Genomic DNA, 144,179 nt, shown 5'->3' with positions numbered 1-144,179 from the left:
ATACTCAGTAAATCTTTGATACAATTTTCTTGGCTGTGTTCCCTCCCTGTTGTTTGACCTGAGGCCAAACTATGGTGGAGGTAATGAGGGTAATGGTGACCTCCTTCAAAAGGTCCCATGCAGGCACCTCTACACTCAGTGCCCCCGTCCCTTGAGCAGACCACCCCAACCCACGCTTCCACTGGAGACTCCTGGACACTCACAGGCAAATCAGGGTCAGTCTCTTGTGTCGACACTGCTCTTTCTCCTGGATCTTGGTGCACACAAGATTTTGTTTGTGCCCTCCAAGAGTCTGTTTGCCCAGTCCTATGTAAGTTCTCATGTTTGAGCAGCCCTTACCACATATAAACCTTTTAAATTATTTTAAGTTTTCAGCATCCTCTCCTCCATTGCACACACACACACACACACACACACACACACACACACACACACACACACATCTCATTCCTATCCTGCTATTCTACTGCCCATCATGGTCAGTTGTTCAGTCATGTCAGACTCTTTGTGACCCATGGACTGTAACCCGCCAGGCTCCACTCTGCTTGGGATTCTCCAGGTAAGAATACTTCAGTGGGTTGCCATTTTCTCCTCCAGGGGATCATCCCGACCCAGGGATCATCCTGACCCAGGGATCATCCCGACCCAGGGATCGAACTCATGGCTCCTGTGTCTCTCAGGTGGATTCTTTACGGCTGAGCCATCTGGGAAGCCTCCACTCAAAGGGATAGACTAGAGCATATTCTTTCTCCAACCCATGCCTCCCTTCCTCTTTCCTATGGCAAGGGTAGTTCTTGCTAGTTATCTGGAGCAGAGGGCATATGGCACCTCCTCCCCATAGACTCCTTCAACACGTAGGCTCACTTAAGTGTTCTTCACTGTTCTCTACTAAGTCTTGCCCCTCTGTTGGGGCATGGTAGGCCTTCCTAAACTCTGGAATAATTCCATGTTACTCTTGTGTATTTTCTCCTAGGTTGTGAATTCCTTGAGACAATATTTTATTAAAATTTGCTCTGGAGGGTTAGGGTAATACCGAGAATTTTGCTGGCATTTGCTATATGCTTACTGGATAAAATCATCAGTTTGAAAGTTGGACATAATTCAGGTTAGGTGTGTCTCTACTGAACCAAAGACCTAATAAAACCCTGTAATCACAAGCAGTTGAATTTTAGAGTTCATCTCCATCACATTTACATCACCACCAAAAGTCATCTCCCTCATCTTTACATCACTGCCGTCATCATCTTCATCATTTTACATCATCAGAACCAGCATAGTCCCCCTCATTATCACCGTTCCATCATTACCACCACTGTTATATTTATATCTGTATCATCCCCATTCTTTAAGTTCCTTGTGACTTCTAGCACTTGGTAAATAATTGAGGAATTCTCCGAAGTTCCTTTTGGACCAAGCCTTCCAAAGCAGGTTAGGGTTTATTTATTCAGGGGGATCATTCATTTTATCCAGTCCACTAGGAGGCAGGTCTTCAGTTCTGTGGCTGAATTGAATTCTCTCCACTGTGTCAAATTAGTAGAATAAAGGAAGCTGGAGGTTGGCTTTGAGTTTTATACGTTTAAGTATTTCCCCTGAGTGGAACTTTAAGGGAACTCAAACTCCCATGTCTGCTGCTGCCTAATTTCCTTGCAGAATCTGCCACCTATTCTGTGACGTCTCATCATATTAAGGTTGATGGTGCATTAAATTCCGAGCAGATAGAGCTGGTCACATGCTCCCTACCGAGAGCTTAATCCCCTACTTTTGCTTCAGTTTTGGGAGTTGAGTCTCTGTAGTCTTTATTTGGGGTCCTTTGGGAAGTGTTTCTCCATAAAATACCCTGAGTTCCCTGGGATGTAACGTGGTCCTCTCAATAAATAGTAATATCCCACTCACTAAAAAGTAACTCTGTATCTAAATAATTTGTGGGACATATGCCTAAGACGGAGACAAGTCAGGCTTGAGGATGACTTTTACAGAAGTCATTTATCTCATTTTGAAGAACATACTCTGCTAACACACTGTAATTCATTTTAAGGAAAAGCATAGACCTCAGAAATAGGTACTTATATATGTACTTTATATAAAAACTGTTTGAAATGATTAAAATTATGTTTGTAATTCTTAGTAAACATGCCTTTTTCTACACTTCCATATTAAAATGTGTAATTTTTAATTAAAAAACCCAGACCCATTCATTTTTTTTACCTATAAGATGCTGTTTATATGAAATCTACACAATAGGTAAATTTATACAAAGGCATACTAATATTTGTCAGGGACTGGTGGGAGGAGAGAGCTGGGGGACTGACGTCTTAATGGGATGAAGTTTTTACAGGGTGGTGAGAATATTTTGGAATGGAGTTGATGGTTACACCACATTATGATTGGGCTAAATGTCGTTGAAGTGGACACCTTGAAACGGCTATTGACATTGTGTCAGTAGTTTGACAGTGTGCAAACTTTGCATAAAAGAGGACGAGAGAGACAGGAAGGCAGACACAGAGAGGGTGAGAGAGTGTGCAAGGTGACATGGCCACTGGTCAGAAAGGGCAGGACTCTATTTTGGTCTCGCTGGGTTCAGAAGATAAAATCAGAGAAGTAAGGGAGATATTTTGGCATCACACAGCACAGAAGTTCAGGGCTGAACTAGTCATTTCAGTTCAAGGGAGCAGGAGGAGAGCAGCAGTGTGCCAGGTCTGCTCCCTGATCTGCATGGGAAGGGGAAGGTGAGAAGAGACACAGATCCCCTCCAATCCTTCCATCCAGCCCCTGCCTCCGTCCAGAAACAATGTGTGCAGGCTCTCGACTCCTCCTTGTCCCCATCTACCCAGACCTATTCTAAATTCACCAGGTTACTTAAAGTCAGAGGAATCTTGAAGTATATTAGTTTCTTCAGGTTGCTGTAACAAATTACTGCAAACTGGAGGCTTAAAAAAATAGAAATTAATTTTTTCACAGTTCTGCAGGCCAGGAGTCTGAAACCAAGGTGTTGGTGGGCAGAGCACCCTCCAGTCTCCAGAGGAGGATCCTTCCTGGCCTCTTCCAGTTTCTGGTGGCTCCTGGCATCCTTGGCTTAGTATTGTATCAGTCCTTTTCCTCTGTGGTCACAGCCTTTCCCCTTATGTGTTAAGACTCCCTCTGCCTTCTCTCATGAGGGTATATGTGATGGCATTTAAATTCAACTTCTCTCTGTCACTTAACTGTCTCACATCTTTTGGGCTTCCCAAGTGGCTCAGTGGTAAAGAATCTGCCTGCCAATGCAGGAGACACTGGAGAGGCAGATTCATTCCCTGGATTGGGAAGATTCCCTGGAGAAGAAAATGGCAACCCACTCCAGCATTCTTGCCTGGAATATTCCACTGACAGAGGAGCCTTGCCATATACAGTACATGGGGTTGCAAAGAGTTGGACGTAACTGGGCACAGCTGAGCAACTGAGTTCAACAACAATCACGTATTTTGCCATGTTATTACTACTGTTCATTCACTGAGTAATGTCCAACTCTTTGCCCTCTAAAAACTGCAGCATGCCAGGCTTCCCTGTCCTTCACTGTTTCCTGCAGTTTGCTTAAACTTGTGTCCATTGAGTCAGTGATGCCATCCAACCATCTCACGCTGTGAAGGTTCCAGGCCCCACATCTTTTGCCCTATAAGGAATTGATAATATGCTTTGTTCTGGATATGAGGTCATGGATATAACATATCTAGACATCCATCCATCCATCCATCCATCCATCTATCTACCCATCCACCCAACCACTCACTCACCCAGCCATTCATCCATCCATCTGCTCACCCACCCACTCTCCCATCCATCCATCCACCCACCCTTCTATCCATCCACCTATATTCCCATCTACCCATCCACACACCCAACCATCCATCCACCCATCCATCCACCATCTCTTCATTCAGAGCATATTTGTTGAATTAGGCAATGGTTGAAAGGAGGCAGACAGTTTAGAAAGCAAACAAAAACCAGATCATTTCAGAAAATGACAAGCACTGCAATTAAACACAATAAATATAGATGCAGGATAATATGCAATTGAGCTCTAAGGCCCTGAAAAAAAGGGATCAGGAGAATTTTATTCAGGGTTAGCCATAGGTGACCTTTGTTTATGAATAAGGAGTAAGGACAATTGCTGCTTTATCGTGTTTGCGTTAAATATGAACAAAGTTACCCCAAACTCATTCCCTGTGTCTTTGGAGGAAATGTAGGTTTAGGATGGAAGAGCTGTTCTGAACTGTCTACAAAGCCTGATACCAGGATCATCCTTCATCCCATCATCTTCTCGGCATTGGGTCCAGTCCATTTCTGTCTGTAGACTTGGCTCCAAATGAATCTCTGGGATCATTTTGTTCTTACAGGGTGCAGTCAAAAGAGAAATGACCCCCAAAACTTTTATGCCCTAATCCTCTTGAACTGTGGATATGTTACCTGACATGGAATAAAGGACTTTGCCGATATGATGAAATTAAGGATGATGAGATGGGAGGATTATCTTGCATTACCTAGATGAGTTCAATGCCACAAGTATCTTTATAAAAGGAAGGCCAGGAGGCTCAGAATTGGAGGAGGTGTGCAAATAAAAGCAAAACAAGAGAGTTGAAGATATTATGATACTGGCCTTGAAGATGAAGGAAGAGGCCATGAGCCAAGGATTGTTGGCAACTTCTAGAAATTGGAAAGGCCAAGGAAACAGTCTGCACCCTAGAGTTCCCAGAAGGTGTACAGTCCTGTTGACATCCCAAGTTTACATCAGTAAGATACATATTGAACATTTGACCTCAACAATTTTAAGATAATAATTTTGCGCTGTTTTAAGCCAATAAGTATGTGGCAATTTTTTTTTTTAAACAGAAGTCATAGGAAAGTAGTAGAGAAAGCTTCAGAAGTCGTATATACCCACAGAATCAACCTATTACCCTCAAGATCATTCCTTGTTGTTAGAATGACAGGATTGTCTTCTTTTTCATGACTGAATAGTATTCTATTGCATATACACCACAGTTTTATCCATTCACCCAGGGAAGGACAGCCAAGTTGTTCTTCTGTCTTGGCTATTGTAAATAGTGTTGCAGTGAACATGGGAATTCAGATATCTCTTTGTGATACTGATTTAATTTCCTTGGGGGTATATGCCCAGGAGTGGAGTTGCTGGCTCACACGATAGTTCTACTTTTAGTTTTTTGAGGCATCCCTAACTGTTCTTAATAGTGGCTGCACTGATTTACAATCCCGCCAGTAGCATGCAGTGGTTTCCTTTCTCCAGATTCTCACCAGCACTTATCTCTCGTCTTTTTGATTATACATGCTCAGTCACTTCAGTCGTGTACAACTCTTTGCAACCCTATGGACTGTATCCCAACAGGCTCCTCTGTTCATTGGATTTTCCAGGCAAGAATACTAGAGTGGGTTGCCATGCCCTCCTCCAGGGGATCTTCCTGACTCAGGGGCGGAACCTGCCTCTCCTGTATTGCAGGTGGATTCTTTATCGCTGAGCCATGGGGGAGTCCCCCTTTTTGATTATAACCATTCTAAGTGGGAGGGAATATCCATTGTGGTTTTAATTTGCATTTTCCTATGATGTTGTGATGTTGAACACCTTTTCATGTACTTGTCGGCCATCTGTATGTCTTCTCTGCAGAAATGTCTATTTGGCTTTCTACCCATTTTTAACAAGATAGTTTCATTTTTTGCTATTGAGTTGTAGGAATTCTTTACATATTTTGAATGTTAATCCTCTTGTTAGGGCTTCCCTGGTGGCTCAGACAGTAAAGAGTCTGCTTGCAATGTGAGAGATCCGGGTTCGATCCCTGGGTCATGAAGATCCCCTGGAGAAGGAAATGGCAACCCACTCCAGTATCTTGCCTGGAAAATTCCATGGACAGAGAAGCCTGTCAGGCTATACAGTTCATGGGATCACAAAGAGTTGGACGTGACTGAGCAACTTCACAACTTCACATCAGGTACATAATTTGCAAATATTCCCCCCCCCATTCCATAGGCTGTCTTTTCACTTTATTGATTGCTTATTTTTCTGTGTAGAAACTTTTTTCATTATGCTAAGTGAAATAAGTCAGATAGAAAAAGGCAAATACTGTGTAACATCATTTATATGTGGACTCTAGAACTGTCAAATTCATATAAACAGAATAGGATGGTAATTACCAGGGGGTACTCAGAGGTTAAAGAGTCTGCCTCCAATGCGGGAGACCTGGGTTCGATCCCTGGGTCAGGAAGATCCCCTGGAGAAGGAAATGGTAACCCACTCCAGTATTCTTGCCTAGAGAATCCCATAGACAGAGAAGCCTGGTAGGCTACTGTCCACAGGGTCGCAAAGAGCCGGACACGACTGAGAGACTTCACTTTTACTTTCAAGGGAAATGGAGAGACGGTCAGAGTACAAACTTCCAGTTATAAGACAAATAAGTTCTGAGGAGAGAGGTGATGTACAGCATCGTGATTATGGTTAATAATACTGCCTTATGTAGGCTTCCCAGGTAGCACTAGCAGTTAAGAACATTTTTGCCGATGCAAGAGATGTGAGAGACGTGGAGTTCGACCCTGTGTTGGGAAGATACCCTGGAGAAGGAAATGGCAACCCACTCCAGTATTCTTGCCTGGAGAATCCCATGGACAGAGGAGCCTGGCAGGCTACAGTCCTTGGGTCACAAAGAGTCAGACTTTGCGACTTAGCATGAATGCATATACTTGAAAGTTGCTAAGAGTGTATATCTTAAATGTTCTCACCACAAAAAAAGAAAGAGTAATTATGTGATGTGATAGAAGTATTAATAATGTTATGGTGGCAACCATTTTTCAATCTATATCAAATCAACATATTGTGCACCTTAAATTTATGCAATGATATATGTCAATTATGTCTCAATAAAGCTGGATAAAATAAAATAATAAAAATGAGCCTACTGTAGGATGAACAGTATACAGCATTTAAAATAGTATATTATTTCTCAAAACACTTCCACGAAGCCATTTCCATTTCAGGGATGAGATAGTGATGCACAGTAAAGGTTAAGTAGAATGGCTGTGAGGAAATATTCAATTTCAAGGAGAACGGGCAATAAAGGGTTTCTCTGAAGGGGATATAAGTGTAGAGAAGCAGTATCAAGAAGAAGGCAGATGAAAGGGCTTTTCTTCGTTTCCTTCCCTCCTCTTTCTTTTTCTTTCTCTCTCCTTTCTTTCTATTTCATTCTTTCTTCCTCTCTCCTTCCTTCCACCCTCCCTTCCACCTTCCCCACTCCTTTCTTTCTCCCTTTCTTTCCTTCTTCCTTCCGTCCTTCCTTTCTTTCTCTGTTTCTGTCTTTCTCTCTCTCCTGGGCCAGTTGGGACAGAAGCAATGACCAGTATTCCTTGCAATGACATAAGAGGCAAAAGGGAGAAAGGAGTTTTGGTTTACTGAGGTGGCACATCCCGTCTCTTCTACTTGCTTGCCGTGATGGTTTATGTGTCAACTCAAAGGGAACACATGGTGCCCCAATTACATATTATTTCTGGGTCTCTTTGTGAGGGTGCTTCCACAAGATATTAGCATTGAGAGTGGCAGTCTGAGTAAAGCAGATAACCTTCCCTATGTATGTAGACAACATAGCTGGGCATTCTGTCAATGTCAAGAGCTGGGGTAGAACGTGGAGGAAAGTGGAGATTTGCTTTCTCTGCCTAATAGTTCCAGTGGAATCCCAGCCACCTTCTGCCCTCAACTGGCACTTTTGCCACTGGCCTCTGGTTCTCAGAACTAAATCATCAGCTTTCCTGGGTCTCCAGCTTGCAGGGACTTAGCGTCCATAATCACACGTGAGTCAGTTCTTTATAATAAATTGGTTCTATTTCTCTGGAGAAACCTGGCTAATGCACTAACCAGTCTTGAAGTGTTGGCAAGGTACAGAGCTTCAGTGTTTCTGTTTTCTCAATCCCACAATGTGTAGAAATCAATAGATCCAGAAAGGATTGTTTTGAGTGAAGAACAAATTGGAGAAAAACATTTCATAAGGATTCTGTTAACCAGATTGCACTTGCTGTCATTAAGCTTTTGTTGTTGTTGCCTAGAACTACCAAAGAGCTCATCCTCTTTAAAGAAAGCTGAAAGTAGTACATGATATGGATATTTGACCTGTTAGAATCTTGTATGTGTTTTGAAAACAAGATCCGTGCAACTTAAGCCCTTTCTGTAAAGCAACCGTGTACCTATTTTGTTCAATTTTTATGTCTTTAATGATTTATTCATTTTTAAATTGTTGCAATAAAAACAATACAGTGACTATACAATTAAGTATGCATGCAGCTAGAATGTTATGGCTGGAGGGGGAAATGTGAATGATATTCCAACCTAGAGTGACCCAGATGACTTTCCAATTTGTTGCAGAGCTTTCTGATACTCCAAGTGAAGTGCAAGTTCAATCAGTCATGCAATTTTGTTGACAAAGAGGATTAAGACCAGTCTGTTGGGGTAAATTAATATATTTTAGGGGTTCCCTGGTAACTCAGCTGGTAAGGAATCCATCTGCAATGCAGGAGACCCCGGTTCGATTCCTGGGTCAGGAAGATTCACTGGAGAACGGATAGGCTGCCCACTTCAGTATTTTTGGGCTTCCCTGGTGGCTCAGTTGGTAAAGACTCAGCCTGCAATGAGGGAGGCCTGGGTTTGATCCTTGCATTGGTAAGATCCCCTGGAGAAGGGAATAGCTACTCACTCCAGTATTCTGGCCTGGAAAATGCCATGGATGTATAGTCCATGGGGTCACAAAGATATAGTTTAAGCGCCCATGGGGTAGCAAAATATATTTTAAGCTGTGAATTATAAAAGTCATTTTTCCATAAAAGTTGTTATATAATTTTATATTTTGAAATTTAGATATATCATGGCATAGTATTAAATGTGCAGAATATTATGGCAGACTCCTTTCAGCCCAAATCCTCTATAAAGTAGGTTATGGCAAACATTATTTGCTATTTACTTTTACTCTCAGAAATACAGCTTCCTCACCATGTTCAGAGGACTATTTATGTTTAGCAAGGTCTCTGATGCCTTGTAAACTCTCAGTATACAGTTGTTGCCATTACTACTATTTTTATTATCATTATTTGGAGGGCCAGGAACACTGAAAGACTGAGCAGACAATACCCTTCAAACATAATTCCAGCAAATGTGTTTCTGGTGGTATGACAAGTTGATGATTAGAAGAATGTCATGGCTGAAATACTACCAGGTCTTGGGTTAGCTAGAAATTAATAACAGAAACACAAATAAACATAATTGCCATGCTTTTCTGGGCTTGATAGAATAAAAGAGGCGTCTGAAAAGAAACAACTGTACAAAAAAGATGACTGAACATGATTTGAACATGGAACTTGAATATTTTGCAAGTCTCCTTTGAAGAATCTAAGTCTAGAGTCTAGACTCTAGTATTATAGAGGAGCTCAACCTGAGGGCTATACTTTGAACCAGGAAGCTTATAAGCCCAGAACATAGTCCCAGTCTATAATATTCTCTGACCCTCAGAAAAAACGGAAGAAAACCCTCTCTGGAAATCATATGAGGCTCCCATATACATGTATACAGAGTTATACATATGATGTAAAATAAATGTCTGTGAAATGTTTAAGAAAATAAAACAAACTTAGAACAGGATAAAATTCAATCAAATGTGTCTATGTAGGATTGAAAAAAAAGCATTAATCTATTTTTAAATAAAATTATTTAATTTCAATACCCCGTAAATGGGTTAAACATTGACTAGGGCACAAATAAACAGACAATTTGGAATCACAATGGTAAATCAGAAGAAATTCTCAGAATATTTGAAAAAGAGGCATGAAAGTGAAAAATAGTGAAAGCAGTTATAGAATAGAAATAATAATAAGATAAAATGCAGTGTATATCAATGTTAAACTGAAGAACTTTGCACTAGACTCATTGTAAAAATGCAGAACATTAAACAGAATTCTAAAAGCAGAAATAAAAAGATCAACCAGCTGAGAGCAGACTTCTCAATGGAAATAATGGAAATTAGACAGTGGAACAACATTTTTTGAGTTTTGAGAGACTGTAACTTTCAACCAAGAATTGGACAGCCACAAAAACTATCATTAAAAATCAAAGTAATATTATTTTCTGATAGCTCAAAGCTATCAGAGAAAATTATGATCAGCATCCTAATCTAAAGTAAGCTAAAAAAAATATTCTTCAGATAGATAGAAATACATTTTATAAGGCAAAATATCTGAGATTCTTATATTTCTTTTTAAAAGAGTTTTAAGATACTTATTAGCTTTAAAGTTTATTTAGTATACAAACTTTATTTAGTAAACTTTTATTTAGTATGCAAAACTTTCAGATACAACTATCAAAAATAAAGTTACATATATAAATTTCAAACCATACAGAAAAAAAAAAACAATTAAGCAGCCAAATTCTACAGTTAAATCCCTAGAAAATAAAATTTGAGAAAACTGAATAAAGAGTCCTAAAAATGGCTTTATTATTAAAGGCATCAAATAAATGCTATGGATAATCACAATAAATATAAAACGATTAAAATCAGTAAAACATTATTAAATGTAAGACTTGAAAAATTATGTATATGTTGTTTGCAAAGTTATACCTAACATATGAAAACATAGAAAGATAGCAAAATATATAACAAGCAAATAGTAACCATACTGAAATTACAAAAATAAAATTTAAGGCAGGAATGATTATTATGTGTAGTGGTAGTTTTTATATAATGACAATAGATGCAAAGACTTCCCAGGTGAGGCTAGTGGTAAAGAACCCACCTGCCAATGCATGAAATGTAAGAGAAGCAGATTCGGTCCCTGGGTCGGGAAGGTCCCCTGGAGGAGCGCATGGCAACCCACTCCAGTGTTCATGACTGGAGAATCCTGTGAACAGAGGAACCTGAAGGGGGACAGTCCATGGGGTCACAGACAGACACAACTGAAGCCACTTAGCACACACACACAATAGGTGGCAATTAATCAAGAAGATACAAATAATATGACTTGATTTTAATATTTAATATATTTTTAAATATATAAAGCAAAAACGATAGAATTACAGGGAAATTGAAGAATTGACACCATTGCAGTAAGATATTTCAAAATTATTATTATTATTACATCTCAAAATTATACAAATTATATAGAATTCAGTTATATACACAATCACTCGGTAAATACTTATTGAACATACAGGTGATGAATGCTTATGATTATCTCTTGGTAGCGTTAGATTTAAGGTGATGATATAAAATTTAAACTTTGTCAAAGTTAGGAAGCTCTGGCAAGGACCAGAATATGTGGGTTTCCAAAACAGCTGTCTAGAAGGAGCATATCCGAGGTAGCAGTTATGGACACACAGCACATTCCTTAAAGAAGCTTCCATAAATCTTGGGCAGGGTTTTGACAGGAACATAGAAACATGATGGTCTGATGGTACCTTCTCTGAGTAGCTACAAAATGTCCAGATTCTGAATTAAAGAGTGAGTGTTCAGTTACAAAAGCCTGTTGCGCATTGGTGAGGCTGCCTTTTGCAGCCATACTTGAGGGCCTTAAGCAAAACTCTTGAGGATGGAGGTCATCTAGAGATGACATCTGTCTCAGCAATCCAGTGAAAGTGTTAGCCGCTCAGTTGTGTCCGACCTTCTTGACCCCGTGAACTGCAGCCCACCAGACTTCTCTGTCCATGGAATTCTCCAGGCAAGAATACTTGAGCAGGTTGCCATTCCCTTCTCCAGGGGATCTTCCCAACCCAGGAACTGAACCCAGGTCCTTCTGCATGGCAGGAAGATTCTTTGCCCCATTCAGCAATCCAGCAACCCCTTTAAATCATAGACTATGTTTGATCAGCAACAAAATCATGCTTTCAAACTAGGGGGGCAAGGGGTACATACATGGATGGCAGAGTCTTTACAAGAAAATTTGATTTTGAGATCAATGGCCTGAGTTCCAGTCCTGATTCTTCTCTTTAGAAGCTTTGTGAAGCCTCCTGTCTTAAGTAAGCCAATGAACCATGAGATGTGACTTTTACTTACATCTCCACTTTGCTTACCTATGGCCCAAACATCAAATGAGATAGTGGATACCAAATCACATTGCGAGCTCCAAAAGCAGGATACAAATGGAAAGATCTGTCAACCTTGTAACCAAGTAGGACAAGCCTACAGGTGACCCTGACTCATTTGTGGACTGGATTCTTAGGAAAGAGTGGAAAACACTGCCACCAGATAAAAGTTTCAACAGAGAGAAGCATATTCAACTGCTTTGAATATGGTCAAAATAGTTTGCTTGACCTGTGAAGAAGCATGACGCCTTCTTGGAGGCATTTGGGCAGGTGGCTTTCATATTAGGGGTATTAAGATAAGGATGGGGTGGAAGCTGAGAGGGAGGTTCAAGAGAGAGGGGACATGTGTATACCTATGGCTGATTCACGTTGATATATGGCAGAAACCACCACAATATTATAAAGGAATTATCCATCAATTAAAAATAAAAGAATTTTAAAAATACAAAAAAAGCATGAATTGAAGTGGATATATTTTGTTTTGTCAACTCAGAATAAGGATATCCTCTGAGGAACACTGATCCTTTCAAATCAGTGTTCTACTGAAGTTCTCCGAATAGTTTATTTTAATACAAATTGGTCACATAACAGAAACTAAACCAGTCAGAATTCTTCCCTGGAATATTTTCTAACTTAATCTCGAAAAAGAGCCAACACCCCTCTCTGGTGCCGACAGAATGGCCACGCAGTTCCCAGACACTCCAGAGCCAGGATGCCCGCTCAGTCTTGCCAGCCCACTGCCTTCTTACCATCTTCTGTTACGTAGTGGAGGTGACACGGCAGCCATGACCCTCTCTGCTGTATTTTTCATGACCGCCTGACCTTAACCTCTAACTCTAACTCTGCTCTATGCATTACCCGAGCGGTTTCTCTCACATCATCCCATTTGATCCTCACAACAGATGCATGACTGGGACCCTACCCTGTTGCTGTAACTTAAAGGTGAGGTGTGAATAGACTGATGTCATCCAGTTCAGATGACTTCCAACACAGCCCACTACACGCTGCTTCCAGCTCTATTTTCCCCTATCTTAAACCCAGGATAGGTTGTAGTTAGGGCTCTGGTTTGGATAGGGTTCTAATTCTAGTGATTTTCTATTAATGTTGAGGGTGGGGAGCGTTTGTGTCACATTACCTTAGACACACCATTAGCTGGAAACACACACACACGGCATGGCGGACTCTAAAGTCATTTTCCCTTTTTGACAATGACAGGTGCTTTGGAATCTAATGTTTTGCCCTGGCAGTTAGGTATTGAGAAAAAAGTCTTTCCCTGTTCCCTGGAATTAGTGCTGATTCAAAAAAAATAAAAGTGGATTTAATTTGCAAGATAAGACGCTGAAAAGCAGATAGATGAAAAGTAAGCAAACAACTGAATCACAAGCTAGAATAAAGCGAGTCCCCTTTGAAAGCTTGCTTCTCAGTGTAGCTTTTGAGCCAGCATTGCTCTTCCTGTCATTGCTACGAAAGAAATTTCTGCCCCTGATTCTGTCAGTTTGTACTTCAGCACGTGGAGATTCAAATGCGATCAGATGTGGGCACTTTTCCTTAGCTGCATTTTAAGGACCTCAGAATTTTCAGTTTGATTAACACATTGATGAGACAAGGATTTGACTTAAAGCAAGGATGTCTGGTGGGATTTGGGGGCGGGGGATTCCAAAAATGAGGCCACACTGGAAATATTAAATGCAGATACAGTAGTAAAACATTCAGCTAAAATAGCAATAAAATGGACCTCCGATGGGCCTCCTGAGGAATTAAAAAGAGCAGCTTTATTCCACGGGTGTGTTCAGACAGAAATAAATCAACTCCGTGCTGCCGAGTAGAAATAAGACCCGGGTATATCTTTATTTAAGATATGTAGGATGCCAAGTCGGAGAAGAGTAGAGGAGAGAGACATATTGTTTTTGAAACTGAAACATGAATATGGTTGCGGTTTTAATGTTTCTTGCTGGAAAAAGGTCATCTTTGGCGAGGTCGGGGTTTTCTTAAGGTCATTTCACATACAGATCTCTGCCTTCCTTTGACATTTCATCTTGCAGAGACCCAACTCTTCTGACACATGAAATGGGTTCTCAGCACACCCCATGGCTATTTCTATCAACATCTGTGATTCTTACACGGAGAGGAATATGCACTGATTGGGGACAAAGATCCAGTCTCTCCGAGGCTGGAGATTAAATTGAGAAAATGGAGAGAAGTTTTTATTATCATTTAAAGGGACAGTGGTCGTATTTCCAAAAGAAAAGTATAGCTCCAAATCCCTGGGTGGAGGGAGGGGATTGGAACAGGATATAAATTCAGGAAATATGATGCTTGCTGTTGCCCTCCTCCATAAAAAGTATACTTTCAAAGAAGACGCATTTAATTCATTTCAAAGTACTGGCAGGTTACCCTTTCTTTAAGGAAAGGCAGCCCGGATATATAAATTCACAATAATGGTTTTAATTAAATTGTCTGAGGTTATCCTTGTTGCTGTTTTAGTTGCTAAGTCATGTCTGACTCTTTTGAGGTGCTGTGGACTGTAGCCCCTCCAGTCTTTTCAGTCCATGGAATTTCCCATGCAAAACTCCTGGACTTAGGTGCCATGCCTTTCTCCAGGGGATCTTCCCAACCCAAGGATCAAACCCACGTCTCCAGCTTTGCAGGCAGATTCTTTACCATTGAGCCACCAGGGAAGCCCTTGTCTGAGTTACTTTCTAGTAAAATAGACCACAGCTTAGTCCTTTCTATGCTCAGAGTCTTAGTGCTGAGTCCTGAGGTGCTTACAAGGGTCACATCTAATCCTGCCATATGCCTCCAAGTGGTTTACAAAACGGTCTGCAATGGAAGGAATCATTATTATTATTACATTTTCATAATTGACAATTATGACATTGATTTCTGTAGCTGGGTATAATATAGCTAGGTTTCCTACAGGGAACATAAAGAAAATGCAAAGAAAGGAAATTAGAAAGTGACTGCAAAACAAGACTGGCTTGCTAGGGAATTGATACTGTATATGCAAAATTTAAGCTGAGCCTTTTACCTGTCTTTTCCCAATATTGTGTTTTTGGACTTGGTAAATAATTGAATCTAGGTATAGGAAAAATGTATATCATTTTTCTTACCTCCTGGTTCAGAGCCCTTTGCTGTCTGAACATTTCACTACGCAAATCATCCAATCCCACCTACTGGGTTGGCGGGTTTGGACTTCTCCTGTGTGATAACAGTGGCCTCAGAGAAGAAAATCATCTTCCTGAGAAGCAGGAGAAGCTGTAATTCACGGTGCAGGACACTGGCGTGACTCATTCAGAACCCACTCCCATCCCACCCTCGCTGTACCCCACCTCAGATGTAGGATCTGAGTGATCTTGCAGTTGACGGTTCTGTCCAATATTTCAGCAGGAAACAAAGATGTGTGGCAACCCTCCAGCCCGTGGGGGACCCAGGTGTTCCCTTTCTGGAAAGTATCCAGCTGCCCCCAGGGCTCAAAAGAGGTGAATATCCAGGTGTCACTGAAACTTCTGTTTCTTGTTGTTGCTTCCCAACCTGTGCCCTCCTGCCTGCACCTGAACGGTCTCGGGCAAGTGCCAAGATCATACGTTCATGTTCTGCCATGTGCAGAGGCCAGAGGCCACCAGGGAGGGCTGTAAAGTGTTTTGTTCATTCATTTAGGATGATTAGGAAAATAGAGCACAAAAGTTCTTCTCCTGTACCTCCCCTGGAGGACCTACCAAAACAGTTCTCTAAAGACAGACTTTCCTGCCTCATAAGCCAGAAAGCTCTCCCTTTCGACAGAGAGGAAGCAAAATGCTCTGCAAAGAGCTCTGCAACCCATCGTGGGGAGCTGCATTCAGGCTGTCTCCTCTTCTTATTTCGTTTCTTCCCTCACTCCTTAAGGGCTCTGTCTTTGAGGAGCTCATTATCTAGGGGGGGATGTCCATCAATAACTTGAGGTTAGGAGGATAGTAGTGTTGAGTGCTACAAAGAAGGGCATGGTAGAAGAAGCAGGTGTGGACAGGAGATCAGGCTTGGAGTCTTAGGGAGAGACTCCAGGAGAAAGTCAAGAAGGAACCAGCATCTTTAGGATGGGGAGGATCAATCTGGCTGCGGGGAAGGAACAGGCAGAGCCTATCACAGTTCTGGAGGGAGCATTGATGGTGCCCTTGGGGAATGGAAGGGAAGAGTGCAGCAGCTTTAAAATGTGATCTGCAAATCATCTTATCTCCTTTCATAAAATGGATGGGGTTTATGTCCTTTGAAAATGAGTAGACTTTTGTGACAGCCTAGGAGAAGAGAATTGACGGAAGTGATGCTTTATGACTCCCAAAGCTAAAACATGCAAGGTTATGCACCTTCCGGCAGCCTGTCCTCAACCACCACAGCTCAGACCCCAGGCTCGTGATGAAGATGCCATCACAGAAGGGGGTCCTCCAGCCTTTTTGAGCCCCAGCCCCTGGTCTCAGACATCTTCACTGGGCTCTTCCTGAATTTCCCACCCATAGAGTTTCTGGTTTAATGAAACAGTTGCTGCTGGCTCTTCTAAGTGTGGAATGGTTTATTTCACAGCAAAGGACAACCAGAACAAATAGTCTCCGTAGTGTCTGCCAATGAGGTCAGGGATGCTATGAAGTGAGATGGGAAGATAATATGCTCTAAACTGTACAAGCTGGAATCAAGATTGCTGGGAGAAATATCAATAACCTCAGATATGCAGATGACACTAACCCTTTATGGCAGAAAGTGAAGAGGAACTCAAAACCCTTCTTGAGGAAAGTGAAAGAGGAGAGTGAAAAGGTTGGCTTGAAGCTCAACATTCAGAAAACAAAGATCATGGCATCTTGTCCCATCACTTCATGGGAAATAGATGGAAAAACCGTGGAAACAGTGTCAGACTTTATTTTTTGGGGCTCCAAAATCACTGCAGATGCTGATTGCAGCCATGAAATTAAAAGACGCTTACTCCTTGGAAGGAAAGTTATGACCAACCTTGATAATATATTAAAAAGCAGAGACATTACTTTGCCAACCAAGGTCTGTCTAGTCAAGGCAATGGTTTTTCCCGTGTCATGTATGGATGTGAGAGTTGGACTGTGAAGAAAGCTGATCGCCGAAGAATTGATGCTTTTGAACTGTGGTGTTGGAGAAGACTCTTGAGAGTCCCTTGTACCACAAGGAGATCCAACCAGTCCATTCTAAGGGAGATCAATCCTGGGTGTTCATTGGAAGGACTGATGCTAAAGCTGAAACTGCAATACTTTGGGCCCTACCTCATGCGATGAGTTGACTCACTGGAAAAGACTCTGATGCTGGGAAAGGTTGGGGGCAGGAGGAGAAAGGGATGACAGAGAATGAGATGGCTGGATGGCATCACCGACTCTGTGGGCATGATTTTGAGTGAACTCCGGGAGTTGGTGATGGACAGGGAGGCCTGGTGTGCTGTGATTCAGGGGGTCGCGGAGAGTCGGACACGACTGAGCGACTGAACTGAACTGAACTGAAACTGTACCTGGCCTGGGGACCAGATGGTAGACTTTGGTCACTATCCATAGAGATGTGAGAATTTACTGGGAGGTTTTAATACGGGAGAAACAAATCCAGATTTGTTTTTTGTAAGATTATAGAAGCTTCAGAGAATGTTAGAAAGCAGCATGGATGAGGTTTGGAACCAGAGCTCCTTTAAGTGTCTGGATGAGAGATGATGACATCATGAGTAAACAAGACTGTGGTGGATCTTAGTTTGAGTGAAAAGAGTAGAAAGACCTGCAGAGGGTAAAACTACCTTGTGTCGGCCGTGGCTTGACTAGGAGGATGAGTCTCTATAAGAGGGTCTATTGACTCCTAAGGGACCACACCGCATTGCTTATGAATGGTGATGCCACTTATTAAGGGGCTTCCCAGGTGGCACTAGTGGTAAAGAACCTGCCTGCTGATGCAGGAGACATAAAAGACACAATTTTGATCCCTGGGTTTGGAAGATCCCCTGAATAAGGCTACTCCAGTATTCTTTCCTGCAGAATCCTGTGGACGGAGGAGTCTGAGAGGCTACAGTCCCTGGGGCCGCAAAGAATCAGACATGACTGAAACAACTTGGCACCACTTCTTAAGATGGGGCACGACAAAGATCAAGAATTTGGTCTCAAACATTTTGAGTTTAATAGAACTTTCAGCATCCAAAGTGGAGGTAATTCATAGGTAGCTAGACATATGGGTCTACAACTCAGAGGAGGAAACTTGTCTTTATCCATCAGGTTGGGAGTCACATGTCCAGAAATGACTTCTGGAGCCAGAGGTTGAATTTATTTGGTTTAGGAGGGAAGTACAGAATAAATGTATGGGGTTGCAGATGAAGGAACTCCAACATTAGGTGACAATAGTGGCAGAGAAGAAACTCATCTGTGGAGGAGGAAATTCAGAAACCATGGGCCCTGGAAGGTTGAAGAAGACCATGAAGAGGATGGAACACCCCATGGCCTGAGGAAGAGCATCCTGAAAGGCAGATGTGAACAGAATGTGAATAGTTATGAAGGAAATGTGATGCTTAGGGATTTCAATGGGAGCAGTCTCTGTTCATAAGACGTCAGTGAAAAGGAGAAGTGATTAAAAGGAGGTTGAGGGCAATACTCTTTTTGCTCTCTAAAAGTGGGAAGATCACGATTGAATGATTAAGTATTGTTGTCAAGAATTTAGCAAAATGTACTGGAGAGAGACAAGAATAATTGAGCTCTCAAAATGTCTGAGAGCAAGGAAGGCTCTCAGAACATGGGGATGAAAATGATCTTCCATGAAAGAGGGTGACAGTTACCAGAGCAGAAGGACAAGATGTAGGTAAGCTGAAGGTCCAGTATTCATGTGAAGTTGAGAAGGATCTCATCTTATTCTCCCAATGTTCTCTGAGAAGCAGGAGGTTTTGTCCTCTTCTTTGTATTACAGAGAGAAGTGGCTAGAGTCGGACATATTTGTTGTGAAAAAAGGACCTTGATGGGCTCCTGAAACACAGGAGGGCTGCCTGGCACTGGTGAGTCTGCTTTTGAAGTTGATCATCAATACATTCTGCCTTGCTGGACCGTGTCCCACATTACTTTCTTCTTGAGTGAAGATGATGGATCACTGAGATCTGCTGGAGTTTGGATTTCACTCAGATGATTGTGAAAAATGGAAGGTAAGGGATTAAAGGGTATTGGCAAACATATTCCTGAAATAATCTAGACTGCTCAAGGAGGCAAGTGACGACAAGAGTAGGGAGAAATCCAGGAGATTGATTGATTGGAGATTTTTAGCATCTTCTTCCATGTAATCCTGGGAATTGCTCAAAGACACCAGAATTTATTGAGAATATGCAGCCCTATGCAGCCCCCATACATGTTCTGGAAATGTGAGACAGTTCAGCATAGGAGCTATAAGGTCAGAAACCTACATCACACTGGCCAGAGCTCAATCTCAACTCCTCTACCTAGTAGAGTTGCTAGCATTGGCACATCACTCAGTCTCACAGGAGGACCACTCTCCCCACCTGTAGGATGGAGAGGGTGGCCATTGTTGAACCTACGTCACAAACGTGCTGCACGTGAGTTAATATGCACAAAATATTTTGACAAGGCAGGCCTGTGTAAACAATGCATGTTAGATAGCATTGCCTCAAACGCTCATCAAAAACCTTGAAGCAGTTCTTTTCGCCTCTCACACATACTTGAAGAAATGGGGATACGGAGAAATTAGGCAGTTTGCCCAGAATCTCACTGGTCTAAGGCCAGTGTTAAACATAATACTACTTAAATCTTACATATTGATAGGGTTGTTTGACATTCATTGCCTTATCTGGCAACCAGGTCAGTTGGAGCATGAACAGAGAGCTGGTTGTCCTTCTAAGCTGCTGCACCTTGCACTATTCCCAAAATGTCTTCTGGAGAGTTCCTTAGACTGTTTCTTCGCCTGCACCTTGGGGGTTGTTATATTTGCTCTGTCCACTTTATAGGTGGAGTATACACACGAGATGGGATATGAGAAATGGATTCGGCACCTGGAGACAGTTTCTCTTCTCTGGCTTGGCCTTCCTCCTGCTCTCTGCCTCTCGTGTCCTCCCATCTTCTAGGGCCCCTGGGGCCTCAGTGTGCAGTGGCCCCTGGATGCTTCTGCTCTGCTCCAATAGTGCGCAAGAGTGGGGAACAAAACTGAGGGATTTCAGCAGAAGAGATCTGTCAGCAGCACCATCAGCCTCTTAAATCCTGTAACAGAGATAGTGGATACTTTACCTCTTTCTTATCAAGACAAAGTCAACTAAGGAGATGGAAATACAAGATAACAGAGGACACTCCTTATCATGACCATCTGGAGGGGTCCCACTTTGTGACCTAGCCAAACTGTATCCCGTATCTAGCAATCAGCTATTTCCCTCGTGTGGCTTACTAAGAAGACGGAGAAAGGAAAAATGCAGGGTGGGCATAGAGAAGCTTAGTGACTGAAAGGCACTCAGTTGCGTCTGACTCTTTGCAACCCATGGGACATACAGTTCATGGACTCCTCCAGACCAGAATACTGGAGTGGGTAGCTGTTCCCTTTTCCAGGGGATCTTCCCAAGCTAAAGGTCAAACCCAGATCTCCTGCATTGCAGGTGGATATTTTTTTACCAGTTGAGCCACCAGGGAAGCCCAAGAATACTGGAGTGGGTAGCCTATCTCTTCTCCAGAAGATCTTCCCGACTCAGGTATTGAACCAGGGTCTCCTCCATTGCAGGCAGATTCTTTACCAGCTGAGCTACAAGGGAAGCTTAGAAGAGGAGCATCAGCATCTCCCAAAGACAACTTTGCCACTTCTTTCTTCTTCAGGTTCATCGGGCCTGCTGTGTGAAGGAAGAAGCCTTTATCCATCATAGCTCCTCTCAGTAATGCCGTCCTTCTATCCTCCAACAGAGCTGGGCCCTTGCAGTTGAAAAGGGTATCCCATCAGTGGCTTGTTAAACTTTGTCACCCTCTGCCCAGCGCAGAGCTAACCTGGCTTTCGGATGCTTTTCCAGGCGACTCAGTGGTAAAGAATCCACTTGCTAATGCAGGAGAGGCAGAAGATGTGGGTTTGATCCCTGGTGCAGGAAGATTCCCTGGAGGAGGAAATGGCAATGTACTCCAGTATTCTTGTCTGGGAAATCCCATGGACAGAAGAGCCTGATGGGCTACAATCCACAGGGTCGCAAAAGAGTCAGTTATGACTTAGCGAATGAGCACAGTTCAGTTCAGTTCAGTTCAGTTCAGTCGCTCAGTCGTGTCCGACTCTCCGCGACCCCATGAATCACAGCACGCCAGGCCTCCCTGTCCATCACCAACTCCCGGAGTACACTCAAACTCATGTCCACAGAGTCGGTGATGCCATCCAGCCATCTCATTCTCCGTCGTCCCCTTCTCCTCCCACCCCCAACCTTTCCCAGCATCAGAGTCTTTTCCAGTGAGTCAACTCGTCGCATGAGGTGGCCAAAGTATTGCAGTTTCAGCTTTAGCATCAGTCCCTCCAATGAACATCCAGGATTGATCTCCTTTAGAATGGACTGGTTGGATCTCCTTGCAGTATAAGGGACTCTCAAGAGTCTTCTCCAACACCACAGTTCAAAAGCATCGATTCTTCGGCGATCAGCCTTCTTCACAGTCCAACTCTCACAACCATACATGACCACGGGAAAAACCATTGCCTTGACTAGACGGACCTTGGTTGGCAAAGTAATGTCTCTGCTTTTTAATATACCATCAAGGTTGGTCATAACTTTCCTTCCAAGGAGCAAGCGTCTTTTAATTTCATGGCTGCAATCAGCATCTGCAGTGATTTTGGAGCCCCAAAAAACAAAGTCTGACACTGTTTCCACTGTTTTTCCATCTATCTTCCATGAAGTGATGGGACCAGATGCCATGATCTTTGTTTTCTGAATGTTGAGCTTCAAACCAACCTTTTCACTCTCCTCTTTCACTTTCATCAAGAGGCTTTTGAGTTCCTCTTCACTTTCTGCCATAAGGGTAGTGTCATCTGCATATCTGAGGTTATTGATATTTCTCCCAGCAATCTTGACTCCAGCTTGTGCTTCTTCCAGCCCAGCGTTCCTCATGATGTACTCTGCATATAAGTTAAATAAGCAAGGTGACAATATACAACCTTGACGTACACCTTTTCCTATTACAGCACAGCACAATTGAACTCATGACTTGACCTACTCCCAGGGGTTCCCAGTCACTGCAGAAACATACCCGAAGCTCTAGCAAGATGTTTCCCATTGAAGGAAGTCAATGAATAATACTTAAAAGTGGAAATTAAAAGAGCATCATAAGGATATTATTTTAAAGTATTTCAAGACATAAACGTGTAGATGAGATGCAAGTTCTTGGCTCTGAGAAGCTGGATTTGGAAATGGACAGGAGGGGGGTCAGAGATTATGCACTATTTGACTCATTAAATTATGTGCATAGATTACTTTGATAAGCATTAAATATAAAAATAGCATTTTCTGAATGTTTAGATTCTATCTGTTGAGGGGTGGGGAGAAGGTAATGACTTGTTAACTGCTACTTTTTAAGAAAAGCCAAAATGTAATTTTTCCACTGATACTTCAGTGCCATCTCTGTTTATCAGTTATGACTTATCTTTTTTATTTCATCAGAAATATTTTATAATTGAAAAGAAAATAGGTAGAGGGGAGATGACGATCTAATATACATGGTAAAAGAATATTTAGAAAATCATTAGATAGCTAAGGTCCAAGGGCAGCCTAACCATTTAAAGTTTGCAAGTTGCTTAAAGTTGTTTAATGTTTCCTACTTTATCTTAAGTTTGCAGAGAATCAGAGCTTACTATCTCCATGTTAGCTCTAAAGATGCTGAGGCTACACAGATTGGTTTGCCCATGGATTCATAGTCACAAAAGGAGTTTAAACTGGAAAATGGTAGTTTCTCTCTTCTCCCCTCCTTTCACTGAGCTCTGTCCAGGACCTTAGATAAGCTGGGTCATGTTGTAGGAAGAAACAGCCCCCACATCTGCACAGCAAAGATGTCATCCTGCACCACGGAGATGCCTTCCTGCAGTAATGTTGTCCTCCCTCTAAATCTGAATGGACCGAGGAGCCCTGACTGGGTCAGGACACCATAGAAGGACAAAGATCTGAGGCATCTACCTGGACAATCATATACTCTAGCCTGGAAATGTTGCCCCAAACTTCTGTCCAAACTCACTGGTCAAGAGATTCTTGGGGTCCCATTTATACTGTGCTTCCATCAACATATTATTTTTAAAACTTACAGTTACTTTTTTAATTTAAATATTTTTGATTGTGCCAGTGGCCTGTGGGGTCATAGTTCCCACAGGGGTCAAACCTGCGTCCCCTGCTTTGGAAGCATGCAGTCATCACCACTGAGCCGTGAGGGAAGTCCCACTTACAGTTATTTTTAAAGCTCAGAAGGGAAGGGTTGGGATATTTGTAGAAAAGGTCTGATGACTACCTTGCCTTCATGTGCCAAAACCACTCTTCCGTAACCACAACTCTGTTTTTTTATCACAGCTAGCTCTGACAAACGTTTACCCTTATTTTCTTCTCATAGTCCTTGGCTCATTGATCCCCAGCTAGTAGCAAACACTGGGGCAACAGCAGGAGACGGGCTGAGAAAGGTGATGAGCATTACTAACAATGCAAGTGAAATATATTTCATCAACTCAGTAATAGTTTAACCAGTGCTTGCTGCTGCTGCTGCTGCTGCTAAGTCACTTCAGTCGTGTCCGACTCTGTGTGACCCCATAGACGGAAGCCCACCAGGCTCCCCCGTCCCTGGGATTCTCCAGGCAAGAACACTGCACCAGGTGTGAAAAAGAGGACCTTCCTCATGTGATTCCCCACCCCAACCCCTGTAACCACCTGAGCAATTATTATCATGATAAATCATGGCAACAATGATGGTGGGTTTGAAGTGGAATTTTTTTTTTTTTTCTGCTGCAAAGATAACGTCTGGAAAGAGGAAGAAGCTTCTTTCATGTAAACAAAAATTTAGGGGAAGCGAGGGGAGGATGTTCAGAGCTGGAAGACAGCATGAGGACAGACAGCAATTATTTATCTTTTCATTGAAGACGAGGCTCTGGAGGGCAAGGGTGGCTACACTGCTTCCTCACAGCCATGATGAAAGAGAGAGGGAAATACACACATCCATCACCAGGAGTGGCAACGGAATATTTTAGTCAAGAAAAGGTGAACGCTTGAGAAGGATAACAGTATCTTATGTATATGGTTAGATAGCATCACCAACTCAACTTGACATGAATTTGAGCAAACTCCGGCACACAGTGGAGAACAGAAGAGCCTGGATTGCTGTAGTCCCTGGGGTCACAAAGAATGGGACGTGACTTAGGGACTGAGCAATAACAGCAATATATTGATATTTTTTCTACTAAAATAATCCAGATTTTGATTGCCTAGGAAAGTACAGAGTAGGCAGAACCATATATAAAATCAGCCTGCTCTTGGGAACTTCAATAATGGATCTTCACGTGTTGGGGAACAAAACAATAACATCTTGTAGCATTGAGAAGAGGGGTTCCAAGTCAGGGCAAGTCGTGGTGAGTCTATATCCCCTCCACAACTCAAATTAGTAGGTGCTTTTGAAACATAAAGGGGACAGTGCATGTTTTTTACTCTATATTTCAGTTGTATGTGGGACCTAAAAAGACAAATGAACAAACTTACCTAAACAGAAGCAGTCAGAGATTCAGAGAACCAACAGGTGGTGCCAGAGGGAAGACACATAAAGGGCTGGGCAACGTAGGTAAAGGGGATTAAGAGATGCAAACTCCTAGTTACAAAATAAATAAGTCATGGAGATGCAATGTACACATAGAAAATATAGTCAATAATATCGTAACAACTTCCTATGGTGACATCAATTGGATCTATTGTGGTGATCATTTTGCAGTGTATGAAAGTATCAAATCACTAAATTGTACACAGAAACTTCTGCCCCTTCCTTGGTCTCTTAAAGTAACAAGGTATGGATCACACTTTTAAGGAAAACTCCCTACTGCTGGCTTTATTCAGGACAAGCCCTCATTAGTAAATTGAAACCCAGATGGGATGGAAAATAAACTTCTCTTGCCTCTAGATGAATGGGACTTCTCTCTTCTGGGTACCAGTATTTTTTCTCTAGGACTGCCAGGCAAATGACCACAAACTGGGTAGGTTAAAACAATAAAAATTCATCCTCTAAAAGTTTTGAAGACCTGAAGTCCAAAAATAAGACTAACACAGGCCCAAACTCTCTTTGAAGGACCAAGGATAGAATGCCTCCTTTTCTCTCCCAGATCTTGGTGGCTTCAGGCATGCCTTGGCTTCAGAAAACATTGCTCATCCCGTGTCTGTGTGTCTTAAATATTCCTCTCTCTTTCTTTTATAAGGACACCTGTTACTGGATTAAGGACATACCTTAAATCCAGGATAATCTGATCTCAATATTCTTAATTACATTTGCAAAGACCCTATTTCTAAATAGGTGGTTCAGTGGTAAAGAATCTGCCGGTTAATACAGGAGACACAAGGCAGGTGGGTTCTATCCCTGGATTGGGAAGCTCCCCTAGAGAAGAAAATGGCAGCCCACTCCAGTATTCTTGCCTGGAGAATCCCATGGACAGAGGAGTCTGGTGGGCTATAGTCCGTGGAGTCACAGAGTCGGACACGACTGAGATCACATACATGTGTGCATGTGTGTACACATACACACCCCCAGTAGATACATACATACACACATGGATTCATCCAATTTATCACTGAGGCTCTCCTCCATCCATCCATCCAAGCAGTCACACGTTCAGTTATCCATGTATCCATGCACGCATCCTTGTGTGCGTTCATTCATCCACACACGCAAACGTACATAACATATACACATCCATCCAGGCATCAGTTCATGCATCCACTCCCCTTTCACATTTCAGGGTGAGGGTTGCATTCAGTGCTAAAGGTAAATAGGGTGAAGTAAGATTTATTGTTAAAGATTTTTAAAAAATGAGGTGAAACTTAGTTCTGGTAGACAAGATGAGCCTAGGTATAGGCTTATGGACAGATTGGATAAGACTAAGTTCAGGGTGAAGAGCGGGCTTCCCTGGCAGCTCAGTGGTAAAGAATTCACCTGCCAATGCAGGAGATGTGGGCTTGATCCCTGGGTAGGGAGATCCCCTGGAGAAGGAAATGGCAACCCGCCCCAGTATTCTTGCCTTGGAAATCCCCAGGATAGAGGAGACTGGCAGGCTGCAATCAATGGGTTTTAAACAGTTAGACATGACTTAGCAACTGAGTTTGAGCAGGAGGGTTAAGGGTGGAGAGCAAGGCTAAAGTATAAGTGTAGGAATGAGTAACGCTTCCCAGGTAGCGTTAGTGGTAAAGAATTCACCTGCCAGTGCAGGAGACATATGAGATTCGGGTTCAGTCCCTGAGTTGGGAAGATCCCCTGGTGGAGGACATGGCAGTTCACTCCAGTATTCTTGCCTGGAGAATCGTATGGACGGAGGAGTCCGGCAGGCTACAGTCCATGGGGTCGCAAAGAGTCATGACTGAAGAAACTGAACACACACTCAAGGCTCCAGGGTAGGGTCTGGATGGGGAAAGGGAAGGCTGGGTTTAGGGAGGACGTCGATATCTTCTGTGAGAGGTGATATGTGATCTGACTCTTGAATAGTCAATACGAACGAGTGTGTCCACGGACAAGTAGATTCAGAATTACTTCCCTGCAGAGGGAACAGCTTGATCATATAATCGAGGAGGGAAGCAGAAGGATGAATGCAGGGAACTTCCCAGGGGACCCCAGGCAGGCTGAGGGTGTTAGGATGAGAGACAGGGTGCTGAGGGTTTAGGAAGGAAGTGCCTGCAGCGGCAATCAAGTGTTCAGTGTAACCTGGAGATTGTGGCCGGTGTGGGAGGCTTTTAGACAGCGGGTGGCATCCAACGCCTCCTTCCAGCTGTGAACTCTTTCCGTTTCCTCGGATGAGTCCTCACTTGCCTCTGGAAAGATCTGCCCCCATAGAGTGAGGGGATTTCAGAAACCCTTTCCTAGGCAATGCAAGACTCTGAAGATACGAGTGGTCAGTTCAGAAAAGCTCAGTGTTCCCTGTTGCTGTGCCTCTGGCTCCTGTTTGACCCCCTGTCACTCATAAGGATTTTATCAGGATTCCCTGCCAGACCATAAACGGTTGGCAGGTGTTCGTATTTCTTCACTCCCCGCTTCCTTTCATTCTTGCTCTCACCTGTTAAGGAAGGACCAAGATATTCTTCCTGGTTATTAACAGGGAGGAACACTGAGAGCAGGAGCGCCCTGGCATCCTACAGAGCAGCAGGCAGCGTGCGCAGAGGCCCAGGGGCACAAGAGAGTCGGGGCCTTTGAGGTATAAAATGAAGCCTTTTCTTTCTGAGAGTGGGTACAGACTGAATAGGAAGAAATGAGGTGATGGAGGTTATGAAGGGCCTAGTAGTTCACTGGATTTAAACTTCACTCTCAGGAGGAAGGAGGTAGGAGACAGTAACATATTTTAAATTTCGGAGCGAAATATTAAATTTGTGTGTTGAAGTCTCTAGTCATAGCTGCAAAAGTTACTGTGGATAGAAAAGGGTGTGTATGTACACACACGTGTCATCACTGCTGTCGTTTAGTTGTTAAGTCATGTCCCACCCTTTGTGACCCTGTGGACTGTAGCCAGCCAGGCTCCTCTGTCCATAGGATTCTCTAGGCAGGAACGCTGGAGTGGGTTTCCATTTCCTTCTCCAGGGGATCTTCCTGACCCAGAGCTGGAATCCATGTCTCCTGCTTGTCACACGCGTTCTTTCCCACTGAGCCACCAGGAAAGCCCATGCGTGCATGTATATGTATGTAACAGAGAAATGATAGAAAGGTAGAAAGATACATAGATTCCATCTTGGGGGGATCACATCCTCCAAAGAAAACGTATGGACCAGAAGCCAAAAAGCAAAGATCGGCATATTCGAATATATAAAAATACAATTTTGTGCCTCTGAAGAAGATGCTCTGTAAGAAAAGACAACAGACTGAGAGAACATACTTGCCATAAATACATAAACATATTATTTTTCAAAAACAATTTAATAGGAAAATTAGCAAGTGAATAGAAGAATGAGATATTGGTTCACAAGAAGAGAAATGCAGTTAGCACTATAACTCACAGAAATGGAACCAAAGCAACGAGACAGCATTGCTCAACCACCAGATGTGTTTCTTAAAAACAAACCAAAAAACAATAATCCTAAACTGAGGAGTGTTTGCACTTCTACTGAAAGCTGCTCAGTGAAATTTTAAAAGTAGTATGGTCTTTTTGGGGTGCAATTTGTCAGCTAACTTTCACATATTTTAAAGGTGCACGACTTTTTATCCAATGCTCTGCATGCCCCAGAATGTATTTATTGCATCATTACTTACAAAACAAAAATGGCACCAAAACTAATTCTGACATCTATCAATACAAAAAAAAAAAAAAAACTTAAAGTATCCTAAATCCCTAAACTCTGGAATACCAAAGATCCATTGGAAATAAGATATGGGTAGGGGAGAAGAAAATAAGATAAGACAGCCATATGAACTGATTTGAAATTATTCTCTCTACTAGTTGGAAAGAAAAGGCTGCAGAAATAGATGAATGTTCATATTCATCTAAACACACAAACAGAAAATGGAGTGTGTACAAATATTTCTCAATGAATACAAGATGGTCTGGGGCCTTGGGGGTTGTTTGAAGGTGCTATATTTTTTGGGGGGAGAGAGGGAACTCTTAATTTGCCCTGGTGGCTCAGAGGACAAATAATCTGCCTGCAATGCAGGAGACTGGGGTTCAGTCCTTGGGTTGGGAAGATCCCTGGAGAAGGAAATGACAGCCCAGTCCAGGATTCTTGCCTGGAGAGTCCCATGGACAGAGGCGCCTGGCGGGCTACGGTCCAGGGCGTCCCACAGAGTCGGACACAAGAGCAACTAACGTACACACACATTTTACAGTGAGAATGTAGCTATTATTTATCTGCATGATTGTAAAGAAAACAAAAAAACATGGCTTCAGAAATAGATCCTTTCGTTCTATTTCAAGTGGGGATGCCAATATAGATCTCAAGGGTTGCTGTTGGGATTTTAACTCAGATCATGTTTGTAAATTCTCCAGCCTACAGTAAAGGATCCAGAATTTTTTTCTTCTGTCCTTTATTGGTTGACCTTTGATTCCCCATCCTTGTTCTGAGTTGGGATTTCCTACCATTTCAATGACCTTTCAAGACTCAGCTTTTCATCTTTAAAGCTTTCCTCCAAATTACACTCATTCAGTCCAAAAGGCTTTGTTCAAGTCAATAGATCAGGACTGAGGATCACAAGAATCTCAACAAAGCTGGGACAGGGTTCTTGGTCATTTGACTTCAAATCCTAGCCTCATTTCACCACACCAACCTAAAATTTCTAGCAAGGTCAGACATGACAATTGTATAGCTCAACGATGATTGGAGAGAAAATGTGGAGAGATCAAGTATTGAAAGAAATTTGAGCAGCTTTCTTGATCAGTTCAGCTCAGTTCAATCGCTCAGTCATGTCCAACTCTTTGCAACCCCATGGACTGCAGCACGCCAGGCTTCCCTGTCCATCACCAACTCCTGAAGCTTGCTCAAACTCATGTCCATCGAGTTGGTGATGCCATCCAACCATCTCATCCGCTGTTGTCTCCTTCTTCTCCGGCCTTCGATCTTTCCCAGCATCAGGGTCTTTTCCAATGAGTCAGCTCTTCACATTAGGTGGCCGAAGTATTGGAGTTTCAGCTTCAGCATCAGTCCTTCCAATGAATATTCAGGACTGATTTTCTTTAGGATCAACTGGTTTGATCTCCTTGCAGTCCAAGGGACTCTCAAGAGTCTTCTCCAACACCACTCCAGCATCAGTTCTTCAGTGCTCAGCTTTCTTTATAGTCCAACTCTCACATCCATACATGACTACTGAAAAAACCATAGCTTTGACTAGACAGACCTTTGTCGCAAAGTAATGTCTCTGCTTTTTAATATGCTGGGTTGATCATAGAACCCCATGAACAATTTTTAATTATATTTTAAGACTTCCTTGGTGGCTCAATGGTAAAGAATCTGCCTGCCAATGCAGGAGACATATGTTCAATCCCTGAATTGGGAAGATGCCCTGAGAAGGAAATGACAACCCATTTCAGTATTCTTTCCTAGAAAATCCCATGGACAGAGGAGCTTGGTGGGTTATAGTCCGTGGGATTGCAAAGAGTTGGACATGACTGAATGACTGAGCACGTGGCCATTCTTTAAACAGGAAAAATAATTAACTATTTATACATAAAAAAGAAGTGGATACTCTGGCAGTGATGCCCACGATAGATTGGAGGGATATGAGAGAGGAGGCAGGAATCAGGCGAGGAGGACCCTGCAGCCAGAGTCTGAAGGTGTCTGGGGAAGAGCTTCAGAGTCTGGAGAACAGAAACTGAAGTCACGAGACGCTGAGAAGGCAGAATCCGGAGAAAGAGGTGAGGCACCTGTCAACAGAGATGCTTGGAGTTTATTTGGTACGTGGCAGCATGCACACAGCGCTGTTAACAGTGATAGTCACAAGAATGTGGAAAAGCAATTGAATTCTGAGCAAAGGTGTGTGACATTATTTTAGGCAAGGGTCATACATAGGAAAGAGAAAATGACAACTGAGATCAAGGCTGGAGGAGACGTGTGAGCAGGTGGATCATTTTGTTTGGTCTAACTTAGGTACAAACAAGTTGACTTAAATTGTCATGTGTTAAAGGTGAAATGGACAAAACTTGGCTTGGCTTCTGACCTAATGAAACTGAACTTTGTTTCTAAAGCTGCTCAAACATACTAGGGCAACTCCTGACAGGTTGGCAGTGCTTCCAAAAGCCTAAAGGAAACCCCCTATCTATCTGGGATGAGGCTGCCCTCACTGACTAAACAGTCCTTTGCTTTGCTTTTGCCTGAATTATTCCACATCTCTTGCTTGCCTTTGGCAGCTTTAAAAGCTCTTAATGATTAATTAAATGGGAAGACCAAGAAACAGTCAAATATTTGTGGAAAACAACGGTCTGCAAAGAACAAGCTTCATTCCAGACATCTGTGGGTTGGGTAATGGCATGGACCTCAAGGCTGGGAAACCAGGACATTCACTTTGCTCTTTCCCAGACTGGCCAGCAAGTCTTTTAGGGCCTGTTTTCTCCTTGGCAAATGGATTCTTTTAAGTTCATTTCTGAGCCTTCCCTAGTGGCTCAGCGGTAACAAATACGCCTGCAATGCAAGAGACGCGGGCTCCATCCCCTGGTCAAGAAGATCCCTTGGAGAAGGAAATGGCAACCCACTCCAATAGCCTTGCCTGGGAAAATCCCGTGGAGAGAGGAGTCTGGTGGGCTACAGTCCATGGGGTCACAAAGAGTCAGACACGACTTAGTAACTAGACAAGTTCGCTTCTATTTCCCTGTGACAACGTATGATCAGCCTCAATCTTGCCTTCTCCCCACTCTCACCCCTCTATCAGTGTATAATTTTTTCCTCTGAAAGGATAGTTGATTGATGGTAGAAGAGAGGATAGTGGAAAGAGAAATAAATTGAATTTATGCAAGTGGGGAGGGAATTGCCTCATTAACAGAATAATTGAGCTGTTAGTTAATTTTACTTGTTATCCTTAGAAAAGGGCAAAAATCTTCTAAGCAATGAATCCTCTTCTTCCAAATGATTAGAAGAACAACAAAAAGGTTTGTAGCTTAGATGTATCTAGTAATTATGTGTCTAACACTTTTTTTTCTCTTTTTAAATATCATATGAGGCAGATGTATTTTTAAAATCCTGGCAATTTACACAACACTGTGAAAGTGTCAGCTCTTCCTAATCAGAAATTTTCTGCACTTCCCCCAACCTTATTAGCAGTAATTCCCGCTAATTGATAATTATTACCTTTTCTTAGTCAAATCTAGTTGTTGGTGTAACAACACTTCCCTGCTTTGCTAAGATCAATATGTTTAACTATCACTGTAAATAATGCATAAAATTAATAAGAAAACTATGCTTGCTCAATAGAATGCAAACTTCATCTATTTTCATATCAGCTTCTTAATTTACAGGCATTTTATTTATTTATTTTTGCCACAGACTGGTAATAATAAGTAGTTCTTAAGTCCAAATAATGAAATTCTTCACATGTAAGCGTCATTAGGATTTTGACTAAAGCCCGCTGGCACAGAGATGTGAACCGTGGGCTAAGTTCCAGGGGAGAACGAATCTGATCTCTTCTGCAAATCAATTGCAATCAATCTTCATTGATTTGTATACGAGCCTTGTTCTTTACTTACTTAAATTGGACTGGACTCAGCCCTGTGTGATCACTCATGGGTTTGTGAAGGCTAATTTCCTGGACATTGATGATGTCTTCATGGCAGTGAAGGGCAAGGCTAGCAGACATCTAGGTCTTAGCCCAAAATGACTCCTGATGCTGCTGCTGCTGCTGCTAAGTCACTTCAGTCGTGTCTGACTCTGTGTGACCCCATAGATGGAAGCCCACCAGGCTCCCCCGTCCCTGGGATTCTCCAGGCAAGAACACTGGAGTGGGTTGCCATTTCCTCCTAATAAAGGAATATTGCCAAACTGCCTTGGAAGAGTTTCAGAGAGGGTAGCATAAACATCACATTATTCTGGCAAAAGTCCCCCACCCCAAATCTACCTCCTTTCCACGTTCTCAATTAAACTAGAAACACATAAGACAAAGACTGTGACTTTAAAAAAATTGAAATATAATTGATTTAAAATGTTGTGCTCATTTCAGGCATACAGCAAAGTGATGCATACATACAGATATATAGATGTGTGTGTGTGTGTGTGTGTGCACGCGTGCATGCGCGTGAGTGCAAGCACATGCTCAGCCTCACAGTTGTGTCCAATTCTTTGCAACCTCATGGACTGTAATCCACAAGACTCCTCTGTCTACAGAATTTTCCAGGCAAGAATACTGGAGTGGGGTGCCATTTCCTACTCCAGGGAATATTCCCTACCCAGGAATTGAACCCGCATCTCTTGTGTCTCCAGTATTGGCAGCTGGATTCTTTACCACTAGAACCACCTGGGAAGCCTCATATAGATATAGAGATATACAGATATATTTATATGTGCATATATATATATATATATTCTTTTTTAGGTTCTTTTCCATTATAGGTTATTATAAGATACTGAGTAGAGTTATCGGTGGAATATAGTAAGTCCTTGTAACTCATCTAATCTATATATATGGACATGAGTTTGAGTAAACTCTGGGAGTTGGTGATGGACTCGGAGGCCTGGTGTGCTGCAGTCCATGGGGTCTCAAAGAGTCAGACACGACTGAGCGACTGAACTGAACTGATAGACGAGTGTGTGTTAATCCCAAACCCCGAATTTGTCCCCTCCCCTCTTTCCCCTTTGATAACCATAAATTTGCTTGCTATGTCTGTGAGTCTATTTATATTTTGTAAGTAAGTTCACTTGTATCCTTTTTTTTTTAATAGATTCCACATTTAAGCAGTATTATATGATATATGTCGATCTCTGTGTGATTCTTTAAAAGTATGGTTCAGAAACCTGAAAATACAGAAGGAGATCATAGATGGAAGAGATGTACTTACAGAGTCAGGGCTCTCTCCTGATCTTGCAGCCGGGATACTGAGAACGCCACTCATGGTGGCAGGAAAGGTGCTCCTGTTCTGCATCATCTCCTTGGTAGAAATAATTCTCGCTGTGTGCTGCAGTGGAAGAGCAGGGCATGCCGGCTCCTGCCGTTGTGAACCTTTGCACCTTAGCTGTGTGACAGCACAGGTCTCATTCTTTGTGGGCCTCAGTTTTCTCATCTGTGAAATGGAGATGTTCACAGTGTTAGAAGCGTCTCAGCCTCTTCCTACTCTCTCTGTTGCTGTTCAGTCGCTCAGTTGTGTCTGACTCTTTGTGACCCCGTGGGCTGAGCACGCCAGGCTTCCCTGTCCTTCCCTATCTCCCAGAGTTTTCTCTAACTCATGTCCATTGAGTCGGTGATGCTATCCAACCATCTCGTTCTCTGCCATCCCCTTCTCCTCCTGCCTTCAATCTTTCTGTTCTTTATACGAAAGGATCGACATCTCCCCTATGAGACAGATTATGTTCACATCCACACAGCAAGCCCTATACCCAATAAGGCACAGAAACCTCCTGAATATGACCCACGCGGGAAAGGAAATAAATCAAATCTGACTCATCATCCTTCAATCTGTTAACTGTTGGTTAATTTGCTGTCTTGTCTTCTATTGGATTTTGAGCTCCATAAGGGCCAAAACCTCATCTCTGTAACCTCTATGCAGGATATTTTTCTGAAAAGTAGGGAACTAATAACTATTTGTGGACCGCTGGTGAATGAAACCTGACACTGCCTTATCATGTGGTTCATAACTAATAAAAGTCCCTAAGTTTACAAAAGATCTTAGCATAAAGGTAAAAGCATAGTCCGTGATTAGGGAAACACAATAAAAATCTAATTAAATCTATAGATATCCTGATAAAATGATCATGGATCTGCCAGTTCCCAATGTCCATGGAATTCTCCAGGCCAGAATACTGGAATGGGTAGCCTATCCCTCCTCCAGGGGATCTTCCCAATCCAGGAATCAAAGCTGGGTCTTCTGCATTGCAGGCAGATTCTTTATCAGCTGAGCTACCAGGGAAGCCTGGTTAAAAAATAGGCTGCCTACAAATAAATAAAAATCATACTGCTTTGAACTCTTTCTGTCCAACACAAAATGCACATAGACTGTTATCCACAGACTTTGTGAGGAAAATCACTGTGGCCTAAACCTGTGTAAGAGATAACGTTTTACTCCACGTAGTGCTTCCCTGGTGGCTCAGATGGCAAAGAACCTGGCTGCAATGTGGGAGAGCCAGATTTGATCCCTCGGTCAGGAAGATCCCCTGGAGTAGGAAATGGCAACCCACTCCAGTATTCTTGCCTGGAAAATGCTGTGGACTGAGGAGTCTGGCGGGCTACAGTCCATGATGTCACAAAGAGTCAGGCATGACGGGGCGACTAACACTCCAACACATGTTTGTTGTTGTTGTTTGTTTTTGCCATACATTGATGTGAATCAGCCACGGGTGTACACGTGTCCCCCATCCCAAACCCCGCTCCCACCTCCCTCCCCATCCCATCCCTCTGGGTCATCCCAGTGCACCGGCTTTGAGTGCCCTGTTTCATGCATCAGACTTGGACTGGTCATCTATTTCACATGTGGTAAAGTACGTTTCAATGTTATTTTCTCAAATCATCCCACCCTCACCTTCTCCCACAGAGTCCAAAAGTCTTTTCTTCATCTCTGTGTCTCTTTTGTCATCTCACATATAGGGTCTTCGTTACCGTCTTTCTAAATTTCATATATATGCATTAGTATGCTGTATTGGTGATTTTCTTTCTGACTTACTTCACTCTGTATAATGAGCTCCAGTTTCATCCAACTCATTAGAACTGACTCAAATGCGTTCTTTTTAATGGCTGAGTAATATTCCATTGTGTACATATACCACAGCTTTCTTATCCATTTGCCTGCCGATGGACGTCTGGTTGCTTCCATGCCCTTGCTATTGTCAACAGTGCTGTGATGAACACTGGGGTACACGTGTCTCTTTCAATTCTGGTTTCCTCGGTGTCCATGCCCAGCAGTGTGATTGCTGGGTCGTAAAGCAGTTCTATTTCCAGTTTTTTGAGGAATCTCCACACTGTTCTCCATAGTGGCTATACAATCAACCCACGCTTTTTTACTTCATGTTGGAAGGCAGGAAGATGGCACCATCATCTATCTAGACACTCAGAAAGGGTGCCACTCACTCATCCTTCTGGAAAAAGAAATGATGAAGAGAAACAAGTTTTCTGAAAGATAAATCCAATTTGAGGTCCTCAACGATCAAAACATCATAGCTGTTAAAAAATAAGATTAAGGTAACTTTATTGGTAGCTTCTGATCAGAGGCTGTTTTCCTGCAGACAGAGCTGGAGGTGTTTACCTGCTCAGTCTAGGCTCCTGCAGTAGTAATCTATTTGGGTCCTATGTTACCTGTGAGACCTGAGGATGAATTTTGTCCCTATATCAGGAAATATACTTTCTGGAGTCCATCTCTCAACCCACTTTTCTTGCCCAAATTTGATGAGCCCTCATATAAGTTAGACTTGCTGCAATAACAAATGAAACTCAGACCTCCGTGGGATACAGTGGCAACTGAGTCTTGTTTTTTTCACACTGAACTTTACCCATGAAGTGTTGCAGGTGGGCTCAGGTCTGCTCTGCCTGTCTGCATGATAGGGTCAAGACAAAAGAGATGTTTCTCCTGGGACTCGTTCTCAGGGCCGAGAGACAAGGATGAGAAAGCTCTGAAAAGCCAAACCCATTATGTGTCACAGCTCCTGCCTGACGGAGATCTATATGTCACATCCCCTCATATGCCATTGGCCACAGGCAGTTATAAGGCTACCCTGTGTGTCAGTGCAGCTGAAGAGTGTATGTCTTATACAGGAAGGGACCGCAAGCTACACAGCAATGACTGGAGATGGTTTTTTTCTTCATTTACTGGGAGGAGAATTGAAAAGCTGAGAAGAGCAGTTCAATTCAGCATGGAAATGAGAGAAAAAATTGGTAAAGGGTCTATACGTGAGGCAAATTACTGAACCATCCAAGCTGCTCTCAGAAGCTTCAGAATCTGACCCCAAATTACCTAAACTACCCCTTCTGGGCCGGGTCTGCTATGGCTCCCAAATATCCTATTCTGTTATTTACTTCTCTCCCAAAACCAAGCTGCTGCTGCTGTTGTTGTTGTCGCCAAGTTGTCTCCGACTCTTGGCGACCCCAAGGACTGCAGCATGCCAGGCTTGTCATTCCTAGTCATTTTCCAGAGTTTGCCCAAGTTTGTGTTCAGTGAACTGATAATGCCATCCAACCATCTCATCCTCTGTCACCCTCTCCTCCTTTTGCCCTCAATTTTCCCCAGCATCAGAGGCTTTTCCTCTTCGCATCAGGTGGCCGAAGTTTTGGAGCTTCACCTTCAGCAGCAGTCCTTCCGAAGAGTACCCAGGGTTGATATCCTTGAAGACTGACTGATTTGATCTCCCTGCTTTCCAAGGGACTCTCAGGTGTCTTCTCCAGGACCACAGTTTGAAAGCATCGGTTCTTCTATGCTCTGCCTTCTTTATTGTCCAACTCTAACATCCACACTTGACTACTGGAAAGACCATAACTTTGACTACACAGACCTTTGTTGGCAAAGTGGTGTCTTTGCTTTTTAACCAAGTGAGACCAAGCAAAATAAGGGTCCAATTTTATTGCCAGAGAATTTACTGAATAACTTTCTGCTTCTTTCAACTTTATACTGAATGACTTAAGTTAATTTGAATGACTAATAAACTATCTAGTGATAGATATTACTGCTTTAATCAAATCTAATTCATTATCAATCATAAGAAGTATTGTTTCATGTACCACTAAGAAAAAAAAAAGGGTGCCAATTAAACTATGATATACCATTAATTATAGCATGCATCCCAATTTCAGAGATGTTAAAAGGTGAAAAATATGTCTTAGAATCAATGAAATATGATATCTAGTATAGTTCTTCATTTCCAATTGTTTCAGATGAGACCTATGAATTTTGTACTAATCATAATTTAAAACCAGCTTATATACAAAATGATATCAACAAGGTAAAAATTGAAAAATATGTCAGTCTTAAAATATTCTAGAGTATTCAAAGTGATTGTTATACCTGGATATTAAGACTAATTAAATTTCAGTTTCTTTGCTATATTTTTGTGGCTTTCTATTTTTAATAAATTACTGTAAATTTCACAATCATTAGTACTGTTTATAGTTTAAAATAATGACATATGATTTTATATATGGTATATGATCAAAATTTTTGTAAGATACTGGAAAAGAGTAATAGGAAAGCCATCAGATTTTAATGTTTTTATTTCTGGTAATAAACTATGGCTGATATTTTTTTCCTTTTCTCTACTTGTTCTCTTTTTTCTGAAAATTTTAGAAACAGGAAATCTTTTTTCCTTTTTTTCCAGAAAAGCGGGTTATGTCGTTTTACAGAGATTTGGACACACTAGTTGTAAGTCACAAGTGAATTAATATTTGCCAACAAAGACGCATTCTCTCCTTTCTTAAGACAATTCCATATTTATTCCAAGTAGTAAAGTACTGAGCTAAAGACTACTTCCTGTCAATCTTCTTCCCCCACAAGTGGCCATGTGAATAAGTTCCCATAAATGAAAGATAAGTGAAAATATTCAATGAGACTTTCAGTAAGTGTCTTAAAATCAAGGCAGGTGTTTCTCTTCTCTTCCTTTCTCCCTTTTTGAATACTGCCATAACGGCCAGAGCTTCAGCAGCCATTTTGGGCTTTGGGTTAGCTTGACAATGGGAACCAAGGCAAAGTATGCTGAGACAGACTGACAAAGTAGCCTCGGTATTTGCTGATGCTGGGGTTATCAGACTGCCCTCAGAATCCTCATCTTTGGACCACATATGCAGGAAAAAGAAATAAGCCTCTACCTCATTTAAGTGTCTGTCAGTCATAACTGGTGGAAATGTGTAACTCATGCAAGAATGTAAATGGAGGCATAACTCAGAAGCCCTCCTGCGACTCTATGTATGATCTTGAATGTGGACAATATTTTCCCAAATGATTTGAATTAAACATTTCTGAGTTGTCAAAGTTAGGTTAAAATCAGGCATGTTTTACATCAGTGCCTAGAACAGGAGGAAATTCTGAAATCTTCCTGCAGTCAGATGAACCTGGCCACATGGATGGCATGATCTCTATTACAAATGAGTGTTTTTGTTTTATTTTTTTTTTACTAGCCATTTTCACTATTCTCTATATGGGTCAGGGTCTCTGACCTCTTCTTATTTCTTCCTGTGCTACCTTTTCCCTTAAGCACTTAGCTAATTTTGTGCTCCAGCGACTAAGATGGGCATTTGTCACTTTCTTCAGAGAGAAATGAAAGCAGGTGAATGTGACATTCTTAGCCACACTTAACTGAATCTTGGCTCAAGTGACAGCCCACAAGGCACTTTGCTTGAGTATATATGTATCAAGAACATGGAAAATTTTCACAAGACGCATGTGTGTGTTTCTTTCTATACTTTCATGACAACGATCTTTTTTTTTTCCAGAATACAGAGGATTATATATATATATATAAAGGTGTTCTAAAATCACTTGAAGAATTCTTTCAAGAAAAAGTCCCTATCTAAGAGCTCTGCCTTATTTAGGGAATCTAATGGCCAGGCCTTAGTCATGCCGGGCAATTAAATCAATATACCTACAAAATGAATTGGCATGGACACATTCCTAATACAAACAAACAGATCAGCTTAGGTTTTTGTTGTTGAATTTTGTGGAAAAAAATGCTCTACCCTCTCATTCACCTGTAAACTCTGTGGGGTTGATGACTAATTGAGGCATATGATTTAAATTATCCGAAGACCACAGCTATGGTCCTTGGGAAACATGCACCTATGAGTTGATTTTACTCACTGGAATTCTTGCCCAAGGGCAGCTCCCCATTATCTTCAGGAGGTCGAGTGAGGCAGTCCACCATTAGGACCATTCCCATCTGCTCCCTCCTTCTGATCTTTAATGTCAGTACTTATTGAGCTGATATTAAACTGTTTGCATAACTCTGCTTCAAGAACCACATTCCTGGAAGTCTTCTTACATTTGTAGATTCTCCCCTTTGTATGGAATGCCATTCCTATTCCCTCTGTTTGCTTAAGGAACTCCTGCCCAGTCTTCAAGATCCAGTCTAATTATTCCATTTTTTGAAGAAGAAAATGAAGATTCTGAGAAGTAGAATTATTTGCGTAAGACCACAGAAGTGGTACCATGGTCAGGACTAGGATGTACCAGCCCAAATTTTGTATTTGTACCCTCTTGTGGGTGGAAAAAGAGTGGCTATATGCATTTATTGGATCACAGGATTATTCATTTATGATGTCATTTATTCCGTAGAATTGATGCTTTTGAACTGTGGTGTTGGAGAAGACTCTTGAGAGTCCCTTGTACCGCAAGGAGATCCAACCAGTCCATTGTAAGGGAGATCGACCCTGGGTGTTCATTGGAGGGACTGATGCTGAAGCTGAAACTGCAATACTTTGGCCACCTCATGCGACGAGTTGACTCACTGGAAAAGACTCTGATGCTGAGAAAGGTTGGGGGCGGGAGGAGAAGGGTACGACCGAGAATGAGATGGCTGGATGGCATCACCGACTCTGTGGACATGAGTTTGAGTGAGCTCTGGGAGTTGGTGATGGACAGGGAGGCCTGGCGTGCTGTGATTCATGGGGTCACGGAGAGTCGGACACGACTGAGCAACTGAACTGAACTGAACTGAATTTATATTGAACCCATATCTGAACCCGTATCAGAACCCAGATTCATTCATTTATATTTAAATTGGGTTCAATTTTATCTAGCTTCTTAAAGTGGAAGCTGAGGTCACTGATTTGAGACCTTTCCTCCTTTCTAACATAAGCATTTTAGTGACATAAATTTTCCTCTAAACACTGCTTTGGCTCCATTCAACAAATTTGAAAGGCTGTGTCCTAACTCTCATTTAGTTCTAGAATCTTGTGATTTCTGTCTTCTCATTCTGTTTTTGATTCCTTCCAATTTCTGCTTTTGATTCTTTCTGCCTGGAGTCCATTGAGATTCTTGTGTGTATAGAACTATAATTTTGATTAATTTTTTAAAATTTTAGTTGTTCATTTTTTCAAATATTTTTCTACTTTTCCTTCTTTCAAGGACTCTAGTTGCATATATTCTCCATGGGCCTCTAATACTCTATTCATTCTTTTTTCTCTGTTTCCTATGTTTCGTTTTGGATGGTGCCCATTATTATATCTTCAAGATCACTAATCTTTTTTCTACAATGTCTAATCTGCTGTTAATCTCATATAGCATATTTTTCATCTCAGACTTCATAGCATTCATTTATAGAAGTGTAATTTTGGTCTCTTTTCACATGTCTCATTTCTTAACATACTCACTCATTCCTCTAGATCACTGATCATATGAAATACATTCAAAAATAGTTATAAGGCTTATTTTAATAGCCTTGTCAATTAACTTTATCAACTATTTAAATTCTGAGCTTCAGCTGATTAATTTTTCTTCTCATTATGACTCATATATGCCTTCTCCCTTCAATGACTTGTAATTTTTTTTTTTATTTGATACCAGAGACTGTGAATTTTACTTGTTGAGTAATGGATAATTTATAGCCTCATAAATATTATTAAGTATTATTCTGGTATGTAGTTAAATTATTTGAATACAGTCTGATTCATCTGGATCTTTGTTCTGGGATTCATTAGAGAAGACCAGAGAAATGCAAAAAAAAAAAAATCTCTTTTGACTGTCCTACCTGATGTCCTGTGAGTTATTAGTTTTTCTACTCCTACTGATGGGACCAGGAACTTTTCAAGCCTGTGTGAGCTCTGGGGGACTTTCCTGGTGGTTCACGGGTAAAGAATCTGCCTGTAATGCAGGAGACGCAGAGTAAATTTCTGGGTTGGGGAGATTCCCTGAAGGAGGAAATGACAACCCACTCCAGTATTCTTGCCTGGAGAATTCCGTGGACAGAGGAGCCTGGCGGGCTATAGTTCATAGGGCCACAAAGAGTTGGGCATACTGTAGCATCTGAGCACAGCACAGCACAGAGCTCCAGGATAATTTGCTCTGATTATTTCAGGTGGATCTTTCCTGGTCTTTTATAAGTTCCTCACGTGCCTGTGCTGATCAGTCTTCAGTTGAAGACTTGAGGGAAACTCACTACAGATCTCTGAATTCTCCCTCTGGGCAGCTGTCTCCTCTCTGATACTCTGCCTGGTGAACTCTATACCTCTTGGCTTCCCAGCTATCTTCTGTCAACTCATGGAGACTGCTAAGCTCTGGTAGGTTGCTTTTCCTTTTGCTGTAGACTGGAAATGCTCTCTAAGCAATAAACTAGGATCATTTGCACTACATCTGATTTTATTCTCATGGCTCAGGGATCCCTGCCCTTCATTGCCTCATGGCAAATTCTTGAAAACTCTTGATTTGTATATTTTAGTATTCTTTTCTGTTTCTTTCATTTGTGACAGTACATCTGGTCTCTGCTATGTCCTCTGGTCACAAGTCAAATTTTGACTCAACTTTCTATTGTAAAAAAATGACTTATGTTTGAATATTTGAGAAATGCCTGGAGATACTTGTGCTGATAAGTAATCTTTATATTTTGTAATACTGTAGACAATTATTTTCTCAGCAGGGACCATGTTTCTTTGACTAGCACCCTTCTCCCCTTGCCCCCAGTCCAAAAGGCTAGTTTCACATCTCAATTGCCTCACAAGATACCTGGTATCAGGAAATTCATCTGAATTCTCTGACCTCAATGTTTTTTTAAATATGTAAAGTGGAAATACTATTACCTACCTAATGGACTCATAATTGTTAAATAGCATATAAAACAATTTTTTCTCATAAGAAATATCTGAAAAACAGTTGTATAATTAAAGACAATTAAAAGTTGTATGCTCTAAAGCGTCAGAATTTAACGTTGTGTCAAAGTCAATTTTATATGTATATTTTACATATCTATTTTGATTTGCATCAAGGATTGTCTGTAAAATTATCTTCTTTGTTAAAAGAACTTAAGATTTTTTCTTTTCATTGCTCTAATTAAAATGATGCCATAAAATATACAGAAAGAAAATATCTATTTGAGTTTGATGTCTGTAGCCATGTGTTTCACATATAAATGGGATTGAACTTCCTCTTCCAGGAGATAGTAAATTCTTCAATTAATTGGGTTAGCTCCATAAGATGGCGTTTTATTTGAGAAACCTGTTGCGATTCGGTGGAAGGTTCATCATTGGCAAAGCCAGAAGTTCCGCCGACTCTGCCTGGCTCTCACTGAACTGTGGGTACAGAGCTGCCCCCAAATCTCAGTCTGAAGACTGCTTGTCATCTGTTTCCCCAGAGAGAGAGAGCATTTAAGATGCAGCCAGGTGTTGCTACTGCTGCTGCTGCTAAGTCACTTCAGTCGTGTCCGACTCTGTGTGACCCCATAGCCCGGAAGCCCACCAGGCTCCCCCTTCCCTGGGATTCTCCAGGCAAGAACACGGGAGTGGGTTGCCATTTCCTTCTCCAATGTGTGAAAGTGGAAAGTGAAAAGTGAAAGTGAAGTCGCTCAGTCGTGTCCGACCCTTAGCGACCCCACGGACTGCAGCCTACCAGGCTCCTCCATCCATGGGATTTTCTAGGCAAGAGTACTGGAGTGGCTTGCCATGCTCTCATATTCTGACCAGGGCACTTTATGTGAAGGAAACTTCCCATATCGGTATTTAAGCTTCCAGAGGCTCCCAGTGGCTTCCAGATGATGTTTCGGTGTGATCATCCGTATAATTTATTTTCTTCCACTGTTCATTCTGTAATGACCTGCAACAGAAACCAAGATTATTTCCTTATGTCAGTGGAATCCCCGGTGAAAAAGGGGAAGGGGACGTTCCTTTATTTTTATATTCTTTTATAATAAAAATGAGATTCTTCTTAGACGTTCACTGTAGTAGACATATTCACAGCCCCCTTAAACATCCCCTTACATGTAGAAGAGATACGTCAGAATCCATATTTATAAATGGCCCCAGTGGATTGGGCTAAGTGTGGACAGCTGACACAAGATGGGCAAATACAATTTAGAGCTGACATTTATCAATTATTTGTTTTTATTTTTATTTGTTATTTGTTGTTGTTCAGCCACTCAGTCATGTCCGACCCCATGGACCACAGCAGGCCAGGCTTGCCCAGAGTTAGCTCAAAAACATCAATTCTTTAGCGCTCAGCCTTTTTTATGGTCCAATTCGCACATCTGTATACAATTACTAGAAAAACCATAGCTTTGACTGTATGGACCTTTGTTGGCAAAGTGATGCCTCTGCTTTTTAGTACTCTGTCCAGGTTTGTCATAGCTTTTCTTCCAAGGAGAAAGTGTCTTTTAATTTCATGACTGCAGTCACCATCCACAGAGATAGTTGACAGTAGATTAGCTGCTAACAACAACAACAGCAGCAATATCTTTGAAAGCCCAGAGTTGTGATTTAGATATCTTCTACCAGATGGATACTATAAGCAGGAAAGAATATATGCAGCTATAAGAGAAGGAGTTGGGTTGGAAAAGAGAAGCAGAAATATGACACAAAAAGTCCATTCACTAGGCTTCCCAGATGTTGTTTCATCTTTTATCCAAGGACTGGCTATGTTCCCAACTTAAATTTCTAGGAGGCATGAGTATGTCTTTAAACGAAACACCAATATTTTACTTTGGCTTATGTTAGTTTTTTCTGCTTTCAAACAAAATGCCCTAATGAAGCACGATGGAGTGATGAGAATTAAAGAACACTTGATCTATCTCTAAAGAGAGAGGCAGGACACCTTGAAATGACTAAACATTCAATGCAGACCAACAACCTTGCTATAAACAGATTCATTTCATTTCCCAAAAAGCAGCCCATAGGTGGTAGACTTAGGTACAATTTACAGAGAACTAAACTAAGGCTTCCCTGGCGGCTCAGAGGTTAATGCGTCTGTCTCCAATGCGGGAGACCCAGGTTCGATACCTGGGTCGGGAAGATCCTTCGCTAACCCACTCCAGTATTCCTGCCTGGAGAATCCCAAGGACGGAGAAGCCTGGTTAGGCTACAGTCCACAGGGTCGCAAAGAGTCGGACACGACTGAGCGACGGAACAGAACGGAAACTAAGGCTTAGTTAGTTTAAGCAATTTGGCCAAGATCATAAAGTTAGTAGATTCTGAAGCCAGGTCAGCAGGCTAATTCCTCCAAGAACAACAAAAGTGCATGAGGTTTCTGAAGTCCTTGACTACATGCTGGATTTGGCTTATTGACAAATCATTGCAGTTTCCTCACCAAATCAACTTAAAAATTGTCTCAAGTGTCATTTAAAAGGAGTAAGATACAGCTAGGGACCCTCAGAGAAGACTTATTCCCTCCATGTATAATAATCAATTAGGTGAGTTTTGTGTTAATTCAATCAGAGAAGCAAAGAAAGATAGCAAGTCTTTGGATTAAAGTCTGAAATCAAATATTTTTTTTTACACGGTTGACCTTTGTCAGTTTATTGTAAGAGGAACTGATGATGAGCCACTGAACTAGCAAATTAGCTTTGCAAAGCTGTTGACAGGGTCAGTAGGAAATCAAACCCATTTGAACAAAGATGAGCTGCTTTCTAAGCTGTAGGACTCAGTTTGGGAGACTTTAGCCATAAAGATATTCAGAGGCACTTTGGAAGCAGGCTCTAAAAAAATGCAGTTTGTTTTTTTTTTGCCTTGAGATATTTAACTCTTTACTCCTCCTTCTAGAACCAATCAAAAGTGTAATGTTGGCTTACTAAAATCTTCAGAAAGGCAGGACCCTTTCAACTGCTTAAAATCGAACAGAAATGCCAGGCACCTAATGTTTATCAGGCACATTCACTGCCATGGTGTATTGAGTCCTCATATCATAATCAGAGGTCTTCCCTGATGGCTCAGATGGTGAAGAATCACCTTCATTGGGGAAACCTGGGTTTGATTCCTGGCTTAGGAAGATTCGCTGGAGGAGGGCATGGCAACCTACTCCATTATTCTCCATTATCCCCATGGAAGAAGAGCCAGGTGGGCTATAGCTCATGGGGTCGCAAAGAGTTGGACTCAACTGAGCAACTAAGCACTCATCATAATCAGAAGTTGTTTCCAATTTATAAGGGGAAAAAAGAAGGTATGGGAAAGTTTTGAAACTTACTAATCTCTTATCCCCATGCTTATGTTAAAGTCTAAGATCACTGTGGAGGACTGAAATGCAGAAGTAAGGCAAAGACTGGAGAGATGATCAGGAATCCTGTTCTTTACATATCCTGAGTAAAAGTTTCACTTTATTTCCCACACTATTAAGTGCTAGTCAATGGGCAGTAAGCAGATACAATATGTAAACATCACTTCCTGGTGTATAAAATATTCCCACAAATAACCTTTTTTTTTCTCTCTCTCTCTTTCAATGGCTTTATAAACACAGCAAATTTGGTGCTCTGTGTTAAACATGAGGGAGTCACAGGATGGATGTTGTCTGGGTCCCTGAATCACCACTTGGAGGAGATCTCCTCACCAACTGGGAATATTTATTTTGGATTTCACAGGGCAAAGAAAAAAGAATCAATTGTAGTATGCTTGAATCACCAAGACTCTAGCAACTTAGCATGCAAGCACACATACACGCACCACAGCTAATGTTAACTAGTGCAAAGAACAAAGGACCATACAAGTGATGTGGGGAGTGAAGCCTTTTACAAGGGTGGGAGGAGAAGCAAATTGTAACAGAGGATGCAGTGATTGGAAAACATCACCTTCTCAATGGCCGTGAGTTTGAGCAAACTCCAGGAGATAGTAAAGGACAGGGAAGCCTGGTGTGCTGCAGCCCGTGAGGTTGCAAAGAGTTGGACACTGAGCAACTGAGAAACAAAAACTTTTACAAAGAAATATAGTCCTTCAGTGTGATGAATAATTTTATATGGCAACTTGGTTAGACCAAGGTGCCTATAGTCTAACACTGATCAAATATTTTTTAGTCTAGATGTTTTTATAAAGGCATTTTTAATTTTATTTTTTTAAGTTTTTTAGCTGTTTGTTTTCATTTTTGGTATCAAAGTGTAGTTGATTAACAATGATGTTATGGTATCAAGTGGGCAGCAAAGGGACTCAGTCATACATGTACACGTAAACATTCTCCCCCAAACTCCCCTCTCATTCAGACTGCTCCATGGCATTGAACAGAGTTCCCTGTCTTCTCTTTCTTGATAAACTTTTGTGTGTATGTGTGTGACTTTTAAATATGTCATCACAGTTCTAATTGGAAGGGCATGCAAAAGCAGGTCATGGGCTGGATTTGGACGCTGGGCATAATTGGTCAACCCCTGGTTCAGTCAATCCTATTGTACCTGTTTCTTTTGACTTACCTTATAGGAGATCTCCACCTAACTTCTTTTCTGGAAGGAGCTAAAGGCTTATCACAGGTAAGTATTCACCCCACACACACTTTGTGCATGCACTGTACTAGTCAGTACAGTTTCCCTCAATGCTGACCACGGGTCATCGGCTCTGCTGTTAGCTAGCTTCACTCTAATAACATGGAAATGATATAGCTACTTGGCCCCTGTCCCTCAGGAGTGAGGTGGACTCATTCATTCCTGCAGTAAGTACAGCTCATAAAACTGATTCTTGCAGGAGAGCAAATTGTTTGTTTATGTGGACAAACATGGATGAGCCACATTGTGAAGTAACAAAGAACTTCCGCTGTGGGTACTCAAGGTTGGCTTGTTGGATCGGAGCAGCACGTGGTTAGTGTGGATTCTGACCTAGCCCTTCCTGTGATGGCCATTGTGGTCCACAGAGGTTATGGATCCACTTGTTGAGGGTTGTTATGAGAACTGGATAAAGCAGATGCTTACGGTCCGTTGTAGAAAATCCCCACTGCAGGTTAATTTTCAAGATTGGCCCCTTTTAATACTTAACACAATAATCCCAGCCTTCCAAGTTCCTTTACAAAGCAATAACTGCCGTAAGCAGAATCATCTATTTCCCTAAGAAAGATCTCAGGCCGCCTTGCATCACTTCTCTGTAGGCATGCCTCTACATTGGTTCACATTGGTTGAATCTGACTATTTTGCAATCTTTTTTAATAATGTTGTCCAACTCAGCTATTGCCTCTTCTAGTCCTTGGCATTGGCTTTGTAATTCTGTTTGTCCATCTGTTATTTGTCCTTCTGGCATTGTTGCCTGCCCATTTTTTATATTTTTCTGGATTTTTTTTGTTGTTGTTTTTCCCTTTTTTTCCCCAGTAATTTTACAAAGCCTGTCTACTGTTTGATATTCTGTCTTGCTGCTTTTCTGAAGACATGCTGTGAGAGATTCTAGAACTGGGGGGAAACACTGGGTCTTGTTTCTCTGAGGGTTTGCGTCTCCAACTGAAATGTGTGTCTCTGGGCACATTAAGAATGCAGCTGCAGATTTGTGGAAGCACAAGAAAAAGTCCCCATATTTTCCCAGGGCAGTTTTGCATCACAATGAATTTAATCTCTTTTATTTTAATAAATGTAGATTTTACACAGACTAGGTCAACCTTTCTGTTTGTTTTTAAGTAAATCGAAGTGCAACATTGCTGAATGCCTCTTTGGGGTTTGCGTCAAGTTCCCCCTCTCCTGCTGGTAAAGGACTTGGATGGAAAAATCTGAGAAGCACTGATTAAGTAGTGGGTGGGGGGGGGGAGAGGCCCACCTCCTATACCCTCCTGTGCATCGGCACTGTGCTCAATCCCCTGGTGTGTCTTCTTATTTAATCCTCATAATATGTGGGGCCACAGTGATATTTATACTTTTGATAAAATCAAGGTTGAAAGAGTCAAACTCAGAATAACACCGATAACATTATTACCATTATGTTAAGTGACTGTGCTAAAGGCACATCTTAGAAAGAGACCAAGCTGCAAACTGAATGCCATTCTCTCACTTAGAAGGAGCTATTCTTCCATGATATTGTGGTCTGGCTTGTGTCTCCCCTAAAATTCATATATTGAAGACCTAACCCCTCAAGTGCCTCAAAGTGTGACTGTGTGGGGAAAGGCCTTTAAAGAGGCAACCAAGTAAACACGAGACCTCTAGGGTGGACCCTGATTCAGCGACTGGCGTCCTTATAAGAAGAGACAAGGGCACAGACACACACAGAAGACACTGGAGAGGGCAGGGAGGTTATCTAGAAACCAGAGAGAGGCATCAAACCAGACACCTCGATCCTAGACTTCAAGTCCCCAGACTGTGACAAAGCAAACTTCTCTTTAAGCCACCAAGTCTTTGATACTTTGTTACAGAAGCTGTAGGAAGATTAGTGCACATGGAAAGTCTTTTTTAAAAAATTACTTTTAATTGAGTAATTGTTTTACAATAGTGTGTTGGTTTTGATGACAGGCTCTTGATCTTTCTTTTCTTTCTGCTTCTTCCTTCCTTCTTTCTTTCTTTTTCCACCAAACTTTTTATCTATCTGTCTCTATCTGTCCATCCGTCTACCTTCATATCCCCTACGTACTCATTTATCATCTACGGCACATACAAGCATCCCATTTGTATGCAGAAGTCTACAGGAAATATCTTTATTTATCTTTACTCCTGCTATCCTAAAACAGTTTCTGCTTTGATGGCGACACAGTTTTTTATTTATACCTGCAACATTTTTATGCAGCTTTAACCATAACATGTACATACATGCATGTGTGCATGCTCAGTCATGTCTGACTCCTTTGCTATCCCATAGACTATAGCCTACCGGGCTTCTCTGTCCATGGGGTTTCCCAGGCAAAAATCCTGGAGTGAGTTTTTGTTTCTTCCTCCAGGGAATCTTCCTGACGCAGGGATCAAACTTAACATCTCCTGCAGCCCCTACATTGGCAGGTGGATTCTTTGCCGCTGAGACACCTAGGAATCCCCCAACATGAATATACAAGAATGTTCTACTACTTCTCCTGATCTTTAGCACTTAAATATTGATTAAAATTTACAGAATATAATGAGTCCTGCTAAAGTACATATATTTCTTTGCATATATTTATTGAAATATTATTATACATTTAATGATTATTTCCACATGTTTATTCTAGAATCATTCTAGAAGGTACACAGAGTAGGAATACAATCTACAGAAGACATTTTAAACTCACCCGTAATTTCATCATGCAGAGATATTTGATTTGAACTTTTTGCCTTTCGTATTTTATTCTATATTTGCATGGATATAAGGACATACACGGAGACCTCATAAATATGTAATACACTTTATTGTGTTCTTTACATAGAAAATATAGCAAGTCACTATCTGTTCGGAGAAGGCAATGGCAAGCCACTCCAGTACTCTTGCCTAGAAAATCCCATGGATGGAGGAGCCTGGTAGGCTGCAGTCCATGGGGTCGCTAGGGGTCGGACACGACTGAGCGACTTCACTTTCACTTTTCACTTTCACACATTGGAGAAGGAAATGGCAACCCACTCCAGTGTTCTTGCCTGGAGAATCCCAGGGACGGGGGAGCCTGGTGGGCTTCCGTCTATGGGGTCACACAGAGTCGGACACGACTGAAGTGACTTAGCAGCAGCAGCAGCAGCAACCATCTGTTATCTTTGCAGCAAATAGTCTCCCAGATTTCTGTTATTGTTATTTTCATTTAAAGAACTTTTACTTCTTACACATTCTGTGATATTGAATCATGTGGGATTTTTGTCATTTTCCTGCTCCAAACTTGTATCTCTATTCTGAGATGAGACAAATAGTCACCTAGACCCTCTAAGATGTCATTTTATTCCCACTCAATTGTTTAATCTATCTGGAATTTTATTTGCTACAGAGTATTTTATGCAAATGTCACTAATCTTCATAAGTAATTGATAAGCTGTTCTATTACTATTTGTTGGTTCAGTTCAGTTCAGTTCAGTCGCTCAGTCGTGTCCGACTCTTAGCGACCCCATGAATCACAGCACGCCAGGCCTCCCTGTCCACCACCAACTCCCGAAGTTCACTCAAACTCATGTCCATCGAGTCGGTGATGCCATCCAGCCACCTCATTCTCTGTCGTCCCCGTCTCCTCCTACCCCCAATCGCTCCCAGCATCAGAGTCTTTTCCAGTGAGTCAACTCGTCGCATGAGGTGGCCAAAGTATTGGAGTTTCAGCTTCAACATCAGTCCTTCCAATGAACACCCAGGACTGATCTCCTTTAGAATGGACTGGTTGGATCTCCTTGCAGTCCAAGGGACTCTCAAGAGTCTTCTCCAACACCACAGTTCAAAAGCATCAATTCTTCGGCGATCAGCTTTCTTTCCAGTCCAACTCTCATATCCATACATGACCACGGGAAAAACCATAGCCTTGACTAGATGGACCTTGGTTGGCAAAGTAATGTCTCTGCTTTTTAATATGCTATCTAGGCTGGTCATAACTTTCCTTCCCAGGAGTAAGTGTCTTTTAATTTCATGGCTGTAATCAGCATCTGCAGTGATTTTGGAGCCCAAAAAATAAAGTCTGACACAGTTTCCACTGTTTCCCCATCTATTTCCCATGAAGTGATGGGACCAGATGCCATGATCTTCGTTTTCTGAATATTGAGCTTCAAGCCAACCTTTTCACTCTCCTCTTTCTTTTCAAAGAGGCTTTTGAGTTCCTCTTCACTTTCTGCCATAAGGGTGGTGTCATCTGCATATCTGAGGTTATTGATATTTCTCCCGGCAATCTTGATTCCAGCTTGTGCTTCTTCCAGCCCAGCGTTCCTCATGATGTACTCTGCATATAAGTTAAATAAGCAGGGTGACAATATACAGCCTTGAAGTACTCCTTTTCCTATTTGGAACCATGTTGTTCCATGTGCAGTTCTAAGTGTTTCTTCCTGACCTGCATACAGGTTTCTCAAGAGGCAGGTCAGGTGGTCGGGTATTCCCATCTCTTTCAGAATTTTGCACAGTTTGTTGGTAATACTACCCTATTGCTATTCATTTTCCATTTCTGTGTTACAAATGCCAAAAAACATATTAACTTAAGATGCCACCTAGTTATTAGCTCATGGTCTGTGGCCAGAAGTCCTGGCACAGTCTCCTGCCCAGGGTCTCACAAGGCCAAGGTCAGAGCAGCAGTGGCTATGTCTTCATCCGACAATAGAAGTTTTCGTTATATAGTTAAGCTCGGTGCCTCTCCCTTGCCCCCCATCATTTTTTTTTTTGAAAATAATTGTCTGCATTCTCTTTTATTACTTATTTATTCTCTCAGATGAACTCTAGCATGATTTATCAAAGGTTTGGTCTCCATCTAGACATACTCTCATTTGAATTTTGATTTCAAGATAGTCAAATACATACATTTGTATTGGGGTATAATTTGCCTCTTTACAAAATTAAGTTTTAGGTATAGACAAAGCTATGTATTTAACTTAATTAAAGGAATGTATGTTGTCTGTTTATCTTGCATCAAACATAGAAATGAGCAAAAAGAATCATGTTCCATGGAGCTTTCATTTAAGGAAAGGAGATGGATAATAAATAAATAAATAAGTGGATAATTTCAAATAATGGTGATAGTTGACAAATAGGGTCAAGTCATACAAAATGACTGGGGATGGTAGTGGTCAAATTTGGATAAGGAATAAAGGAATCTTCTTTAAAATGGCATTTGATCTGAAACTCAGAAAAACTCCGAAGCAGAAAACAGTCAGAGGGAAAAGCATTTTGGGCAGAGGAAACAGTGTGAGATAACAGGTGAATAGGAACAGCATACCTCAATCAAGGCTTTGTTTCTCTTTTTGATTAATGAATTTATGCAATGTTACCTGTGTACACACAGTATACACAGTTCTAGGTTTGACTTCTATAGAGAATAATTTTTCCCTGATATTTTCTACGTGATTGATGCCAGTTTATAGAAAAGTTATTGATTTTTAGAGTATTTCTTTTGAAATGGTCACATTACTTAACTGTGGTTAATTCTGCAAATTCTTCAGTTTGCGTACAAATGGATTTTCCCTTCTTCTCTTGCGTTTTTGAGATAGACATTCAAAACAAATATAGTAATACTATTTTTGCAGTCACATGCATTTTGCATCTTCCTTTTGAAAGGTCATTACACCCCTTTGATTTCTGTTTCATATCCTAACACTCGTTCTATTTTTACACATCTCAGTAGGAGCTATATTTCCCTTCTATAGTTAGTTGCACTTTTGTTTAAAATGGAAAGGGATGGTTCTTTTTTTAAAATATATTTTCATGGTGAATATAGGAGCATTTCCCTATTTGTATCTGTTATATGTAAAACCACTCTCGAGTATTTGCTTCTTTCAGCATTTATTTCTCCTCTAAATTATTCCCTTCAAGTGTATTAAAAGTCTTCAAATTTATGGGTTAAAAGGAATCACTGACTGTTGGATAGGGGCCACTGGGCTCTGGACAAAGTTTACTCGCTACTTGCCTTCAAAAAACGTGTCTAGGAGTTTGCATTATAAATAATAATTTGATTGTCTTAGAGAAAAAGTGAGACTTTACTACAAAGTTAGGGAGAAAAAGAAAAAAACAAAAAGCAGGAAAGGCAGACTGACCCAGTTAGCGTCTTGAGAATGTGATATGTCTGTACCATCCCATTTTGCTAGGCGGTTCCTGACTATGAGGAACTGGCTCTCTCTGTCCCTGGAGAAGCTGTACTGCATACTGACCCAAATTCAGACTCTGCTGTTGATTTGCTGTGCAACTTTGGACAAGCCAGTTAACTCCTCTGAGCCCCATTTTTCTTCAAGGAGACTATATCCTGTAGCTTCAGGGGCTGCGATTAAATTAAAGAAGCTTCCCTGGTTAAAGAGTCAAGCATCTTACCATGGACAGAACAAGTCCTCAAATACACCAGTAGTTCCTTTCTTTTTTCTCCCAAGCCAAAGGGACTTTCTGGCTCCCATGTAACCTACAGGTGGTTTCCGGTTACCGTCTCACATGGAAAAGCAGCCCCTCGGTGACTGGGAAGCATTAACACCGCGGCTCTTTTGTTGTCACTGTTTTTGTCATCATCATGAAGAGCATCATCATCACCTCGATGGAGATGAATCTAAGTCGTCTGGGTCACCTGGTGAGCACAGCTTCTTAATCTCCAGGCCAATTATGTATCTTGAAATATTAAAGTCTGAAGGTAGTTACAGCAAAGGGAGTGCTGCGTTTCTCACACACTACAGGGGTGAGCATATTATGGAACAGAGCATCCCCTTTGCCTCTGTCTCTGCCCCGTGGAGACTCCTTCCCCGCTCCACCACCTCAAATCCCCTCTGCTCACCAGCCTCTTCTGACTGAACAGATGCTTGCAAGAGCAAACATATCTGTATTTATCATAACTGTTGTTTACACGTCCTGAGACCAGACTGCCACTCTCTCCTCCACATCCCACCCCCAAGCCCAGCACACCAAACTTCTCCTTTAAATTGTGCGAATTGGTGTCCAAACTCTGCCATAATTTTTAACCATCTCTTTGGGTGCCATATTTCTAGAATTTATTATTTCCTTTTCCACATCATTTCACAAAGAATGGGCCATGTACGAAATGAAATGTAAAATGGAAGGAATGATCAGGGAAATTTAAAGCACAAATGCCATTAAAATTCATGTTCCCGGACCTGAATGGTTGTATTGAAATGATGTGGGCAGGTTGGGCTTCCTCAGGTACAGCAGTCCCTGCGCTGCCTTGTAGAGATTGACTAATGGTGACTTGGGCACTGTCCATCTGCCACTAAACACCGTTCATGAGGGCCATTCTTGGCCCGCATACAGACTGTGAGAAAAATAAAACAAACAAAAAGCTCTGCTGCCAAACTGTTGATCTCTGACACGATGTCAAATAATCCAATAGATCAAGCTTGAAAGCTCAGCTCCTACACACAACTCTCCCAGAGCTCAGTTTTCCACCTGGAAAACTGAGAAGAAAAGAACATTTCCCCAAATAGGAGCTTTTTGAGGGTGTCAGTGAAATAGTATTCATTTTATTTTATAAGTAAAGTATTTTCTTTATAAAATAAAATTTTACCAATTTAAAAATTTTATTTATAAAATAAAATTCATTTTAGACAGACTGGCACTTCATAAACATCTCATAAAATATAAACGTCGTGGGTTTATTTATTATTTCTTGAATCTCTAAAATAAAATGATTGCCATTGCTTGAATGTTGATAGCTTGTACTCTGAGCTGTGCTTTCAAGGACCAAGCTTTCATCAACACATGTGAAGTCCATTTGCTTATTTAAAACTTGAAAACAATTTTCTCTCCAGTGAGCTAATCTAGGTGAACCAAAATCAACTTTGTTTTTGTAGCCTCTGCTTGTTCCATCTCATTTACCCTACCCTGCTGCTGAGGGCCACCAGCCTTTCTCTTTGAGCCAAAGCCATAGCACTTTAGGAACCAAGCCTGGGACAAAACAGAAGCCTCTTCTGGGTTGTTCAGTGGGGTCCGGATGTTGTTCATCTGTCCCTGTTTCATCATGTGTGTGCCTCAGGGATAGATTTAGGTCTCCAAAAACCAAGTAAGCACTGTGCAAAAGATGAGCCCTAACTCCTGTGTGGTCAGACTACATCACTGCGTATCTTAGAGCTTGGTAGTCCCAAGAAACAGAGCCTGAGATGGAGACTCTTATGCAAGTGACTTACTGAGAAAGAAACTTAAAACAAGAGTGAGGGAAACAGGGAAAGGACAGGGGAAAGAACTGTTTCTACAAGATAAAGTTGCAGTTATATGTGGAGTCTAGCTTATGCCTGATCCCATGAGAGCGGTAGAGTACGAATTGTACTGCAAGGCTGATCCCCCTTGTAGCTAAGATACCAAGCCTTAGCTACTACGGTATGTCAGTCATCTGTTAGCTGCAGGTCACCTGTCATGGGTGGGTGGGTGGGTGAAGAATGCAGTTTTTAAGACAATTCTCCATAAAATCATGCAACAGCCAACTCTTGGAGTAATTGGAGGATGGGTGCTCTGGCTCTGTAAAGCAAATCTCTGTAGAGCACTCAAAGTGACCACTAAACTGACCCTTCTAGTTGGGTCCCTGATGCATACGTCTGTTTCCATTTTATGTAGAAGCCAGGACTTGGTCACAATACTCAAAAGAGTGCCCAGAAGATTCAGCAGCTTTTCAGAACTTGATTCCGCACCTCCACAATCTCCTACAATACTGACTGCTAAGAGCATTTATTACATTCATTTATTTAACTCATATCTTTTTCAGCAGATGATAAACTTCAGCCTGATAAGGACTCTGCACTATAAGGCCTTGCAACCCGACCATTACCTAGCTTATAATAGATGCTCAGTAAAAAATCGTGAGCAAACATATACAAATACACATATCACACAGATACAACATTCCAGAGATACATAATATTCAGTGACACATAATAATTCTCAGAAAAAGAGCAGTCTAAGTTCATGTTAAGATAAAATTGGCTATAACTGTAACATAATCTGCTTCTGTGTGCAGTGGAATTGGCACCATCCATCACGTACATCATTGCACAGAAGGGATCTAGTCCTGATTGCTGACCGTGCTAGAGTTCATCGTGAGTAAAAATGGACCCCAGTACAAAATGACTGGCATCTCAGATGTATAAAGACTTAGTAGAAGTTTGTAATGATGAGTTTTCTTCATCTCAAGGGGCTGTGGTTATCCAAGCAATACATCCTACCCCAACCTGGCCCAGAATAAAATCCCAGGGAAGATCTTAAGGCATCTGACTTTCTCTTGGGTGGTAAACACAAGCAAGAAAGAGCCATATTCCAGTACTCACACCACGAAAGGAAGTTGCAAGGCATCCCATATCCTCTCCTGGCATGCAAGGCATCCTCTCACAGCTGCTTCTGGTCCAGCCTCAGTCCCAAAGTCTCAGTTCAGTCTATGGCTCCAGTCCAAGTTTCCAAAACTCTCTTTTCTCTTCGGGACTTTGATTCTCCTCTCTGTATGCCCTGGGCCAGTGCAGCTCAGGATGATGGTATAGAAACATAACCACGACCCCACAGGTCAAGCTGTCCCCAGACGTGAATGGATAGACAACCATTTGCTGTTCAGTTGCTCAGTCATGTCCGACTCTTTGTGACCCCATGAACTGTGGCCAGCCAGGCTCCTCTGTCCAAGGAATTTTCCAGGCAAGAATACTGAAGTAGGTTGCCATTTCGTACTCCAGGGGATCTTCCTGATCCAGGGATTGAACCTGAGTCTTTTTCGTCTCTTGCATTGGCAGGCAGATTCTTTGCCACTGCGCCACCTGGGAAGACAACCCTTTGCTTTGAGTCAAAAATCACCCTCCCTATTCTCCTGTTCTCATTCTGTCACCTATATGAATACACAAAATAAGTTTCTAGTTTTCATGATTGCTGTCATTCTTGAGGTGACGGCAAGCATAAGCATGTTGCCTGCATGTGGTAACACACAAAGCTGGGAAGCAGGACTTGAAACTAGAGGCAAAAATAAAATATTGTTTAGATAGGCAGTGTCTGAGCAAACAGAGCTTGAGATTCAAGGAATATAGCTTTTATAGAAGGGAAGTCTGGAATCAGGTCTTAGAATTTGGTACAAGTTCAAGGGTAATGGCCACTCTCAGAGCCAAAGGACTAATCTTTGTTAGGCTGCTGCTCCTGAGGCTACAGAAGCACTCAGTGCCCCAGTGGCTGGATGGGGCTGGTGCAACATGACAACCTGGGAGACGGCAGCACCTCCGATGGACAGGCTTGATTTGCTAGCTCAGGTCATATGATGCTGGGTGCTGGGGCACTCGTGCCTTGTTTTCATAGGTGCTCCTGAAACCTGGCTTCCTACAGCATCCTCCCAAACTAGATCTAGGGAAGCTGAGCCTGAACTTAGGGTTAAGTTCACCTGTGAGAAGCTAAGGATATAGTCGGTAAGCCAGAAATTATCAAATTCATCTTTCAAGCTTTTGAAGGTAAACGTTTCTCAGCCAGAACTGTAACTTCATTATGCTAAAATTCTCCAGCCAGCATTGCCACTATCTGTACTTAACTCAGAAGTATTTATCCAGCACCTCCTGTTTGCCAGACACTATAGAAGGAGCTGAGGGTATTCACACAAAGTCTTAATTCCTGCCTGTGCTGGTTAATTTTATAGATCTGCTTGATCTGATAACAAGACTCAGATATTAGGTCAAACATTATTATGGATATTTCTATGATGCCATTAGTTGGAAGAGATTAACATTTAATGGTAGACTTAAAACAGATTGCCCTTCTCAATATAGATGGGCCACATCTAATCCTTTGAAGACCTGAACTGCTCCTCCTGAAAGTAAGTGGGAACTCCTCCTGTTTGTCTGTGATTTGAGACATAGTTTCTTTCTGCCTTTGGACTCTAACTGAAACATGGCTTTCCTGGCTCTTGAGTCTGCTGACCTTTGGAGCTACACCATCAGCTCTCCTGGGGCTGTAGATGGCAGACTACAGATCTCAGGACTTTTCAGTCTCCTTAGTCATGTAAACCAATTTCTTCTAACCTCTCTCTCTCTCTCTTTCTGTCTCCTATTGGGAACCTTAAAGAACCCTAATACACCATCTTCAATTTCATAGTCTAACTACAGATATTTCACATGGGAGACGTGGAATGCCAGCAAGAAGCCTGTCAATGCAATAACATGGGAAAAGGGTTGCAGTAGAGGGTAGTCCTGGTTTGTATGGAGTTCAAGCTTGAGGAAGGGAGAAGATTCCAAATAAAGATTTTCCACTGTAAATGCAGACCCCTTTGCCTAGTGTGCAAGGACACCCCTGCATCTGACTGGTGCTGCCCTACCTCTTATCTCTTCAGCATCTTTCCCCCTCAGCGAAAAACCTGGGATTCCAAGTTGAGACATGCTGTTTGCATGCCACTTCTACTACTTATGAAGTATAGGACTTCAGGTAAATTACTTGACCTCTCTTTCCTTACAAACCTTAGTTTTCTTATCTGTAAACTAGAAATGTTAATATCCACCTTGCAGAATTTTGTAAAGTTCAAATAAATACTTTCTTAAAGCACTGAATGCAATGCCTGACACATTAAAAATGACCCATGTTAACAATTTTCAGTTATCATCTTCATTATCATCATCACCACCAAAATTTTCAGCATCACTTTTACCATTATCATTACTGAACCACCCACTTTCCTCTTCATCATCATCTTCATGGTCGACACCAGCAGCAGCATCGTCATCTAGTCTAGTAATCATCTATTTCACACATTATATGTGTCAAATAAAATAAATCCCTCCTCAGACTATTTTAAATAAAATATACGTCTTTTGGGTTTATATAGTTGTAGAATTCATAGTCATCTAGTCTGAGGTGAAGATTGATCCAGCAACTCAAACAATGTCACATGGACCTATTTCGTCTCTGTCTTTCTGTTCTGACTTCCTGCAATAGTTCTGGCAGTCCTGGATCCTTCCCTGTCAGTGTAAAAATAAATGGCCGACGCGGCTGTAGACCTTACAACCTCATACCACATTATCCACAGAAAGAGTTCGGAGAGATTTGTGGAAGAGAGAAGAGGCGTCTCTTGCCCAGAGTGCACGCATGCTCAGTTGCTTCAGTCAAGTCCAACCGTTTGTGACCCTATGGACTGTAGCCTGCGAGGCTTTTTTGTCCATGAGATTCTCCAGAGAAGAATACTGGAGTGGGCTGCCACGCCCTCCTCCAGGGGATCTTCCCAACCCAGGGACTGGCTCTCCTGTATTGCAGACAAATTCTTTATTGTCGAGCCACAAGCTCCCCCTTTCCCAGAATCCTCGGAAAAGGTCTTAAGTTTCATTGGCTTTGAGTGGGTCATGTGCTCATCCATGAACCAATCACAGTGGCCAAAGGTGTGGGTACAATAATTGATGAAAAAAGTGACAGCCTACCCCTAAATCTAAGGATGGGGTTCAATTGTACTGACCTTACATGCCTCTGAGAATGGGAGGCTCCCCGAATAGTGTTCAGTGCTATCTCCAGAGGATGGTCGTATGGAGAGAAGAGAGCAAGCTCCATAAAAGTCTCACTTGCTGACCTTTGAAGGTGCTGTTGCTCTCTCTGCCTCAGTCAACCACCGCACCCTCACCTCAGACTAGCTCTTCCATGCCCAGTTCAGTGCCTCTCATGGCCATCCCCACCCTGGGCTACCTTAGGGGTCCCCTAAAGTCTCCTAACAAATGCCTGATTTTCTCCCAGCTCTTATATTGCAACATATGCTGTGCTCAGTTGCTAAGTCGTGTTTGACCCTTCGCAACTCTGTGGACTGTAGCCCACCAGGCTTCTCTGTCCATGGACTTTTCCAGCATATTGGAGCAGGTTGCCATTTCCTCTTCCATGGGAATCTTCCTGATCCAGGGATTGAACCCATGTCGCTTGTGCCTCCTACACCGGCTGGCAGATTATTTACCACTGAGCCACATGGGAAGCCCTTATAGCACTAAAATTGCATGTTAGTATATTGAGTCACTGGTTATTGTTACCGTGACCCATTGGGCTATAAGTTTTGGGGAATAGAACAACTTGGTTGTTTTTCCTATTATCCCTAAGAGGAAACATAAAATCAGGAAGTACTAATTAAGCTAAAAAATATTTTAAAAGGGAACACAGGGCTGGATGAACAAGTGACAGAATGATTGGGTGAATAATGCCATGACTGTGTGAAGTGACCTGGGCTTCAGTCTCAACTCACCGAAAAATAAACATCTTATTTCCTGCACTCTAGCAAGCCAGAGGAGATTGTGTCTTCCTACCTACCAGTCAAAATTGATAGAGGCTCCTGCTTAGAATAAAAGAAATGCTGAAACTGGGGACAAAACCAATATAACACTGTAAGAAAGAATTATGGATGCAAAAATAGCAAATTATCACAATTAATCGTGATTTAAATAGGGGCCCTATAGGAATCTTTTCAGCCTGAATTAATGTAGTGAATTCCAAACCAAGGACCCTATTGTAGTCACATGGAGACTAACTGTGGGCCACGGTGCTGTGCTGGAGGGCTGAATCAGGTCTCTCCTCCTTCCGGGAGTGTCGCCCTTGGAGGTGACATTCCAGAGACAGGCATGAGTCTAGAGATACAAGCAGAAGCGGAATCGGCATAGATACAATCAGAGATGGAGCTCAGCAGCGTCACTGAAAGGGTTTTCCCCAAACTCATGAAGCTGATCATTAATTGCTACTGTGGAGCTTGCATTCTTGCAGTCATCCAGGTTGTTGTTGTTTTTTAGTGGCCAAATGGTGTCTGATTCTTTGTGACCCCATGGACTATAGCCCACCGGGCTCCTCTGTCCATGGGCATTCCCATGCAAGAATACTGGAATAGGTTGCCACTTCCTTCCTTCCGGGGATCTTCCCAACCCAGGGACTGAGCCCTTGTCTCCTGCATCACAAGTGGATTCTTTACCACTGAGCCTGATACCCAAAATATAAGTCTGTGTCAACACTGCAATATGCATGAAAAGGAACCACCCTGGCCATAGACACAATGGAAGTTAATCAGGATGCACGGCCTTGGCACCTAACAGATAGAAGCCGTGGCACTCACGTCATTATTGCTTCTTATCCAGCCAGCCAGGAGGAAGGCATGCTTCTCCCATTTTACAGGAGAGAAAACTGAGGCTCAGAATACTAATGGGATTGGTGCGGGGCTACTAATAATTATTCACCTGATGATTTGAACTCAGATTGCTTTTTCTACGGTCCTTAATACAACTTGCTCACTCTCCCCCTATGTCAAATGTGAGCAGCATTAAATGGAACTTTTTCTAAAAGAACATTTTCATTCAGAAATTGAGGCAAATCATTCATGGCATTGTATAGACATCTATGTGTGTGTGTGCATGTGGGCATATATGTGTTTATATATGTATGTAAGTGTATATACGTGTGTGTATTCATGTATGCTAGAGTATAAAAAAATGCATAAAAATAAACAAACAAAAGCACCCCCCAGAAGTCAAAAAAGAAAATGATTTCCAGTAGGTTCCTGCAGAGCCCTTCTCTTTATTCCTGAGAGGTTCAATTAACGGGTGCAAGCCATAAACCAGTGCATTTTCTCCCTGCTATGATGCATTGTTTTTAATCTCACTGCCTTGTATTATATCACATTCCTATAATTCTTCCGACAGGAAAAGGCTTGTTTCATAAAAATATAGTCCCCCGCATTTGAAATATAAGTTCACATGCAGGCAACATATATATCACCGCGCCGGCAAACTAACTCACTTACTTAATCCACTAAACTTCAGGTGCTTCCTATATTATGTGAAATGGCTTGAAACAGGCAGCAGCTGCCAGGACCCATCACTGCTTCTTTGCTCAAGAGAGACAGGGAGAGGGGAGGTGGGGGAGTGGAAATCCCCTCGGTGGATGCCAAATAACAAGTCTTTCATTATCACCCAGTGTCAGGACACTGGGTAATGTTCACTGTGCATGCACAATAAATTACTATTTACCTGGCAGCGCCTTTGATAAGCCCGTCTCCTCTCCCTCTTTCTGTCCATGCGGCACGGAGCAGCGAAACCCCTTTGCCTATAACTCTTATTAACGTGATACCTTTTCTGAATAAGAAAGTACACACTTCCAAAGCCTGGCGCTCTCTGGGGTTTTTGAGGGACATTGTTTTTATTGGTTTCCTTTTATTTCTCCCTCCCCGCTGTGTTTTAATGCTATAGTGACTTCTGTGTATACAACTCTCATATTGAAATGTCGGCGGCTGCAGATATATGCAATATTAAAGAGCGCTTATGAATTTTTGACATCTAATTAGTCGCTACCCAGTTAACATGTCAGGACTCAGAGGGATTAGGGAGGCAGCCCTTTCTGAATAAGTTACAGCGAGGCCCCTGTCCTTTTCATGTATTATTCTTTAATGTAGGTGGTGATTATTTGGCTGTGATTAATTGATGAAGCTCATTGGTCTGGCAAGTGGTGCCGAATTCACCATTCTTCACTTTTATTTCTCTCAGTAGGGCTCTGCCACTTATTCGGAAGGACTCCCTTCCTTCCTGGCAGCCTGTCCTCTCAGTGCAGTGCTCCTGGTGGGGGCTTGGGTGGGGGGTGGCGGCTGTTCCCTGGGCCTGGCCTTGACCTCTCCCATCTCTTGACTCACAGATCAGCCGTGGCTTTTGCATCCCACCTTCTCTCGAAGGCTCCTTCTGGTGGCCCAGGCACCCCAGAAACCCCATGGGACTTCTGTCCCCAAAGAAAATCTTCTGGTTGCTCTGCTGTCTCCTGGCCGATGTTTCAGGCCTTGCCCTGCTGCCTTAACACCTGTAGCATCCCAATGGGGTTCAGTTCCCACCGTGGTTCAGCTGCCTGCCAAGATGCCAGGTGACAGGCAGGGCCCTCCGTGGCCACTCCTGCCATTGTCTCCAGCACTGGGGCCCCGGGAAACCCCACGAGCCGCGATGCACAGTCTGATAGCGCTCTCTCTGCCCCGAAGGGTAAGTGACACCAGGCTCTGAAAGAGACCGCCTTGAAAGCAGAGGTCTGCAGGAGGAAGTGCCCCAGCTGCCCGGAGGGGTGCCTGCCCGCTGGTGTCCGACGTCTCAGCTGTCACCCTGAACAAGCATGAAGGTGGACAGGAAAGAAACACCTTAGCCTGTTCAGTGCTTGTGAAGCCCAGGCTCTGCACAGGACTGGGTCCTCTTTGGGCTTGTGAAAGCTGGGTCTCGTTGTCTTGGATTTGAAGATGGGCATGGTTTTTAATTTTTAAGATAAAGCAAGGAGGGACATGTTTGTGATCTACAGCCCTGTATTTATTGCAGGGACGGGGCTGCTATTAAGATTTATTTGTCTTCACGTTATGGATCTCCAACATACTTGTGTACGCACACAGTCATATACAAACTCAAGGACATGCGTTGAACACACAGCGTATACACACAAGCACACACACCCAGGCAGAAACAAGCATCTACACACGCAGACACACATCCCATGCACATGTACAGCCACACACACACTCATAGACAAGCATGGGGACGCACAATGGATATACACAAGCATAGCTACATTTATACACAAACACACATACCCACGCAGAAACGTAGGCATCTGCACACACAGACACACATCCCATGGACTCACACAGACATGCACTAACACACGTACACACATGCACACACAGATACACACTCTCTCCCCTGTGGCTTCTCAAACAAAGGCTCTGTCATCAGACTTCCATACCCCAGCCTCCCGGTTTTATGGGCAAATAATTATTTCCTGCAAAGCAGAATCACCCCCCTTATGAACCCCCCACCATTTAAATCTATAATTGGGGCAGGAACAGAGCTGTGGTGGATTCTCCTTTTTAAATGCACCAACTCTTGGGCAAACCATCCTAAAAAATGTATAATTATAAATAAACCTTCACCTACGTCAGCTGGCGTGGTTTTTAATTACCGCACTTGATGTCAATCAAGGCCAGCACTGGGCGCGTGCGAGGGGCAATTTCAGAGAAATTTCACGGACATAAGCTGTTGCCTTATTCCATTATCTATATTTAAAAGAGACGGGAGGAGATGAGGCGGCAGCCACCAGAACGGAAAAGGGAGAATGTGGCAGGCTGGAGGGAATGGTGTGGAAGGCAGTTTCCCCAAAGGGCAGTGTCCTGCCCTGGCGAAAGCTGGACTCCATGCAGCTGACCGCTCTTTGTCCCCCCAACCCTTTTACTCCAGGAGATGAGCTGGGAGTGGGTGTCTATTTGCTGATGGAAGCGGGTGGGGTGGATGGACTTCTGCAGGGACAAGGCTGGCCAAGTGGGGTGGTGGGGGACCAGGCAGAAAAGCGGGAAGCACAGAGAGCTAGAAAAGAGGGGCGCTAGAAGGGAAAAAAATCAACTGATGCAAATTCACTTTCTCCTTGACGGCGGATTCTCTCTGAAGGAAACACTGAACTTTGTAGTGTTAGCAGCAGCTGAAATTTAGAATTATTGTTTCCTTCTAACAGAAGACTCATTTTCCACGGCCGCATTTGCAGCATAATAAGCTTTTTGTTATTTTTTCAATTAGAGTCAATTGACCTAACAAAATGCTTGGCAATTAAGTGATTTTTGTAATGGTCCGGGGGTAATTTAGTCGAGCTTGTCAGCTGTGTTTCATGAAGCCGAGATGTCTTTTTTTTTTCCCACTGCCTCTCTCTCTCTCCCTCTCTCTCTTGAGCATAATGGCTCATAATTTCGAAATCTTTTCCTTCTGTTTCCCTCACAATAATTCGCAATTACAGGAAGTTGTTGGAGGTGATTTTTTTTTCCTACCTTGCCTTTTGAGTCAGTAATTTTAAATAAAATGTACATACTTATAAAAAGGCAGCTATTACTGAAATCACTTTTTGTGTAAACTCAATTATTTTATGAATAGTGACACCAGCTTATACTGGGGCCTGCTCCTGAAGGCTGAGGCATTATTATCTTCAGGGTAAAAGGTTTGGAACACTCAGAACGCACTTTCCAAATCAAACCAGTGTTCAGTCATGTAAACACAACTTCAGGAGACAGGAGGCATCAGGGTTACCTGGTCATGAAGAATGGCAGCAGCTACATCTCCAGCCTCCACCCCTCTGCTAGGACTGCAAAGAGGGTCTCGGGGTCTGATTTATGAGGGAATTCCTCATTTGCCTAATTGATTCATTTTCTTAAGACGACATCTGGAGTTACATTTCCTTTTTAAAAGGCTGCAGTTAGATCTGATGACTGGATCAGATGTTCCTTCATTGTACTATTATCTGTTTATACCTATATTAAAAAAAAAAAAAAACACACACAATATTCAGTTTGTAACTGCATGCACACGTACATATTCAAACAGCCAGGAAGCCGTGCGCCCTTGTTCTTTCAGAACAAATTTGACAAAAGTCACATTTGACAAGGCAAGTCATTGTGGGGATGTGTGTTATCAAGGTGCATCTCTTTTAACCTTTAGGAGGCTTGAGTCTGCTCCTGCGTTAAGGTGTTTGTTTTTTTTTTAGACAATCTCTGGTTTCTTGCCCTAAGCTAGAATCTCCTGTTGACTTCAGTTTGTCCCTTTAGTGAAAAACAGCTCAGAAGCCGCCCACCTCACACCTTGGCAGGAAACTCCCCAGTAGGGGGCAGTAGAAGAGCAAGCCAATCAAACCCCATTTTGGCAAGCCCTACAAGAGGGGCAAGACCACCAGCCCTGGGAAACCCATCCCCTCCTGCCTCATGCGTGGACACAGAGTTCGAAAGATCCATTAGTACAGATCACTGGTTTTGAATAGGTCTCCCAGTTCTGTCTGGGGAGCATCTAATCAAATGCTCTTCCTTCTCCTCTCTGGCTGTCTGTCTTTCCAAAGAGGCTTCTTGAAAACTGTGGCTGTTGTCAGCTGGGTGATACACGCCTTGGGTGCGTTCCCTGCCTGGGTTGCTCAGGCCACTTGGGGGGATGGGAGACTTCTTGAATCCTGGAGGCTTTTGCAAGGCCTGAGAAGACAAGTGTTCAACACTATTCAACTCATGCCGGTTTACTTGACACTTAAATTTGTCTATCATTTCCCTTTCTTGCACCTCAATTTCCCCAGTTCTAAACTGGGGAGAGGTCAGGCGGTCAGGCTAGCTGCAATCTGCCAATCAATGATGTGTTCATTTGTTCTTGGCTACCTGCATTTATTCTTTACTGTCTGCATCCTTTCATTATTTACTGAATACATTCACTTGTTCGTTCTTTAGTAAAGGCATGTTCATAGGCAGAAAATATACTCCGTGTTAACAAGGTCGTCATATTCTTGAATTTGATTTAATTATCTTTTGAAATACGGGGTCTTTGTTCAACTCTGAGTGGTTTTCTTTTTTTTTTCTGGTTGACTAATTTGTCCTTGGTGAAGGCATAAAGAGATTTTTGGAGAATTCAATTTATATCATAGCTTTTAGTGTGGTGTGTGCTTTCCACATACCACTTGTATTTAGACACACTTGGGGATCTCTTCTCATTTCCCCAGTTGTCTTGGGCAGCCTTGGGTCTGGTTTAGTTTAGACTCTAAGTTTTCATGCATTGGTCTGGGCTGGAGCTGGGCCTAGCCTCTCAAGGCTTTGATTAATCCACTGCACCTCTCACTTCCCCGACTATAAAAGAAGCTACCGTTCTGAATAAGCATCTTGCAGAAGAAAGAAGCCAAAGCAGAAAGTATTAAACTTTCATCCAACACCATAGGAGAGATGTAGTTATTAAATTTCAGCTGCTTATCAAACTGATATGAAAGTCATTTTGCATGATTGCTTTGCATCCTCAAATCTTCTGCTTTTATTTGCAATGCATCTCTGTGCTTTCTTATTAGAAAAATACTCAAAGGATAAAAAAAGCTGATAATATTATTCAGTTTTGACAATTAGGTAGAAAAAGCATTCAAAGAAGTGCTTTTTTTATTGCAGCTGGTAATAATATCAGGGGTCCTCTTGATAGCCATCTATACTCACTCTTCCAAGGTGACACTGGTTTTACCTTCTAATTGCTGCTTACTGGTTATATTGGCTCTAGGCAAGAGAGGCTATTTCTAGTCTTTTCACTGGTACATGCAAATCTGGTTTATGAGACATGGAGACATTTTCTTCTGCATTTGCCCACTTTCATCTTTATGGCAGGCCCACTATGCTTATTAGACCCCAGAAAGGGACTTTTGCTATTTATTCAGTATTCCTTTGTCAAAAAATAACTATGTGTTGGGAGATGTGATCAGTCCTAGGGACAAATCTCCAGGCAGCAGTCTACCTACACTTGAATTTCATCTCTTGTTTATAAATCATCATAGTTTACTTTTAAATATATACATGTGGAAAATTATAAATTATGTATATAGGTAGGGTCTTTCAATATGTTTTCTTTTCCCCCGTCACTTCACTATGTTTCCATGGTCTGTAGAAATGCCAAAACAATACATTTGCATCTAGTTGCCTACCTTGTTTTATTTCGGCCTTCTTAAATCTTTATGAGTTAGAGATACTTTCTCATTGGATAGCAGTGGAAGCTGACAAGTGAAGTGACTTGTTCAAGGTCACACAGCTGGTACATGATAGCTAAGTGTTTCAAGTTGTATCTGAGTAACTCTCTAGAGAGTGCTATGTTGACCTTAGTCTTCTGTCAAAGCACCTTCAGCCTCCTTTCCCCCGTGATCTCCATTACCCTTTATTTCCAAGTGTTCAAAGACTTACACAACTAGCATCACCCAGTAGCGGAAGTGAGCACCAAGCCTTCAGAAGCAGAGAGGGAACAGTGGAAGCCAAGTCACCAAGCCCCATCCTCCCCACCTTCCTTCAGAGATTCCATCTACCTCTGCTCCTCTTACTTAGAAAAAAAAGACAATTTTACCCTATCTATCAGACCGATACTTACAAAAAGGGATGTGCAGCTACTGAAACCCAGTCCTGGAGCATTAAAAGAGCCCTCAGCCGAGGAAGTGATGACCACGCCCAGTGGAAGTCATTCTTACTGAAAGCCAAGAGAGGTTGTAATTAATTCAACGAGATTTCCTGAGCGTCTGTGAGTCAGGCATGGTTCTTGGCACCTGGAACAAGGAAACAGATAGGCGAAGCTGCTTGCTACAGAGAAACCTACCTTCCAAGTGGGGAGCCAGGCTGATGGCAATAGACATCATAGCAGGTTTGAAGGCAGCGAGCGTTGCAGACAAAGTGAAAGTGAACGGAGTGGAGGGGAAATATAGACCATTTTAAGGATTAAACAGCTGGGTCAGAGATATGGAAACGAACCTTGGGTGTCTCTTCTGGGAACGTGTTATCCCTCTGAGTCTCATATGTCATGACTGTAAAAGAGGGAGTTGAACTAAATTAAGAGTTCCCACACTTGGCTCATAGAGGATTCTTTTTTCTCTTAAATTTCGTCTATTAGTCTGAACTTATAGATTCAGGCCATAAGATTATCATATACCTGGGGCCAGGGAATCTGTATTGTTAAAAAAGAACCAAAAGAGATGAAGGTGTTCATCCAAGTTTAAGAAGCTCTGGACCAAGTGTCTGTGTATACTCTAAGGAGATCGGGGTGTCCTCGGTGACCTTGGAATTATTCCTCAGCATAAAGATATTCTCAGGGTTATTAATGAGGGTTGACTGATCCAACAGGTGGTAAAACCCAGGTCTTGGCACATCACGGGAGCCCAATATGACATTCCTATTCTTTCTTGTAGTTCTAATATCAAATGATGCTTCTCTGGAAGAGTGAACACAAGACAAAAACATTTGAAGAAGAGCAACCAAATCTATGAGGGTTAAGAAGAGACGAGAAATAAAAATTGGTAAGGTGATTACCCTGCTAAGAGTAAAAGGACTCTAAGCCATAATTCAGGCAGAACCAGTTGTATCAACAGTGTTCACAAAATATGCCTGCTATTAACTGAGGTGATGGAGAAAGGGTGGGCTCCAGTACCTTCCATAGTCAGTGCATTGCATTGGATGGGCTCTGATTTCCTCCAGGTTGCAGGTGATGGAACATGATCTCTGAGCCTAGTGGGTTCCATGCAAGAAAGTGTCACCGAGGCTTCTGTTCACTTTCACAGAGCCCTGACATTCAACCTCTGCCCTTACATTGTCTCTGTGCTTAGAAGTTCTTGTTTCATTCATCACGTCAGCTCTTATATGACTGACATTACATTTAAAGGAATAAAAACAAAGTAGAAACAGGAGTGCCAGAAATCATACACCACATACTCATCTACAAAAGGGTGAAATTATCCATTCCACCTTGGTGGCCTCTGAGGGCCCCTCCCTCTCCCCCCAATCCATCGCTCCTTATATTCTCACCCTGTTCTATGTTTTGTAGGGTTTATTCCCACCTGGTAGAGCATCAGTTTCATTGTTGGTTGTCTTCTGTATGTGGTTTCTTTTCCCCCAACTGAGTAAAAACTCATGAGATTTGGGATTTGGAATTCCATACATTTTTATGCCCTTACTTACCACATAACGGGTGCTCAATAAATGATATTTTGAATACATGATTTTCAACCTCAGTCTGGTTGAATGTCACCAATATTTTCTTTTCATTCTCTCCTTTCAATTTCCTTAGTCTTTTAAGCTGGCATTGTAATGGTGCAAATGGCAAGTTGGTAGAAAAAAGGGAAAATTCAATAAAGGAAGAGAATAAATTAAAGGAGAAAGAAAAGGCCTGGTAAAAAATTGGGCATAAAGGTATTTGACTCAGTGCTGTCATCTTTATACATAAGAGTTGATGCCTATAGATTTCATAGATATTATATTTTGAATTTTAATTTGGGACACACATTTGTAGAATCCAGCATGTTAAGGCCAGAACAGGATTTTAATGGTCAAAGGCCATTTGCAGATTCATTTCCAAATTGCCAATTTCTAATATATTACAGGGAAATGAGAGGCTGAAATATATTTGCAATGAGTCAAATATAGATTTTATTTTTAAAAACATTCTTTGATTAATTTCAGGTACTAATTATCTCCTCAATTTAACAACTGTTTCTGTTTAAATGACAGCTTTTTAAAATATTTGACTCTAATAAACCTCCCCTGGAAACTTGTTATGCTATTAATTTGATAATATTTTTAATAGAATGTTCATTTAGTAAAGAAAACCCAGTGCCTTTCTAAAAAAGTCAATCTTTTTGAAGAATGTGATCCAAAATTGTATTTTACCCTCTCACTACCAAAATGACTGTGCTGAGAGCTTCCATTCCACCATGGGCTCTGATGGACTAGGGGGATGTCTTTTCTGAGGCTGGGGATTAGGAGAGGGTACTGCAGACAGAGATCCATGTGATGTCCTTAAGTCCATGTGGACTTTCGTTATGGGAGTGATCTTCATTGCAGTTCAATCTCGTATGCAAATACAGCTTGGGAAACTCAGAATTCTACCATTCCCCACGTGTTCTTGACAATGACGACAAAGATGTCTATAATAGGTAATTATGCTTTCCTTTCATTAAATCATCATTTGTTCATCAGTGACAGAAGATTAAGGAGAAACAGTGACTAAGAACAAACGGATGTCCCCATTCCTGAGGTGTTGCGTCTGGAACTGTGGCCTGGGAACCAGAAGACCTAGATTCTAAGCCTAGTCTGCTAAGGACTGTACACTCAAGCCCCCAGATCTGCATCTGTCTACTGATATTTTGCAATGAGCATTGATATTTGATCCATTTACAAAGGTAAAAAGCATGGCTGTGGACCAACTTTTGGATTTGTTGGAAATTCAAACCAGGAATCGTTTATCCAGTGAGTGTTCTGTGCCAGGCCAGTACTAAATCCCCTCTGGGGAGTGAAATTAAAATATTCAGATACATGCATGCACAGGCACACATGCACACACACACATACACACATGCACATACAAGAGTGGTTGCCCTCAGGAGAATTACAAATTTTTGGATACTTGCAACTGGAAAGAAATGATCATATAGAAGAAAAATGTAAATATCCTGTATTCTGAGCTTAACATCACCTTCAACATCTCTGTGATCATGGGCAAGTGACAGTCTCCTTGACCCACAGAGTCTCCACCTCAGGGATGATGATATGGATACAAACATTATGGCGCAGTTACAGAGATGAAGGCATTTTGCTTTAATAGACCACAGAAGGCACCCAGGCACACAGTAGGTCCCTGGGGAAGAGTGTCTGTGATGACAAAGATGACAATGATAGAGACAGAAAGATCCAGTATGTCACTCCCTAAATAGGTTCCGTAGGACAATTGGAGATTTCAGCCCAGAAGCTCTAAGTCAGGGACCCAAAGACTATGAGTCACCACTTTGCTTCGTGCCTGTCAGTTCATTTTTGAGAATCCACAGAAATAGAAATGTTCTATCAGACCAACTTGGATTGCCATCTGGCCCACACATTTTCCTGGCACGGCCCGAAGGCCAGCACTGCTATTCTCCCCCTCCAAGCAAAACCCCAAGTTTAGCAGAACAAAATCTGCCGCTGAAATACATCAAGCACAGCATCAGTTCATTATCATGATTATTGTATCAGTAGTTGTTATAGGTAATTAATATGCATAACAATTGAATCTAGGTTATAGTAGTTAACAGAACTACTAATGACAATAAGGTCAACTGGAAGAATACCGTTTAATAAAACAGCAACAGTCATTGGGAGGAATTCATACTTTTCAAGGGGCTTTCATGTTCATTAGCCCTTTGGGTCTTCTTTTGGGTATATGACTATCCTTGGTTTCCTTCTAAGGAAAAAGGCTTTTAACAGTTGAAACTCACTCCACGTGATGCAGTGATATTCAGAAAATCTAGAATTAGAAACTGTCTTCCAACTATTACTGTAGCAGGTCCTGAAGACAGAGTGAAGGGAAAAGAGAGAAAAATTCATCAAATAAAGCATTCTTTGGCTGGATCACTGAGTAACACAGTATGCCAGGACCAGAGGGACCTCAGCCCACGTTAAATACAATGCTTACGTAGTATAAATGAGGAAACTGAGGCCCTAAAAGGTGAACGACTTACCTCCAGTGAACAGAGCTGTGAGGCAGATTCCAAATTGCTTTTCTTTTTTCATCTCAGTGTTCCTTTGTGTGGTCCCAGTCTTGAACTGGGAGAACGATCTTTCTAAAAATTTTCTCTGAACTGAAAACCAAATAATCACATTTGCTAAAGGCGCATACTGACTTCACCAGTTTAACTCTAAGCGATGATCTTGTGCTGTATTTCCAAATTGTGCCTCATTTAATTAATTTGGTAACATGCATTCAGTTCAGTAGCTCAGTCCTGTCCCACTCTTTGCGACCCCATGGACTTTAGCATGCCAGGCTTCCCTGTCCATCACCAACTCCCGAAGTTTCCTCAAACCCATGTCCATCAAGTCAGTGATACCATCCAACCATCTCATCCTCTGTCATCCCCTTTTCCTCCTGCCTTCAATCTTTCCCAGCATCAGATCTTTTCCAATGACTCAGTTCTTCACATCAGGTGGCCAAAGTGCTAAGTCCCTTCAGTCATGTCTGATTGTTTTTGACTTATGGACTGTAGTCAGCCAGGCTCGTCTGTCTGTGGGGTTCTCCAGGCATGAATACTGGAGTGGACTGCTCTGCTCTCCTACAGGGATCTTCCTAATCTGGCAGCACAGTATTCGCTATTATGAGAAAAATAGTATTCCTTGGTCAGTTACATTTGGACTATTCTGGGTTAAAACGTGAGCGAAATAGTCTTTCGTCTTACTGATCTTTCTATTTTTTCCCTTGTGGAGGTGGTTTAGTGGCTAAGTCATGTCCAACTCTTGTGACCCCATGGACTGTAACCCACCAGGCTCCTCTGTCCATGGGATTCTCTAGGCAAGAATACTGGAGTGGGTTGCCATTTCCTTCTGTACACAGATAGTATACTGTGTTCTCACTCATCTTTGACCATGAAATCCTTGAGCTCTCAGAAAATCCCTTGAGACTTGTATTTGAATGATCCCAGTTTGAGAAACTTGAGTGCAGTGGCATTTTCTATTGGCTTCTCATCCATTTGCTTTGTAGCAGGTATTCCTGATATATCAGTCTGCTGAGTTTATTTCTGAGTCTCTGGCAACTTTTAGAATGTGGATGCCCCTAAAAATATAAACTACAGATAGAAGGAGAGCCTTAACAATTTCATTTTAACTGCCATGCTTTTCCAAGCAACTAAATCCACACTGCATGAGATGATTCCAGACCTCTTTCTCTGTCCTAAAGCTCTCTGTTAGAGACACTCATCTTCAATTGCTGTTTATCGAGTACCTATGATGAGCCAGTGCTCACACGATTTCTTGCCATTTTAGGCTCTTACTTCTGATCTGGGCTCCTGCGGTGAGACAGTTGAGGAGAAAGCCTGAACAGAAGGGTGAGTATTTATAGGTTTGGGGACCATGAGATTAGGTCTTGTACTTGAACAAATAATTTCTAACAAATAATCATAATCCTTGAATATCATCATATCAAGTCAACGGTGAAGGCAGCCATATTTCCTTCGTGTCTAAGATAATATAACTACTGAAAAACAATAGACTTTGATGGAATAAAAATGTTTTTAATGAAAAATATTAAGAAGGATGGGAGACAATGAGAAAAGTCAAAGCATATTGACCAAAATCTTGGTAATATTTGCTGTTCTCAGAGGCACATTTCATCTACTATTAATCCTTAAAATTGATAGGCTTTGAGTTGGAGAAGTGAATTCTTACCAGTGGAAAACATGACTTGAGCTGTGTCTGTCCTGAAAATCAGATTGTCTGTTTGCTTCTTGATGACTTTTTTTTTTTTTAGGAAAATATGTTGACTTTAAAAATTGCATGCAAATAGACAGATGCAGGATGGTTTGGGGTGTGGTCATCCTAACTTAAATTCAAAACATCACAATTCATTTAAAATTTCCAGTCCAGCATAGAAGCTCAATATTGTTTGCTCCATTTTGGGGAAAAATAAATAAATAATAAGACTAGCCAAAATGCTGAGGTTGAAAAAGTGTCAAATGAACTGTAACTTTCTTTCCCCAAAGATCTGCACATATGGATTTTTTTACTTTGCACTTAAGACCAGGTTTTTCAAAGGCTGTTCCTCCCCTTGTTTCCTCTTTGAATATGTAAAACTGCGTGCATCTAATCGGTCCTTCAATTGTCCACTTGCACTTTCAAATTATGGGACAAGTGGCCAATTGGGCCTGCAATTGGCTAATTGCAGTGACAATTAGCCAATTGTGGGTATGATTAGCTGCATGTAGAATTAATCATACACACAGAGTGGGCAGCCACTCTTTGAAAGTGTAGAACTAAATGTGTTCTAGATGCACATCTGTACCCAGACACAAAGGGGACACAGGCGAGGCTCCTAGATGAATCACTCTTAAGAGAATTGTTAAAATAAATCTGGCGCTTGGTTAGAAAGACCACACGATTAACCACTGAGTATCCAGTCTACTGGCTTTCTCTAAAGTTCCCGTGTGTTTTGTGTGAGCAAGGCAAAGAAGATCCTAGCCTTGAAACTTAATTCTTTTAACTTTAAGCCATCCTGGCTGCTGATGCCCTCCAATTAATTTCTTTTTAAACTAAATCTTTGGATGTATGGAATAGTTGGTGAGTTGTACCAGGCAGGCTCTAACTACAGTCCTCAGTAGGGAACCTAATGCATTTTGTTTCAAATACCTGCCTCTGTAACACATGAGTGATACCATCTCATTCATGCCTAACATCCAAGCTGGTATGAGGGCATTCCTGGGGGGACCAGGGACAATCCGGGATAAGCACTATGTGTATCTATGAAGTTTCCATTGTATTTGATGGTAAGCAATATAAAATAATTTAAAACGTTAACAGAAAATTTTGAAAATGGTTAAAGTCATAGTAATAACCCACATATGGGTTTATTTACTTAATTTCTCTACCACCTAGTTTCTTCAACTATAATGATAAACTAATGCAACTTAATGAGAACTATCTCACAAGGATCTTTGTAGGGTTATATAAGGTCATATAAAATTATATACGAAGGTGAGATTATGAGAGAGGGAGAAAACCTGGAACGCAAGACTCAATCAACCAAGAAATTAACACATTAAAACTTGAAATTTCATGCTATAAAGAATTCTTTGTTTATTTCATCATTTTGCTGAACAAAAGTTACAAAAGACCAGTCTTTTCAGGTCATCCCTTTTACTTCATGCTGGGACATGCTCCTCCAGGTGAAAAATAATCAGGGGAGGACCACTAGAAACCCAGGTATGTGGTCTACTTCCATCCCTCATCATGGACCACAAACTTTCCTTCTACTGTAATCTTCCATTTATAGCAGAACCTTTCAGAAATCCACCCATTCTGCAGGCAAGTCTCTCCACTGAATGTTTTTATCTGTATCTGTCAGCTCTTTCTATAATGATGCTGCTTAACAAACAACTCCCAATTATTTCCCATTCCATGTTACATGTAAGTTGAAACATGGAGCTCTGTGCTCTGAAACTGTTCTAGCTGTCCCTTGGGTCTTCTCACTCCAGGATTTAGATTAAAGAAGCAGCCCCCACCCGCTGCCTGACATTTGCTCATGGCAGAGATCAGGAATAAATGAGGTGGCAGAAACCCACTGCCTCAGACATGGCTGAGTGACTAACACTTTCACTTTCACTATGTTTTCTACCTACGTATTATTTTCCCCACACTGATCAGTAAAGTATCAGAGCATAAGGTATGTATTTGTCCTCTCACCTCATTACTAGTGTAGAGTTAGTGTCATTTTAAAGAAGAGAAAAGGGAACCAAGACTTAGGGAAGCTAGGAAATTTCTCCACAGTCACACAGCTTTGAAAGTAAAGAAGAGAAAGCCATACTCAGACTTCCTTAACTGCTGATTGTATGATCTTAACCTATAAGTTACACTGAACTTCATCTTCTTGTTCTCTGGAGTACATGTTGAAAGGAGAAAATGGATGAAGCAGAGTAAGCTTCTACAATGATGTGCTAAGATATTAGAATCAAGAATATTCCTACTATAGTGTTTTTCTCTTGCTGGAAGATACAGCTGTGACGATACAGCATGTGAGGGCATCTGTGTAGAAATGAGCAGCAGGCACACGTGGATGATGAATTTGTTATCTAACAGTGCTTATCTAATTTTTATATCAGGGCACACATAGGAAATGTTTTTATTGGTATTGACACCGGGGTGAAAAATAGCAAATATGTGAGTGATCTGGAAAAAGGTGACTGACCAGAGGCTTCCAGCTGCCACAGACCCCTATCTGACCATCTGAAGGCACTGGGGTTCTCTGCTGAGGGCAAGCCTATTGGACACGGCCCTGAAACTGAGAAGCACACATGTTCACCTTAGTCAGAATCAGAGGGGAGAGCAGGGCTGGAGAAACAGACCCATCTCAACCACAGGTGGTGAGATCAATACTTTACATAACATATTTCTCAGTGGTTTGCTAAGCACTCTTGTAGATACAGTAAATTCTCTATCCAAAATTCATCTGAAAGCATCACTGTTGGGGTAAATTATAATAGAACAATCAGGTCTTTTGAGGCATTAATATTGGGATACAAAAGTACTTAAATGTCAGTATCTTGATTCCTACTGCCAGACTTGAATACCTTTATCTGTAAATTACTCATCTGAGTCCTCAACTCTCCGCAGCACAGCCAAGAAACTGAAAGGACTTCTCAGGCGCTAGAAATTTGAATCATGCATGCATACGTGCATTCTAAGTTGCTTCAGTCATGTCCAACTCTTTGCAACTCCATGTACTTTACCAGGCCAGGCTCCTCTGTCCGTGGGATTTCTCAGGCAAGAAAGCTGGAGTAGATTGCCAAGCCCTTATCAACTTGAATTGTGTGTGTGAGATTTTAGTCCTACTCTGCAGACTTGATTCAGAATAAAAAAAATACAATAATAATCACTTGCTTTTAAGGTTACTGAAAAGGACTAATTACTGAGATAGCTCATAAAGTTATTATTATTACACAGAAAATTGACTGCTAATAAGCCAATCAGGAAGGGAAAGACAAAGGAGAATTGTTTCTAAAAATTAGAAGCTGAAGGCCTGACAGATTTTATTTTCTTGGGCTCCAAAATCACTGCAGACAGTGACTAAAGCCATGAAATTAGAAGACATTTGCTTCTTGGAAGTAAAGCTATGACAAACCTAGACCGTATATTAAAAGGCAGAGACATCACTTTGTCAACAAAGGTATGTGTAGTCAAAGCTATGGTTTTTCCAGTTGTCATGTATGGTTGTGAGTGTTGGACCATAAAGAAGGCTGAGCACTGAAGAATTATGCTTTTGAATTGTGGTCCTATAGAAGACTCTTGAGAGTCTTCTTGAACTTCCAGGAGATCAGAGCAGTCAATCCTAAAGGTAATCAACCTTGAATATTTATTGGAAGGAATGATGCTGAAGCTCCAGCACTTTGGCCACCTGATGTGAAGAGCTGACTCATTGTTCTTACTGGGAAAGAGGGAAGGCAAGAGAAGAAGGAGGCAATAGAGGATGAGGTAGTTAGGCAGCCTCAGACTCAGTGGACTTGAAACTGAGCAAACTCCAGGAGACAATGGACAGGGAATCTGGCGTGTTGCAGTCCACGGGGTTGTAAAGAATCGGATATGACTTTAGTGACTGAAAAACAACGAAGCACAAAGAATTATTTCATTCCGGAGGCATTTGGTACAAGGGCAAATGGTCCTACAGTTCCCAAGTTTACGATTGTAACTAAGGGGTAAACACTATGTACAAAATGACAGTTGAAGAATACTTAAGTAGTTCAGGATGTGCACTGGAAAATGTTCTCATCATTTTTAAAATAAAGCAAATAAATAAAAAACAAAAATAGGACACTAGAAATAAATGTGCCTTCAGAGGGAGAAAGGGAAAGAAAGTCACCCTTTTAAGTTCCTATTTGTTATTGCTGTTGCTCAGTCCCTAAGTCGTGTCTGACTCTTCCGTGACCCCATGGCCTGTAACCTGCCAGCTTTGTTCATGGGATTTCCCAGGCGGGCATATTGGAGTGGGATCTTCCTGACCCCGGATCAAACCCATGTGGCCTACATTGGCAGGAGGATTCTTTATTACTGAGCCACGAGGGAAGCCCTTCTAATCAGGATGGAAAGAGTTTCAGATCTGCTTTATCTTGGTTTTATCAATGAAGTTTAAGGATAGCTCCTTTGCTTTAGTCCCATTATGAGTTTCAGTCTCAGGGATATTCTTTTTCAGTGCCCATGTCTTGAGATGCTTAGACAGCCCTTCTATGGGACACTTCATTTCCTTGCTGAAGTAAGGTAAGTTGCAGTCCTGTTGCTAACGGCAGTGATTAAGAGGACAGGAATGTGATGGTGCTGGACACAGTCACCAGCAAATCAGCCACAGAGGCCGTGTCCTTTCACCACCTGAACGACTGCAAGCCCTTTCCTTCAGTTAGAACAGAGAAGGAAGCCCAGGCTGGAGTCCACACCTGGACCCCCATGTGAGTGATCTATAGCAGGCAGACCCAAGGCATTAACTAAATGTTGTTTTTCTGTATTTACAAATAATAACAACTATGTGCAACTAATGCAGTGCCATTTCATTTAATGGCATCCAGCACTGAGCAGTTTAGTTATTCTTTTAGTCACTGAAACATTCATCATAATTTCCCTTGGTTCTAAAAGAGCCCGGTTGCCTCCTGAAGCCATTAAAGTAGACTTGGTGAGTTGCTTTCTCCTTGAATAATTTGCTCAGCTGTGAATCTGGGAAAAGAGGGCCAATACCTTTCAAAGTTTCATTTCTGTTTTTGTTATTCATGGATTTAAAAAATAAAAACAAAACAAAGACTTATTGTGTTCCTGATACCAGTACCTATTGTGTTCTGGCTTCTGCATTGAGCTCTTTTATTTTTCTCACTCATTCATCACTGAAATCTGTGAGTTAGGTATCCTTATTCCCATTTTATAGGTGAGAAGACTGAGTGCCAGAGAGTTATTAATAAAATGATTCCACCAATGCCAATTTGTATTTAAATACCAGATTTAAATACAAGTCCAATTCAAAACCCTTATCAGGGCCATAAAATTTGTAGATAATTGCAAAAACACTGATAATAGTTACCCTTGAAAACAATGTATACCAGGCATTTTACATTTATGGTAGTTTTGAATCCTTCAGATAACCCAACAAGTTAGACCACTGTATTCTCAGATAAGGAAACAGACTCAAGGATATTGAATGATGAACTAAAGAACACATGCAAAATATACAGAACCCGGGCTCATTTGGGAGCCTAACTCCAAAGTCAACCTAGCACACATTAGTATTAATACTTTGGCCACCTCATGCGACGAGTTGACTCACTGGAAAAGACTCTGATGCTGGGAAAGGTTGGGGGTGGGAGGAGAAGGGGATGACGGAGAATGAGATGGCTGGATGGCATCACCGACTCTGTGGACATGAGTTTGAGTGTACTCCGGGAGTTGGTGATGGACAGGGAGGCCTGGCGTGCTGTATTCACTGGGTCGCGGAGAGTCGGACACGACTGAGCGACTGAACTGAACTGAACTGAACTGACTGAATAGAATTCTTCAATAGTTATTGTGAATATTAGTCAACACACAAAGGTAGTTTCTTTCCCCTTTTGCCAAAAGAGTTTGATCCCTAGTTTGTTGGGGTTTTGTGATGTTTAAAATGAGATCATTCATAACATTTTTCTATCACGCGTAATGATGAATATGTAACTATTTTTATTGGGTAAATGTAGACATCTAAACCACTAGGCTTCATGGAGTCAGCCTAAGGAAAAGTCAGATGTATTTTTCAAAGGGAACTAAGCTACTTTAAGATATTCCAGGGCTTCCCAGGTGGTGCTAATGGTAAAGAATCCTCCTGCCAGTGTAGGAGACAAAGAGACGAGGGTTCGATCCCTGGATCAGGAAGATCCCCTGGAGGAGGAAATGGCCACCCACTCCAATACTCTTGCCTGGAGAATCCCATGGACAGAGGAGCCTGGCGGACTACAGTCCATGGGGTCTCGAAGAGTCGGACACGACTGGAGCATCTTAGCATGTATTCACAAGCTACTCCAGTTCCCATTTCCATCTAGACTCCATTCTAAAACTACTAACTGTATATTTCTCAGATCTTTAAAATGATCATACTATATGACATTGAAATTACATTTAAGGACTTGATTCTAAGCAAATAATCAGAGATATGTGATGCAGTATATAAGTATTCATTGCTAGGTTGTAATCACACAAAAAATAACGGAAACCATCCTACAGACTGTCATTGCTTATGCAAATTATAGTGCATTCAGTCAACTGCATTTCATGGAGTCCTTAAAGATGATGATATGTACAGACTCAGACATATGCACAGGAACACACACAAACACACAAACGCACCTAGGCAAAAACGTGAGAGAATACTCAGGAACAATTGAAAGTGTTCTCAAGTCAGATGAGGAGGGGTACTGTGGCTATGTTTTGTTAGAGAGAGTATGCGTGTGGGTGTGCGTTATGTTTACCAAGCTTCGATGTTTGCCAAGTTTTCCTTCTTGATTATAACTTCCTTTTTGTTGTTGTTTAGTTGCTAACTCAAGTCTGACTGTTTTGCAACATCATGGACTGTAGGCTGCCAGGCTCCTCTCTCCATGGGATTTCTCAGGAAAGAAGGTGGGAGGGAGTTGCCATTTCCTCCTCCAGGGGATCTTCCTGACCCAGGGATTGAACCCATGTCTCCTGCTTGGCAGGCTGATTCTTTAACCACTGAGCCACCTCGGAAGCCATGACTTCTTTGAAAGTGAAAGTGAAGTTGCTCAGTTGTGTCCGACTCTTTGCAACCCCCTGGACTGTAGCCCACCAGGCTTCTCCATCCATGGAATTCTCCAGGCAAGAATACTGAAGTGGGGCAACTAGCAAATAAAGAATCATGCTAAATACCCTGTCATAAAGTCCTGTCCTGCTGTGTCGTTCAGTCGTTAAGTCCTGTCTGACTCTTTGAGACCCCATGGACTCCAGCACGCCGGAATTCCCGGTCCTTTACCATCTCTGTCAGGGTTTACTCAGACTCATGTCCATTGAGTCATGATGCCATCCACCCACCTCATCCTCTGTCGTCCCCTTCTCCTCCTCCCTTCCATCTTTCCCAGTCTCAGGGTCTTTTTCAATGAGTCCTGCTATTAACCATAAGCATTGCTATAGTTCGAACACCCTGAAACATCTATTCTAGCCCTACAGTCCCTGTGAACTGCATGGTTTCCTTGGTGGTGGTGGATATCTGATAAAGCCTGCCTGCATTGAAAGAGACCATGATGGCAGTCTCCATAACAGAATCTGAAGGACACTTGTCTTAAGCATTTGCAAGTGAATGGAGGAAAATGCCCTACCTTTTCTCCTTAGGCTATAAAGTGGCACAACAGTGGCTTTTGCAACAAAACCGACTTTATCCAAGGACGCTGTCAGTGTAGACAATGTGCCTTTATTTATTTAAACTCTTGTTCTTTTGGTTTTCTGCCAGTTCTTTCTAGAACAAAGTTAATTCAGTATGTATAGGCACTCTCAACCATTTCAAACGTTCAGTTCAGTTCAGTCATGTCTGACTCTTTGAGACCCCATGAACCGCAGCACTCCAGGCCTCCCTGTCCATCACCAACTCCCGGAGTTCACCCAAACTCGTGTCCATTGAGTCGGTGATGCCATCCAACCATCTCATCCTCTGTCATACCCTTCTCCTCTAGCCTTCAGTCTTTCCCATCATCAGGGTCTTTTCAAATGAGTCAGCTCTTCGCATCAGGTGGCCAAAGTATTGGAGTTTCAGCTTCAACATCAGTCTTTCCGATGAACACCCAGGACTGATCTCCTTTAGGATGGACTGGTTGGATCTCCTTGCAGTCCAAGGGTCTCTCAAGAGCCTTCTCCAACACCACAGTTCAAAAGCATCAATTCTTCAGCACTCAGCTTTCTTTATAGTCCAACTCTCACATCCATACATGACTACTGGAAAAATCATAGCCTTGACTAGACAGACCTTTGTTGGCAAAGTAATGTCTTTGTTTTTTAATATGCTGTCTAGGTTGGTCATAACTTTCCTTCCAAGGAGTAAGCGTCTTTTAATTTCATGGCTGCACTCACCATCTGCAGTGATTTTGGAGCCCCCAAAAATAAAGTCAGCCACTGTTTCCACTGTTTCCCCATCTATTTGCCATGAAGTGATGGGACCGGATGTCATGATCTTAGCATTAAGCCTCCTTAACACATTAACAACAAAACATAAGTCTGCTATATTTGATTATAGCTTATGTTGATTATAGATTATGTATATACTGTCATAGATTATGTTGATTAGGATGTGTTTTTGAGTAAAAGATGTTGATGCATTAATTCAGGAATGTTTTTAAATGATTTGCTATACTTTAATCCCAATAGAGTCTAGGTATGTATATGTATACATATTTATTTATATGTACAAGCATGCCATATATATTTCTGGGCTTCCCAGGTGTTTTGGTGGTAAAGAATCTACCTGCCAATGAAGGAGACGTGGGTTTAATCCTTGGGTTGGGAAGATCCCCTGGAGAAGGAAATGGCAGTCCACTCCAATACTCTTGCCTGGGAAATCCCCTGGATGGAGGAGCCTGGTAGGCTACAGTCTGTAGGGTCACAAAGAATCGGGCACAACTTAGCAATTAAACAACAATAATGCGATATATTCTGATGTTAAGTATAACAGTTATTTGTATGGATCATGAAAACCAACTATTGAGCACTTACTCTATGTACCAGGCCTTGTATTCAACACCCTGTCAATATTATTTTGGTCAATACTCATGGCCAACTCATAGGGTAAGAACAGCTGTCACTCTTTCTACAGCTGGGACACTGGTTGGAGACATTGGCCTCATGACACGGTCATGCAGTGGATTTCATCCTGACCCTTGAGCATGGGTAACTGAAAGTTTCACAAAGCTTGTTTATTGCTGCAAAGTACCCAGGGATCTTGGACTGTCTTACACTGAGAACTCCTATAACAGGATCGATCCAAATAATTTTAGAGAAAAAAAAAAACCTCTTTGGGATAGACGCTGGGGGTGGCCACTTGCTGAAAACTGAGGCTTGAGTCCACCCTCCAGTGCTTTGTGGCACATGTAGGTACTTGTACAACTGCCAGGACAGCGGAAACCTCCCTTCACTTGGCCCCATCACCCCCAGCCAGTGTGATGCCTGGGCCCTTGAAGGAGCAAGCCCATGCCGGCTTCCCCGTCTGCTCCCTGGGTTTATTACCGTGTCAAGGACCTTCCTCTCTCTGGCTGCAGTTTCTTCATCAGTGAATGAATTAAGCGAGAGGTTTGGACTGTGAGTGCCAAGCTCTTGTACCCGAGGATCCCAAGACATAAAAGCAATGAGGTTTTGTTCCCTCTGGCATTGCACACACAGGCAGAGCCACTTAAATGCCTTTTATTTGAGATAAGACTATTTACAAAAAGATCCAACAGCCTTACCCTCTTAGAGGATAAGCTTTTTTTAGTTTCATATTTTTGAGGGGTGGAGGGAAGGGCTTTTTTTTTTGCTCTTTTCCAGATTCAACTCGTGCTGTGAGAATTAGAGCTCGATTCTTTGATTCTTTTCCGGCCTTCCTGGGACAGTTTCCTCTGTCTCCCCAGCACCAGCAAGTGGACACTTTATGCCCCGGCATCTCAAGAGACAGCAGGGAGAAAGGGCCACAGAGCTAGCCTCTGAGTCCTCGGTCGGGGTTGGGGAGGCATCCCTCACTGCCAGTTCTAAGGGGCGAATCTGTGTAGATCAATGCACTTCATTTCTCTCTCCCAGCCTCTCCCTCGGTTAACACCCCAGCACACACAATACCAACGAAGGTGATTATCTCTGCTAGCATAATTCCTCCCTAACATCTGCTTTCGCCCATAACACTCCACTAATTTTTCCCTCATTTCATTACACATAATTTTCTTTCAACACAATCTACATGTATTAAGTGGTAATGACTTTCCAGTTAAGAGCAAATCGACACCAAGGGACCCCCGTCCCCCCCACGGTTGCCTGCAGAGCCTGACTCTGGCTATTAGAGATAAATTCGGTACCTCAGGAAGCTGCAGTGAGGTAATCAATCAATTAAGCGGTTAGGACATACATTATCAAACTTCCACAGTGCGGGGGGCAGGGGGCATGCTGATCTACTTGCCATGAATTTTTTTTAGGAATTCAAAAAAAAATGAATAAATAAGATGGAGAGCTATTATACAACCAGGCTATAATTTGCCACTCAAAGTCAGGGGCTGGTTTTGTCAGACTTAAGGCTGAACAGTGAATGGGAGAGACATGGGCCTTGGGAGTGCACCGTCTAGCGGGTAGGAACTCCAAGGTCTGGTATTTATTAGGGTGTCCTGGGGCACACAGCACGAGGGGTGGGACAGGGGAGTCTGAACCTTGTCCTTTAAAAAGGAAAAAAAAAAAGAAACCTGGAATTGCAACTCTTACCGCCCAGGTTTGCAGCAGGGATTAGCTAAGATCACGTACACGGAAGCACCAGGCACATCACAGGCGTGTGGGGCGCCTGCATTATCTTACACCTCCTCACACACTGTGAACTTAGGAAGTGTAAGTTAGCTGGATTCACCCAAACGCTGGCACTGAACCGTGCGTTAAAGATCACAATCATCATTACCATCATCGCGATCGTTTTCCTCAGGTAGTTTTTTTTTTTTTTTTTAATTTGCATGGAAGGGATAGTTGCTTTACTTTGATACAAATCTTTATGGAGCTTCTCTGGTGGCTCAGATGGTAAAGACTCTGCCTGCAATGCTGGAAACCTGGGTTCGATTCCTGGGTCAGGAAGATCCTCTGGAGAAGGGAATGGCAACTCACTCCAGTTTTTGGCCTGGAGAATTCCATGGACAGAGGAGGCTGGTGGGGTATATAGTCCATGGGGTCGCAGAGAGGGGGACATGACTGAGCAGCTAACACTTGCACTTCACTTCACAACTGCTTTACAATGTTGTGTTAGCTTCTGCTGTATAGCACAGTGAATCGGCTATATGCTGACATACACCCCCTCCTTCGGGGACGCCCTTCCCGTTTAGGTCACCCCAGAGTGCTGTGTAGCTTCCTCTGCTATACAGTTCAGTTCAGTCGCTCAGTCGTGTCCGACTCTCCGCGACCCCATGAACCACAGCACGCCAGGCCTTCTAATTATCCATTATGTGCATAGTATCAATAGTGTATAGATGTCAATCCCAGCCTTCCAACTCAACCTGCCCCCTTTACTCCTTCTGTTTGTTTTGTTTTTTTTTAATTTATTTATTTTTTATTGGAGGCTAATTATTTTACAATATTATATTGGTTTGTTTTGCCATACATTGACATGAATCCACCACGGGTGTACATGAGTTCCCCCTCCTGAAACCCCCTCCCACCTCCCTCCTCCCTTTATCCTCCCTCTGGGTCATCCCCGGACACCAGCCCCGAGCATCCTGTAACATGAATCAACCCTGAACTGGTGATTCGTTTCACATATGACAACATATATGTTTCAATGCCATTCTCCCAAAGAAATAGCAGAATGCACAGCCTCTGAACTTACATTCAGAATAGCTGCCAGTCCCCGTTCGCCTACTTTACCTGTGTTCCCTTTGTGCCCGTCTCTTTCACCTCACCTGTAAAATGGATGTTGTAACATTTCCTACCACAGTAAGGCTTACGGAAGACTCGAAAGAAGCATAATACATGTTTTAAAAATTGTAAATCACCAAAAAATAGGGTTATTTTAAATAAAATAGTCTACTTGTATTTTTTTCTATACTTGATTCATCTTATAAATATCTTATGTTTCTGCAAAGTATATTGAATGATACCTGCAAGATAAATCAGTCACAAAGGCATAGGACAAAAGAAAAAGAAACTCTAGGTAGATGGGTCAACATAAAACCAACATATTTCCGAAACAGACAAAATATTTTCTACATATGTGTCACCCAATGATATATGAATGTGCATACATGATACGTAATATTAAATTCTTACAAACCAATAAAAAGGAGAACATAAAAATAGAATATGACTTACAATAATGGTGAGCAATGCTTACTATTTCCCAAATATTCCTAAAGCTTTTATGTATTTTAATTTGATTAATAAGAAAAGGAAAAAGACACTGGAATAAAAATGAACAAATGAAATAAACACTAAAATAATATATAAAATATTAAATATCCTCATAGAGAAATGTAAGATGACATTAAGGAGAGAGGACTTTCCATCTATCAATAAGGTTTAAAAAATTGGTGCTAAGGCATCAAGAGAAGAGGCGATTTCTAGACTATTCTTAGGAATGTAAATTGGTAAAAACAAACAAATCAACAAAGATCACTTTTTGAGGAGTGGGAGAGAATTTCCATTATGCTTGAAAAGCCTTTAAATATTCCCACCCATTGACCCAGAGATTATATTTTCCTGCACTTTATCCTTACACAGCTAGAGATGACTGTGTAACTAAAAGATGTTCATCACAGTGTTATTTATAATCACAAAATATTGGAAGCATTGGAGTCCAGCATGGGAAGATTGTGGCCATTTATTAAGAAGCATTTCTTCAATAAACTGTCCTTAGAAATAATTGTAAAAACTTTAATATTTTTTCTACCATGTATTCACTTTCGTTACACACCTCTATCCATTTTTATTACTTGACTTGCAAAATGAGATTATTTTGAAGATATTTTTTTATGTGCTATCCATTCCAAATAAATCAATTAGTCAGTCAGTTCAGTTGCTCAGTTGTGTCCAACTCTTTGCGACCCCCATGGACCGCAGCACGCCAGGCCTCCCTGTCCATCACCAACTCCTGGAGTTTACTCAAACTCATGTCCATTGAGTCAGTGATGCCATCCAACCATCCCATCCTCTGTCATCCCCTTCTCCTCCTGCCCTCAATCTTTCCCAGCATCAGGGTCTTTGCCAGTGAGTTGGCTCTTCACATCAGGTGGCCAAAGTATTGGAGTTTCAGCTTCAGCATCAGTCCTTCCAATGAATATTTAATTAGGAGAACTGAATATCAATTAGCAGAAATTTGTAAATGACAAAATTAGTGTCAAGTCCTGTCAGAAAGCTATTGTTTTTATTAATAATTCTATGCAATAAAAAACTGATTATCAGTATAAACTAAAAAAATAAAAAAGAAGAAGAAACATTTCTTGAGCAGGTACTTAGTGCCAGGCCTCATTCCAAGCAAGCACTGAGATTGCATCAGAGAAAAAAGAATGGATAAGATTCCATGCCCAAGGCTGCCCCGTTATAGTGCAAGGACATCCAAACTGAACAAGTTATGATGTACATACAAGGTGGACTGTAGTAGATTTATTTGCCTAGATATTTATTTGGAGCCTTTCTCCGGTGTTCCAGACACAGCTTTAAACCTGAGAGATACAGCTATGTACTAAGCAACAAATCCTTCTGCCCACAGAGCTTGCATTCTATTTGGAAATATATATCTAAATATGAATATGATGGGGCAGAAATGTATTCAATGACATTGGGGAAAAAACAAAGCATGTTCTAAGAAGTGTAAATGGTTATATGACTGCACACTGTATGAAGCCAGTTGTGTAAATAAGTAAAAATATTCATATATACATTTCTAAAATACTAGAAAGATTATACACCAATTTTAAGCAGTAGCAAGCATCTCCAGAATTTTTTATTTTCTAAATTTTCTTTATTTCCTGCTTTAAAATATAAGAAAATAAATTTAAAAACTACTGACAAAGATGGAAACTCCAAGCTGAGCTATAGATTCCATTAACAAATAATCAGTTGATTTACACATTTCAGCAGCCTCAATATTTGATTTGACTTGATTTCTTAATAACGAGGATCAATAAAATAATGTGAGTCCTGCGTCATTTTCCAAATTTTGCTTTTCACGACATGGAAGAGTTCAGTGCTAGGCTTTGACGGGAGGAAAGGACCTTGGGAATTATCCTCAGCTACAGTAGAGAAAACTGAAGTTCCAAAGAGTCAGGAGGCGTCAAGCAGGACTTGAGTCTAATTCAACTCAAACTGACTTCACTTTCCAGTGTTTTCAACGTTAGTATATAACTGTCTTCTATTGTGTGATCTGATTTAATCCTCTGCCTAGTTCTGCTCAATATCCCAAATGGTAGAGGGCAACAAGAGGAGAAAAATATATCCCCACATTGTTAGTCATTCCATGATGCCTTCTCTGTTTCAACAAAAGCAGAACAAAGTTAAATAAAATATTGCTGAAACCCCATGGAATAGATGTGTCTCTAAGTCCTGCCCAGAAACAAAGAAAATAAGAACTGTGGAACGTAGAGACCCTCCATATGATTAAGGTGTTTTACCTCTAAACCAACCTTGTTCAAGCCTATACTCATCAGACATGGTTCTAGAAATTTGTAGATGAACCCTGAGTTACCAGAAAGCAGGTAGTTAGAAAATGTTATCATTAACATCAGTGACAATAGGATAACTATCACATTATAGCTGTAGGTCCTATATTGCTGTTCAGTCGCTCAGTCGTGTCCAACTCTTTGCGACCCCATGGACGGCAGCACGCCAGGCTTCCCTGTCCTTCATCATCTCCTGGAGTTTGCTCACACTCGTGTCCATCAGGTTGGTGATGCCATCCAACCATCTCATCCTCTGTCATCCCCTTCTCCTCCTGCCTTCAATCTTTCTCAGCATCAAGGTCTTTTCCAGTGAGTCGGCTCTTCACATCAGGTGGCCAACATATAGGAGCTTCAGCTTCAGCATCAGTCTTTCCAATGAATATTCAGGGTTAATTTCCTCTATGTGTATATAAACTTTATATCTTACAGGTCCAGGGATTCTCCTGAGGGTTATATTGTGTCATTCTTGTACCCATTTCCTAGTTGAGTATGTTGAGGTTCTGATAACCTGACCTGCAGTCATGTTTCAGGAATGGAACTGAGCCAGAACAAGTCATCTGACACCTCGCCCATCCGTTCTTTTTACATAAAAGAATGGGAAAGGGCTTTTGTGCAATAGACTTTCAACTTAAAAAATCTTGTCAGGAATTTGGAGAGGCAGTGCAAGTATCAAATCAAGAAGTTACTGTACTGCCTTTTTTTTCTTTTTAATGAACCCAAAGAACACAACTGTGTGTATTCTAAACATCCAACTGTCTGTTTTTTGTCTTCTAAACCTTTTTAACTAAACTAAACCAAACCTTTACCTTGTTTGGTTTTTGGACTGAAATGTCCTTACTCAGCCAGATCCTCATGCCAAGCAGGGTTTTAATTTTTTAAGAAGTAAATCTGAACAAGACAATATAAGAGCTCCAAAGAACAGTAGTCTATGAGAAAACACATCATTTGTTTATTTGGCCATTTGTTTTAAGACAGAAGTAAAAACACTGGGCTGAACAGATCAGGAGGCTTCAGGCTATTTCCTCTGAGACCCTAAGACCGGGCAGGATGAAACGTGAATAGAAAGCACGCCAGATGCACACGGTGCAAATACAACTTTCTGTCACATGCTGCTTTGGTTATTTTTTTTTTTTTTCTCAGACTCTAAAGCCCCCAACACTCTATGGAGTTGGAAAATAGAGTCATATGCAAAGTGATTAAAAACACCCCTTTGCACCAAGCCAGTTCTGACACAAAGCACCTTTTACCTCCAAGGGGCTCACAGTGCTTCTCATCGTGAACTTTCTTCTTGGCTGAGATTAGTATCTTGAACGTGTCAGAGAAGAATGCTGTCTAAATGGCTTAGGAGTATGATTTTATTTTCTCCCATTCTGTTCTTCCATTTAACCACTATTTTCCTTACTCCCCCTATCCTTCCCCTCCCCATTGCAAGATGTCTGGCACCCACCGTCTGGCATGAAATCTTACGGGTCTACATTTTCTGCAGGGCTGTGACAACAGGTTTCAACTTGACTTGCCATCCCTGGGAACATGAAGTTACATTTGTTTGTTTCTGAGGATAAGGAGGTTTGTAGCTCCTGGTGCTGAAAAGGGACATCTTTATGTTTGATTGGAGTTTTCTAAAGAGAAGATGAATTCATCTGTTGTGGATTACTTCAGAAAATTTTATTGTATTATATATTGTAAAAGCACATTCCACTTATGCCTGACATTCTGTTGCTTTGTTGTTTTAAAGTTACTGTTAGTCTTGAGAATATCCACTGGCAGAAACCTGCACTTAGCACCCTAAAAATGCTAGCAACACAAAAATGCAGGGAATCGTGTCACCTGTAAATTATAGTGTACTGATTCAATACACCCCACCTGATTTTGCAAGCTTGGGAAACTGAGGCCACAAAAAAGAAGTGATTTGTTTGAAGTCAGAGCTGGTTCATGAAAATGTTGGAACTTGAGTCAGAATATCAGGGTACCTCAGATCCCTGGGGTCTTTGACATAGTCCTACGGAGGCTTTAAATATTCATTTTACGTTTGTAGATTTAGTCATTCTCTTATATTGCAGCATATTTTTTAAATGTGGCCTTTCCATATAATGGTATCTTTATGGATTTGAACATATTACTAATATTTGATTATTTTGCAGAATTGAATATAATGATTTTCCCACTCTTCCTATTTTAAGTGCTACTGTACACTTTTATTGAGTTTTGAATTGGGAAATACCACCAATTTTATCCACTTCCAACAGATTGTTAGCTGTATACAGAAAATGATTTTAAAACGGAGGAAAAAGGGATGGCTGGATGGGTGGGTGGCTGGATGGATGAGTGGAGGGTGGTTGCATGGATGGATGGATGCATGGATGGATATTATGGATGAGTGGATATACAGATGGATAAATACATATATAAGGCTTCCGTAGTGGCTCAGACAGTAAAATTTGCCTACAATGCAGAAGACCCCGGTTTGATCCCTGGGTCAGGAAGATCCCCCGGAGGAGGGCATGGCAACCCACTCCAGTATTCTGGAGAATTCCATGAACAGAGGAGCCTGATGGGCTACAGTCCATGGGGTCGCAAATAGTAGCACACGACTGAGCAACTAACACTCTGACCTTCCAACATATATATTTATACACGCATGCATAATTTAAGGATGTATTATATTGCTTCTCACAGAGATCAAATTATTAAACACTGTGCATGTGCGTCTCCTCAAACATCTTCAGGACAGAGTCATCTTCCCTTTCTGGCTACGGTGCCTGTACCCATTAGACACTGAAAATGATAGTAGGACAATAAATGTTCGAAGGCTCAAAGTCACAGAAAGAGCTGAGCTTCAGGATTCAGCAGAACTTCATCAGCTGAACCGGCTGTAGCCTTGAATCCAGATCTTCCTACTTCCAAATGCGGTCCTCTCCCCTGTCTCAGCTTTTGGGGACCTTACATTCTGTTGCCATTTGAGGACAGGCTGATCTTTTTCTGCAAGGCATATCTGGGGTCTACCTCGATGCCTTTCTCTCAATTAATTAACTGGTTTTTTTGTCTCTTCTCTCCCCCTGCCCCCGTCCATCCCCCCTCCCTGGCGTGTTTCCTCGCAGCATCCAGAAAGACCCCCTTCCGCCCGCTCTCTCCGCGGTTCAGCTGCCCCTCTCTCCTCCAATAAACCGTTTGCGTTCCATCTGGCAAGCGTTTGCTCCGAAGACATTTCTCTGTCAATCTCTCCCGCCACATTAAAAATCTGTCATTACGATTGCATCGCCGCCTGGCTCCTGAGATTTCTGACTGCTTTATTGCTCTCCTCATTTTTTTTTTTTTTCTCTTCCCTGCTACAGCCGAGAAGCAGAAATAAAGGTTTGTTGTTGAAACATGGCCGGGAGGAAAGTAGGAGGCACACATCTGTCAAGGTATTACCTTTCTTCAACCAGGGATTAAGGTGTTTTACGGCACTCGCTACCGAGCATCACACTGAATAAATTTTCTCAGTAGAACATAAAAATGAACTCATACATTTTGAACCAAGATCCCTTCTTTTGAGCCAGCCCAGATCATTATGCAGCGGCACCCACGTGCAGGGGGGACAGTGAGGCAGGAAGTGCCTGCCACCCACCCCACCTCTCACCGAAGCTGCATTATTCAAATGCCAGTGGAGTCTGGGGCAGCATCTGGATCCGGGGAGATGATGGTTGGGAATGCACAGCCTTCCCTGCCTCCTGGGAGAGAGTGGAAGGCTCCAGAAAGGACCTGGCCCCAGAATCCACCTCCCCCTTCCTGCCTGTCAAAGAGTCATATTGAGTCAAATCACATTCCTTGGGGAAATTCCCTTGATCCCTCCTGATGCTTCCTCAGGACCTGCTCCTCAGGGCTCTGCTGTGATAAGTGTCTGTCCCAGGTCTGTTTTGCCCACTGGTCCATGACCTTCTCCAGGCCAGGGGCACGTTCACCACCCTGGTGCCTTGTGCCTACAAGACTTTGCAGTATTGACTAGGAGGATCACAAGTCTTTTATTTTTCAGGTTCCCTCTCTGCATTCTACTGTGTGCATAGATTAATCCGTTTGAAGTTCCCAGTAATCTGCTTCAGTGGGCTATTCATGTTCTCTTTTTTGTAGACCAATGAACTGAAGCAGAAAGAGGGCTGTGTCTTGTTGAAGGTTAGGCAGTTAGAGTGGCTGGTCTAGGGTCTGAGCCCAGCAGGCTGGTCCGTTCTGTGGATGGCAGGAAGCACAGGAAGGAGGGGGGTGTAGTGTGGCTTTGAGACGCGTCTGTGGCCCAGCAGAGGCCCGTGAAGAGCATTGGTGCCAGAGAACACGGTGTCGCCTTGGTGTCCTCCGTCCCTCTCAACTGTCACAGTCTCACCTGAGGTCACAGTGGCTTGTTTCTGCAGAGCTCAGGATTGGTGCCATGGGCTCTGGTTTCCTTTGAGCATCATCCCCCAACACACACAGGCGCTACACACACATACGCACACTCACACACAGACACACTTTATTATTCCTATATTCCTCTCTGCCTATGATGTCCCCCTACATGGAATTATGTGTGTTTTTAAAAGAAGACTCATATTCACCCTTAAAAATCTTTGCTTCTCTGTGCGTTTGTTCCTCATAAGCATTCAGTTCAGTTCAGTTCAGTTCAGTCGCTCAGTCGTGTCTGACTCTCCGCGACCCCATGAATCACAGCACGCCAGGCCTCCCTGTCCATCACCAACTCCCGGAGTTCACTCAAACTCATGTCCACAGAGTCGGTGATGCCATCCAGCCATCTCATTCTCCGTCGTCCCCTTCTCCTCCCGCCCCCAACCTTTCCCAGCATCAGTCTTTTCCAGTGAGTCAACTCATCGCATGAAGTGGCCAAAGTATTGCAGTTTCAGCTTTAGCATCAGTCCTTCCAATGAACACCCAGGACTGATCTCCTTTAGAATGGACTGGTTGGATCTCCTTGCAGTCCAAGGGACTCTCAAGAGTCTTCTCCAACACCACAGTTCAAAAGCATCAATTCTTTGGCGATCAGCTTTCTTCACAGTCTAACTCTCACATCCATAAATGACCACGGGAAAAACCATAGCCTTGACCAGACGGACCTTTGTTGGCAAAGTAATGTCTCTGCTTTTTAATACGCTGTCTAGGTTAATAACTTTCCTTCTAAGGAGTAAGCGTCTTTTAATTTCATGGCTGCAATCAGCATCTGCAGTGATTTTGGAGCCCAAAAAAATAAAGTCTGACACTGTTTCCACTGTTTTTCCATTTCCTATGAAGTGATGGGACCAGCATTAGAGACTCCCAAAAGACCCTCAGAAGCCCTTTGTTCACCTCTTGATAGTGGACGAGACTCCCTGAGTTTTATTATACACCATCCGTTTGCATGTCAGCATCCCCAGTAATGATCAGAAGACCCCCTGGTCTATTTATAAAAGGATAAATACAAACAGTTAACAGCAGTCACTCCTGCTGCAAAAGAAACTTTTCCTTATATATCCATTTTATGGTATTTGAAGGTATTTTTTTTTGCAATGCATATGTAATACTTGCAATAAATTATGAGTTGATTTTATTTCAAGTGCTCTACTAAATCCTGGGGGACCATCCTAAGGGACTAATAATATGTAGAGCCAATGGCACCAGCTAAGGGGCTGTGACCGTCCACAGACAAACCACGTGAGGAGCTGGGGTCTCCATCTTGGTTCATGTGCTCATGAACACACTTGGGAACCCAAAGCCCTCACCTTCTCAGGCTGAAGCAGCCCTGCCTTAGGGACATATAGCGGCGACCTTGTCGTCCTGGTGATTCACGCACTGAGAAAAGATCCCTAGCTCCCCTGCCAGTTCCCTTTCCTTCCCTATTCGGTATGATTTCTGATCAGACAGATGGACCAGTTGGCACGACCATTGCGATTGACCTTGGCTGGGCCCTGAATGAATGACCTTTTGAATAGTGGTTATTTGTCCCGTCCCAATAAGCCACTATGTAGAAGTCCAAACATCACCCATACCCAACTGGGAACTCACCAAGGAACAATCACCCCACGTACGGGGTGTGGGGTGGGAGGCATTTCCCAACGGCCCTGGGAGCCCGACTCAACCGGTTAAAGGACATCCAGCTTGCTGAGCACAAACCCAAGTCAAATTCACCTTCTGGAGGAGCGAGGAAAAGGGAAAACGAGTAGCTGGCAAAACTTGGAGCGCCTACGAGGCAGTAAGCACAGGGGTAGATCGACCTCTTGATCAGATGAAATCAATGGTTGTCCTAACAACAGCCATGCAGAGGCTGAGCCCAGCTGGGAGATGCTGAAGATGGTGAGACAGGAGCGTCTCAGGCACCAGGGAGCAGACTCCGTGACCCCGTGACTCCTTGCACTACATCTTCTGCCTCCACCTGGACAGTGAGGTGGGTGGGTGTGTGTTGGGGGTTGGTGTGGAGTCAGCCTGCATGGGCTGGATTCTCATCTTCACCACTGGAAAGCCAAGTCAACCAGGATGGCTGCCTCACTTCTCTGAATTTCGGTTGTCTCATCTGTAATGAGGAGCTTACCCTGCTGTGCTGTTGTGAGGATGAAATGAGATACTCCTTAGAAGCCTCAGCATCTGGACTGATATACAGTAAATGCTCAATGAACCCTAGTGATCCTAAGAATCCATCTTGAGGAAGTTCCCCTCTTTGGGTTCCATTCCTTGCTGGGAATTCACACATGCAGAGATCAGGACTCTACTAAGTCTCCCTTTCTGCCTGCCCCTTCCTCAAATTTGTAAAATTTGTTCTGTTTGTGCAATTATTTTTTCCTTGTGACCATTCTGTAAAACTGGTGTCCGAGCCCAAAATGCTGTCAACTTGAGCACGTGAATCTGAAATCCACATCAGAATATGTCATGTGATTTATAGACATATTTTCTTCCGCTTAACCATATCAAGTTCACATTACACTCACAGCCAACTTTCATCATCCCGCCAAACTTTGGAGTTTCATGGTTGCATCAAATGAACTGCGGCTATACATCATTCCCAGTTGTCAGCCTAATTCTTTTAAATGAGTGGGGGCCTGTTGGACGGGGCACCATGGACACACACTGGCTGAAGGGTCATGAAGGCCAGTGTTCTTCATCCGGGCCCTGAGAACTGCCGGGGCTGACGTGGAAGGCTCTGTACCCCACCCCAGGGCCGGCCAGCTTTCCTCATCTCTTCCTCCTAAGATGTCCCCACCAACGATGCTTCCAAGAGGTTGGGTTTGCAAACAAGTCCTTGGCTTCCCTCTGCCGAAAAGCAAGCTGCTCTCCCTTGGTTTTCCACAACAATCATTGAGGTCCCCACCTGGCTAGTGTCAGGGCCGCTTGCTGGCCCAAGAGAAAGGACAGAGCCTTTTCTTCAATCAAGGGAGAGCAAGCAGGATGGGGTGCAGGGCTGGGTGGGGAAGGGGAACTCAGCATTTATAAACCAAATCCATGTGGTCAACCTCTGGTCACATCTTAGCAAGCCTGTGGGGGAAGATGGGTGTGAGCCTTAATGTTCTACACCAAGTATAGAGGCAGAATTTTCTAGAAAGTTCAGCCAAAGCTCAGCATTTTGTCCACAGGCCTTGCCACACCCACACAGAAACAACCTTGGTGGACAGTGTTTTCCAGCTTCCATCTACCTCCCTTGTCGAGTACCCACTCTGCACCAAACACCATCGTGGGCGCTCCCACCTGCCTCTTCCTGTTCATCCTCAGGTTGGCTGTGAACACCCAGAGACCCAGGACCAGACAGCTGGTGCCCTCTGGGAAATGTGTGTTGGGGTCACTGTGCCCCATGGCAGCCCATGCGGCTTCTCTCTGGTGAGGACCTCCCCTGGTTGCCATGATAAAGTCCCTTGATAAACCAACTATTTCAAATGATGTGCTTCTACACCCAGGCCTCTTTCAAAGAGCTGCTTTGAGAGTGGTTTAGTTTGAAAGAAGCAAGCTCAGTTGAGTGGCGCAGTGAACATGTCCCCTTTGTCCCTCTGGCCCCGTTCCGGCCGGGGGAATCCTCCACGTGGGAGAAACCTCAGACTACCTTCTGGCCCCAGACTCCGTGGCCTCCATGCTCACGCGGAGCCTCGCTGACCTCCGGCCCGGCGGTGGGCGCATGCGCAGGCGCGGCCCCCGCGCTGCCTCCCCAGGCCCCGGGCTGAGTGTTTAGCCGGTTGACACCGTGGCTTGTGGTTTGCTCTGCCGAAGCCTCCCCGCCAAAGGGGCCTTCCAGAGTGACTTGCAAACCGGACCAGGGCAGAGTTCTAGCAGCAAAGGATGTGACTAACCCACAGTGCCTTCTTAAGGACCTGAGACAGTGGGAGTCTCCAGGGTAGGGGAGGGAGATATATTTTCTTAGAATGTGTACGAGGGGTGTGTCTTTCAGCCCCGAATTCTCCCACCACATTAAAAAGAAATGCGTTAAATTCGAACAAAGGTAAAGACTCTACCTCCTGAGTAAGAGGTAGAAGGGAAGTCGTTGGAAAGGTTGAGGATTAGACAGAAAAACGGAGCCCAGGGCCTCAAAGACTGTTCGTTCGCTTGTCAGCGGGGGAAATAACTGCTGTCCTGTGTCTTGTGGAGACGCTGAGAGGTGGAGACAGGTGCAAGCGTTACTAAACTGCAGGGCGTGAAAAGGTGTGAGGGTTTCATACTAAAGTGTTATCCAAACTCACAGACAGTAAAGGGGAGACTCGAGAGGGGAAGCAGGGAGGGGAGGGCAGGGGAAGGAATAGGTTCTACATGGGTCCCCCCACCCCCGCCTCTGCAGACCATGCACCGTGCATAGAACCAGACAGTGCCAAGACTCTAAGGATGCCCAGAGTTCCATCAGAGAGGCCCAAGCTGAGGCAGGGAGAACCAGGTTCAGTCAGAGACAGAGAATTTAATCAGAGATGCTCCGATTTCAGTCAGAGATGCCTAGTTCAGTCAGAGACTTCAGAAACCTTCAGAGGCACAGCGAGTTCATTCAGATGCTCAGAGTTTAATCACAGTTGCTTAAGTTTCAGAGTCATGTGGCACCTTGGATGGGAAGGGGTTTATGGAGGGGAGAGATGGATGCATGTTCATGTATGACTGAGTCCCTTTGCTATGCACACGAAAATACCACAACATTGTTCATTAGGGGATATAAAATAAAATGTAAAAAAAAAAAATGTCCGATATCTCAGTTCAGAGACATCCAGAATCCAGTCAGAGGTGCTCAAGTTCAGCGAGAGACCCCCAAGTTTAGTCAGAGTTTTGCCTTCAGCAATGTAAGGAGAAATCTTGTTTTTGAGGGACTACAAGAAATATTGAAGGATTTGCTAACTAGAGTCAAAGGACACACGTGTCCACTAGTGCCATTCTGGGAAAACTTACAGAAGTCCCCACCATCATCCAACCCGCAACTCGAAGTTAAAGTTCAAAATGCGTCATCGGTGCTGAGGGGAGGGTTCTCCCTGGATCCCCTTATTTATTCTAATTTTGGAGTCTTGTGAGTGTGTCTTTAGAGGGAGGCATGTTGGTTTTGAGGGAAGACTGTTCTGGGTAGAAACTGAGCTCTGTAATATGCAAGTCCTGTGAACCTGAGCAGAGAAGAATGTCTCTGCAAATGTAGGGAACAAAATACTTCTCTCAAGGGGCCATTATGAGGGTGATGTTTGAAAACAAAGCTTCTCACAGAGACCCCAGTGTAAATTAGATCCTCAACAAATTGGAATCCTTCTTCCCTAAATATTGTACAGAATCCTGACCTGTGTTCAGGAGGGCAGGCAAAAGGTGGGAGGAAGGAAGGAGCAAGAAGTGGGGGAGAGACGAAAGCTTTATAAATAGATCTATATTTAGCATCTAAATGCCTACATTTTTCCTGCTTATTCTCCAGAATTTCTTCCCCAGAGAATAGTAGCCTTAGGTAAATGGAGATATTGTGACAAGCTCTTTATGTACAAAATCTCTCCTAAACAAATACACATTTTTCCTTTATTTCTATAAATTTAACTCATCAGTGATCAACTACTACTGATTTGTTATCAGAAACTGCCTATTTTACTGAATAAAAATATTATAAATTCAGTTTCCATTGAGAAATCAGATACAGTAGTAACCCAGGGATAGTCAGGTTCAGAGCCAGCCCATCTCAAGATTTGAAACAGAGAGGTTCAAACAAGAGAGTCCCCCCTCTCTTGTGAGGATTACAGGGCAAGAAAAGCTGTGGGCCCACCCCCCAAGGTGCGGGACTCTGTAGAGGGGATTCCAGGGATGCTTGTTGTTGTTCAATCGCTCAATCATGTCTGACTCTTTGCAACCCCATGGCCTGCAGCACTCCAGGCTTCCCTGTCCTTCACCATCTCCTGGAGCTTGCTCAAACCCATGTCCATTGAGCTGATGATGCCATCCAACCATCTCATCCTTGGTCACCCTCTTCTCTTCATTCCCTCAATCATTCCCAGCATCAGGGTCCTTTCCAATGAGTCAGCTCTTCCCATCAGTTGGCCAAAGTATTAGGGTTTCAGCTTCAGCATCAGTCCTCCCAATGAATATTCAAGACTGATTTCCTTTAGGATGGACTAGTTTGACCTCCTTGCTATCCAAGGAACTCTGAAGAATCTTCTCCAGCCCCACAGTTTGAAAGCCTCGATTCTTTGGTTCTCAGCCTTCTTTATGATCCAGTTCTCACATCCATACATGACTACTGGAAAAACCGTAGCTTTCACGATACGAATGTGTGTCAGCAGAGTGATGTCTCTGCTTTTTAATATGCTGTCTAGGGTTGTCACAGTTTTCCTTCCATGGAGCAAGCATCTTTTAATTTCATGGCTGCAGTCACCGTCCGCAGTGATTTTGGAGCCCAAGAAAATAAATTTGGGCCAGGGCTGGGTAGGATGATAAACCCCCATGGAAGATTCTGGACTTTGTGCAGAGGACACAATTTCGAGAACGAAGGGAAATTGCTCTGGAGTGCCCATGCTTGTGGTTTAGAACCCAAAGGAAGATGAAAACATTCACCCATGAGCTCACATGGTAGTAAAGTTCAAAAAGAAGTTGTGGGGGCTGACCACCCCTGTCTGCTCTGACAGGATGGAGGCCAGGGATGCAGCTGACATCTTAGTTTAGGATGCAGAACAGACCCACCAAAAAAAGGCCCAAATATCAACAGGGCCAAGGTCCCAAACTTTGGCCTAGAGGTCACCAACAAACCACTTTCACGTGGTCCATGTAACACTTTCTGCATCATTGCCGACTTCCATCTTCTCATCCGTGGGTCCCAGACCAGATAGTGGCTAAAGTAGCTAAGGCCTTCTTAGGCTGAAGCCTATGCAGACCTCAGGCTTGCCTCCTTGAGGACTCAGAGAGCTGCCGTCCCCTGAAATGAGCTGCTCTGACTGTGAGTCTTGCAGGGTCCAAATCTGGTCCATCTCCTTCCTAGGGCTGGCTGGGACCAGAGTCGTGTATAATTAAAATGTATTGAATGGACTTATGTGCAAACAGAAGGGCTGTCCACAGGGCAGCTTTGGACAACCCTCCAGCTTTACTGAGGCCAGTCTGCGTTCCATCACACCTTAGCTGGTGACCTTGAGCTGATTGCTTCACCTCTTTCCATTTCTTCTAGAGAGGAATAAGCGTGATGTTATCCTCAGAGATGGTTTCTGAGGTTACTGAAGTGTTTCAATGAGACTTTGAACAGTTTGGGGACCAGGTGTTTACACATCGAGGTCTCTGAGGGCAGGAGCCACAGTGTGTGGTCACAGAGTTTATCGAATGTTCACGAAGCTGGCTCATGGTAGCAACCAGGGACTGTAGAAACAAGGACTTTCTGGCGATGCCAGCCTGGCCCACGGCTTCCAACTCTTCCATCCCAGACCAGGTGATGGATTTGTCCACACATCTATACGGCAGGTGTTTCTGGAGTAACTACTTATTCCACTTGTGGGGACACGTGGCGCTGTGTGCCCGGGGCATGGAAAGGTCCAGAATCAGCTCCTGCCTCAATGCCGTGGGGCCCTCATTTATGCAGAGAAACACAGCAATGCCTTCATGAGCCAGGGAGGCCCTCTTAGGGCAAGGACACAGGATCTTTCTGGCTTATTTAAAAAATGAAAGCCATCCTCAAGTCTCAGAGCATCAATTGTGATTATTAATCATTCAAGGGAGTAAGCCATGAGCAGTTGGTTTGCAGGCATGGAGGTGGTGGGAAAATATGAACCTGCGGGGTCCCGAGAGAGAAATCACTGAGCTAGGACCATTTCTCTGGCAGGTCTTGCAAGGAGAGGCAGGACTTTGCCGTGTCACATCAGCTGGTGGTTGGAGAAAGCTGGGAAGGGCGTTCAGGGGGCGGGGATGGGACTAGTAGGAGGCACGTTCCTATAAGGCAGGTAGCAGATGTAGGTGGGAGACCTTGAGTGTTTCTGTTGCTGTAGAATAGACATGAGGGCAGATGTGGCCGGGGAAGTCAGCAGTGGTGCAGAAAGTGTTACATGGACCACGTGAAAGGAGATTGTTGGTGACCTCCAGGTCAGGGTTCCTGACCTCAGCCCTGTTGATGTTTGTGGCTGATGACCTTTGGTTGGGGGATCTGTTCCATGTCCTAAAGTAGGATGTCATCTGCGTCCATGACCTCCATCCGCTGGTTGCCCATAACATCTCACCCCCAGTAGTGAGAACAGAAAAAGTCCCTAGGCATTGTCACAGATCCTCTGGGGGACGGCCTGGCACTCTGTTGAGAATCCTGTTCTAGACTAGAGACTGCAAGCATGGCGGGGCAGCTGGGGTTGACAAGAGGGACGTGGGTAGGCAGTGAGCCTGCAGAGGCCAGGGGTGCCCGCTGCAGGACACCTGGCCTGTTTCCACTGCCTGGCATGAAGTAGCTCCTCTGTGAATGGTGCTAAGTTACAGAGAAAGCAAGGCTTAAGGTCCTTAAGAGAGCAAGGCCCTTAAGGGCCTTAAGAAAGCAGGGCTACTGAAGGTCCTTGGAGGCTCTAGGTGTCCACGGGATTAGCACTCAGCAGGGCCTGGCCCTTGTCAGGCTACCCTCCCCTGGGCTGGGAGGCCACAGTGGGCACCTCCTTGGGGGCCGGGTCACGCTGGGTGGCTGTTTATCTGTGTGCCCAGGGCTGCCTGCTGGGCGTATTAGAGGCCATGAAATAATGATGAGACCTAGGAGGGTAATTAGGAGCCATGGTGACACTGATCTGCTGAGATTTCTGAGCGAACCCAGAGCGCACGGGGCGACTCTCCACCTTACCACCTTACCTCCTGCAGGCCCGGCCTGATTGGCCCCCTGGGCGTTGCTGGGGCCACAGCACCTCACCTGTGGCCAGGAGACTCCCAGGGCAGCAGCCGGGCAGGCTTCAGAGGCTGTACAAAACAGGCAGCCTGGGTCTGGGGGTTGCCAGCTGCTGGGCTCAGCCCTGGAAAGGCAGGAGCTGGGGAGTCTGTTAAAGACACAGGTCATCATTTTGCACAGTCTCAAAGGTTAACCTTCTCTCCAAGGCCCCAGAGGCTCCCCAGATAAAGAACCTGAGATGCTCTAGAGCCATGCTGTCTGTCTTGGTGAAGGGTTTGTCCACCTTTGCACTTCAGACACATTTCAGCCTGCAGTGTCTACAGGAAAGGTTGCTCTCTGGATGTGAACTAAACTATTCTTAACCCTCTGTCCTGGGCTGAGAACCCTGCATACTTTAAAAGCTGAGAACTCAGAATATTTACTTGTCCTAGTCTTGTGAAGCTGGACGCTTTGATTGGAAGGATAATGATTTCTTGCTGTTAGTGCAGGTTGTCAGTGATTTGCTTCTCAGTTGCTACTTTAGTTTCAAAACTGACCTAGTGACTGGATTTAACACAGTATAGAGTCAGACAGCCCAGGTCCACCAACATCTCTACGATCTCGAGCCAATCACTTAAGGTAAATGGAGATAACAATAATCAATGCCACAGTGAGGATTGAATAAGATGTTTGCAAAATCATGAACAATGAGGAAGGGTTAGTTCATTAGGTGAGTTGCTGTAGGCTTAAGATCCTTCTGTCCTCCAGGCCCTGTGAACTGGCCATAGGAAGCCCATTTCACAGATGAGAAAACTGAGGCAGCAAATTTTTTTATGAGCTGGGGTTCCATAGTGAGCCTCCCCACTCAGCCCATCTCAAGGACCGCTACCCGGGCGCTCGCTCTGCAGGAAGCCCCAGGATTGCCTCCCTCCCCACCCACCCCCGAGCCTGAACTGGCAAGTACCCTGCCTGGTTACGTAATCACAGCCTCCGGTGTGTCTCTGTGAAAACCCGGCCTATTTTTCTGCTCTCGCCTTCACCACGTGGCAGGGGGGTCGGGGGTGGGGGATGGGAGCTGCATCTCTGCTCTTCACACTGTAAAGGAAGTAACAACCCTATCAGATGGGAGGAAGGAAAAGTTTCTCAGGGCCTTAACAAAATAGCCCGTCTCCCACGCGAACGCGGGCCTGCGGTCAGATCACTAGTTTAAATGTAGACGGGCCTGTTTCTTTCTTGTAAGCTGCCTGGAGTAGGTTGAAAGAGTCTTCCGGATTTTGGAGAGGACGTTCTGAATTAAAGTCTTAGAAAAAACACCACCTCCTCATGATTGCAGCCTCACGCCACACTTGGTAACAAGGATGATGCCTGAGCTTTGATCGGCCAGGGGGACATCTGCAAACTGCTCCAAGTTAAGCACACAGTGTCACCCAACGTTGATGGAGAAAAGCTTGGAGGAAGGAGTGACCGTGTTCTGAATGCCCTGGTCCATGCGTCTACTTATTTAATAGAAGTTTGATCTGACTGACACCAGGCTCTTCCAGGTGGTGACAGTCACAAGAACTGTCCGCAGAATGTTTACCGAGCCTCAGATCCTGGGCTGTCACGGCCAGGCTGTGACGCTCTGCCGTCCACTGCTCTGCAAAGAACCTTCTCTGCTTTGCACGTGTGCTCTGCTTGCGAATGACATCGAGTTCATAAACAAACTGGGCACGATCCTTGGGCTGCCGTACGTGCCGTCTGTCATGTGGAGAAAAGAGAGAGCATCCCCTGTCTCTTAGCTCGTACCAGTCCATGATCTAAAAGCCTCAGTTTCAAAAATGCTTTGCAAACCAAAGTCATTTTTATTGTTGATCTGGTAGGAAAACCGGACTTGAACTGATGGGACGGGTAGAAGGCTATTTATAGTCCTTTCCCCCCACACAGTATGAATATTCATACATTTTGCTGCAGAAATCTGAATGCATACTATCCCACGAGGTGCTGCCCCAGAGTCTTCTTGGAGGCGGGGTGTGTGTGGGGGTGCTGTTGTATAGTATACAATTGTGACACACAGTAGCATTCTATAAAGGGCCAAATTCTGATTTCTGAAGGGCATCTGGCCCCACTAGTTTCCGAACAAGGCTGGCGGGCCTGTGAATCGCATCTGCTGTCCCTCTTCAGAGTTGGACTCTGTGCACAGTGTAGGGTAGTGGCAGCTGTAGGCATTGGAGATCATATCAGCCTTGCCCTCGAGTCTGCTTGAGGCAGCTGAGGCCTGCGGCAATCTCAGAAGGTGGAAACCATGGGAGCCTCAGTTTCCCCATCTTCAGGATGGAAAGAGATAACAAAGCATCTCCCTTGCAGGACTGCTGGGAGGTTGATGTGGCTGACGTGTGAAAGGACCACATAGGCATGGCCTCTGGGGGCATGCTCAACTGGGTCCCCATTTTCATCTGCTCTGAGTAAGTGACATTCAGGCCTGATGCAAAGATGCAGTAAAACTTTCACCTCTTCGGAGATCACTGCCCTCAGCCTGAAGTCAGAGGTGGCCCCAGGGAACTCGGGCAGGGGCGATAATGACACACCGAGACCTGCAGAGTCTGTGGCAATTAGCAGGAGCCACCAAGACCTCTTCAGTATTAATTAGCTGCCCCTGACCTGGTGCTGCCGGGACTCCCAGCCTCTCAGGGGCGCTCAGGGAGGAGCGCAGCCCTGACCTGGAGAGCTGAGTAAATAGGACAGGGTTTGGCTTCCCAAGCGACAAGGGCGAGGATGCAAGGCTCTCCCTGGGATCAGGTGTGAGACGGGCTCTCTGGACAGACAGACAGGGGACACTGGGAGGAAGGACAGTGTGGGGGGGTCTCCCGTACTCAGCCTCCCCTCTTCTGCTCTGATGGTTAGACTATGATTCAGCTCCTCTCCCTGTCTCTCTAGGCATTTCTCCTGTCTCTCTGTGGATGGTTACTGCAGGAGTGCACTCAGGCCACCAAGCACAAGCGGCCCTCTGGGCACAAAGCTTCATGGATGGGACAGCCAACGGTCCTGGCTCTTCTCCACTGAACCCAGGGTTAGCTCCCCAGAGGAGATAATTCATAAAATGCAGGAGAATTTGCAAATTCCTGGGTGAATTTGCCGCTTTATTTCAGATGGAGGTATTCAGTCAAGCCAGCTGCTTGCCAGGTACATTTTAGCTCCTGAGGATACAATAGGGAACAGGAGAGAAAGTCTTTGATCTAACTTTGGGGGGTGGGCAAGAGAGAAATATAAAAATAAAGAGAAGAATTTCAGAGGGTGATAAGTGCTATGAAGAAAACTAAAGATGGATAATAGGACAGAAAATGCTGGAAGCAGGAGAGGATGATCAGGGAAAGGGTCTTTGACAAAGGGACACTGAGGTCATACGAGTGAATTCACCACAGGAAAAAAAAAGTCTTGCTAACTGGGAAGAGCAACCCAGGGACAGATGGAACAGAGAGTGCAAAGGCCCTGGGGCAGAAGCCTGCTTGGCATATTTAAGGACAATCAAGGAGGATGTGGGGCTTCCCTGGTGGTTCAGATGGTAAAGAATTCGCCTACAGTGCAGGAGACATGGGTTCGATCCCTGGGTCAGGAGGATCCCCTGGAGAAGGGAATGGCAATGCAGTCCAGTATTCTTGCCTGAAGAATCCCATGGACAGAGGAGCCCGGTGGGCTATAGTCCGTGGGGTCACAAGGAGTTGGACATGACCACGTGACTATCACTTTCACTCTTTCACTTCTCAGGGAGGATGCAGGAGAGATGAGGCTAGAATATAGAGTCAGAGAAGCCAAATGTTTTCTCAGTTAATCACTGCACTCTTCTACATAGAGGTCATTCACTCCATTTCACAAAAAACGAAACGCAATCAGAAAATGGAGCGTTTGCACAATGTCACCAAAATTTAAGTTACAAAAGAGGATCCTAGCTCAAGTTCACAAAGCACAGACTGTTTCCCACAATGCCTTTCTAGAGCTGGAGAATTTAGAAGGAAGTTGTCTAAGCCTCAGCCAGCTAGTGATGCCTTATCTACTAAGAGCTGTAGGGACTTAGTAACCATCCCAACCTGCACAGCAAGTGACAACCGTGGAAATCCAGGCTCCACCTTCTCAGAGGAGCAGCCTAAGGATGGGTTGAAAGAAAAGTGTTAGTCAGTCAGTGTGTCTGCCTGTTTGCGATCCCATGGAGTGTAGCCCATCAGGCTCCTCTGTCCACAGAATTCTCCAGGCGAGAATACTGAAGTGGGTAGCCATTCCCTTCTCCAGGGGATCTTCTCGATCCAGAGATTGAACCCTTGTCTCTTACTTCTCCTGCATTGGGAGGCAGCTTCTTTATCACAAAACAAGCAGGCACTTAGAACTAGGGAGACCAAGGCTCAGAGAGGCTGAGCATCTCATCTAGGGCTTGTAAGCTGTGAGGTCTCCATCCAAAGCTTGACCATGAGCCATGTTGGATGACACTGGATGCAAATGAGATAGAAAAGTCCAAACAAAGAAGATCAGAAGAAAAAAAAAAAATGTTATCCTGGCATTTGAAAAGTTCCTTTTATTGGATTGATCGGATTTCTGAGAAATCAGCAACTTCATTTAACTGACAAAAGACAATTTTTCCACCAAGAAAAAAAAAATAGTTATTATTTTAACCTCCCACCTGATTCCTTTTTAAAGAGTGAAACGTGATTTTGAAAGAGTAATTACATATATTTATATCCTATGAGTGGGAAGCAGAGCCCGTCAATGAATCACCTGCTTTCTACAACTCTGCCGTCGGCCCAGACGCGTGAGATAGACCTACAGTTGATGTCTGAGGGGTGGGCCCTGCCCTGATTGGATAGTCACTTGCGGGGGGAGGGTTGAGCTGGAGGAGGGAAGAGCCTCCCACCTGCCTCCCCATCCTCCTTCACAAAGAGCAGTCACTTCACTCCAGGATGGAAGCGTTCATTCACTCCTGTTTTCTGCTTCTCTCTCTCACCTTCCCTCCCTTTCTCCTTGTGCAAACATTACCTGCTACCTACTGGGGTTCCAGCCCCTTGCTTGTATAAGAAGCCGAAGACCAGCAAGAAGGCCTAGATTCTTCCTGAGGATAAATTTCTTTATGAGAAACCAGCCCAGGTTCCTTCCCTCGAAACCCTCACATTCCAGGGATGCACGTATAACTCGTGACATCAGGATCCAGTCTGAGATCAGGAAAGAAGGAACCGAGGTTCTCAAGACTCCAAGGACCCAGGTGGAGAAGAGGCTCTGCCTTGGAGAGAGGGGGTGCAGCCCCAATCTGGGGGCTCCAGGGCATCAGAGCAGGACAGTGGGGCCAGCCGATGCCCGTGGGAACAGTGGTGTTTGTCAGAGTGGATGCAGGAAAGGATATGCACCGGTCTTTACATGGAAATAGTTATCACTTGAGGCTCTGAAACTCAGGCTGACTCACATCCTCTGGTAGGAAAGCCCCCACCCCAGAGCCTCCTTGGGGTTCAGCCAAATTGCTGGAGACAAACAAGGGGCCCCGGCACAGCAATCACAATGCCAGGATTTCTGTTCTGACCAGTTATGCCCTAAACGGGCCTTTAAGATCATATTCTGACTCTTGGGATTTTCTGAGGCCTCAAAAACCAACTTCACACAGAGGTGAGGGTGTGGGGAACATGATACTGCTGTGGGCAGGCCAAGAGCGTCTAATTAGATATGAGGCTTTGGGCAAATTGCATAACCTTTATAAGCCCATCTCATCACCCGAGAATAAAGGACTATCACCACTCCATCTAAGTGCTATGAAAAATGAGTCGCTGTATTACAAACACTCTGTAATCTGTCATATTTATTATAAATAGGAGAGAATCAACATTCTTTAAAAAATTTATTGATATAATCACACCCAGTTTGTGTGTGTGTGAGTATAAATAATAAATGGATCTATATATGCAGTGTTATATGTGCCAATATATGCAATTTGATTTAAAAAATGGATCTTGAAGTATTGTTTTAACTCTCATAGCTTTCTGATGGGCCTAGAATCAAATTAGTCAACGGCTATGACTGCCATGGGGAAAGATCATTTCAGGAATGATAAGAATTGCCGTATCAGTTAGTACCAGCTTGTTAATGAAACTTCAAAGTTGAAACCAAAGTAGGAGTCTTGCAGATGGCTCCAGAGAAAATGTCGCGCATTTCTGCAAATCTTCTTTCCATCTTTAATGAACGCGTCACCTCTCTGCACTTGCATTTGGGCATCATGGCCACTAGTCAAATTTTCACTTTAGTTCATGTATTTTTTTTCCCTCGTTTAATCCTGAAAATCTGTAGCCACATCATCAGCTCCTTCTTAATTATACCATATTCTTTACATCTGTCCTGCTAAATAACTCTAATTGAAATAGCACCGGCGTGAATTTTTGTAATGTTCCCCCCAAGACATCCCCAAAGTGACTCACGAGGAAACAGACTGAAGTCACAGCTGGAAGCACGTCAAGGATCATTTCCATTTTTACATGATTAATTTGAATTTAATATCTTAAATCAAAACCTGATTAATTTAAATAAAATTTTGATGGTGCCCTGCTTCTAATATACATTGCAGTAATTAGATTCGGCTTAATGTGATTTTTTTTTTACATAATTAAAAAAAAGGGGGAAGTCAAGTGTAACAATGCAATGTTGATACAAATCTGTCTAAATATATATAGGGGACCAGTGTTTTGGACATTATTCAGGTGAAGAGAGAGTGGTTAATGAAAGGGATGATACTGAGCTGATGATAAATATTCATCTTCTGTGCTTGCCCGTATCTCGAGAGAAACAATTCATCCTAAAATTAAAAAGGAGACAAAGTTTTCATTCCAAATATGTGAAACTCATCGTGTGTCACGGAACCAAGAAGTAAATCATGGACAACATACAATCTCGCTGGACTTCCCTCGTGTGTCCACGTGTATGGTCAGTCGTGTCTGACTCTTTGCAATCCCATAGGACTATATCCTGCCTGGGTTCTCTGTCTCTGGGATTTTGTGGCCCAGTGATTAAGAGTTCACAACTAAGCCATGACTAGAGAGCCCACGAACCCCAACCAAAGATCCACATGATGCTGCAAAGATCCTGTGTGCCGCAAGTGACTCAACACAGCTAGTTCAGTTCAGTTCAGTTCAGTGTATACATGTATATACACATATACATACATGTGTATGCATTTATGTATATGTACATAAGTTTCAGTTCAGTTCAGTCGCTCAGTCGTGTCTGCTCTCCACGACCCCATGAATCACAGCACGCCAGGCCTTCCTGTCCATCACCAACTCCCGGAGTTCACTCAAACTCACGTCCACAGAATCGGTGATGCCATCCAGCCATCTCATTCTCTGTCGTCCCCTTCTCCTCCCGCCCACAACCTTTCCCAGCATCACAGTTTTTTCCAGTGAGTCAACTCATCGCATGAGGTGGCCAAATATTGCAGTTTCAGCTTTAGCATCAGTCCCTCCAATGAACACCCAGGATTGATCTCCTCTAGAATGGACTGGTTGGATCTCCTTGAGGTACAAGGGACTCTTAAGAGTCTTCTCCAACACCACAGTTCAAAAGCATCAATTCTTCGGCTCTCAGCTTTCTTCACAGTCCAACTCTCACATCCATACATGACCACGGGAAAAACCATTGCCTTGACTAGACGGACCTTGGTTGGCAAAGTAATGTCTCTGCTTTTTAATATACTATCTAGGTTGGTCATAACTTTCCTTCCAAGGAGTAAGCGTCTTTTAATTTCATGGCTGCAATCAGCATCTGCAGTGATTTTGGAGCCCCCAAAAATAAAGTCTGACAATGTTTCCACTGTTTTTCCATCTATTTCCCATGAAGTGACGGGACCAGATGCCATGATCTTTGTTTTCTGAATGTTGAGCGTTTATCCACACATATATGTGTTTAGGTATATATGTATGTATATCCACACATATTTATACATTTATGTACATATACATTTATAATGTATATGTACAGTCTCACTCATGCCAAGGTACATTTCTCAAGTTCTTCAGACACTGAGTAAGTGCCTCCTTTATCCCAAACTTGCAGCACTGCAGGCCTGCCCAGGCAACTGGGAACATGTGGCTGCCTGCTGACAGCTCCCTGGCTTTAGAAACGTTTGCTCTGAGGACCCTGCTCTGCATGACTTCCTCTTCTTGGGAGAAGGAAAGGAGTCTGAAGCTTATTGTAAGCTTTTCGTTAAATTCATTCTTCTGTTTATCCCAATTCCAGTTAGCTTATATTTATATACTGTGAAGTCCCCTGCAAAGAAACATTCACATCCAGACATTTTAAATGAAGGATCTCATTCTAGAGAGATCTACCTCAAACTCCCTCTGTAATAAGCGAGAGGAAGTAACCTGATAAAAGAGTCCTACAGAGAAACTCTGAAAAATGTGTTTTCTAACCTGAGGCTTACCCTATTTGGATGAGTGACCCTAGACCAGACCCATCTTCTCAGACCAGAGTGAGCAGCTTTGGAAGGTGATTGGACATGATGAAAGTGGAAGTGTCAGACTCTCGGTCGTGTCTGATTCTTTGCGACCCCCGGGACTGCTGCCCACCAGGCTCCTCTGTCTATGTAATTCTCCAGGCAGGAATACTGGGGTGGGTTGCCATACCATCTGAGCCCCCAGAGAAGCCCTTTTGGATATGATAAGGGTCCTCCAAGCTAGTTCTGCAGGACCCTTGCCTGGAGAAGAGGAGCCTCAGAGATCTCAGAGTTTAAGAGGACTGAGATGGCCAAGGTCTATCCCACGCCACGGTTTTTGGGTGGGTTCATTTGATATGTCCTGCAAAAGCAGAGGTCCTTGTCTGAATGTTAATGAACTCATGATTTTCGGAACCAAAGACGAAGGAGGAGGCGTGGTCGATGGCAGAGCAGAAGGCAGGCTGAGACTGATGACTCCTGGCTCTTCCAGTTATTTATTAAACTTTGGCTTCCCTGGTGGCTCAGCTGGTAAAGAGACTGCCTGCAATGCAGGAAACCTGAGTTTGATCTTAGGGTAGGGAAGATCCCCTAGAGAAGGGAATGGTTACCTACTCCAGTATTCTTGCCTGGAGAATCCCACGGTCAGAGGAGTCTGGTGGGCTATAGTCCACGGGGTCACAAAGAGTCAGACACCACTGAGTGACTAACATTTTCACTTTCAAGGAATCTTTGGAATGTGAGAAAAAGAGATGAGATTACATAGCCCATGTGTTATGAAGAATAAAGGCTGCTGGTAATGATAAAAATTATTATTGTTATCCAAACTTAAATTTCACATTCCCTTTGAACCCTGGTGGCTCAGATGGTAAAGCATCTGCCTGCAGTGCGGGAGACCTGGGTTCAATGCCTGGGTCAGGAAGATCCCCTGGAGAAGGAAATGGCTACCCACTCCAGTACTCTTGCCTAGAAAATTCCATGGACAGAGGAGCCTGGTAGGCTACTGTAGTCCTTGGGGTCGCAAAGAGTGGGACACGGCAGAGCAACTTCACTTTCTTTTGAATGAATCACTGGTGTTAGATATTTTCTATATGCAACGTGCTGCTATGTGGCAGGGAAGCCTGGTGTGCTGCAGTCTGCGGAGTTGTAAGGAATCAGACCCAATTTAGTGACTGAACAACAACAGCAAACAATTTACTCAGAAGTTTGTCCAGACACCGTAACCCCACAGGATTTAGGGAAGAAAGAAATCACCAGGAGGGTCAGATCACAGAGACTGCAAAAAGATGAGGTGTGCGGAGACTCGGGGAAAAACATCTGCCTGATTTTAAATGGCCAAAGGTCACACTTAGTCTAAGTTCAGTCATTAAATTGCTGCTAGAAGGGCTTGATTTTCATGTTTCTTTGTGAGTTTTAGCTGTGATGAGAATGCTTGAGAGCTATTTAGAAGAGAGCCTTGCCTCTTGTCATAAAAGGGAGGGAAAGCTTGACCTCGGACTGCTATTCATGACCTTATATCCAGACTGGACAGAACACACTTGAAAGTCACTTTCAGATTTCCCTATGGGTTCCCTGCAGAGTCTACAGTATCCGGCTACTGAAGCTGTCTACAGCACTCCCCATAATTATTATAATTCTGATAGCATCTTCCACATCTTGGAAGCCTAGATAGGTAGCATGCTGTGCTCACAGTTTCCATACAACATCCCTAATCCTTTGTCCTCAATATATAAGGTGTAGTATTCTAACCATTTTCCAGATGTGAAAACTGAGGTCCGCAGGAACAAAGGAACTTAGTTGGATCCCAGCACCAGTTGGAACCAGGATTCAAATCAGACTTGTCTGCCCCTCTTTCTGCCACTGGACAAGGCTGTGCCTATTGGTCCAGGTAAGTGGATGATGGACCAGTCCCTCCCTGCAGGCCAGGCCGTACAGAACTCTGACTGATCCGTAGCTACATATCTGAGAAGCTCTGTGTCAATGAATCAGCTTGCGCCTGCCTCACCAACACATCTTCTGATGCTTCCAATTGACAGAAGGAAAAGAACTCAAACAAGAATTTCAAGGAAATCGCTGATTTATTATTCATCACAGAGGGTCTAACACGATGACTTTCTAATCTGACAGCCAGGACTTTCAATGACAATCAACAATTTAATTTCTTTCTAAATTTAGATTTTTTTTTTTTCCTCAACACCAAAGCCAGCTAAAAATAGCTGAGTGGTGAATGTTAGAGGGGAGAATTTTACCAATTACAGCTTTTTTTTTTTAATGTCATAGTTAAAGTCAAAACAAAATTAATCAGAAGGGGTTATCTATAATGAATCACCATTCAGTTCAGAAGGAAGAGGGTTGGGGGCAATGTCTCTGCCAGCCGCTGAAGGAATGTTCTTTCAAAGAGCTACATCAGACTATAGACTCCAAGATCTTCCACACCCAGCAGCATGAATCACAACTCTTCGACTCTGGTCTAACTTGCTCTTTTAATATGAGGCCACAGCGGGTAGGGTTTGTATGGGCTGTGATTTAAATGGTTAATTGAAAGGGAGCCCCGGTGAGCTGTTTCTGGCTACACTATTACTGGGACAATCTTATCTGAGTTTACAGAGTTATTTCCAATTTGTAAATGCTGTATACGTTTCTGCCAGATAAAACCCTCAAACGTTCCAGACCTGAGGAAAGGGGCCTTGCTGTTCTAGACCCTTCCGCAGCTGCCCTTCCGTCTCTCCACCGCCTCCTCTTCTCTCTGGCGCCCTCCCCTCCTCCTCTTTCCTGACTCTGTTAGGAAGTCATTTCTCTACCCAAAGCCACAACCTTAACCGAGTTATAGAGACATGGGAAGAACAGGAAACCGGCCTGCACGCCCCATTGGACAGAAGAGAAAACAGCGAGGTCCTTCAAGGACCTCTTACAAGTCCCACTGCAACGACTTACAATGAGAGAGCGACATGGTTCAGATCAGACTCCAGGCTTTGCTCCTTCTACAGCCCAGTGTCCTCTGCGTAGCTTGGAGGTCACCAGAGGGGTAGTCTCCCCATAGGATCCAATATGAGGTGGTGACCTGAGATTACATGTGTGACAGCTAAAACCATCTGCCCCAACGCGGTCTGCTGACCATATCAACATGACTTGACTCTTCCAGAGGATCCTTGCCCAGGAAGAATAAAAGTTGTACATATCTTCATCATGAACTTCAGGAACATCGAATGATTCTACTTTTTAATAGAAAGCATCAAACAATAGTGCACCCCCAAGATTTCAAAATCTTCGCCTTACAGTGTCCACCCACCCTAACCTACTGTATTTGGACTCTTGCCATCTCTGATAGTCAGCCAGGCACCACATTGCAAGACCTGCCTTAAGTCAGAGTCCAAAATCCTTGTAAATATCTTGATGTTGGCCCGGCTTCCTCCACCCCATCCTAGTCAACCACTGGGACCATGTCAAGGGCGTGCTCTCAGGAAGAATGAACTCAGCATCCTCATATCAACAGGGAGTGTCTGGAAAGCCAGCATCTGGCCCTGGTAGGACCCAGGATGATAAATGTGATAAATGTGTGCAAGTGGGATGATGCACTAAAGGACCAACAGGCTGATAAAACAAACAAAAAAGCCTCTGTGGAGAGAAGGGTAGAAAGGAACTCCTGCTGCAGTCTCAACTCAGGGTGGGCATGGAGCCTCTGGTAGAAAGAGGAGGTCTTGGCCCTCCTGGGGCTCCCAGCTCCAACGATGCCCCACATCACAAGGGGGTTTGATGAGGAGTGAAACGGCAGACTGGGTGAGAGCAGAGTTGATTGGGAAGATTCGGAGACAAGGTGACTTGAACTTGACAAGGAGCATCCAGGTTGAGGGTATGGGAAGACCTTCCCGGGAGAAGGGCATGGGCTTGGCGCTGGGGCCCCAAGCACCCTGCATCCAGGCTGAAATGGCCCAGGTATACACTGGGTGCTGTGTGGGCTTCAGGCTAATGTCTCAGCCTCGCGCATGGCAGTGTCTTCATTCATTAAAATGGAAACAGATTAATAGTGCCCACCAGGGCAGGTAACTTTTAGCAGTAAGCACGGAAAAATGGCCACATGTTTATTAGCTTCTCTGACCCTCTGTTTTGTCCTCTGTCCAATAGAGTTTAGGAACAAGTCTCTACTTTATAACAAAATATATTATTTGGGGAGTTTTGAGGTTCTCCTAACAAGCTTTTAATTTAAAAACAAACAAACAAAAGCCAATGGCCAACATCTTATTAGCAATTCAAGGGTGGATTTAGAAGCTACCATTTCTACTGTTCCCAAACAGTTGCCCCGCCCTGTACTGTTGCCCTGTCTCTCCCCTTCCTGAACCTGTCTCTTTATTTATAAGGTGAGTGGGGTGGGGGCACAAGATGACTTAGAGAGGAGCAGGTGGTCTCGACACCAGCCCTCACCTCTGTCGCCCAACCCCCATCTCATCATCTTTCAGGAACATCACCTTTGCGAACTCGTCTCCTGCCTGAGTTGCGAGGAATATCTCCGGCTTTGTTTCTCTATTATAATAGATGTAAATTAATGTTTTGCCTTTGTTTGCCGTGGTAATCATAGAGGCAAGTATATATTCCTAACAGCTATCTTATTTTCAATTTGCAAAGCGTCCTGTGCTTAATCCCACGAGGCAGCCCATGGCTCCAGATATGAATTTTAAAAGATAATTAGCCCAATGCAGGAAGTGCTCTCCACAACAAGAAGCAGGCACTGGAGCCTGGTCAGAGGGGTCCTCCAGGGGACCCTGGTGGGTCACGGTCCCCCCACCATGATTTATTACTTTTTTTCATCGCTGCTGCCTTTGTGCAAGCCAACTGATTTGTTCATGAAAATTTAAATCATGTCCATACTAGAAGCTGAAATTTCTTTGGGGGGTTGTTATTTGAGGATTCCCACCACTGCCCTCCACCAATATTTCTTTTTATGCTATTCGTGGCAGGTGACAATTTATTTTCTTTTCCCTTTTCCTTTTTTTTCTTTTTAAAAATAAAAACCATTTAACTGGATGAACACTAGGCCTATGTTGCTTATTCATATTGTTTGATGCCAGTGTCAGGTTAAGTAACCATATATTAGAAAGAGCCTCAGAAAGTCCCAGGTCCAGGAGCCAAATGTTCTGCTCAGCCCTGGTCATGGATGGTTCCTGTATGAACTTTATCCCCAGCAGGAAAAGTTCTGGGGCTGATTTTCCAAACAGGCAAGTAAACAGGCTGAGGAATTGTGCTGTTCACCTGCATCTCTGGGCCTTTAATCAGTGGAGCATCAGACCCAAGCAGGCTTTACTGTGTTTATCTGCTTGACCTGATGCACAGGAGTGGCACTGCTGTGTTCCTGGCAGTGTGCAGAAGGGCCACGGGGATGTGGGCAGAGTCTGCATTCTCGGGGACCAAAGGTAGGGTGGGTAAGAGCTATAACAGAGGTACTGGCAACGATCTTCACTGTGATCAAAGGAAGCAGAGTAGATCCTTTCCCTCTGAGAGAGTCTGGGGTGCCTGCCTGGAGAAGGTGCCACTTGAAGTGCTCAGAAGTAGGTAACTCACATTTTCGCTGGATCAGGCTGCTGATCGTTTGTCCCAACTCCCACAGGAATGAAACCTCGAAGAAAGGAGCAGCTCACACACAGGGAAGGTCAACTGTATACCAGGAGCTTTCCTAATGAACCCAGTTCCTGTACATCACCTGGCTTCATCCCCATGATCTTGGACTTGTTCTGATGTCGAAACGAGGACACTGAGACACAGAAAGGATTGAAACACACCCCAGGATCCTCATGGAGGGGCACAGGTCAGGATCTGAACCCTCGCAGTTGTCCCACAGAGGCCTTGCTATAGAAGATAACTGGTTCAGGGAGTGGTCACCCCCCTTCGACCCGGACACCCTGATGGGGAGTTGAGAGAGAAATGCAGTTCAAAGCTTCATTCAAGGAGCTATTGTGTCACAGGACGTGCTGGACTGGGACTGAAATGCCTCCTTCACAGCAGTTTGCAGCCAGCTTTGGTTGACTTCCATGTAGTCAAAGAGCTGAGCTTAAGTTTATGTGCTCGAATTCAAATCGGGTTAATAAAAAATAAATAAATAAAGGCAACTTAAAGGCACATTTCCCCTTTATTGCATAAGCAGCTAGGGGACTTCCCTTGTAATGAGTGAAATGTCACTTCAGCTTTAATTCTTAGAGTTCACGGAACCCTGTGCTGGAAAGGTATATGTGCGTGTGTGTTTGCGTGCACGTGTGTGCTCACTGCTTCTGCGGTATAAGCTTCTGTGAACTCTAAGAATTAAAGATGATATATACAACATCAGTGTTAGTTGCTCAGTTGTGTCCAACTCTGCGACCCATGGATTGCAGCCCTCCAGGCTCCTCTGTCCGTAGAATTCTCCAGCCAAAAATACTGGAGTGCATTGCCATTTCCTCCTCAGGGGATCTTCCCAAACCTGGGGATAGAACCTGGATCTCCTGCATTGTTGGCAGATTCTTTACTGTCTGAGTCTCAGGGAAGTCCATATATATATATATATATATATATATGTAAAACATAGACTATTGATGTATATATATATGCATCCATCACACACATATATGGCAGAGAGAATCAAACTGAGATTTCAGGTCGACTTCAAAAGTGTTGAGATCCTTTTGAAATTTGTTCTGACTTGTCGCTGGCATTTGCTGTGTTGTCACATGCTTGGAGATTTCCTCCTGGGCATTTCTGAATTTTTATCCTATGCGGCTGCACAGGGCACTTTGTATTCAAATGGACAGCTTTAAAAAAACAAATGAATACAACTGATTGAAGCTCTCTAGAAGGGAGAGAAAAGACAGTTCTGGAGCATTTTGAAGCATGTCCCTCTTCCATCTGGGTCCAGAAAGGTGAGGAGCCTCAGTAGACACATTTCCTCGGAATAAAAAGGATGGCCTGGACTTGGCACCATTTCACTATAGATCTTGAACTATTCATCAGCAGTCCTGTTCACATTCTCTTTCTCTTATATTTCCATGTAATTTGTGATTTCAGGGAAGAACAACATTTAGACCCTATGAAAGGGTATCTACAATGCCACAGAAAAGTCCAATCACAAAATGAAGAGCCAGCTTCCAGTTGGTGAAATCTCATCTTGATGTGACCAAAAACAAGCAAACAACAGAACAAAAACTCAATGTCTCCACACGTGGTGTTTTAATTTTGAATGGCAAGGAAATCCTATAAGACAGAACAGAGGTTTCATTGATGGTAGTCTGGTACCCAAGAGCTTGGTTATCAAAAGCCTATTTCTTTGAGTCTCTTTCTCTTTTGCAAATAGATTTATTTGTGATTTTTTTAAAATTCCACAAATAAGTGATATCATGTATTTGTTTTTGTCTGACTTGATTGAGGAGGGGGTAATGTGGTCAGGGTGAGATAAATTAGGAGTCTGGGTTTAATATATACACATTACTATATATACAATAGATAATCAACAGGTACCTACTGTATAGCACAGGGAACTTGGTAGATTCTGTAATAACCTCTGTGGGAAAAGAATCTGAAAAAGAGTGGATATATGTGTATGTATAATTGAATCACTCAGCTGTGCAGTGAAATTAATACAACATGGTTAATTAACTATGGTGGTGGTGGTTTAGTCACTGAGTCATGTCCAACTCTTGCGATCCCATGTCTGTAGGCTGCCAAGCTCCTCTGTCCATGGGTTTCCCAGGCAAGAATACTGGAGTAGGTTGCCATTTCCTTCTTCAGGAGATCTTCCTGACCCAGAGATTGAACCTACCTCTCCTGCATTGCAGGCAGTCTCCTGCATGGCAAGCGGATTCTTTACCACTGAGCCTACAGAGAAGTCCCAAAATGCTATAATATAAAATAAAAATTAAATGAGAAAAGGGTTTATTTATTACACTAGAAGCTAATTTATCAACAATAATAATAATCAAACAATGTTGATTCTCTTGTGTATCATGGTGATTAAAGAGAGGAGTGACCAATGGTTCCTTTGCAAAGAGCTTTGTTTATGGGACATGGGATATAAATTGCTGGAGAGGGAACTATGAAATAATTTCCAATAATCTCTGCTTGAAAATAGACTAAATAAGCAGTTGTTTGCTGACATTTGATGAACTCTCATGACACCTCCTTTTGCCTTCTCCACTGGCCTGGGAAGCATGGCTGCCTAGAAAATATTCATTCAAAAAACTCTCCAGAGGTCTGTCCTTGGAGTAAAATATCACCTTCTGTGGCCATGTCCAGGGCTCCCACCTGCCCCCAGGAAAGGCTGTTGCCTGGCTCCTGGGAGATTTCTTCTAGTTTTTCCTGCAAACCCCAAGCACATACTCTGGGGGTCTGTGACGTTCCCCTCCCATCGCATAGGAAGGTGAATGAAGGTTAAAACCACATACACCCGGGGCAGATTCATGTCAATGTATGGCAAAACCAACCAATATAATATTGTAAAATAATTAGCCTCCAATAAAAATTAAAAAAAAAAATAAAGTACACATCATTCACATTAAAAAAAAAAAAAAAACACATGTGGTCACAAAACCAGATATGTTTCCTGCCACCTGCTCTTCCCCTCTGCCACCCTGGATGAATTTTCACACAACTTTGATGAAAATATCAAGAAGGAACTGAAGCTTTCCTTGGGAAGACCCCCTGTACAAAGCCCAAAATCTCCAATACAGCTAAAGACCCCAGCATTCTTGGTCAACACCCCTGCCCCCGAGGCCACCAAGATAGGAGCTCTGCTGGAGTGCTGGGCATGCGGTGAGGACTGAACAAGCGACTGTCTCAGGCTTTGGGAAGCATTCAGAGCATAGCGGAAACAGACAGTAAGCATCAATAGTATTATTATTATTTGAAAGAATGCAAAGAGCAATTCTTTGTCACTCTGCCTTAGAATTCACTCTTTCATCATCTCCTTTACCGTAAAAGCATTCTCTTTTTTCAAAAATATATTTTTTTCACACACCTTGAAGTTGAGTCATAGCAAGCCAAAGCAGTCACTATGATCAGCTACGTAAACACCAGATCGCAGATCAACTCCTTCACTTTTCTTTCAGAAGGAAACTGGCGGCTGAAATCTAGATCCTGTGGCTTGTCCACCTGCACACTTTTAGCAAACAACCAGGAAAATCAAGAAACCTACCAAAACCAAACACTTCTGTTCTTGGATTGTCAACATGTTTCCTTGGCTTCACAACCAACAAAGAAAGACTTTATTGCATATGTGAAAGGCTCATCTTAAGATAAAAACCTGTCACCCCAGCAAAAATTCTGTCTTTATTCACTGTGATGGGAAGTCCAACACAGTGGTCTCGTTCTTGGTAACAGTCTCCAAGAACTGTGAGGGCAGGGAATTTTTCTTCTTAATCTGTGGGTCCCAGCACCTGACAGTGGGAAGTTTCAGTTGTCAATAAAACAGCCTCCTAGGTTGGGAGGCATGAATGGTTGTTTTAAAGGTTTAGATGTTTTAAAGGTCTAGGTGTTTTAAAGGTCTATGATTTGAAGGGCAAGACCCAGGTTCCAGGTTAGCTTTCATTTTTAACTGTATTTCCTGAGGGTCTGTCCACTGTTGGATCTTCTTAGAAATTCTTGCTGACCTTGGAGGTATATTATAGTGAATTCTTTCAGAAGATGAAATTTGCTTATTTAAGAATTGACCTTCTTTCTGATATTATCTCCTTTGGACTTAACATTGATGGGTTCCTGCAGCCTTGATTTTTCACTATCAGAGAACCAAACTCCCCTTATTTTGTCAACCACTAATGCTAATTCTTAACCTTGAATCATAATGGCAAGAAACCATGTCCTTCTTGTTCATGTTGTAATACTGGTGCTTCGCCAAGGGCTTAGTGGTTATTGACAGGCAGAGAAAAAGAGGGCTTCTCATGTGACACTCATGGTAAAGATTCACCTGCCAATGCAGGGGACACAAGAGACATGCATCCAATCCCTGGGTCAGGAAAATCCCCTATTGTAGGGGATGGCTATTCACTACGATATTCTTACCTGGAAACTTCTATGGACAGAGGATCCTGACAGACTACAATCCATGTGCTTGCAAAGAATCAGACACAACTGAGTGACCGAGCACATACAGCCCAGAGAAAAAGGAAGAAGGAAGGAACAGAGGAGAGAAGGAAAGGACAGAAAGAGCTTCGATTAATATCAATAGAGAACTTTCCTGAAGGAGATTGGTCCTGGTGTTCATTAGAAGGACTGATATTGAAGCTGAAACTCCAACACTTTGGCCACCTGATGCAAAGAGCTAACTCATTGGAAAAGACCCTGATGCTGGGAAAGGTTGAGGGCAGGAGGAGAAGGGGACGACAGAGGGGGAGACGGTTGGACGGCATCACTGACTCAATAGACATGAGTTTGAGCAAGCTCTGGGTGATGGACGGGGAAGCCTGGTGCTGCAGTCCATGGGGTCACAGAGAGTCAGACACGACTGAGTGGCTGAAATGAACTGAGAACTTTTGAGCAACTTTTTTGGTGATGCTTGGACAACTCTGTCTTATAAGAACAGAACAAGGGTCACTGGTGAGAGGGTTTGAAGACACGGCTTTGAGTCTACAATCAGAGCATTCCCAACAAAACTTTTTTTAGGGGGATACAACCTTAACCCCTATACCAAGTGCTAGCGAGACAGTATCAGTTACTGCCTGTGACATGGAGGACACAGGAGTTCGAGATTCAGCTTCCTCGCCCAGGGCCTTGGAGTCTGAGAGTTTTGCTCCAGGTCAGTCAGCTGGCATCTCTCCCTCCTGTCTGAACATGTCAATGATGCCTCACTTACCAGGCAGCTCCTTCATAACGTGAGCTATGGGCCAGGAAGCTGCATCCTCAACTCCTAGATCCTCGACTCCTCGATCCTCCATGTCAAGGGCAGTGACTGCTGCTGTTCCTCTAGCACTTGGCAGATGGGTCATGTAGAGTGAAGTGAGTCAGAAAGGGAAAAGCAAATATTGTATATTAACACATATAGATGGAATCTGGGAAAATGGTACAGATGAACCTATTTGCAAAGCAGAAAGAGAGGCATAGAAAACAAATGTATGGATACCAAGAGGGAAAGGGGATGGGGTGGGATAAATTGGGAGATGAGGATTGGCATATATACACCATCAGAACGATGTATAAAATAGTTAACTAGTGAGGACCTACTCTGCAGTATACGGAACTCTGTTTAATACACTGTCCTGACCTGAATAGGAAGGCAGACTGAAAGGGAGCGGGATATATATACACACATATGGCTGATTCACTTTGCTGTACAGTAGAAACTAACAACATTGTGAAGAAACTATACTCCAATAAAAAGTAATTTAACAAGAGGTCTAAGGCCATGTGTGAATGTGTGAAAACACTTGCTGAAGGACTAAGTCTTTACAATTAAGAAGAAATTATTATGTAGATCTTGCTATGATCAAACATATTAACACTATTGTAAGTTCTTATCACCTGATCCAGAGATTCTCTCTTGAAATACAAGAGGAAGATACAAGAGTTTCCTAGGTTTGCTTGAATGTCTCCTGCCCCGGAGCCTTCCTGAACCACGAGTGGCTCTAGAGGGAAGTCCTTTCTTTGATTGAACTTGTAATGACATTGTTGTCACGCTCTTCCTGTTCTCCATGAACCAGGAGCCACACATTACGGATCTTTGCATCTGGAAAAGGAGGAAATCTCTGCATGTTCCCCCTAGTGGATCGGTTACGAGTCACCCATCCCACTGATCTTGACTGGGCCTTGGCAACCTGAAAGTTAGCATGATTAGGGGACTCTAGTGATGGGAAATGGAGAAAAGACACAATTTCATGGGTACCGTAGATTACCAGTTGAAGGGGCTTCCCAGGTGGCACTACTGGTAAAGAACCTGCCTGCCTCTGCAGGAGACATGAGACATGAGTTCAATCCCTGGGTTGGAAAGATCCCCTGGAAGAGGTCATGGCAACCCACTGCAGTGTTCTTACCTGGAGAATTCCATGGACAGAGGAGCCAGGAAGGCTACAGTTCATGAGGTCCCAAAGAGCTGGACAGGACTGAAGCGACTTAGCATGCACACATGCACCCACGTAGATTACCAGTGTGGTTGGCAGCCCCAACAAAACTTAAAGCTGATGTCCACTCATGATTTGTAGTTCAGGGAAGTACTGCCCAGACCATGAAGGTAGGAAGTCAAGAAATTCTTTGGTCACATCCTACTTCTAACCAATTAGTATTTGTGTTCCTCCAAAAGGAAGAAACTAGAGATCTCCTTGGAAGATCATTAAAGCTGCAGCAATTAAATAAGGCGAAGGATGTGAAAATGCCACTGATGAAGCTGGCATTTAAGAGTCTTTTCTACCTAAGAGTCTTAGCTCTTGCCTCTTCATTTCCCAATGAGACTGTAGGTTTTCTGAGCTTGGAGGTCTTGCAGAATGCACAGCAATTGTAGAGCAGCTCCTCACCATACAGGATGACAGGCTCTGCAGTTGCACCAGCACTTCACAGTTTACAAAGCAGTTTCATACAAATTACATTATCACACTGCAACCTTATAGCTGCCTGGGGCTAGAGGCTGGTGGCAGACAGTGGGCACTGCTATTGTCTTTATCTTGTTTCTACAAAAGAGGGAGATGAGTCTCAGGGGAATTGGGGAGTGTCCCCAGGCTTCACTGCTAGTAAATGGTACCTAGACCTTCAGCATCTTCACTTTTCATTGGAAAAATATCTTTCTGCAGTCTGCCTATCCAGCCATGTAGTCCTTCCCTCCTGACCCTGCCAGGGTGGGATGTGCATTCTCTGATTCTCCATCCACCTTCTTGGCCCCTGCCTTAGGCATCCAACTTTGTCCCGGACATACTCTGGCGTTTGAGCTCAGCTTCCCTGTCTGGAGGTTCAGAGGAACTGCAGTGAGTTCCCAGCTGAAATCCTGGCCCCCTCTCTCACTAAAGCATTAAAGCCCTGAAATCACTCCTGAGACCAGCTTGGTCTATTCCTCACCTCTCCTTCCTGACATGCACCCCAGGGACTCAACACAGCTACTACCCACCTACGTGTGAGTTTCTGCCCATAATCATGGCCTGCCCAGCTCCTTACAAATTACTGACCCATGAAGACAAGTCAGTAGGTTCTCAGTGAAGTGATTGCCTACAGGACTGCATTAACCAAGGCACTGTGTAGGCAAATAAACAGGACAGATGTCAAGTTTTATCCATGGCTTCTATCTTTCTTAGGCAATTCTTAGATGTCCTTTAGCACTCTGAACTATATGATTCCTGAGTCTGAAACTTATTAATTAATCTCTTGTTCTTTCAGGTAGGACTGAGCTTTCAAACTGGGCAGACCACCAGAGTTCTGGCCTTGGGGGAATAATTTGCCTTGCTGGGGACTCTCAGTCTTGAAGCCTGAGTTATAAAGATCAGTGTGAATAAGATTTTTCACAGAAAGGCCCCTCTGGGCCATACCCTGGCTCCCTTGGTCTATTGAATTATTTCCTGGAACCCCTCACTCACAACACTTCCTGATCTGCTTCTAGTCATAAAATCTCAGTCTGTATTTACTGGGGGGCTGACAATGTGGGGGTGGGAGTAGAATGAAGCATTATCTCTGCCATGGCCGGGTGTCGAGGGGTATCTACAAGGCGACTTGAAACCGATTTTGGGAACAAGCTGCAGGAATCTCTCCACTTCTGGGAGACAGGTGTCTTGCACCTGAAGAAGACCCAGGCTTTGAAAAATTTGGGGAGTCATTTGGGGAAAAAAAATAGCTCCAAGTATCTATTTTCTTTGAAGAGGGTGATCACAAAAATAGAGTCACGCATGAAAGGAAGAAGACAAAATGAAAACATGCAGCAAAAGACAACATCCGCTCTCATTTCAGTTTCCTGGAAGCGGAATGTGGTTGCGCAGATGGCGCTCTTTTGTTTCACTAGAAGAAACGATAAGATGTAAATACGCAGGGCCATCCTTAGCAGGGCAGGATGGAGAAGGGGCCCTTGGCCCTGTGCTCGCTGACCTCTAGGCTTGTGGGGCTTTTTCTTCTTTAAGTTGAGTTGGTCAGCCCTGCTGAATTCCAAAGATGCTGCCTTAGATGGACAGCTCTCAATCAGGGCTCAAGTGTTCTCCAGCATTCCATAAACGGGCCATTAAAGAACCTGTGAACACCGTTACATGGTTTGAAAAGCGTTCCTGGTTTGTGTGCTTCCTACAGTGGCCTCTGTAGTTTTCAACAGAGGAGTAGATGACTCAATGTCCACTGCCTGCCCGCCTCTTTGCTCAGCACTGTTCAGTTTGCATGAAGTTCCATGTGGCTTTGCAGACTTGTTTTGCACCATCGCCCCACATTTGCCTTGTTTTGGAGGCTTTTCAAGACTTGTTCACATAAAACTGTCTCTTTTGATTCAGTGGCAGGAGCAGATACCAGGAGCCCCATTTCACAAACCAGGAAATAACACTTAGAGCCACAACCTGGCTGGCTCTATGGACCCACACATGTTGAGCAGGAGTAGGACAGACACTGCACATCATCCCTGATGTCTCCTAGTCCAGTGTTCCTTCCACCCCCGTTTTTGCCTCGTTTTGGGTGGGGGGGTGTTGGGCAAAAAATTTCCATTGATATTTTATATCATTGAGGATTGGTACATTTGGGTCTAAGACATATATGAAATGAAAGAAAAAGAAAACAGAGAAAAATAGAGATCACCAGGCTTCTTATTCTAGGTAATCACATATATGCTTATCTTCCTTCACAAAGTAGTTTTGAAGCCAAAATTCTATTTAACTCTGTATTTTCAGTGTCAGAAGAGTATCTTCTGGTACATAATAGATGCCCAAATATTTGATGTATATGTATGAATGAAGAACCAGAACTAGGTGTAAAAGGAATAAATTGCTTGGTTTCTAGGAACCTACCAGAATTCTATCATGCGTTCTCAGAAGGATCTTTGCTGAAGTGTTTGAGATGATCATACTAATTACAGGATGATGGCAAGGTTTGCTAGAAGGAAAGCTCACTGATAGAATGGTTCCCATGTCCCTAGATCAGAGGTATCCATGCCAGCGCATTTGGATGCTACTATTGAACTAACTCTCCAGTAATTAAGACTAGTGAGTTGTGCTCTTAGTCAAATAAGCTGTTCTTAAGCTAATCACAGAGATTCCCTGGTGGCTCAGATGGTAAAGAATCCGTCTGCAACGCGGGAAACCTGGGCTTAATCCCTGGGTTGGGAAGATCCCCTGGAGGAGGGCATGGCAACCCACTCCAGTGTTCTTGCCTGGAGAATTCCATGGACAGAGGAACCTGGCGGGCTACAGTCCATGGGGTCACAAAGAGTTGGATACGACTGAGCGACTAAGCACAAACTAGTCACACATCCCCTGGGTGTGAGAGACAGAAAGGTCTCTTGCCTCAAATAGAGGAACTAAAACCAAATTACCAAATTCCAATCAGAAAATGAAGGAGATGGAGCTGTGAAAGCATGTCCCCAAGAGCTCTTGAGAGAGAGAAATGGCAGGGGGAGGATATTGCGATGAGTGTTCTATATAAGTATAGATTTCAATTGAAACAGGAGTCAGATGAGTGGCACACAGAATTTCAAGGACTGTGGTACTAACCTCAGTTTGACCCCTAGACCTAGAAGAAATCCCAGTTGGCATGCCCTTTTTCACAGTTGGAAAGGTCAGTCTTACACATTTCAATGTGTCTCTGAGAAACAAATCATTTATTTTTACAACAGATCTTGGTATTAAATATTAAGGGATGCATTTCTAAATATGGACCCCTCACTGAGAATCTCATGCATTTTAAAAGTAAAAGGTTTTCTTCCACCATTGATGAGCATAGACCTCTCTCCAGCACCGCATACTCATCAAGATGCGGCTACCTATATTAACTATATTAACTTTGGGGGAAAAAAACATTGAGAGTAAGACAAATTGTTTCACATCATTAAATGTGAGAAGCTGATTAAAAGACCTGGTTATGCAAAAGGAAATTTTGTTGGAAAAACTTCACATTACAAAGGGGAAATTTTCCTGGTTGTAGATTTGTCTTCTGTTCCCTTGGAGGTGTTGGCATCTGAAAGTACCATGTCAGTTCAGTTCAGCTGCTCAGTTGTGTCCAACTCCTTGGGACCTCATGAACCACAGCACACCAGGCCTCCCTGTCCATCACCAACTCCCGGAGTCTACCCAAACCCATGTCCATCAGGTCGGTGACACCATCCAACCATCTCATCCTCTGTCGTCCCCTTCTCCTCCTGATCATGTCAACTATATATTAATATGTATATCTGTTTTATATAACTTAAAGGTCTTTGTCGGGCTTCCCTGGTGGTTTAGTGGTTAGGACTTGTCACTTCCAATATAGGGGGCATGAATTCAATCCCTGGGAGGGGAGGTTCTGCATGCTGCAGAACTGGTACCAGTTATCTGGTACCAGTAAGCATTGACATTAGTACAGCATGCAAGTTCCAACTTCTCTTTCTGAAGGACAACTTTTTCCTTGACAAATAGTTTGCCATGATAATACTAAAGACAAATCTAAGGCAACTTTCTTACCCTCTGTTCAATAAACTTAAACGGTCAGAGCCCAGGACCAGATCACCATAAACATACTGAACTAGAATTTTCAGAGACCTAGCATTGAACATACTGGCTTGGGGTGGGGGATATAGACTGGCGCTGTTGAATTATTTTTCCTAAGGAAATAATGTTATAAGAGCAGAAGTCTTAGAAAGCGTCTGTTCTAAAACCTTTGCTACTGAGTTTTCAGCCAATCCCCAAGGATTTACCAGAGCCACAGTGAAGAGGTACCAAAACTGAGGCTGTCACAGGGATAGAGCCCCATCATCTGACTCAGAGAAGGCTCCCCATATTTCACATCTTCGGTAATGTATTTGCTCCTGAGAACAACACAATGAGCTAACAACTCATGTTTGCTCTCATTGTACAGGAAGGAAACTAAGGCATTGCCATTTGTTCTTGTATATTCTTGCCTCTATACTCAAGGCTCTCTCCAAGAACCTATGTAAGGATGATTTGTTTTCCTAAATTTATTCCTTAAAATGAACCTTAAGGACCACCAACTCTTTATTCTACAGACATTGACTCCCAAACATTTCTCTCCTCTTTTCCAAGGTGGCACATAAGCTTGTTTTGAAGAATATTGCTAAGAATTAGAAAACATAGGTTCTAGCACTTTGACTTGATCTCACCAGCTCAGAACCTGTTTTTTCATCTGTACATTTGGATAATAAGATCTAGTTTTCATAACTTAAACGTCTTTGTAGGGTTTCCCTGGTGGTCCAGTGGTTAGGACTTGTCACTTCCAATGCATTTGATCCCTTCCAATGAATTTGATCCCTGAGAGGGGAAGTTCTGCATGCATCCTGCAGTCAAAAAAAGAAAAATCTTTGTAGTCATCAAATAAAATACTGAATTCCATTTTCACTGTACAGATACAGATTAAACACCTATACTGGGCCAGACACCATATACAAGGCTCTGGAAGAACAATGGTGAACAAGACCTAGTCATTTACATCTTCTAATAAAGTCTGTAGTCTAATGGTGAACCTAGACACTAAATGTATGTCCATATGCTTAAAGAATGCAATGGAAAGGTAGCCGGGGGTCATAAGAGAAAGTGCAAAAGGCATCGATAATACTGAGAAGAGGAAGCTGACGTTTTCCATGAGGAAACTAAGGGAAATTAAATCTGAGCTGAAACATTCAAGTACAGGAACATAAAGCCATATTCTTAGCATGTGCCAGCACTGGTCTCAGAATTAGCCTTGACATTCTGTTCATATGAAGATCTATACCATCTCAGTTTCCTGTTCAGGCAACTGTCCGAGCACCTTCCAATACAGGCAGGGGAGCCAGCAGCACGTTGTGTGATCCTCTCAACCCCACACCGACATAGACGCTGAGGATGTAGAGGACTCAGCGTGGCTGGTTGGATGGCATGATTGGAAGCGCCCACTCCTCACTGGCCTTCTCTGGAAGGGAGGAAGAAAAGAGGATGTTGCAGCACCCACACTTCCCAAAGGAAGAAACCTGTCAGTTGGACCCACTCGTGTCATCTCTGCTTAGTGACAGCGGAAGCACGCCCACCCCTGGGGGCCCAGGCTCCAGAAGGAAAGCCTTGCCAAAGCTGCCCGCATTCCCAGGGACAGCATGGGAGATGGGTCAAGGCCCTTCCCACCATCTCCGAGCGCTGAGAAAAAGGAAGGGTCTAAGCCAGGTTTCAAGGCCCACCTCATTCTCTGAACTAGAGGATCCTTGAGGTCAGAGTGGACCAAGAATTAAGCTTCTCTGTAACCCCGACATGAGACGCAGGACCCGGGGCAAAGCAGGACTTCAATGCAGATACAACAACAACCACAACAAAAAATGCTGTGGTTATTGCTGCTGAACTGAACCTGACACATGGAGAGGAAAGAGACACATGAGAAGTGGATCCAGAAGGGACATTTTATTCAGAATAATAACTAATCTTATTTTAAGACTGTAACTTTATTATTTTAATGATGTTGCTTCAAGAGCATGACCAAAGCCCTAAAAGTTTAAAAGTTCATGGGAGAAGGCAGACAAAACAACAGTGAAACTCAAAATTCAAATCCATGCAACTTCATGTGAGCAGGAGCTGAGGACTCGGGGACAGGCAGCAGAGAGTAGAGCAGACAGCCATGCCTTTAGTTAGGAGGACTGAGCTGGCCTCTAAGTATCCCCTGGAGACATCCTGGCAATGCCACTGTGGCTTTTCATGGCTGGCAAAGGTTTCTCAACTTCCAAACTGACTCAGGATGTCTATGCCTGCCATTTGGTTACTGGGGATGTACCGAGGGTCTGGGTGTCTTCCTCATCAGACCTGGAACAAAAGCTAAAGGCAACATGGGAGGCTGAGACGCTAATGGAGGAGGATGTGTTTGTAGGAATCATTGAGAAAGATCAGAATCATCGAGAAAGATCAGAAAAAAGCATGGTGTGCTTGAAGGGCTTCCCTGTGGACTGTGGATCTGGCAGAAAGGCCAAAGGCCCCAACAGACAAGAGGAGATAGAAAAATCCTACTCTGTGGTTAAATTCAGCACCGAAGCCTCCTGCTTATTTGAAGAATCACAGAAAGGCTGAACTCTGTATGAAAAGCCACCTTTATCATAAAAAGATCAACTCCTCTCCTCCCCTAAAACACCATTAGAGATCAAATCACTGAGAAATCCTTTATCTGTCATTCAGAATTCCACAGAAAGTCCCTAGAAATGTACTTACAGACCTACCACACCTGACTGACCCAACATGAGTAAGTACAGAAAACAAGGAGCCCATTCAGTGACCCCAGTGCTATGTTTGAAGCATCCTGGGCTTCTCTTCAAAGCTTCGAGCTAGTGACTCAAGGCTAAGAACACCTAAAGAACAGCTGCAGGTCCTAGAGGTACCCACACTGCTCTGAGAAAATGAGCAGAGAGGAGAGGTGGCATTTAGAATAATATGGAGCTAAAAGAAGTTAATGACTGATTTTCACTTTTATTTTGTGAGTTTTTAGAGAATAAATGAATCAGGTAACATACAATCTATGTATGTAGGTCAGACTGGGGAGATAAATAATCACTTATAATCCTTCGAAATTAGATTTCTTGTTATTGCAATCTAGGGAAAATTTTGAAAAGCAACGTCTTAACACTTGGGCTATTACTGAACCTCCAGGTTAGAAGCCTATGAAAGCAGGGGAATTCATTTGTAACCTAAGTTTCTAGAGCTGAATTAATGTCGCTTTGTATTTGCCTCCTGCTGAGTCTCAGATATCCAACAAAACTTTATCTAAAGCTACAGATTCAATGGTAGTCATCAGTTCATTAATAAAATGGAGTCTAACTTGCCATATTCAACAAAATGAACCTAAAAGAATAGTTCAACTGAAAAGGACACACTCAGTTGTGTCTAACTCTTTGTGACCCCATGGTCCATGGAATTCTTCAGGCCAGAATGCTGGAGTGGGTAGCCTTTCCTTTGTCCAGGGGATCTTCCCAACCCAGGGATTGAACCCAGGTCTCCCACATTGCAGGAGGATTCTTTACCAGCTGAGCCACCAGGAAATTCCAGTTCAACCGAAAAGGTATTTAAAACTGTTGCAAGAGCAATTACAGCAAGAGATATGTCAGTCTAGAGCATTCAGGCTTCCTTCCATCTCGTGGGCCAAAAACAAGCGTTCTTGAAGGAAGTGACATTTGAGCCGGGCCTTCCAGTTCAAACAGGCTTTTGATCAAAATGCAAGAGAAGGACACAGACAGTGGGGAGACAGTGGTAGCAATAGCATTTAGTGTAGAATATGGGGGTATGGGGGCTTCACTGGTGGCTCAGTGATAAAGAATCCACCTGCCAATGCAGGAGACATGGGTTCGATCCCTGGGTCAGGAAGATCCCATGAAGATGGAAATGGCAACCCTCGCCAGTATTCTTGGCTGGGAAATCCAATGGACAGAGGGGCCTGGCTGGCTTATAGTCCATGGAGCTGGAAGAGTCAGATAGGACTTAATGACTAAGCCACCATCATGGGGGTTGTGGTAGAACGTCTGGTAATCTAATTGATCTGGGGATGTATGCAGGGCCCTGGACCCCTTGGAGACCAGATCAAAACCTTTGAACTTCTTCTGTAGCTGGCAGGGATTGCTGGGGTGTTTTCAGAGGAGAAGTGGTATGTTTAGAGATAGTTATGCTTTGGGAAGATCAGGTTATTACTGATGGTGAAAACACTGGAAGAAGCCAGTCTTGAGACAGGGCAGTCTGCCATGGGGCTGTCACAACAGAACAAGGGAAAAGTAAGGAGGAGATTCCAAGGTTGTTGGAGGTGAAAATTCCAACCTGGTTAGACCCCAGACTCCTGATTCCTGGACACTCAAGGGGCAAAATTGACATGTCAAAGTTTGACTCCTTGTCTGATTTTCCTTATGCTGGCACGATCCTTTTATCTTGGCTGGATGGCTGTACCAGTAAATTTAGAGCAGCCGAATGAGCTGCTTTCTTGTCCCCTGTAAGACACTTCAGTTCTTGAGCTGTTTGTATGCCTCCCAGTTGACAGTCGTGGGCTTTTAGTCTAGTGTCTTGGTTCAGAATGCAAGCTTCAGCATTGAGAAAGAGCAACCCTCGCCCTGCTAGTTACCACTCGCGTGGCCCTTGCTGACCCTGTCTCCCTGTTATGACCCTAGAGTGAGAGCAGAAGCAGCCTTGGAGGGCCCTGGGAGGCGGTGCCGTGGTGCGGTTGGCACAGAATCTGGCTCTGCTTGCACATTCAGTGCTGCTTCTTAGCTCAGGTCCGCAGTTTCTCACTTACAATTCTGAAAGTTCCAACTCTCTGAAAGCCTACATTTTGGAACTAATTTGGCTACAACAACTGACCTGAACCGAACTCATCTGACAGCAAAGTTTGACCTGGGCTGACACGTGCCTATTTATAGTCCTTATCGATCGCACTTCATGCTTATATTCATACATTTTCCTGAAGAATTATTACCGTGCTTTGATGGCAGGGTGCTGCCCCAGGCCCCACTGGGCATGTTAAATAAAACTGAGCATGCAACATATTACCATCTGAAACCTGAAACATTTCAGAAATCAAAGTGTGTGTGGCTCAAGGTTTTTAATATGGGGTGTGGATACATGCTGCAAAACTCACGTCTTCTCAAGGAGTGGTGGGTGGCCTCCACCTTTAAATGAAAAGAAGAAACTGCCAATGTGGATTTTTTTTTTTTTTTAATTTTCAGACACTTACAGAGGGAAAGAAAAATGGGCTTCTAAAATACCTATGAGTAGTATTAGAAGAACAGAGTGTGAAGCCCACCTCCCACCTAAGGAGTTTCAGTTTCAAAAACCTGTCTCCGTGTTACTCCTGCTCTCATCTCAGCTTCCTGTTGAGAGAGCATGAATGAGGAGGACGAGTGATGATTCTTTTTTATTTTTATTTTTTATTGAAGTATATTTGATTTACAATGTTGTATTGGTTTCTGGCTTACAGCAAAGTGATTCATATACATATGCCTTCATATATATATATGTGTGTGTGCATATATATATATATATATAGGGCTTCCCAGGTGGCGCTAGTGGTAAAGAACCAATGCAGGAGACATAAGACGGGGATTCGATCCCTGGGTCAGGGAGATCCCCTGGAGAAGGAAATGACAACCCACTCTAGTATTCTTGCTTGGAGAATTCCATGGACAGAGGAACCTGGGGGGCTACAGTCCATAGAGTTGCAAAGAGATGGAAGTGACTGAATACCTATATATAAATATATATATATATATATTTATAATGGCAGCCCATTCCAGTATTCTTGCCTGGAGAATCCCCATGGACAGAGGAGCCTGGGGGGCTACAGTCCATGGAGTCACAGAGAGTTGGACACAACTGAGCAACTAAGCACAGACACACACACACACACACACGTATTCTTTTTCATAGTTTTTTCCATTACGGCTTATGATAGGAAACAATACGGCTCCCGGTGCTACACAGGAGGTCCTTGTTTCCTTGTTGCTGATCTACTTTGTATATAGCAGTGTGCGTTTATGAATCCTAAACTCCTATTCTATTCCTCCCTCCTCCTCCTCTTTTGGTAAACATGGTTTTTGTTTTTGTGTTTATTTTTTCCACGTCTATGAATCTGTTTTGTATACTCGTTCATTTGTGTCCTGTTTTAGATCCCACGTATAAGTAGCAGCCTAAGGCATTTCCCTTTCTCTGTCTGACCTATCCCACTCGGCATGACCGTGTCTAGGTCCATCCATGTTGCTGCAGATGGCAGCCGCCATACTTCTTTATGACCGAGCAGCATTCCACTGCATATATGTGCCGCCTCTTCTTTTAGCTGTTCTTAGGGTGATTATTGATAGGTATATAAACCTTGTTTTCTAGTTGATGTTGTTATTTATTCTCCTTTCCTTCCTAAAGATGGGGACACTGAGGCTCAGAGAATGATTTTCAAGAGATGTGGCCACAGGGCAAGGGAGCAGCGCCAGACAGTCCTAATTGCCTTGGAGTCTCACAACCAAAGGGAAAGGCAATAGACCAGGAGCTCCAACCAGGCTCCGGGGCCAGAACCTTCTCCCTTCATGCCCGGGTCCGGCACCGCACATAGTAGGAGCTCAGTCAACGTGAATGGGGTTGAAGCGAGTCTTTTTGAGAGTTTTCTTCTCCATCTCTCTTCTCTCCTCCCTCCCACTCTCTTCAGCAGCAGGCGGAGGGATGCTGAGAGGTACAGAAGCAGCCCAGCTCTCTTTCATCTCTTGAAAAGCCTGCCAGAAGTTGACGGGGTGGTTTGCCTTGTACAATCGTTACTTCAGCAAACTCTGGGTCTGCTGGCTGTTCTGCTCTGTTCTGTGTCCTGAACCACTGGCCAAGGTATGCTGGCTTTCCACCCTGAAAGATGGGCCTTCCACCAGACTCTTGGGACTAGAATCTTCAGTGTGTGGACAGGGATGTCAGGAAACAAACATCTTAAGTGAAACAGTGTTCAAAGTGAAGACAACCTCTCTTTCTGGGGGAGAGTCAAGGCGGAGGACACCATGTGGAAGGGTCTGAGCCTGTTCCATTCAGCCCTGTGTCAGCAGGGACTCGTGAAACAGTGTGTGTGTGTGTGTGTGTGTGGCAGGTGGGGGGAATTCCTGAAACCCTGTGCATTCTGGTGTTCCTGGAATCTTTTTTCTTTCTATATAAGCTGTGTTTGAGAATAAGCCTGACACCATTGTTCCAGGAACGCCTCAAGTGCTGCCTCAACAGTAAAGCCCCGTCCCTTCCGCAGCCAGTGTTTGGCAACCTAAAATTTCCCCCAGGTCTCAGCTCCCTGGAACTACTCTCCGGGTCTACACTGTCCTGCGTTGTCACTGGTTTGCTCATCCACAGCCCCACAGCTCAGTCCCTGTCTGGACCTGGTTGGGGCCTCTTACTTTCCCCGGGACATCGCCTTTTAAATATCTTGCTGTCAACCCACATTTCTGGATCGTCACTTATTTGATCAGAAGTCCTCATGCCTCTCACACCACCCTCGTGCCACTCCCACGGGCAGGGCCACCACATTCCCCCAGGAAGACAGACCCTCACCACCAGACCCATTAACAGCTCCCCGTGTTTTCACCTCTGTGTGCTGGGTCTAAGTTGTGTTGAGGTCAGAGGTCTCTCTGGGACTCTGACACCCACCTGAAACACACACAGGTGATTGTTACTGCTGTTGCTTAGTCGTTAAACTGTGTCCCACTCTTTTGCAACCCTCTGGACTGCAACACGCCAGGCTCCTCTGTTCATGCGATCACACAGGTAAATAGTAATCCTCTGAGCTTCATCCATGGACCCCCCCTAATGCAAGGCTTCTTAGCATGGTTCTTGCATGACTGCCTCAACCCCAGGTGGGTTTGCTTGTTTAAGGCATATTCTCAGACCACCCTCCCAGACCTACTGAAACAATGGGCACTCAGGAAGGTTAGATGAGCTCCCCAAAGCACACAGTCAGATCACGGGGATGCTGCCTTTCCAACCCAGGGGCTGACTCGCAAGGTCATGTTCTGATGAAGGAAGCAATCTGATGTTTTGCTGGTTTTCCAAGAGGGAAATTAACAGGATGAAGGAGTGTGTATGAGTGTGTGTGGGAGGGGCAGAATTGGATGACTTAAGATTGGAGGAGGAAATGGGTGCTATCAAAATATTCCCGGGCTCTGTCCCCAAATGTCTGAGCCCCAGGAGGAGAAAACACAGGTCAGACACCCCATCCGGGGTGCACTCCCCAGGAGGTGGTTTGCCCTTGCCCTCTTAAGCTTGTCCAGTGAAAATCAACAGCAGCCACTTTTATCTGAAAGGCCAACATCCTTGAAACCAGAAATCACTGAAAGTAAGTCTTGTAACCATTAAGGATTCAAGGTCGGCAGCCCCCAAGGGAAGCGCCCACGGGGGACACATGGGGCATTGGACAGGAGCAGAGTCCTCGCCAGGTGGGACTTTCCAGGCTCGTCTCTGAGGGAAGTTGATAGATAACCAGGCCGTGCGCCGCGGGCGAGGTGCCCAGAGCCGCGAATTGCTGCATCACCCTTTTCTCCCGCGATTCGCCTGTAGGCTGCTGGGCTGGGCGTCGGAGGAACTGGTGGTTAGTTTGTGGTCACCCAGCAGTTTTATGAAGGCCCTTGAGGTGCTTCAAGTACCAGGTGGCCCCAGCGTGGTTTAACTGTCTGGGGGCCCGAGCTCTCTCAGTGGCCAGCTAAGTAGCACAGACAACCTTGCTGTGAGAACTGTTCAGTTGACTGTGACAATTACATAATGCACCTGAGGAGCCAGTTTCACCATAGCTGGAGAGGAATAGATTATAAATGCATATATTAGGAATTAATGAATTAGCACCCCTGCTGCATCTCACCGTCTATAAAGCCCTCGGGGTGGGGGGAGGCATGGTCTCATTGAGGGAGTCATTGGTGCCTCATTGGTCCCGTTTCACAGATGTGGGTAGTGAAGGTCATCAAGGTCAAGGACCCATTCTACGTATTGAGCAGAAAACTGGCTAAAAGACTATCCCAGCTGAAATCACATTATTTGTCAATGACCCCTCAAGGCTGAGAGCATTCCCACTTTGTAAACAATGACACCCCCAGCCTCCAGCCCAGTCCTCTTCCCCAGCCAGCGCCTCCTTCTCCCTGGAATATCTCTGAGCCGCAGCGTCTTATAGCTCCTCAGCAGGTAGGAACAAAATGGCTATATTTTCTCTTGGTCTTATTCCCAGATGCTCTGACAGAGAGCAATTCTTAGAACAAATGCAGAATACAGAATAACTCATACCTCTTTTCAAGAGCACTCAGGAAGCTTTGGGGTGACATTTTAACTGCCTTGTCTCTCATCTAGGCCCTTGCCTTCCTTTCCTTAAGCATCCATCATAGTGAGTGTCAAGGATATGGCCGGGTGTGGAGCAGGAGCCCTGGAAACACAAGAGGTGGAAGTCACGCACAAGCACACAGACACCCGCACACACTCACGTACACTTTCCACCCCTGGAAAGAATAGGTATACCAGAAAGACAAACCAACCAGTTCACTGAGCATTTATTATACACACTTCACATTGTGTAGGGTGCTTCACTCTTTTGTACACAGAACTTTATGCATCTGTACTATAGTAATTTCTTCTACCATCATCTGTTATAGAACCAACCATCTTGGTGCATGTACATTTGTTTATTGTTCTGTTTTCCTCACCAGGCTATGCACAAGTTTTGGATGGAAGAGCCCTCTCTTAATCATGACATTTTTGCTCACTGAGTCACCCAATCAGTTTGTTGAGTGTCTCGTGTAGACCAGGTTGACACCAAGCACAGGTGAAGAGCTAGCTTGGGGACATGCTTTTGCATCAGTAAATAAATGATTTGGTGGCTGCTGTGTGCCAATAAGAGGGGTGACCGAGGGGGTTCAGTGTGTGCGGGGTGAGGAGGAGTCTGGCTCTTCACCAGGAGCTCAGGGACCATCAGCTGGCCTGCCCCTTCTGTCACCATCAGGACTCACAACTGTAAACTGATGGGGATAAGAGTCCCTACCCTGTGGAGGTCACTTCAACATTAAGTAAGTTCATGCGCATGAAACAGCCTGGTGCCTAGAAAGTTTCCACTCAAATCTAGCAGTTACTCCAAGTGTAAGTAGATACACAACAGGCTAAGCAAGCATTTGGGAATACAGGCATATGCATAAACATTTTGGTAATTAAACTCAAAAGCAAAAAAAAAAAAAAAAAAGGAGAGAATGATGTAACCAGAACTGGCCTTTCATGATTGCCACTGTCTCCCATCTTCTGGATGAAGTCCTTGTGAATTCTGCAAGAGGCTCCTGGCCCACGATGAGAAGCCAGGTTTCTGAAATCATCTGGGTGTCCCCAGGCTCCCTGCCCCTGACTGCAGCATCCCCCTTGGGGACAGGACCTCCCCTCCTTTAGGGCTGGTAGCCGGAGCCATCTAGTTGCAGGTCCCCTGAGCTGGGAGGGTAATCCAGCCTGCCAATTATTGGAAATTAAAGCCAGGTAATTTGAGCCCATCTGCTGGTCGCCTGACCACAAACCACCTCTTAGCTAACCCTGAGCAGGATCTTGTTACTCCCTCAGCGCCTGTCCGGCTTCATTACCACGGCCCTGGGAAGGAAGGAAACCTAGAGGTTACTGGGTCTTCAGTTAGAGTTTTGTCATTAGTGTGGTTATGACCCAAGTCTTCTCTCCCTGGAGACCTCAGGATGCAGGCGCTGGGAGACTGACTTGGTAACAAGACGACCGGCTCCCAGGTCTCACCAGATGGAACGGGGCCTCATCAGATGGGCCAGCAATTCGGGGTGGGGAGGTGTCACTTGTCAGGGTAGGTGGATTCCAGAAGGCCAGTCCACAGTTCTGCTGGCAACTCAGTGCCTCTGGACTGCAGATGGCTCTTATGGGCAATTACGTTGACCATGCAAAGCTTGGACAATGACATTAGGCAGATTTGGCATTGAAAAATAAATCTGTCCCTTGCTAGATCTTGGGGAAGTTCCTTAAACCCCAAAGCCTCAAGTTTTCTGACAATACAATGAAGATAAAATGTCCATCACAGTCAGCTCTCACCATTGTTAGCTTGAACTACCTTTCTAGAAGCTTCTCTGGTGGCTCAGTGGTAAAGAATCCGCCTGCCAGTGTAGGACACATAGATTTAGCTCCTGGCTCATGAATATCCTCTGCAGGAGGAAATGGCAACCCACTCCAGTATTCTTGCCTAGGAAATCCCATGGACAGAGGAGCCTGATGGGCTACAGTCCATGGGGTCGCAAAGAATTGGACATGACTTAGCACTCAGCGACTAAACAACAACAACAAACAAAGATTTCTGGAACCAGCGTAGGATTAGAAGCCTCCAGTGAGGCTGAGCAGACCCAGGCTGTATCAAAGAAGCTGAGAGAGACAGGGTTCCAGCCATCTGATGGGCACATCAGACACCTCAGCGGCTGCTGAAACCCTCTTCCCGAGATCTTCCTAAAAGCCCACATCCACTCTTTGCGGGAAAGAACGTCTGCTGCTTAGATGCAGATGAGTCCATGTCAGACGCCAGTCCTGTGGGAGAAAAACACACTCAAGTCTGGAAAAGTAGCTAAAAATGATCTGGACAAAATATCTGCTTCCATTTTATTCTATTAGTGTTAGAGGGTCAGACAAGTCCTCAATCGGTGGTCCCATTCTTAGAAGCAGAGTTTTCCTGGGGAAATCTTCAATTCCAACTAAGTATGAAAACTCCTCTCCCCAGTGTGATGATCCTTTCAACCACATCCTGAATTTTTTTTCTCTAAAAAGTGAGCATTTTGTGCTGAAAACTGATAAAATCCATTTGCCTTCAGAGGGGAGAACTAAGAAAGTTTTTTTTTTAATTATGAAAGTATGATAACACATTTACAGAAGACTTGGAGAATACAGAATGAAGTGGCATATAGTTCCACTATATATTACAATTAATTTGTTAAGTAGATAACATGATTTCTATTTAGAGTTTCAACATCAAACTCTCAAAAATTAACAGAATGAACAGAAAAGTAGAAGGATATAGTAGATCTGAAAAGCACTATGCACCAATTCAACATAATTAAGATTTATACAATTTTCACTCCACAGCAGGGTACAAATTCTATTTAAATTCCCATAGACTATAAACCTGGAGACACCAGAACATATCTAGGGACATAAAGCAAGGTGCAAAAACTTCATGGTCTAAAGGTATTGAAATCATACAGAATTAAGGGAGCCTTTGAATCGAAATTAAGTTGATATATTGGGAGCTGCTGTCATGGTGACATGACATCAGGAGAATCGTCAAACATGGCTCTGACTGCCAGCTTCTTACCAAAGCTCTACTTCTGGTGCAGAGGGCTTTTGATCCATCAAAGAGGCGGTGCTGTCTTTCAAACTGCATTTAAATTCTAATATCCTATCATCAGTGTAGAGTAGGGGCAGGACTGACATAAGATCTTTTTAAGTTAAGGATTTATCTGTTAATGGTCTTAGTAATTATTAGGAGGAAGCATTGAAGGTGGTCATGAACTCGAAATGAGGCCTGTCGCTGGCTCCCCTGATGTTCACCATATCCGCTGGATGGTGTCCAGTCCTCTTCTTGGTTGGCATTTGCAGTGCCACCCACTGCCACCCCACCATGGTGGCTGTGCCCCAATGTTGGCTCCGAGTCTGATCACATCTGCTCGGAGATGAAACCTCAGGGGTCCCCAAATCCTTTTGAGCATTTTCATGTCAGACTTTCAGCCTCTGCCCTTGAGTCCCTTTCTCAGTCTCCCGCATCTAATATTGAGTTCCCTCTTAAACACATCAGAACTATGATCATTCTCCCCTTGCATTCGTCCACGGCTGGGAAGCTCACCACATCACAGAGATCCACCTGCCCTGTAAGCTTAGGGGCTGCACGAGTCATCATTTGCCCATCTTTCCAACCCAACTTCACACCACCTCCATAAACTCCTGGATCTCCAGCCACACTGACTTTGTCCTCAGCAAGGCCGAAGTTCGTCCAGCCTCAGTGAGGGTAAATGAAGAGCTCCCCTGGCTGGCGGGGAGCTCTGGCCACAGCCGTTCACTCCTGCCCTTTGGTCTCAGCTCAGGTGGCACCTTCTCTGACTGCTCCATCTACAACGACTCCCCACTCCCCATTCTGTCATCACATTTTATCCATCCCTATCACGGCACTGACCATGTTCCAACTGATCTAACATACTCATGTGTTTGCATGTGTGCGACCATCGACAGCTTATGGTTGTGTTTGTCTGTGCGCTATTATGTTCTGTTTATGTACACGTTTACCTGTGTACATTGCCTACTGGGCATGAGTATGCACTTCTCATGCATGCATTTGCCTGTATGATCATGCTAGTATTTCTTCACCCGCTTACCTGTGTGTGAACTAATTCTGCACGTGTTGACGTGTGTGCCATTATGCACTATTTGCATACTGTATAGCACAGGGAGATGTATTCAATATCTTGTAATAATCTATAATGGAAAAGAATCTGAAAGAAGAATATATATGGGGCTTCCCTGGCTCAGAGGTAAAGCATCCACCTGCCAATGCAAGAGACACAGGTTTGATCCCTGGGTCAGTAAGATTCCCTGGAGAAGGAAATGGAAACCCACTCCAGTATTCTTCCCTAGGAAATCCCACGGACAGGGGATTTCCATACTGGCAGGAGCCTGGGGGGCTATAGCCCATGGGGATGCAACATGTCAGACACAACTTAGCGACCAAACGACAACAATGTGTGAATATATACAAATGAATAAGCATGCTGTACACCGGAAACTAACACTACTTTGTAAATCAACTGTATTCCAGTTAAAAATATAAAAACAAAAAAATAAATAGCACAGTGTTTGGATGTTAAGTTTTCTGAGGTTACTTGAAGAGAGGATACCCCAAATATTCAGTCCTTTGAAAAGATATAATAGAAGCAAAAGGGACCTGACAAGCACTTGGTTCAACCGCATGACTTTGCAAATGAGAAAACCATGGTCCAGTGAGAAGGTGATGATTTGCAGATGAACAAGGCCATGGGCAGGTAACTGGTGGGTGTGAGTCAAGTTTGAAGTCTGAGGTCATGTCCCACAGCAAAGAGGAGTTGACCTTGAATCTGGGGGCCCAAAGAGGCCAGGGCAGAAATTGAGAGCAACCATCTCTCTTGCTAGAGGACTGTGGGATCAGGGGCCAAGTTCAGTTCAAGCACACTGAACTTTAAAGCTGGAGAAGCATGCTTAGATGCCAACCATTAATGATTGCCTAGGTTTGGTAGAGGGAGCTGAGGTGCAAAGTCAAGATCAGAGGTCAGGGGTCAGGGGTGGATGAGATGCTTGCATTTAGGGATGAATAGCAGAGACAGAGGTTGTGGCCAGTGCTGGCCAATACCAGCAGAGTCTGGGACAGAGCCATTAGAGGCAGATAAAACCGCGAATCAGTTTGCTGAGTCTTAACCACCAAAGAGACCTTGGCTGAACTTTTGGAGGCCCCTGGAGACCAGCAGAGAGTGGTCAGAAACTCAGATGCTTTAAATCAATAGAGCGTCATTCAGGAAGCTGGGAGTAGGGGGGGTCAGTGTGGAGTGGCTAGTGGATCTCGGAGTTAGAGAGGATACTTGAAGGAGGAAGGGGTGTAGACTAGCCCATGAGTAGGGAGGGTGACCACCCGGTGCGGGGGAACCACAGAAGCAAAGATGCAGAAATAGGATGGAAGGGAAGGTACTGGAGGGCACGGGGAGTGGAGCCTGGCAGGGGGTGTAGGAATATTCCTCCCTTACCTTTCTGCCTCGGCCATTCAGATGCAGAGAGCTAACTTACAAGTTCTCCTCTTCCCATTTTGATCACAGCTTGAAACTTCAGCCAAGAATTGAAGGGAAAAATTAGAAGAGAATGCCATTCATTCTTACAGACATGGAGGGAAAGGTTATTGGATATTTTCATCTTTCCAAGACAAGTTGCAAAAGAACAGGATCATCGGTCAGCCTCCATGCACCCCCCACCACACACACACATCCTGCTCCCAATTATCTCAGTCCAGCTGGGACTGGACAGGGCATGATCTCAATGTCTGTGTCCTTGGCTCTAATCCACACATCCACAGCTGGACCTATCCCAGCAGGTGGGGGCATCTGTGAGCATCAATTCTTCTGGACATTCCATGGACCCACCTGGGCAGGCTTGACATCTCATCAAAGCCAATTGGACCTCAGTTTCTAAATCTGTAAAATGGGTGTAATTCCTTCTTTCTAAGATGGTTGTAAATGTTATATGAGATTGTATGAAGTGCTCGATGACAGCGAGAATCAGTCCCCCATCATTTTTCCCCACTTGCCTCTTCATCCCTATTAGTGAAACATTAGCTCTGGGAAAAACAAGAGGATAGGCATTTGTAAAAACAACTCCTGCCATCCTCAAGGGCCAGACCTTGGGATGCAGCAGTAGCTCATTTAACTCAGCTTGATCCGAGAAGCAGGTGTCATTCTCTCTGGAGATGAGAAAACCAATGCTCTAGAATATTCTTAGCCTTACCCTACGTCTGCCCCTCTATGCACATAGAACTGGAGCCACATCTGCCTGCCTGTGTCCTCCCCACTCCAGGCTACTCCATGCCGGATGTTTGATAGAGCATTTTCCTTGTGCCCCATGAGTGGAGTCTGTACCTGGGTTGGGGAGACCCTGTCCCCTGTTAGAGGCAGGACCTGTAGCTGTTGCCATCAGTTTCCACAATGGAGATCCTGAGTCGCATGGACAAGATGAGAAAGCCAAGGGCAGCGAGCTCTGCTAGCTTGGCCAATGTCATTTAGCTAGGACACAACAGAGCCAGAAATCGGTTTCAAGCCAAGCTCTGTATCTCCTCCCAACGTCCCTTGCCCAGCTGGGGTCTTTGATACAGCTGGGAGGCAGTAACAAAAGGCAGTGACAACAACCAGCAGCAAAATGCCTTGTACATCCAGGGAGAGAGAAGAGATCCTGTGCTTGGGATGGCTTTTGAGAGAAGGCAGGGATGGGGCTGGCCCTTGAAGGATGGGCCATTCTTGGAGAGGAGACCAAAACTGACAGAGTAATTCACTGATATCTATTTGAAACGCAAGACACGGACACATCTAAACAGAACATGTTTCAAGATTCAGCATTCAGATTCCCGAGAGCATAGAACTGGAGATAAACCAGTGCTCTGTCCACACGCCTAGTCCCACACCTTGGTTGTTGTTTAGTCGCTAAGTCATGTATGACTCCTTTGCAACCCCATGGACTGTAGCTCACCAGGCTCCTCTGTCCATGGGATTTCCCAGGCACGAATACTGGAGAGGGTTGCCATTTCCTCCTCCAGGAGATCTTCCCTACTCAGGGATCAAACCTGCGTCTCCTGCATTGGCAGGCAGATTCTTGACCATTGAGCCACCTGGGAATCCCATACCTTAGCAGACTCTGAAGAGCAAACTCAGGCTAAAATGGACTGGATCAGAGAAAAAGAGAGAAAGAGTGAAATCAATAAAATGAGAGGAAAAAGAGAGAGAAGAGGGGAGAGAGAGATCAGAAGGACGAGGAGGAGGTGGGGGAGCAGGAGGAAGGGCAGAAGGAGGAAGAGAAGAGGAACCTCTCATTCCGACTCCGCTGTGCCTGCTGGACTTCACTTAGAGAGCAGGAGAGCAAAGGGCCTGCGGTCAGAGGGCAACAAGGCAGTCAATCAGCTCTAGCACCAGGCTGAGACATTCTTCTAAGGTTACTTCCTCCTCTGGCCATGCACGTCTGAGGATGTGTATGTGTGTGTCTGTGTGTGTGTGTGGGGGGGGTGGCTGGGAATGATTCACTGGTCATCTCCTAACACACCTGGTGCCTTAGCCAGTGTACCTGCTCTAGCAAGGAGCCTGAGGGTGCCTGCTGATGGGACCAGTGGCCAGACCTCCTCCTCCTCCTCCCTATGCGCTTGGAGGAACCAAATTGACTGCAAAAGCACCCTTCCTTGACTCTGCCATCAAGATGGATGTGGGGTTCCCTTTTCCTCCCCTGGACACCTCCAGGACTTCCAGCACTCGGGAGTTGCCCACTGGACAGGTCACTCAGACCTCTTCAGATAAGATCCTGTGAAAGCTTGAAACTCACTTTCCAGCTAAAGTGTCCTTTGGCATCTGTAAAAGAAACAGGGCAGAATGCACCCTGCTCCATCTGAGCCCTGTCTCATACCACAAGGATTTTCTCAAACACTCCAAGTTCAATAAAATTCCCAACTGCATTAAGCCACGTCCCCGTGCCCTGACTTTAAAAGTCATGTGCATTTTGACCGAAATATAATCCACATGTTCCTGATTTATTTACAATTAAATCATCAAAATATTATTTTAAGGGTTGTTTGATGTCTAGGAAACCTTTTGAGGTCATTTCAATAGGATTTTAAAAGTCCCTTTCCTTAAAAGCCAGAGACTTTGCTTTACTGAGTGTAAAT

General features: G+C 43.5%; 1 protein-coding gene and 2 long non-coding RNA genes across 8 annotated transcripts; 2 read left to right on the top strand and 1 right to left on the bottom strand.

Annotated features, from left to right (window-relative positions):
* Positions 1-56,266: 56,266 nt before the first annotated feature.
* On the bottom strand, positions 56,267-68,360 carry LOC148774480 (uncharacterized). 2 transcript variants are annotated; one of them, XR_016035733.1, is made up of 4 exons: positions 68,292-68,360; positions 68,070-68,165; positions 65,241-65,461; positions 56,267-56,993 (listed from the first exon to the last, which is right to left on the bottom strand). It is a non-coding gene; the product is annotated as an uncharacterized LOC148774480 (long non-coding RNA). The 2 variants fall into 2 exon arrangements; XR_016035732.1 differs by lacking the exon at positions 56,267-56,993 and adding an exon at positions 61,791-63,287.
* On the top strand, positions 68,174-117,044 carry LOC148774479 (uncharacterized). 5 transcript variants are annotated; one of them, XR_016035729.1, is made up of 5 exons: positions 68,174-68,336; positions 68,878-68,985; positions 70,661-70,863; positions 73,469-73,530; positions 115,810-117,044. It is a non-coding gene; the product is annotated as an uncharacterized LOC148774479 (long non-coding RNA). The 5 variants fall into 5 exon arrangements; XR_016035730.1 differs by lacking the exon at positions 115,810-117,044 and adding an exon at positions 111,970-112,036; XR_016035727.1 differs by lacking the exon at positions 115,810-117,044 and adding an exon at positions 91,893-93,357.
* An 11,900-nt stretch (positions 117,045-128,944) lies between these two features.
* Positions 128,945-129,328, top strand: LOC148774478 (adenylate kinase 2, mitochondrial-like). The gene has a single exon (XM_088829703.1). It carries the CDS (start codon positions 128,945-128,947, stop codon positions 129,326-129,328), a length of 384 nt encoding a protein of 127 aa, XP_088685829.1.
* The last annotated feature ends 14,851 nt before the right edge of the window (positions 129,329-144,179 follow it).

Source organism: Moschus berezovskii, chromosome 21, assembly GCF_049115385.1.
Source record: "Moschus berezovskii isolate FMDL1 chromosome 21, NW_MosBer_1.0, whole genome shotgun sequence".
NCBI lineage: Eukaryota > Metazoa > Chordata > Mammalia > Artiodactyla > Moschidae > Moschus > Moschus berezovskii.
Note: the sequence above shows the minus strand (reverse complement) of the source record. Positions and strands in the feature narration are given on the sequence as shown.

What these genes read in the sequence shown, in the direction of transcription:
- LOC148774478 (XM_088829703.1), top strand. Translation starts at nt 128,945, where the DNA reads ATGCCACTGTGGCTTTTCATGGCTGGCAAAGGTTTCTCAACTTCCAAA.